Source organism: Drosophila albomicans, chromosome 3 (genome assembly GCF_009650485.2).
Source record: "Drosophila albomicans strain 15112-1751.03 chromosome 3, ASM965048v2, whole genome shotgun sequence".
Classification (NCBI taxonomy): domain Eukaryota; kingdom Metazoa; phylum Arthropoda; class Insecta; order Diptera; family Drosophilidae; genus Drosophila; species Drosophila albomicans.
The window spans coordinates 38,145,770-38,247,533 of NC_047629.2; the positions used below are offsets into that span (position 1 = coordinate 38,145,770).

General features: G+C 37.4%; 10 protein-coding genes and 1 long non-coding RNA gene across 20 annotated transcripts; 7 read left to right on the forward strand and 4 right to left on the reverse strand.

The window, feature by feature from the left end:
* Positions 1 to 18,126: 18,126 nt before the first annotated feature.
* LOC117572176 (eukaryotic translation initiation factor 5B) lies at positions 18,127 to 57,205 on the reverse strand. 2 transcript variants are annotated; one of them, XM_034254827.2, is made up of 9 exons: positions 56,789 to 57,203; positions 55,465 to 56,690; positions 53,970 to 55,401; positions 53,765 to 53,897; positions 40,904 to 40,980; positions 37,849 to 38,044; positions 36,612 to 36,719; positions 23,404 to 23,565; positions 18,127 to 18,588 (listed from the first exon to the last, which is right to left on the reverse strand). In XM_034254827.2, exons 1-9 carry the CDS (start codon positions 56,857 to 56,859, stop codon positions 18,481 to 18,483), a joined length of 3,513 nt encoding a protein of 1,170 aa, XP_034110718.1. In that variant the 5' UTR covers positions 56,860 to 57,203; the 3' UTR covers positions 18,127 to 18,480. The 2 variants fall into 2 exon arrangements, with proteins under 2 accessions (XP_034110718.1, XP_051861679.1); XM_052005719.1 differs by lacking the exons at positions 18,127 to 18,588; positions 23,404 to 23,565 and adding an exon at positions 32,622 to 32,642 and having other exon boundaries at positions 56,789 to 57,205.
* A 356-nt stretch (positions 57,206 to 57,561) lies between these two features.
* Positions 57,562 to 58,099, forward strand: LOC117572179 (uncharacterized). Its single transcript, XM_034254831.2, has 3 exons — positions 57,562 to 57,685; positions 57,749 to 57,847; positions 57,920 to 58,099. The coding sequence occupies exons 2-3, from the start codon at positions 57,755 to 57,757 to the stop codon at positions 58,097 to 58,099; spliced, it is 273 nt and encodes a 90-aa protein (XP_034110722.1). The 5' UTR covers positions 57,562 to 57,685; positions 57,749 to 57,754.
* An 18-nt stretch (positions 58,100 to 58,117) lies between these two features.
* LOC117572177 (probable RNA helicase armi) lies at positions 58,118 to 62,129 on the forward strand. Its single transcript, XM_034254828.2, has 5 exons — positions 58,118 to 58,528; positions 58,614 to 59,042; positions 59,143 to 60,699; positions 60,757 to 61,554; positions 61,616 to 62,129. The coding sequence occupies exons 1-5, from the start codon at positions 58,118 to 58,120 to the stop codon at positions 61,922 to 61,924; spliced, it is 3,504 nt and encodes a 1,167-aa protein (XP_034110719.1). The 3' UTR covers positions 61,925 to 62,129.
* A 242-nt stretch (positions 62,130 to 62,371) lies between these two features.
* On the forward strand, positions 62,372 to 64,257 carry LOC117572178 (cyclin-J). Its single transcript, XM_034254830.2, has 4 exons — positions 62,372 to 62,626; positions 62,695 to 62,881; positions 63,115 to 63,531; positions 63,588 to 64,257. Exons 1-4 carry the CDS (start codon positions 62,552 to 62,554, stop codon positions 64,004 to 64,006), a joined length of 1,098 nt encoding a protein of 365 aa, XP_034110721.1. The 5' UTR covers positions 62,372 to 62,551; the 3' UTR covers positions 64,007 to 64,257.
* Positions 64,258 to 64,324: 67 nt separating this feature from the next.
* LOC117572104 (enhancer of mRNA-decapping protein 3) lies at positions 64,325 to 69,345 on the reverse strand. The gene is made up of 5 exons (XM_034254720.2): positions 68,308 to 69,345; positions 67,165 to 68,106; positions 66,596 to 66,753; positions 66,445 to 66,529; positions 64,325 to 66,384 (listed from the first exon to the last, which is right to left on the reverse strand). The coding sequence occupies exons 1-5, from the start codon at positions 68,856 to 68,858 to the stop codon at positions 66,120 to 66,122; spliced, it is 2,001 nt and encodes a 666-aa protein (XP_034110611.1). The 5' UTR covers positions 68,859 to 69,345; the 3' UTR covers positions 64,325 to 66,119.
* A 260-nt stretch (positions 69,346 to 69,605) lies between these two features.
* Positions 69,606 to 84,954, forward strand: LOC117572102 (E3 ubiquitin-protein ligase Nedd-4). 9 transcript variants are annotated; one of them, XM_034254712.2, is made up of 19 exons: positions 69,606 to 69,818; positions 71,171 to 71,403; positions 77,811 to 77,893; positions 77,961 to 78,042; positions 78,244 to 78,282; positions 78,342 to 78,502; positions 79,065 to 79,212; positions 79,272 to 79,396; positions 79,458 to 79,557; positions 80,332 to 80,501; positions 80,738 to 80,945; positions 81,702 to 81,806; positions 82,001 to 82,238; positions 82,297 to 82,421; positions 82,487 to 82,628; positions 82,748 to 82,904; positions 82,972 to 83,265; positions 83,326 to 83,724; positions 83,787 to 84,954. In XM_034254712.2, the coding sequence occupies exons 2-19, from the start codon at positions 71,227 to 71,229 to the stop codon at positions 83,887 to 83,889; spliced, it is 2,856 nt and encodes a 951-aa protein (XP_034110603.1). In that variant the 5' UTR covers positions 69,606 to 69,818; positions 71,171 to 71,226; the 3' UTR covers positions 83,890 to 84,954. The 9 variants fall into 9 exon arrangements, with proteins under 9 accessions (XP_034110603.1, XP_034110606.1, XP_034110602.1 ...); XM_034254711.2 differs by having other exon boundaries at positions 69,607 to 69,822; positions 78,342 to 78,511; XM_034254710.2 differs by having other exon boundaries at positions 69,607 to 69,818; positions 78,342 to 78,511.
* A 187-nt stretch (positions 84,955 to 85,141) lies between these two features.
* On the reverse strand, positions 85,142 to 86,092 carry LOC117572105 (serine protease 1-like). The gene is made up of 2 exons (XM_034254722.2): positions 85,806 to 86,092; positions 85,142 to 85,743 (listed from the first exon to the last, which is right to left on the reverse strand). Exons 1-2 carry the CDS (start codon positions 86,063 to 86,065, stop codon positions 85,185 to 85,187), a joined length of 819 nt encoding a protein of 272 aa, XP_034110613.1. The 5' UTR covers positions 86,066 to 86,092; the 3' UTR covers positions 85,142 to 85,184.
* A 2,017-nt stretch (positions 86,093 to 88,109) lies between these two features.
* On the forward strand, positions 88,110 to 88,994 carry LOC117570587 (serine protease 1-like). Its single transcript, XM_034252331.2, has one exon. The coding sequence runs from the start codon at positions 88,144 to 88,146 to the stop codon at positions 88,933 to 88,935; it is 792 nt and encodes a 263-aa protein (XP_034108222.1). The 5' UTR covers positions 88,110 to 88,143; the 3' UTR covers positions 88,936 to 88,994.
* An 847-nt stretch (positions 88,995 to 89,841) lies between these two features.
* On the forward strand, positions 89,842 to 90,822 carry LOC117570586 (serine protease 3-like). The gene has a single exon (XM_034252330.2). The coding sequence runs from the start codon at positions 89,842 to 89,844 to the stop codon at positions 90,643 to 90,645; it is 804 nt and encodes a 267-aa protein (XP_034108221.1). The 3' UTR covers positions 90,646 to 90,822.
* A 1,284-nt stretch (positions 90,823 to 92,106) lies between these two features.
* On the reverse strand, positions 92,107 to 99,176 carry LOC117567560 (cyclin-T). The gene is made up of 4 exons (XM_034247620.2): positions 97,561 to 99,176; positions 97,440 to 97,485; positions 95,779 to 96,359; positions 92,107 to 95,711 (listed from the first exon to the last, which is right to left on the reverse strand). Exons 1-4 carry the CDS (start codon positions 98,186 to 98,188, stop codon positions 93,391 to 93,393), a joined length of 3,576 nt encoding a protein of 1,191 aa, XP_034103511.1. The 5' UTR covers positions 98,189 to 99,176; the 3' UTR covers positions 92,107 to 93,390.
* Positions 99,177 to 99,270: 94 nt separating this feature from the next.
* On the forward strand, positions 99,271 to 99,863 carry LOC127565716 (uncharacterized). Its single transcript, XR_007955069.1, has 3 exons — positions 99,271 to 99,358; positions 99,427 to 99,501; positions 99,558 to 99,863. It is a non-coding gene; the product is annotated as an uncharacterized LOC127565716 (long non-coding RNA).
* The last annotated feature ends 1,901 nt before the right edge of the window (positions 99,864 to 101,764 follow it).

The window sequence follows — 101,764 nt, forward strand, 5'->3', positions numbered from 1 at the left end:
AGAGAGAGTGGGAGAGCGAGAGCGCCAAGTGCTCTTTGACTCACTGAATTCGCTCGCTGCTTACGCTCTTTGAGTGAGAGTGTAGAAATGATTTTGGTGAACAACTGTATACCAGCAAGCAAGCATTGTGAGGCGGCGGCGGCGACAACACATGGTCGGCCTTTCTTGGCCTCCTCCCTCCCGCCGCAATTCGCAGCGCCCTTGTTCCACATGCAGCGCGACTACAAAACACACACACACACACTCGCAGGCCTCAAAAGCGCACGAAGCCTATGCTAAGAGCGACAACAGCGACGACGACGACGAATTTTCGTACTAAAAACCAACCGGACGTTGCCGCCACCGCCACCGTCACCACCCGTTGCCCGTTAGACCCCTCGCCTGCTCAGGCCCCGGTCCCCGGCAAGCGACGCCAACATAAGCTTTGGGGCTGCGAAGCTTTGTCGGTGTGCGCTTCGCTCTCTGTATGTGTGTGTGTGTGTGCTTGCTGCTTGCTTGCGAGTTCGTCTGAGTGTGTGTGTGCTGTGTCTGTTTAGTGTTTGGGGCTTCGCTGCGACGTCGTCGTTGTTGTTGTTGCTGGTGTGTAAAAAACGGAAATTGAAAATATGCCAACTTGTAGGCGCGCTCGCTCGCCGCGGCCATGTTGTTGATGTTGTCGTTGCCGTCGTCGTTGTTTTTGTTGTTGTTGTTGTTGATGACGGCACGACGAACAGCCACTGAGGGGGGAGATGGGACGTCACGGGACTGTGTTGGGGGGCACTTGCGACAAAATTCATGTCAGTTTTTTTCATTCATTTAAATTTAAAAGCAAACAGCAACAACCGCCCCCCTGCCGTGTCCCCCAAAACAGCCTACGCTATACAGCGAGTAAGTAAGAGGGAGACAGAGCATACCAATAGCAATTCCAATTCAAAATCTAAATCCCAAACACACACACACACCAACACACACTGAAGCAACGACGTGTTTTTCCTGCTCGATTTTTGTGTCGATCTTTTTCAATGAATCTCTTCGGTTGCATATTTTCACCAACGAATTTTTAGCGTTCGGCCATAAAAATGTATCAGCCTCAATGAGCGTTTGTTGCTCTGCCGCTGCGCTGCTTTGCTGCTTCTCTGCCGCTGCTGGCTTTGCTTTGCTTTGCTCTGTCTGTTTCGCGTTGGCTGCCAATATGAATGAAAAATACGCACACAGCGAGGCGAAAGTAGCTACAAAACCACGGCGATGTTGTTGCTGTCGTTTTGTTGTTGTTGTGCTGTTGCCTATGCATGGATAGCTGCAGCTGCCAAGTGTGCATGTGTGTGTTCGTATATGTCGGTATCTCTGCTAGTGTGTGTGTGTGTGTGATTGTCAGTATCTGACTGAGTGTGTGTGTAAGTATCTGTATCTGAATGTTGCATGAGGTAAGCATAAGTCGTTGTTGTTGTTGCCGTTGTTGTTGCTGCTCTGCCAGTGTGGTGTGAGTAGAAAAGTTAACAACAGGCGAGAGCGCAGGTACAAATCATTCACCTGAGCAAACAATCACATGATGTCGATTGAGAGCTGTAGGACTTTGATCAATATTTGTTGGCACATTTTTAGAACAATGTAGTTTTAATAAAAGCATAAAATATACATGCAAACAACTCACATTATTCATTTTATAATGTTTATTTTAATATGAAAATAAATTCTTCTTAATATGATTGCAAAGTAAATAATAAATAAATATATGATAACAAAACATATTTATAATATTTGTTTTAGAACGAAAATTAATTCTTTTTGAGGATTGCATAGCAACTAAAAAATATGTACATGTGTACTTGATATAAGAGCATGAAATATAGATGAAAGTAAACAGGTTTTATATTTTTGAAAGAATTCTTATTATTAAGTGTCTAATAATTTATAAAGGTTCAATACTACTACAATTCATGTGGAAAATTAAGCTAATAAATAAATAAATATAGAAAAAGAAAGTTTCGCAAATAGTTTAATATTGATATTTCGTTTTTATTATTTAATAAGGTTTCCTTTTAGATTCTGAAACTAAAAAAGTGTAATTATTTTAAGATATGTTTCTCCATAACATTCGAAATCTTTTAAAACATATATTCTGATATTATCGTAACTACATTTTCGCAATTTGAAAATGTTTATTTAGAAAGCTAAGTAAACATTAAACTTTATAAATCATTAATTAAGATTAAGATTTTAAGATTTAAGATTTTTTTGTTGGATATATTTTCTTTGAAAAATAAACAAAATAAAAAAAAAATAAAATTAAAAATAAAGTTGAAACCTTCTTCTTTTTAGTCATATTTCGATTCTATGTTTAATGAGTTCTTTTGCACCTTCTTGACCGAAGCGACTTTAGAATGTGAAACAAGTGAAGTGTCTGCAGTGTGAAAGATATTGAAAGGCAAACACATCAACGACTGGTTCAACGTTGTCTGTCTGGTCTCTGGTTGGGCTGCTGTTAATGTTGTTGCTGTTGCTGTTGTTGATGTTGATGTTCGGCAGAGTTGCCGAGTGCTCTGCGCAGTCCGTATGAAAAAGAAAAATACACGACTCTGCGGCGCGTTGGCAACTGTGCGCAACGACTTCAAACTAAAAATCTCAAAACCAGTAGCACTTTTCTTGGCTTCGACATAAAAAAAGGCAGCGAAGTCGACGTCGACAGCGACGTGCGTTGAAAACAGCAACAACAACAACAACAAAAAGGAGACAACGACGAAAGAAAAAAAAGTTAAAGCGAGCGTGAAGTGTTGTTTGTTGTCTAATAAGCCAAGCCTCAAAAAAAAAAGGAAAAAAATACCGGGGGGAGATAGCAGAGGCAAATCGGATCGGTTGCAGATAACGACTAAACAACTGAGAAAAATAAAATCAAATCAAATATGAAAATGAAAAATAAAGTAAAATAATACATATAGACTTGTGACATAGACTCTTGGGTGCCATGCCACAGATTAGAATGAACTTTCCGAAGGAAGTCTAGTTGTAGTTATGGCATACTATCAAAATGGCTTATTAAACATACCCACTACATACAAACACATAACTATATTTGTAACTATCACACACACACACATACATACATACGATTGCATGTGTGTGTGTATATACAGTCGACACTCGAAACTTCCTCTCCACAATGCCACAAGACTCAACTCGTTTCGTTTGAGCGAACGAAACGAAAATCACAGCGCAGCGAAGGCGAATTCGCATCCACTCGGGCGAGTTGGCTTTGAGTCAAAGAGCGCGAGAGCGAGCGTGAGTGCGAGAGAGGCGCACGCGGCGAATTCGTCAGCGACATTCGCTCACTCACTTGCCAAGAGTCGTTTTTATGAATGAAACCGATTATAATGAATGGAGGCCTGCGCTGCCAGCGACGCTGCCCCGCTCTGTCGACGTCGCTGCCGCTGTCGTGTGGGCTGCTGGCAAAGACAAAATTTATTTTCTGCTTTTGTATTATTTAAAATTGTTGTTGTTGTTATTGCTGTGTGTTTTCCTTTGCTTTTTTATTTAATGTATTAATATTTATTGTGTTTTATTTGCACGTTCATTTGTGTTGTTGTTGTATAAAAACGTTTGCGTTTAAATTGCATTTTTCATTTTAATTTTTTTTTGCTTTTAGCATTGATATGTGAATAATGGTCGATTTTCGACAGACTTGCAGTCGCCCCCGATTCAGACAACGCGTCAACGATTAAAACTTAATTTTATGGAAATTCTTTTTACACTCACACACATTCACGCATTCGCTCAACAATCTTTTGGGCATAATGAAACTGCGACAGATTTTTTGTTGTGCTTTTTTTTCTTCTTTTAGTTTTTGGTAAATAAGTTGCCCACATCTTCTGATGAATGTGGGCGGAGCGGATGGCAGGCTGACAGCAGGCCGACAATCTGGTATCTGGTATCTGTTAGTTACGACACTTCCACATGCGAATCGACAGATGTACAAACATACCTACATACATAGATATACACTTACATTCATACATACATATTTTGTATGTAAATCGACATTCGATTTAGCCGACGCGTCGGCTCATTTAAGTTCCATTCTTACCCACTCAAAACTGTAGACAACAAGTTCTCTTATTTATTTTTTTTTTTTTTTTTTGCTTATTTTGGGTTTTTCCAATTCGACAATTCTTTTGCCAGCCTCCCCAAAAATGGTTACAAATTTCAAATTTGATGAATTGGGTCAGTCGACAACGAAATGCAAATTGTTTAACACGCAAACTTTTACTGTCAAACATTTTTCGTTTGTCGATTTCACTTGATAGTATTAAATACTGAATTTAATATGATAATTGATTTTAAACAGTTTAAGTTTTCTCGTAACAAAACCAACGAAACAAAATATAATACAAAAAAATATTATTTTAAGCATGAAGCCTAACGAAATTCCCTTTAAAACAAAGATTATGAAGTAAAAGTTATTTTTGTAATTCAAATTTAATAAAAAAGAAAATTTTCCATTTTTATATAAAAAAAACAAAAATAAACATTTTTTATTCTTGAAAATTGAAAGAAAAAATCAGAGAGTTTTTGGTAATTGCCGTAAAAAGATAAAACATGTATTTTTCCTATTTCTTGGACACAATTTTGGAACTCTATTTTGTTTAATTTGAAGTTCTGCAAAATGTTTTATATATGTAATAATAAGTTATATAAATTTTTTAAGTCGTATTTTCAATGAAAAACATACAATTTCAATGCATATAAATTAAACCTTAAAAAACGAATGAATACAAAATAAATAAATAAATCTTTTTGAAATTTTATAGATATATCTTATTGGGTATTATATTTTTATTTTGTTCGTAGAGTTATGTAAATTGGTGCCGCATATTTTTACTACCTATTCCACATATCTAATTTACAATCTTCATAGTTTTTATATTAATAAACAAAAGTAATTTGAAATCCTATTAGATTCTCGATCTTATCTATGTAAAAATTCATAATTTCGATACACCAAATAAATATTGTGCATAACTTGTATTGGATTTATGTTATGCTGAAGCATAAAACTTCCAATTTAATGCGGTTCGGCCAACACAACAACAACAACAGCAAGTGAGACAGAGAGAGAGACCTATGGATAATAAATGCATATTTAAATTACAGACAAATTTGGACTCGTCGTAGGTTTTGTTTAAATCTTTGCCAAGTCAGCCAAAAATTGTTAAATGTGAAACATTGGCTTTGGACTCGCCTTCGATGTGGGCTTTGTCTGATTTGCATACACACACACGTACGCACACACACTTATAAGTATGTAATCAACTTGGAAAGTGGCCGAAACGAACCGACGGCAACGTCGACTGCGACGGCGACAGCGACAGAGACGGCGACGGCGTTGGTGGCCCGCTCCACACGTCGAGCGACGCATGAAAAACTGTTTGAGTTTTCAATAATTTGGCTAAAACCATTTGCAACAATGACAGAAATGAAGTCGTTGTCAACCCACAATTAAATAACCAAATTATTACCTTTTCTGAATTATGATTTTTTATGTATTTATATGCATTTTTTGCTTGGCATATAACTTATAAATAAAAATACTTGACAGACTTTACAGCCCAAGCTATTTTTATACACAATTTATTAACCATACTTTTTAATCAAAAAACGCTGTCTTTTAGTGTTTTTCATACTAATTTTAAGTCCTAACACACCTTTAAATGTATTGCAAATTTCCTAATTTTTGAAGTGAAAAATTTAATTAGAAATGGGAAAATACATGGTGCAAATATAATCCTTTCTTATGAATCGATATCTTTATAATCTATTATTGTTACACAACATTAAAAGCAGCACGAAAACTTAATATTTGTGGCAAATTTATAGTGAATAAACTATAATTTGTCAAGAATCTACCAGTCCCTCCAATTATAAATTCTTGTACGAAAGCTTATAATAAATAAATAGCCTGAACATATTTATTCTATTTTCATTTTATGGCTGAATAAATTATCCTTCTCTATATTTAGTTGTTATTTATATGTCTTTGATACTTAAAAATGTTAATGTAGTTTAAATAAAACTCCGCATGGTAACTACAACATTAATTCCAACCGTTATGATACAATTGATTTTATTTCTCATAATTAAGAGTAGGAAGTCTACAGAAAGAAGATTGAAGATACATTTGATTATTGAATTTTTGGAAATGTCGAATACATTTTCTCTGAACATTTTGTGATATTTTTAAATGAACAAATCAAGAATACTTTTAATACGAGAAAGGAGAGAAGAGAGATTGTAATTGCTCTATAATTTATTCATATTACTTTTAAAATATAATCCAAGTTTACGATGTTGGTAAACGCCGCGACCACAGTTCAACTGGAACACTGTAATTTATTGTCTCAATATTTAAAAGGGCTACCTCTAAAAGTCTTTATAATATAGATGGTTTTATAGACTCAATATTCCATATTGTTAACTAACAGTTAAGCTTGGAAGTCCCTGCTTATCAAGAGTCTTTATACATTTTGCAAGTGAATGGAACTTTTCTTCTGTTTATTATTGTAACTAACCAATTATTCGCTGACACCTTTTAAAAACTATGTAAAAACTTGTACCTCTCAAACTCTCAAAATTTGAAGACTTTATATTGTTGAAAAATATGTTGGAATATAATGTTAATGGACTGCTTATCCGATCATTGGTCATTTACTTCCCGTATGAAGTCTTTATTGTGATCTACTCATTTGCAGTTACTAATTCAATTTAAAGAATAAGATATCCGTGATCTAAAATAACGCTTCCCCAATTTGATAAAGTTTCCTCCGTTGGTCTTGTAATGATATAAATCTATTTGCACTTGCTCAAGATATAATTTTTAATTATAGATGCTTTTCGAGCTTAGCTTTATAAGGCTATAAGTTGATCAAGGAAAGATTGAGGTACCTTTGGAATCTTAAGTTGCGCGGGTGTCGCCAGAAGTTGGTCGAGAATGAGGCATCAGGCTTCAATCCTGTGGCATTCATTGAGGCTTATTCACAAGTATTTTGGCTGGCCATAAATGGCGCTCAGCGGGCAGCAGAAGCTGGCCAAAATAAAGACAGTTGACACACCCGCGGAATGCCGCAGATTGTTGCATGCCTCATGCCACAATGCTGAAGAAGGAGAAGCAACGATGCGAATGATCGCAAGAGGCCAAAAACTAAAGTCAGAGTAAAGACTGAAGTCGCAGATTCAGAATTGGAGTTGGAGTTGGAGAGTCTGGAATGCCATGCAACAGTAGCCACATCCGCTGTCAACTTGGGAAATTAACGCAGTTATTCACGCAGTTCTCCATCTCTGTCTCTATCACTCTTTCTCTCTTTCTATATCGCTCCCTTTCGCTGTCCAGCCTTGTGGATGCTCGCAAAGAATTGTATTTGATGTGAGCTTATGGCAACGCCCAACGGCCAAAGGTCCACGAACAAAAAGCAAAACAGTGTCTGCCTGATCTTGATTTCGAGTCATTATGATACCAATTTCAGAAAAATAACTCCCTTGCTTTTACTTCCCTTTCCTCTTCGTCTCCCCAGACTCAGACTTCAAGCAGTGATCTTCAGAGACCCTAAAAAAAACAAAATCATCAGGCAAATGGAACCAATTCAATTTGCTTCTCTTTATTTTTGTTGTTGTTATTCGGTATTCAGAGATTCGTTCAGCTGTTGGAATTTGTCGACTACTGTTTTGAATTTTTTCGCAATTGCCAAAAAAAAGATAATAATATCTGGCATAAGGCGAGTTCTCAATTAAGAGTCTTAATGCCAAGACCTTAGCTAATTCGCTGTCTTAAATGTCTGGACAGTCGGGACTGTAGAAGCTTAGCTATAACTTGAAGTCGACAACAACAGCTCTGTTAATGAAGATTGAAACAAAATAATTATATTCATAATAATAATTTTCAAATTATTTATAGTAAAAACTTAAAAAAAAAACGGGAAAAATAAGGAATTTATAAAAAAAATTGTAGATGTTAGTCTAATTTCTACCACTGAAAATAGAAACCGTTTAGCCTCGAAGCGAAACAAATTTGGGAATCCTTGGATGTATTTTCGGAAGATCATTTGAGAATGGACTACATCAGGATGTAATCTATAGGCAAGGAATATTCAGTTTAAATGGTTTTAAAAATATATAGCTTTAATAATTTTGCTTATATTTCAATTAATTGACAAGATTACTAAACTGTTTTAATAGATCAGCTAATTGTTGAGCTATTTAATCAGAAAGTATAAAATTTCAATTTATAGAAATAAAGTAAGAAAAAACTTCTAAAGCATTGAAGCACACATATTAGACAATATTATTTAGGTCGATAATATTTAGTTAAAAATTTGAAAACGTGGAATTAATCTTATATTATGTACTTCCTATTCGTTCTAAACAATTCTAATTTCAATCTATTGTTTGGCTATTTGACAAGACAGTCCAGAAGATCATAAAAGATCAAATTTTTAAAACAATTGCAAATTCAAAAAAATTTTGTTTAATACTTTTTGTTGTTTGTTAAAAAAAACTTAAGAAGTTGGAAAAATCTTGGATTATAAAATCTTGGTGTGTTATTTAAAATTGATAGTTTTTCTCAAAACTGATTGTTGGATTGGGAAACTCAAGATTACTAATTTGATAATAAAAAATATTCAATAAAGAATCAAAAAACTTTTAAAGAAAAGTCATGTTGGTTCCTATCAGTTGATTTGAATTCTCAACGAGTGTCTCTTATTAAGCATGGAATCTGGATACTTATACTTAAAAGATTCAATTAAAATTTGTTAAAAATAAAATCACACTATTGCGCATTTAATTGCATTTTCAAGAAGAGCTACAAGCTGGAGCTGTTAAATTTCTATTAATTTAAAATACCATTGTGGAAGAGGAGTTCTTAGAAAGTTAGAGATTGACTTGCTAGTAATGATTTAGAAGAAATACAGTTCAATTCGAAATTGCAATGATTTCTGAAATCATGGATGATTCCAATAACAATTTTTAACAATGCCATTAAGAATATTGAAATGTGCTGTTAGAATTTGATTTACATATTCAAATGGAGCATTTAGCTGGAATTGGATAAGTTGCGATCCACTTAATAACATTCCCTTTAAGTAAACAAGTGTTTTTAGAACATAAGGATATTCCAGTAGAATTCCTAGGAATTGAATTTTATTAGAGGGTGTTGTCTTTTTTTTACTTATTTATTGCTTAAGAAGAAATAACTTTTTGTTTCGACTTTATGATCAGTATTAAGTAATTTATGAAGATTTAAAAGATTTTTTAAATTTGTATATTTAATTTAGTATTTATTTAATAGTTAGTAATTTACGTAGAAGTTAAAGAGTTTTAGAGTATTTATATTTCATTTAGTATTTTTTTACTATTTAGTAATTAAATAGAACTAAAGGAGTTTAAAATTTGTTTATATCTTTATATATTGTTGAATAAGAAGTTAATATAATTAATTTGGTATTTATTTAGTATTTAGGAACTCAAGTAGTAGCAAGAGCGATTAAAATTTGTTGATATTTCTTTATATTGTTGAATAATTAGAATTAGAATATAATTATTCGATTGATTTCAGTAATTTAGGTAGAAGTAAGAGAGCTTCAAATTTGTTTATATTTTTATTTATTATTGGATTAGAAATTACTATATTGCTCAGTTAATCAACGAATTAGAATATATATTGATAAAATGGTTTAAAACTATTTCAATATACAATTGCAATCAATGTAAGAACAAAGCTCAATTTCCCTTAGTATGTTTAAGTATTTATTTAGAATTTCGTAATTTACGTATGTATAAGAGAGCTTAAAATAAATTTATATTTTTATTTATTATTGTTAATATCCGAATTCTTAGTTAATATAAGAATTATAATATAATTATTGATCAAATGGTTTAATACTCTACTTCAAATGAAATCGAAGCAATAACTTCAAGTAGAAGTCAGATAGAGCTGTTTTATTTAATTTAGTAATTTACATTGAAGCTTAAAATTTGTTTATATTTTATTTTATTATTGGATTAGCAATTGATATTATTATATTGCGCAGTTAATCAAAGAATTAAAATATATATTGATCATATGGTTTAATACTCTATTTCGATTGCAATCGAAGAAATAATAAAGTTTAATTACAATTTTCTTTATTTCAAATAAAAGATGAGCATATTTATTTCATTTAGTATTTAGTAATTTGCATAGAAGTAAGAGAGCATACAATTTGTTTATATTTTTATTTATTGTGAATAAAAAGTTACTATATTGCTTAGTTAGTATAAGAATTTGAATATATATTGATAAAATGGTTTAATACTCTACTACGTATGTAGAAGAGAGCTTAAAATAAATTTATATTTTTATTTATTATTGTTAATATAAGAATTCTTAGTTAATATAAGAATTAGAAAATAATTTTTGATAAAACGGTTAAATAATCTACTTCAAATGTAATCGAAGCAATAACAAAGTTCAAATGTTTTTTACTTCACTTTGACTAGAAGTCAGAAAGAGGTTACTTATTTCATTAAGTATTAATTAAATATTTAGTAATCTACGTTGAAGTAAGAGGTCTTAAATTTTGTTAATATTTTTGAACAAGAAGTAACTATATTGCGCAGTTAATCATAGAATTAGAATATGAGAATATATTTATCAAATGGTTTAATACTCTACTTTAATTGCAATCGAAGAAATAATAAAGTTCAATTGCCATTTTCTTTATTTCAAATAAAAGTCAGCATATGTATTTCATTTAGTATTTAGTAATTTGCGTAGAGGTAAGAGAGCATACAATTTGTTTACATTTTTATTTTTTGTGAATATAAAGTTACTATATTTCTTAGTTAATCTAAGAATTAACAATCAATACAATAACAAAGCTCAATTGGCATTTAGGAATTTCAAGTAGAAGTAAGAGAGAGCTTCAGGATCTGGGATTGTCGTCGGGGATAATAGTGACAATTATGTAGAAGAGCCCCGAAGGATATACCGGGAATAAAGAGCAAACACTAGACGACTAATACTCACCAATTAGAGGATGCTTGAAGTTGACTCGTTAGTTGAGTTGATTCCAATAAAATGCAAAGAGTATTTCAATTGTGTGCGTCTCGAAGTGTTTTGTCACAGATTCCCATGTTTGTTAAGCTTACGCGTTAAGTGTGTGTTTGATTAATTTGCAAATTGTCAAAATAGTTAAGATTTATTTTTTACTTTTGGCTAGTTAATTACTTGTGCGTAATAAGTACTATAATTAGATACACCGATTAATTGTTAATAAGTTAATAAGTACACTAATAGTTATTGCACTTTAACAACTATTTCACTTAAGCACTATTAGTTTATGTATTATAAATAACTATTTTAAATGTTACGCATACGCAGCGTGCGACAAAGTTTAAGTGTGAAACTTCTATTTGTTGTTTGAATTGTTTTTCGTTTTTTTTTTGAGTTCGCGTTCAAAATTCGTGTTGCTTTTAATTGCGTCTCACAAGTTTGGCCAAAAATTTGTGCTGAAATGGATATTCAGATTGAGGCTGAGAGTGTGTGGAGAAATGTTTTTTGTATCCTGATCGAAGAGATTGCACGTTGAATGCAGTTCGACACTCGTCCAGAGACTGACACGACGCTGCATCGCCATTTGCATCCAAGCAGTCCAAGTTGCTTCCTTTGGCTGCATTCGGCCAACGGCCATCGGCTGGCAGCCGAAACGCAGCTCGGTTCAGAACCGAAAGGATAAAAGGACACGATGTGGAGACGATGCAAAGACGATGACAACGCGACTCGCGGCACGAAGTCAGCCCGGATTGGGTTGGACGCACTGCGTGGGATTGAGGTCCAAGTCGATGTTATTGTTGATGTTGATATTGATATTGCTGTGGTTCGTTGCGGTGGTCAAGCTGCCGATGCAGCTGCTTTGAATTCGAAGGAAACTAAATTGCAATTGCAGCTTCTTCTTGGATTGCACTTCAATCCGGATTTGACCCTGAATGTGAAACTGCATCAAGTTGCAGCTTGGTTCACCCTAACCACAAAGCATTAACCCTTTCCCTTTCCCCTCTGCCTCTGCCCCTTTCCGCCTCTTCCTCCTCTTCCTTCCCCCGTTGCCCCGCTACCTGCTGCCAGCCAATGAACGCGCTGCATTCAAGGTCAGCGTTTTGACGGCCATTTTGAAATTATTTTGCCGTTCAATGGCCGCCGCCGAATGCAGACGAACGCTGCACGCTGCTTCCCAGCTGCACTTCCTGTCCAATGAGCTGGCCCTGAGACCGCTCCGAAGCACGCCCGCCCCCTCTCCAGCTGCTCCTCAACTGCTCTTCTCTGCGTTGCCTTGGCAACGTCCTTCGATAGGCGTAACCTCGACATTGGCTCTGAAACTGAATTCACGGCTCCATTGGCATTGGGGGTTGCTTCCGCAGCTGCAGCAGTGCTCAAGGTCATCCCATATGTGCACACACACACATATATATATGCATTTCCCAGCTGATTTTCAGAGTTGCAACTCGAGATGTTGTTTATCGAATTTAATAACAATTGGCGCGTCTCTTAAACTATTATTGGCTAATTAATGAATGAGCTCATAAATTAATTGGCTATAAATAAGTAGATAAATGTAGTGGCGAAATTTGATATAACATAAATTTCATTTCTACCTCATACCTATTCATTTCATTTCTACCTTCATATAACTAATGGTTTTTAAATGTAATATTCCAAAATCTAATTTTGTTTTTATGTATAATTCAGCTAATTCTTAATGAAATAAAAGTTAAATTGGGAAGTTAATCCATTTTTTTGCGAAATAGTTTTACCAAAAGAATTTTTGAATTTTTAATTCCGCAGCTGTATTCAGCCAAGTCAAGTAAATGTTTCTTATGACACTTCAAATCAAAACAACATTGTGTGTCGTTCATTGTTATTTTTTCCCCTAACAGAATCTGTTTAAGTATAACTGACGTGTATATTCAATATTATTATTGTTGGCTGATTAATGGAAAAATTCTTATATAAGTAGGCAAATACAGTTGCGAAATAAAATAAAGCCGCAATTTCTTTCTTCTAGTAAATATCTTAAAAACTATTTTTATATCTACTTATTTCTTAATGTAAATTGGATTTTAAACCAATTTTGCATTTTTAATTTTAAAGCCGTCTCATCAAGTTAATGATTTTTATGGCACATTTATATGGAGTAAGATTATGTTCCTTACTTTGTTTCTTGTCATCGCTAAATGAATCCGTTTAACTACAATCGGCGCGTATCTTAAATAGTATTGTTTAATTATTCCATAAGCACATAACATTGCAAAAAAATATATATAGTGCTTTAAGCATTTATTACTAATATACGGTCATATTAAGTCAACAATTCTTACAGCAACCAATATGAAGTACTGCGAAATAAAATCTTGAGATTGTCTCTATCGCTAACTTTCTTATATACGAATATTATTTATATATTGATAAGGCATTATTAAATAATTTAATTGTATTATCAAGTTGGCAGTTTTTATTTACTTACTGCTTCATAATATTAATATATAGCTGATGTTAAATATTATTAGTCAATTTCTTGCTGTTCTAAGTCTAAGGAAATTATGCAATGCAGTATAATTAAATTAATTCCAATTCTTTTTACTTAGAGCTTCATGCAATAAATTATTGCATTTTTATAAATATTAAAATAGAATTTTTGTTGTATTATGAATTTAATGAAAATATGTTAACCCGTAAAAATTAAAATTACTTTGTATTCAATTTTTTGCTGCTTTAATAAATATTAATATATACATATATATTGTATTATATATTAATTTACCGAGATTAACAGAATTTTTTAGAGCAATATAATTAAATTTAATTTAATTCATAAACTAAATAATTGAGCAAATATGTGTTTTAATTTATATTATAATAAGCTTAAATCTTTCCAACTCATACTAAAAGCTCAATTGAATAATCCTGTATAAAACTTTTAGACAAATCAGAGTTTTAGTGAAGAATTAAAGCATCTCTTGTTAATTGATATGCATGACACAATCTAAGCATTTATTTTAGGGAAGCCAAAAGCTAATGGCAAAGGACAACTTAATTAAAGGCACGTCTCTAAGCAACTTTTCGAAGAGTTCAATGAACTCGCAAAATAAATGATTTCTCTAAAGAACTTTTCAATTGTTTGGCTAATTTCTTTAATCACAAGAGATTATTAATATATTTTTAGTTGAAAATAAGTTTGAAAGGAAAATCTATTTATAAAAAGTTAATAATATGAATAAAGGAATAATTAATCATAATATTAATTTTAACTGATATTTCTGATAATTTAATATTAATTGTACAATTTACTTATTGTTTACACAGACAGATTGTAAATAAGAGAACAGAGAAAATTAATAATAATTTAATATTAATTAAACAATTAAAATCTAATATTTATAACTCAAATTCATAAACAATTCGTTTACTAAATAAACACGAATGAAGCATAAAATACATAAAATTTCCTTTAGCAGAAAAAGCGAAGCAGTTGAATCAATAGGAAAAGGTCAATAAGAGTGGAAAATACTTATAGTAAAATCCTTGAGTGCACATTTAAATATATCGATGTGGATGGTGGCTATAAATAAGTTTTGCGAGGGAGACGAAAATAAACGACAATTAATTGCGATGCGTACAGTTTTAAAATTCATTAAACAAAAAAAGTGTTCACTAGCTGCCTGTTAAACATTACGTATACGTAATGCGTATGTAAGCATTTATTGTACAAGTTGTATATACATATATGTAGTATACAGTATACAGTTGTAATAAAATTGGCTGAGTGGCTTTGACTTTGCTTTTTGGCGTACAAAATACGTACCATAATAAATTGTGTGTGTGCGCCGCAGTCGCCGCCTGACGTCACAAGTGTCCTAGATAATCAACAAGAACAACAACAACAAGAAGAACATCGTCGAGGTGAAATGTATAAACATGAAATCATGGCAAACAAAATACAAATCCACAAAAGCACGTGCAATTCGACGTTTTCTTTTTCTCAATTTTGGAAAAGCGGAAACTGAAGCTGAAATAGCAATGGAAACGGAAACACAAAACTGAAAAGCGATTGACGTTGATGCGATTTGATTCGTTTCGTTTGGTTTGGTTTCGTTTTATTTGCCATTTTGTTGTTTTTCCTATTTTTTTTTTACAATCTTTCAATTTGACTTTTATTTCTCCTTTCATTCATTACACAAATACACACAAACACATACACAGATTCACTCACGCACACAACGAGGCGAAGCGAAGCAGCCTAAGCATTTAAGCTGGCTCGCTTAAGTGGCCACGAATCCTTTGTAGCGGCCAAAGCTCGTTTTTCTCAATGAAAATGCCTGCCACCCTCGCCTCGAGCCACTTGAAGCGAAAGAGAGAGAAGGTTGCGGCATCAACGAGGCACATTGCCGCCTGTTGCCCTAGTTCCACATTCCACACATGACGCAGCCAAACACCCAACAGCAACAGCAACAACGACAACAACAAGAAAGCTGCAACAAAGAGCGGCCTTTGTGGATGCCATTCAGCGTGCGCCTTGTGAATGAATTTCATTCTCTCTCTCTCACTGCGCTGCTTTCACCCGCTCTCTATCTCTTTCTTTCACTCTCTTTCTCTCTCTCTCTCTGTGCTTTGACTTTTTCAATGGACAGCTCTGCGCTGTGGCGTCATTCAATACGCCTTGAGTTTATCCTGTCTGGCTGGCTGACTTGCCACCCTTCCCTGCCCTGTCCTACCCTACTTTGCTTTACCTTGCTCTGCTCTGCTTTGCTCTGCTCTGCTCTGCCTTGCCCTGCCCCAACTGTCGCCACCCAACTCGAATGGAGTGGAGTAAATTGTATGTATTGTATGCGCATATCTTTATATGTTATGTGTCTGCATACGTGTACACCGTGAAGAGCTTGTCTCTACATGGCGTATGTGGAATATGTAAAATATTAAGTATACGCAAATATGTAATAGTTTTGATTGCAAATATTTTCTTTTAGTTATGGAATATTTAAATAGAACAATTTATTTTGATCACATAGATAATAAAGTTTAAATTAGAATCTTTTATTTATAATTGTTGGTTAGTTAGAGCTAAAAGCAATATATTAATAATAATATATTAAGTTACAAAAAAAAAAACAAATTTAGAAATGCTTTTGAATTTGAAGTGTTGATCAAATATAATATGTGTATGGCTTAGATAATCAAATGTATTTCACAGCTGCGAATAATTGAACTGTAGTAAAATTTAAATTTATTTAAGGGTTAAAAAAAGGTAGAAATATGTGCAATAAATGTATTTTCAAGCCAGTAAGAAAGCTACAATCGAGTGTGATCGACTGTAAGATACCCGCTAACCATTTGGAATAAAAGTAAAACAGTGCGCTATTATTATTAAAAGAATTTTATACCACAAAAATCCTAAAATATACCGAATGCCATATTTAGTGTATCGTTGAAGTCCTACATTTGAAATATACCATAGAGGTCGAAATATACTGAATTTTCAGCCAAAGCAGATAAAACCCCATTGCAAAGACGTAATTTTCCATTCAAAAGTATTTCTCAAAAAACGTCTACAATTTGATATTCGATCGAAATCAAATATTAAGGAATCATAAAAGACACAAAATTATAATACCCATCAACCTTTTGGGTAGCGGGTATAAAAATACAATTTTACCCACCTATGTATGTATGTATATTCTAATAGTTGTTCATAAGTAGCTTAGTAAACTCAATTAATTTAATAGTTAAGAATAATTTAAATATGTTTAAAATTGCAATTTCTTTGGCAAGTAAGAAAACCTAGTAAATAAATAAAAGTAAACAGTGACTAGCTAAATACAAATTGCACTTCATACGTTTGAACCATTTATTTGAGTTCGAATAAAAGTTTTAATTTATATATTTTTATTCTTTTAAATCTAATAAATCAATGAAGCCAGAATTAAATGATGCTTGGTATTTCATAGCCTTAGCTAAGGAATGACATCTGTGACCAAAAAATATCGGACCAAAAAAGTATTTAACATAATTTAAATAAATTTCTCTTAACATAGTTTAGGTATTTGCTACAAAAGGTATTAAGTTCGTAGTCCATATCTAATAAACCAACGTTTAGATAAAGAATGAATGTATGATATTTTAAAAATGTCAAAAAAATCTCAGGTGTAAAAAGTATTTCATTTTCATAAATATATTTTAAGGTTATTTAAGAACTGTTACAAAATTTAAAATATTTATTTATATAGCATATTCAATTTCATTATCATTGATTACTATCGTAGTTCATACTTTAATGGTTAAACTTTCTACTACAATAGATTTTCATTAACACATAATGCGGACTGAATAATTGAAGAGCTGTAAATCGCTTAAGACGATTAAATCGACAACTACTCATGCATATTGCTGACATATGTGAATGAGTTGAATTGCGCTCAGATTAATCCGCACAATTATAAAAGCTGTTGCGTAATCCGATGATGGCAGGACTCAGCGCTGAGCAAGTCCTGGGCCTGGGCCCGGGCAAGTCCTTCAACTATAATCGAATGTGCTGCATGTGCTGCATGTTCTGCGCTTCAAGAGCAACGTTGGCATTCATTAAATTGACGCACTTGCTGCACCGACACAAAAACCCTTCAGCAGATGCAGAAGTGTGAGTGTGTGAATGTGTGCGTGTGTGGTAGCCACTTATAACCCTGCTAAACCGTTGTGTAGTTGTGTGTTGTTGCTGCTGTTTTGTTGTGCGAAACAATCGTCCTTCCACATCGTCACCGTCAGGTTGAACGAACCCGCCTGTGTCTGTGGCTGACCCAGTTTCTGCAGCCGAAGCCGCAGCGCCATCTCTCTTCGCATAGTTGTTGCCAAGCTGTCGCCGCTCCCCATTCACAAGCATCCAGTAGCAGCAGCATCCACATTCACATCCACACATTCACATCCTTGGCGCATTCAATGACGAGCCATGAATGAAAAGGAGCTGCACTGCGCATGCTACTGGGTCAATATCCTCAATGAAGGTTACACGCCCATCTCTGCTTCGTGTGACGTCATTCCTGACATAGTTATTCCCAACAACAAAAAAACAAGTTGCTGCATTTTCTTCTCATTTCATTTTTTTTTTTATTTATTTTTATTATTTCAGGCGTAACAAAAAAGCGCAGGCAAAAATTGTTGTTGTTATTGTTGTTGTTATGGTTTCTGTTGTTGTTGTTGTTTGTGCAAAAAGCATTTACAAATTTGATTTAAAACCTTTTTAACACACACATTGTTGTAAGCGAGACAACGGCAACACAATTTAAAAAAAAACACACACATTCACATCGCAAGCAGCACAATCTCCATATAGTAATGCATATATTATGTAGTTAAGAGTTGAGTTGCAAGCACACAGAATTGCATTTCTTCTAGCTGTTGCAGTTGCAGTTGTTGTACGTGATGTTTTGGCAATTTGTTTAGAGAATCTCAAAGAGCTTCTTCAGCTCAACCATCAACGCCCAATCGTTCTTGATCAAGTCATCGCGGAAATAGTCCTTGCAAGCGTCAATGCTCTGGCGTGAAATCTGCAAAGGAAAATCAAAAATGAATTGTATAAATTAGTCACAAATTAAATATAATTGAATCTAATAATTTGTACTAATAGTAATAAATGAATATACATAAATTATAAAAATCAATAAAATGCCAGAACAATATAATTTTAAATTTATATTCCAGAATCACGAATTTAGTCTAAGCATTACAGTAAATAAATTTATTGACTTAAGTTAACCTACTTTAACTTGTTCTTTTTTACTTACTTACATAACCATTAAATGTCATAACAATTATGCTAAATTTTCGAATATACTAATATAAACATCTAATCATTTATTGTTAGCAAATAACTCAAGAAGTCTCTTAGCTGTAATCTTATATTTTAAAACCCCATTTCAACTATATTTTTTTCGCCATTTAGCTAAGAATAAAATGTGAATTACTCTAAATTTCCAAATTTAGAATTTACAATAAATAATAGGTAAGGAATTCAACACATATTTTACTACAAATATAGATTTTGAAACCCACTCCAACTACTACTTTTTTACACAATTGCAGTGTCTGCCTCCAAGTGACATCCGCTTGCTTTCCAATTCCATTTAATTATTATATTTGCCAGTTGCATATTAATTTTCATAGCAAACACTCGGACAGCAATTCTTCCAGCGAATTGAGAACTGCATACATTGTGGTACGTGGTACTTCTACCTGACCATAGATGGGGCTTTAAATGGCATCGCCAACAATAACAATAACAATAACACTAACAATCACAATCACAATGTATGTTGTGCACATTAAAATGCTGAGCATAAAGCCGCCTTGCGATATTGTTGGCCAACCAAGAGACGCGACTTTTTTGTTATGCAGCTGCAACAATGCGTATTTCTAGAAGGGGGAAAGCTCCACTTGGAGGGGAAATTGGTGGAAAACTTTTGTATGCAATTTTTTGTTTTGTTTTGGCAGTGGATCTAGTTGAAACTGATTTTTAAATGATTTATGGACAAAATGTCAAATGAAATTTTGCGCACCATAAAAATTAAAAGTGTTATACAATAGTTTAATGATTGCTATCTAGCATAAGATCACAGTTTTTTGTTCTTTAATCAGTACCATAATCGAATTATAATGCAGCTTGCAAGATCAGATATTCAGTGATTATATGTATTCTTATCACTAAAGCTATCACTAAAGCATTTTATAAAAAGTGAGAAAAAGCTACGTACAGATATGGTGTGAAGAAGTAAAATCTACATGCACATAGATAGTTCTAAGTCAACTAAATTTCAATTGACACTATTTTACAAATTTCAGAGCTAGATCTTATAATTTCCAATTGGAAAGAACACTCTTGAGATTAATCCATCAATCTTATCCATCGCTCTCTAGTCTGCACAGATCTTTTAACTAACATACTATCACAAAATTGCATAAATTTTGTTACATTTTCACAATAATAAGCTTATTAATAATAAGATTGCTTATTAGAATCATACTACACTTATAATTATAGTAATTGATACAAGATGAAGTGCTGCTTGTCTTACATATTTAAATACTATGCTCTATTAATTTCTCTTTCAATTTCTAATCGTGTTTTTATGCTCATTATTAATAATGTTAACATAGGATTGAATTTTTAATTCCGGCACTTATTAATTCCCCCATTCAATTATTTTTTAATCGGGTTTTACCTACTTTGACTGACAATATGGTATATTTTGAGCTGTATGGTATATTTCGATTGTAGTACTTCAATACCAATTGTGACTTACAGTACATTTTAATATGTTTGCAATATATCTTAAGAATAATACTGTACTTTTATGCTTTTATTCAGAATCTGTAGCTCGCTTACTTGCTTTAATTTGGAATTTCCTGCAGCTCAACTTTACTTTTCATTTAATACCATTCAATACACGGTCAAAGCCGGCTTCCTTTGCACAGTTGCGATATTGATTGTTGTCGAAGTCGCAGGACCTTCGATTTGAACTTAATACTTAATGCTCGATGCTGCTATTTATAGAGAGCTGTGCAAAAAGGCTTATCTAATTCCGTAATGGCCAGCAAAAGTTAAAAGGGACGAGTGCGGTATTTGGGTTGCTGTTGCTGCTTGCCACTGAACCGGGTCGCCAAATGCGTCAGAATCTGTGAATAAAAGCAGTTGCTGGCTCGGTTTGCTCGGCTGGATGGCTGAATGGCACACACACACACACACACAACACAATGTGAGGAAAGCTGAACCCGTTGCAGGCACGCAACTGGGTCAAGTGAGTACCCAAAACAACGCGACCAAAAACTGGGTTATTGCTGTGCAATGACGACGACGACGATGACGACTAGAAACGGCAAAAGTCAATGAACGAGGCTGCAAAGTGCATTGCCGTGGAAGGTGAAACGTGACGTCAGCGACGAGAGCAGGCCATGGAAAGGGGGCGTGGGGCGTAAGGAGGTTGGGGGAGTGGCTTTGGTTTCTTTTTGCCCGTTTTAGAGGGTGGTTTTGCTGCTTTTGCCGCGCCTCGATCTCAGGTCAGCCATGACATAATACCCTTTGATAGCATATGAAAAGACATTGAGCGCTATTTTTAGCTCGTCGGCTGTAAATAGATATGAGTTGTAGCACTTACACACACTCATACACTCTAGAACACACTCACACACTCATACACTCTTGGCTTCGTCCTTCGTTTGATGTTCGTCGTCTCGCTTTACAACATCATGTTGTGTGTGGACTACAAAATTTTATTAATCAACTCAGACCATTTTTATGGCAAATTAATTGAATCAAACTCGCGGCAAAGTGAAGCTCAATGAGCAATTACCCAACGAATCTCCCTCCCCTCCTCTTCTCCCTTGCTTTGTCTTTTGTGCTGACGTCACCGTTTGATAAGCGACACACAAAAACTAAAATAGCACGAAAATTAAGTTATTATCGATTCGCTTTTTGAGTAGAGAAAACTTTAACCTTCGCTTGACGTCAGCGTTTTTGAAGTAATTATGATTGTTAATCAAATGATGGCGCATTGTTGTCAAGCTCCCATCCACCTACCCCTCCCCCTCCCTCCCCTCTCAACCACCTGCCTGGAGCGGAAGTTGCCAAAGACCTTTTAACGCGTCACTTATATAAAATTTGTTCGACTGGCCCCCACACACTCACTTAACTTGGCCATGTAATTTGATAAGCCAAAACAGCAAATGCGGGGAATTCTACTACTACTACGACGTGGAATGGGAATGGGAATTGAAATTGGAAATGGCGCATTGCCAAAGTTTAAGTGCTCTCGAGACGACAAAATCGACGTCGACGTCGTCGTCGTCTTCGAGTTGTTGTTATTAATGTGAATGTTTACCTGCTGCAGGTGCCACTTGGCGCACAGAACGGAAATCAATAGCAATAACAACAGATTTGATTGCCTTACTTCAAGTTAAAACACCCAGTGAACAGCCATCAGCCAACAGCCAGCCCCAACACCTTATCTACAGCTTGTCAATTTAAATTGGCCAATTAATGTGCGGGCCATAACCACAACACCAAACAACCCAACAACCAACCAACAACAACAACATTAGGTAGGTGTCTCGACTTGCAAAACAATGGTGAAAAAAAGAGCGGAAACTAGAAAGCATGTGTTGCCAAATGCGGCAATTAAACCCTCTTTTAGATTATTCGATTCTATTGTTCGTCTTTAAATCGAAATTGGGTGAGCAGTTGAATGGGTTTTATATGTAGTCTGAAGTGTTTTCATTTAAATAAAATACGACTTGAAAGGAAATATGAGTTATAGTGCCAAAATTAAATTTCAATCAAAAAAATGGTTGCTAATAAAACTTATTTTTGTAAACAAATTTATTGAAAGAATGAGATGATTTACGAATTTTTATGGTGATTAAATAAGTTCTCTACTTATTGTCTGCCATATTACGTTTTATATAATTTGAAGTCATTTAATTCAAATAAAATGCACAGAAAAACTGAGATGGACTACAATCTATTGTAAGATTTGCCAAACTTCTTTTAAAGAAGTAGTTGATCATAAAACATATTTTCTTTATGATTTGCTATTTTTTGAAACATTGGTAAAGTTATTTGAGCTGCCTAATACAAATCTTCATTATTTAATATTTTGTAATATAATAGCACAGATTAATGTTGTTGCTTAAGAAATTGTAGTTATATATAATTTAAGTTAGAGATATCTGCAAATCTAATACGATTTTAGCTAATATTTAGATGTTTTATGTTGTTCTTTTGTGTACACATAACTAAAATAAATACGGAACTCACATAAAGTTCAACACTCTATTTAGGTAACTTTTATTTTATAAGCTTTCCCCTAATGTTGACTAAATTAACCTAAGCAATTTCTATAGTGACAATATAATATTAAAGTTAGTGTAATAAAACATAATGAATTTGGAAATTAAGTGCCCAATTTGCTCATTGACAGTTTATTATCCTAATACAGATAACACACTGGATAATAAATATTTCTGCACTATTTAATACGTTCTTAATATTAGTTCCCATTTATGGTGACTTTAAGAAATCATTCATATAATTAGCAATTGTACCAAACACTATTTTTGAATGAGTTTTATTTTTTAATCTTTTTCTGAATTATGACATTATTATAATATTCAGTATAAATATACCGAATAAATCACTGTTATTAAATATTCAGTATAGTATATCATTGGCATTCAGTATATTTAATAGTGCAACTATTAAATTTATATACTAAAGAACACAGTTCGTTAACATGATATTCTTGAAATGTAATTCGTAGGCAATACAGTATTCCATTGATTATAAAATAATAAAATGCATTCAAACTTACCTTGCTGACGAGCATGTCGTCGGCCTCGAAGTGACGGCCAAACATTTTGGGTGATTCTCCGGGAATCGGTTCTATTTTGATGCAAATCTCTTGGCCTTTACGGGCGAATTCAATTTGCTTGTGATTCGATTCAATGGAGGTGACTATGCCAATGTCCACAAACTGCAAAACAAGAAAAGAAATAACAAAAATATAGATATCGAAATAGAAATAGAGTGTGAATAAATAGGCACTAAAGACGGCTGGCTTTGAATGGGATCATTAAATTGTGGCATGTGCAACAGATAAGACAACAAATACAAAAGTAATTGCAACAAACATGAAATAATGCCGAAATAGTTGAAACAGAAATAGAAAAAAAAATAAACTCGGGTTGGGTTGACTTTGTTGGGCTTTAGTCAGACTTTTTGTTGTTGTTATCAATACACACACACATATACACACACACACAGAGAGACATCTGGAACACTTCCTTAACATTTGCCACTGATAAACGAGAGAGCTTGTGGGTGTTTTGGCTAAATGGGTGTTCACAGCGGGGTTAGATAACGCCCCCAAAGCGAAAACTATGCGACAACAACTGCTTGCCACACACACACACACACACACTCAAAAAAAACACAATACAGCTATCGCTGGGCAAAGTCATTGAACCAAATTGTAATATGTTTGTTGTCGTAACTCGTTTGCACTCAACAACAACAGCAGCAGAAACAACAACAACGACAACAACAAATTAAACACAGGAAACTGTCGCCAAGCCAACGCTGCCAGCGACTGCGCTGCCAGCGTCGACTGCAACGGCAACGTTTCCTGTGGGCGCCCCAATGGCGGCCACCTCGCCTCCCCTTGTCCCCCTACTCGCCCCCTCCATTCCCCCCTTTGGTTCGCCATTGCGTTCGCTTCGTTCGTATTTCATTCAAACCAAATAAATTATTGAAATTTTTTTTTCTTCTCTTTTTTCTGTTTTTGGCTTGTTGCTATCGGTGCAAATAGCTACAACACATTTACATACACAGGGAGACACACACACACATAAACTCATAGACACACACACACACACACACATAGACAACTTGTGGAGGCTTGCGAGGGGCGCATTTGTCACCATTTCCTGTCGTTGATTACTCATACGCTCCGTTTTCAGTTTTTCAGTTTTTTTTTTTTTTTTTTTTGGTCTGTTCGTCGCATTTTTCATTAAATGTGTTAATTTATTTCCATTTCCACACACATGCTAAGCTCTATAGCCCATCGAAGGGTTAATGATTATATCATAATCAGCTTTTTGCTGCACGAGCTACGAAAGCAATATAACTAAAACTAGCAGTTTTTTGTTCTTTTTTGATTATTAGTTTTGCGCTGCTCAACCAACAGTTTGCAATGTGTGTGTGTGTGCGTGTGTGTTTATGTGTGTGCTTGTATCAACGTTTATCTAAAAATATGATTTATATATTTTCTACAGACCGGATGTCGTCTATTTTCATACAAGAACAACAACAACAGCGACACAAAAATACGAGCAAACGACGCTCGCTGCCACAGCTTGTTTTATGTTTGCACAAAATCACAATTTATTAAACAATTTATGAGACGCACTCCGAATTGTTTGATAGATCATATTGAAGATTGTTTCCATACCACAAAGAGCAGCAGGATTATTAAACTCTTTGATTTATTTGCTAGGTTTAAAATGCTGCCAGATTGATTACAAGAATGTGTCACCAATGTTCTTTAACTGATTTTACATTTAATATATTATATTTATGTTATTTTTAGTATCTATATACATATGTTGTTATAGTTATATTATTATTTTAATAGTTTATCGAATTGAAAAAGGTAATTTAATAATTGTCAAACATCAGCTGTATTTAATTTGAATATTTTAATTTTTTTAACTATTGATTACAATTATGTGTCTCTAGTTATCTTTATCTGTCTCTACATTTATTACTCCTTATTTCTGTTGTTTTAGGAAATGTATTTTGAAGGTTTAATGAATTGAGAAATATAATTTAATAATTGTACTCACATTAATATTTTAGCTCATTATCGATATCTTTCAACCTTTCTTTCTCTATACTTTCTTTGGCTGACTTTTACATACTAAATATAATATAATAAATATACCATACATTCTATATTAGAGTATTAGAGTATATACTATATGTTATGTATAAAACATATTATTCATAATATAATAATATTATACAACTATAATAGTTATATTCCACTACACAGAATTAGTGTTATTCTTTCTCTACACTCTCTACACACAATTAATATCTCATATTACATCAAATATAAATCTTAGAAATTACTAACTATTCTATTCTACACTTTCTCATTTCATTTTCTCAAGTTTTCTCCGTAATTTGATTCTATCAAGCGTAAGTAGAAAATAATTGCTAGATCACCAAGTTTTCTCATATTAATGAGGTAAAAACCATAATTTCATTTCTCTCTCTCTCTCTGTCTGTCTGCGTCGTTGTCTTTGTTTCATTCTTTATCATGGTTGTGCTTTGTCTTTGAAGCTTAAACTGCAGTTGTCAGCAGGAAACACTAAATTAGCTGCCGGCTGAGAGAATTACGGCATTTCAACAAAAAAAAAAAACACACACACACATACACTCAATCAAATGTATGTTTGTGGAAAGGCAAATCAGAGTGCCAAAATTTGCGACATCCGTTGAGAAACAACCAAAAAAAAAAAAAAAATACATTCGTGAAACACGCTTAGTTTTAGCTTTAATCGCATCGCTCAAGAACTTTGTCAACGTCATCAAGAATGAAGACAGCCAGAAGATAGAAACTGTTGTGATGACTGCGCAGCTGCAAAGCGCCAAACAGTAGCCAGTAAAAATATAAAAGAACAACAAACTATTCAATGGAAGCACTGCTGTTTGCCTTGGCCAATGCATTTCAAATGAATTCGAGACATCAGCAAACACCAGAGAGGGAGAAGAAAGCTAAAGCTGCCTACGTCATACAAAGGTGAGTGTTGACTCTGCTTTGCTTTTGGGCGTTGATTCGAGTGTTTGCCTGAAGCCCACACTGCGAACAAACACAACACAAATTTATGCTGGTCAGCGAAGGTTTTCCAATCTAATTAAGCTATCTCCCCCACCAAAAAAAGAGAGAAGATACATTTGTATCTGCACACACAACAATTGTCATTTCATTAGATGTCCAGCGAGTTCGTGGGATTCTCTCAACAATTGAGAATAGTTGGATCTGAAGCTGGAGCAGCTGCAGCGCATCTGCAACGCCTCGGCACTTGGCTGCCAACCTCTCCGAGGGCTGTCAACAGCATTAACAATGGCAACACAACACCTATTGAAGCCAGGCCAAGCTATCAGCCATATGTCTAGTCATGCTCATTAGCATCCGCTGTGAATGCAGCCGACGCCCACATGGCAGAGTCTACTCTACCTATATAGATACATAAACAGAGCTCGCATCGTAGGTGGGGACAAAAGGCACAAAGGTCTCTTTGCTTGTCTCTCGTTTGTATACCAGCTGCCCAAAGGGTAGAAGGGTATGACACGTTTGTGGCTGCAGGCAGAAGTTATTTAAGAAACGTCTACTGCAATGGGGTCTTAATTACTTTGGCTGACTAACTGGTATATTTTGTAGACTATGGTAGATTTTGTACTCTGTGATATACTTTGTATTCTTTAGTATATTTTAGTACACTAGGGTCTTAGTTACTTTGACTGACAATTTGGTATATTTTGTACTCTGTGGTATATTTTGTATTCTATGGTATTTATTGTATTCAATGGTATATTTTAATGCACTAGGATCTTAGTTACTTTGACTGACAATTTGGTATATATTGTACTCTATGGTATATTTTTACCGCAACATGGACTTAGTTGCTTTGGATGACAATGTGGTATATTTTGTACTCTGTGGTATATTTTGCGCACTGAGGTATATTTTTGAATGTACTACTTTGCCGATATACCTAATATAGCTTTCAGTATATTTTTATTTTTATATAGTTAGTAGTTTTTGGAATATTTTATACTCTGTGGTATATTTTGTACTCTACGGTATATTTTGAATATATATATTCAGTATATTATAATTTGTATATATTTAGTATTTTTCGGTATATTAATATGGTATATTTTCAGTAAAAGGTTTTATTGAAATTGGGTATCAGGTATCTCACAGTCGAGCACACTCGGCTTTAGCTTTCTTACTTGATTTTTCTTCACTCTTTCACTCACAGGAAGTCAGTGGGATTCAAATTGAAGTATCAACTCAGGTGGGTGCTGCAAAGTGCCAACGGTGGCGAACAACAACAACAACACCAATGACAATGACAGCAGCAACTTTTCATTGATAACAACTTGGTCTTGGTTCTCCTTTTGGCCTGTTACATGTCTCTCACCCATTTTTTTATCAAATCGGAAACACTTATAGATACATTTATCAAGGCATCGAAATACGCAAGTGCAAAACAATAATGAATGAACGCAACGCAACGCAGCAAAGCACACACAAAGCAATCATAAAGTGAACCCCATTTAGGCCCAGTCGATCAATTGTGATAAGAATCTTCTAGCAACTGCAAATGCCTCTGATAAGCGTAATAACTAACAATCAACCAACCAACAATTGCAATTTCCCCCGCCTTGATTGTGATTGACCATCTGTTGTCTCGACTGATTGACTGACTGACTGACTGAATGTCTGTCGCACTGACTGATTGAGCACAATCTAGGAAGTGATTAGGCCAAAATTGAAATATTTCAAGGTGATCGAGCTCATTTATCGTTCGTTAGTTCAATGGCATTCCCCCGTCAATTGTAGTTCAAGGTCTAACCAAGTCTGTCAGAACATATTCCGAAATAAAGTATATGGCTTGCTACCAAAAACAAAAAACAAAAAAATGCGCAAACAATGAATGAATATGATATGGAGCGTAGATAATTTCATTTATTACTTTTATTCATTTTATATTTAATTCAGTATTTACGTATTTTTGCATTCATTTTGTCATTTCATTCATTATTATTGGGATTACAGGTGGCAAAAAAAAATTGATGAATATTTTTGTTGATTCAAATTTATTTTCGTGTAAATCCCCCGCGATTGACATTGAAGCCTCTATTGTTTTTTCCATTTCATTTTAAGTGAATGTGTAATAAGAAATACTTTTAGTATCAAGGTGAGGCATTTAAAGTGTGGAAAAATTAAATCAGTGTTTTTTGTTTGTCATCGATAAGATGAAAGTAGGAAAAAAAGTAAAGTAAAAGTAAGCCTTAACAGAGTGCTGATAAATTTTGGTGAAATGTTGATTTTCCAAAAAATCGTTAGAATATGTAATTTTTGCAAACGAGGTACACACAAAGGTTCATTGGAATATTTCATTTATGTAATCAAAGTGCAAAAAGTATTATTAGTATATATTATATTTCTGTAAGTAACGCACATAAAAATAATATCATATAATCACAAGAAAGAATCGTTGATATTTATCGACAAATAAATGCATTGAAGTTATAGTCTAAATATTACATTTTTGCTATACACAAATTTATTCGAATTAAAAATATTTCATTCTCTTTGGAATATTTACTTTTTTTTAATAAAAACTGTATTGTTTACTACGAAATATATACAGTTTTTAATCAATATCCAAAAACAATACCTTTTAACACTTAAAATATCAAATTTAGATCAGTTCATTATTAGTATAGAGTGTACGAAAGACTTTAAGCACAAATCTTTTCAATAATTGGAACACTTATTCAAATATGACTACATGCTTATTACTTTTTCAGACTATAAGCTTCGTTATTCTAATGTCTGTCTCCACAAGCTGAGCTCTCGCAAATGTTAAACGTAATCGTAATCATTTTCAATCAAACTCCAACACTTGTGTATTTCGGTTTCTGCATGACGCGTGGAAGTCGACTAATTGGCCACATGACAACCAAAAAACCAAAACCAAGAGACAAACAATAAAAAGAGGAAAAAAAGCCGGCCGACCATGCGAGCAGCCACAGCAGACAAACTGTCAGCCCTTTTTGGTTTATTGTTCTACTTTGAGAAAGACTCGTGGGCGTCGGCGTCGTCGGTTTGTGTTTGTTGCTGTGGTTGTTTTATATTTCAGTTTTATTTTGTATATATATATCTTTTTTTTGCAAGTTCTACGGGTTGCAGAATGCCAGACACGTACGATGGCGATGGCGATGGCGACCCGCCTCATCATCTCTCGTTGCGATTAACAAACGTCAATTAAGTATATTTATTTTGGGAGCGCGTGTAACCAAAAACACAGCGCAACAAAAAATAATGAAACGAGAAAGAGACAGAAGAGAAATGCTTTGCTCCAACGAAAAATGCGATTTTCCGCCTTTTGTGCAAATTCAGCATATCCGGCCAAGAAAACTGAAATGCGACGACTGAAATGTCGAAGAAGGCGACCAACTGACCAAGCGACCCACCAAACAAAACGACAGACGACGACGACGACGTCAATTCCAAGCCACAAAATGAAACAGAAACAGAGAAAAAAAAATTATATGGCGAGTAATTTGCTAATTACGCTAATTTCTTTTGTTGTTGCTATTCATTTTCATAGTAAAATATACACACACACATGTGTATATAAATGTGTACTGTGTGTGTGTGTGGATATAGCTGCAAATACAGAGCAAAAGCAGACGCAGCTACAGATACAGATACAAGAGGAGGAAGACAGAGCGCAAAAAAAAAGCGCGTATCTAAGCGGATTTTATTATCTTATCGCGAGCCTGAATGACTTTCAGTCTCTTCACATATGCCAGTGTGAGTGTGTGTGTGTTGAGTGTGTGCGTTTTTTTTATGACTGTGCAAACTACACTCGAAACATGAAGCGCTCTAGGCGGTCGCCTAGCCAAACAACAGGAAATAAGCATTTTTATGAATGAAACGAGCGAGATACAGATACAGATACAGATACAATTGCAGCTACAGATACAGATACGAGATACAGATACACAGCACAGCTGTAGCAATAGACGAACACACAGCTCCACTTACAGTTTTACGTGCAAAATGTTTAGCTTAAGTGCAAATCCCAAAAAATCATTTCGTTCGAATATTTGTTTATTGTTTTTTTCGCTTTTTTTTTTGGCGGCGCACTTTATGATACACATACACACACATGTTTACATATGTATCGCGCTATCTATGTGATATGTGTGAATCTATTTCAAAACTTGTTTTTATAGTTTTCTATTAGCGTAGATTTCATTCATGGGCTCTTTGCTGTTTGTTGCCTCGCTTGCTGTTGGTTTTATGGTCTGTTTGCTCCATTTTACATTATACGCTTTTATTATTATGTATGTATATGTATATACGTATCTCCATATATATATTTTTTTAGATATGCGCCGCCGTTTTGCTGTTGTTGTTGTTTTAGCTGTGCTGCGCCCACACAACAACAAAAATTTCACCATTAAAATTAAATGTATTCAGTGATAAGCAGTCGTGAATTGCTTCAGCACCATTCATAACTTGGCACACACATGAAATTTCCCTTTACTTCCGGCCGCTAAGGGCAGAAAAAGAAGCAGCCAACACCTGCCCAGCCTTAAGAACTTCCTCCAGCCCCTAAGGTTATTTGCTGTCTGCACTTTGTTCACTTCCGACTTGGACGAAGTGTTGAGTGTGATCAACTTTGAAATACCAGCTACAGATTTACAATAAAAGGTAAACAGTGCGGTAATGTTTTTAAAATATACTAAATTAATATACCAGAAATCTCTAAATTATATGAAAAGTTATATATTACAGTATATTTAATATATCAATATACCACTATACACAAAATATATCATGGAGAACAAAATATACCAAAATATAATTTAGACTAGTAGAAGTAGTAGGTTGGTATACTTCATATATCGATATACCACAATGTACAAAATATACCAAAATGTAATGTAGCCTTAAACTATATCTTGAACAACTTTCAAGATATTTTTCTGATTTTATTAGATTCTTCATTTTGCCTGTTCCATTTATTTACGCTTTGCCAATAAGTTATAATACCCTTCTAACCTTACAAATAGCGAGTATAACGAACGATAGAGAGAGACCTTCAAGTGTTTTACTTAAATTTGGAGCGGTTACCTCATTTTCCTATCTTTCATTCACAGACACACTCATTCATTCATTCATTTATTCATACTACACACATTCTTTCTTCATCTACGTGCGGAAGCATTCACATCCGTTCTGCCGCCTGGCCTGCTTCCGTTCTAAGGCAGTTGTTGTTGTTGCTGTTGTTGCTGCCCCGCTGTTGCTGCCTCAAATTGCAGCCCGCATCTGCTGCTTGTGCTGCTAAAATCCGCTTCCGCAACGCCTCAGCTGCAACTTCTTTTCCATTTAATTACTTCTTCCGATTCTTAGCGATGTTTCTACCGCCTTTCAATTGTTGTTGTCACTCCCATTGTTCCCGCTTAACGCTCTACTCAAATTGCGCCTTTGTCGCACACGTCTCGTATTCATAACAATCCCCTTAGCAAATGCAACCAAGCAAATTTAAGAACGTAGAAAATAAGAATGTTTTTCGGATTGAACTGATACGATTAGAGGAGGAAACAAAAAATATTACACAGAAAATATCTGTAATAAGCAGGAAAATCTTCATTTAAATACAATCTGTTGACAATGAAACATCTATTTGACGTTTTTTATAAATATTTAAAAAGTAATAATAATTATTTAAAATTTGTTATCAATATCTTTTTATTTCCCATACTTTCTTTTTACCTCCATTTATTTATTTTTATATATAATCATTTTGAACTATTTTGTTTTAACAAGAATAATTACGATTCATCAATCAATAACAAATATTTTTTATAGTTTTAGTTCTACTATCTTTTTACAGTATTATATAATATTTTATTTATTAATTTTCAATAATTTTTAAGTAATTCACAAAGAAATATTTTGGTTCCTCTTTGAATGGCATAATATATTTATAATTACATTTCTGAATTTGTAATTGCTTTACAATAAATTATAATCCTTCCATAAGTCAATGTTATTATTTTTATTTAATACTTCGTTATTATTTTATGCTTTTATAATTTATTTTTATATATCATTGACAAGTTGACAATATAAATTTGACAAATTTAAACCAAGCATTCTCTACAAATGAAATTTTTCCCTCTTCACTTAAGATCGTCACTCTTTCCCTTTGTTCATTCTTCCATGCATTATGCCTTGAAAATAATCTCGACTTTAGTTCTACTTAAATGGCGTATGAATGTAGTTTATAAATAGTCGTTGGTTGGTTGCATTCGTTTACCACATTCCCAGGCCAAAAAGTTACTAAGGCGGCGAACGGAAGTCAAACGCCCATGTGGTCTTCTTAGCAATGCAGAGAAGCGTATCAAAATCTTTGCTTGAAATGCGATGGCACAAAACGCGCATATAACTTAAGTACAAGGGATCCCCTACATATATATACTACAGAGAGGGGAGACGCCCTTTCACAATGGGCAAAGCGCGAAAAGGGAAAAGTGCGAGGCAGTCAATGTAGTCAACGTACTCGCACTCGTAGGTAATCAAACCATGCCAGGCCCGGCGGCATTTAATTAACGAAACGAAAAGAAACAAAAACCGGCAGCACATTGAAAACAACAAAAAAACAAAAAGCTTTCATTTCCGGTCGAACAGCACTTGTGCAGACAACAACAACGACAGCAACGAGTAGCTGGGTATCAGCAGAGAGCGCCAACAGCAATAACACAACTCGAGGCATGAATGAAATTATTAAAAGATATCGATCGCCTCGGTGCGATCTTGCCACAAGTGGCAAGCAAGAAACAAGTGGCCAGCAGCACAGGAGCTTGCTCAACGGGTAGCACATCAACCAACATAAAAAAAACAACCTACAAGATACAGATACTACATCTCAAGCAACGAGAAACTGCTTCACGTCTGAATTAACAAAACTTTGTTCGATTCGCTTTCTTTGAGGTTTGTTTTTTTTCAGCCTTGCTTTTGGTTTTTGATTTCGTTGCTGTTACTTTTTCAGAGCTTGCTTCAGAAGTCACAGCAGACTATTTAGCATTGACTACATAGCTAGGCATCCACTCAATGTGGATATATAAATTACTTATAGTAGACACTCACTCGCACTCGCACTCATTCATTCGCATTCATTCATTCGCACGCAGCCAGCATATGCCAAGTGATTGTCGGATTTGGCGCTGAGCAACGCCTCCAACTTCCGTTCGCTGTTTAGCTCGACTTTTAAATGCAGCCAGCGTAGAAAATGAAAGATACTCCCCACCGAAGCTGAAGCCCAAGCCTAAGAGACGGTGTCGCCCCGTTTTAGATACCCTTGCCGATATATGGGCATATCAATTTCATTGCTGCCCTTGTTGGGCAACTGTGCTGTTTCCAAAAGGAAGTGTTCGGCCAAGTGTTGTAAACATTTTTACGACCGAGATATGCCATCTAAGCGAAGCATAGAATATCAATCGACAGAGCATTATATGATCGTTAAAGAGTATACACATTTTTATAGTATTTAAAATGCAGTCTTGTAGATCGAAGCCAAGATCTTAAAAGCAGATGACTTCCTGTGATTCAAGTGCATAAAAGGAATTGAGCTGAAATTTATTTTATAGTTCTATCATTTTAATAAAGTTGCTGAGCGTACTTAAATGGAAGATTCATACTCTATATTAAAATAATAATCAGAGAGTATTTAAAGTCAAAAACAGAACCCTAAAAATCTCTCGTAATCAATGCTAAATAGCTCTCGCCACATCCGTCTAATATATGCAAAAACAAATCTTAAGAAATTTGGAATAATTTCCCTAGTCAATGGCAATTTGTCATTGATAAAACAGAGCTACCAAAAAAATAATAGTTTTGTTTACTGAAACATCAATTAGTAGCACATAATTTAAGCATGCGCTCAAAAACTTTATTGACATCTTAATAGATTGCTAATTTATCAAGTTATCAAAAAAACTTCTTCAGCTCAAAACGTGATTGAGAAATCAATGAAATTATGATTGATAACTAAATCGAAAACTATTATAAAGTAGTGCCTAAAGCAATCACTTCTTTTATGCATGTAATAAAAACCAAAACGAATCAATATCTTTACATACCCTTAACATATCGAAATCAAGCCCAAACATATTGACCCTCATTAGCCCCAAAGGCAACTGCTGTTGTCTCAAATTACATTACACACTTTTGACACTTTGCAGTCGGGGGGCAACAGCAAAGAGCAATTGACCCAGGGTTAAGATTAAGGGTTAAGGGTTGAAGCACGCGCAACGAGTGAGCCAAATTGTGACCAACGTCGGTCATCGATCGTGTAAGATCCACAAAAAATAAAACGAAGGAAAAGGAAGTGGTTTTTAAAGCACTGGAGAACAGTTGGTCAAATTGCGTATGAGAACGGAAGTTTTGGCATACAACGAAACAATTACAGCGGCGCTGAAACAAAGGGCGAGGCTACAAATTTCAAGCTTCAAGTTGAGGGCAAGCAAGTCAAGTCTCGCTCTCTCTCTCTGTCATTACAGATTTAATTATATAATTAATAAAGGCAATCAATGGCAATGGTAACAGCAGTGTAGTGTAGTGTAGCCTCGATCTGGCCCTATGCCTGACCATCTGGCCATCTGGCAAACAATCCAGAGAGACAGAGACACGCACACGCTTTGTATCTGTTGCTGTCTCTGGCTCCAAAGGAAGTTGGACCCCAAGTCAAAATCGACGGAAATCGCGAGGCAAAAAGGAACAGCAAAAACAACAACGATCAACATTGGCGACAAAGCAACAACAACAACACCGACAACAACGACAGGCTTCGCAGAAATAAAGTAGAGTTGATTGGGGATAGACTGGGATGATGTCGACGTTTGCCAGCACAAAAGGGATGGCAGCTGTAAGTATCTAAGAGATGCGCGAAGGGAGGGCACAAAAATCTGTATTAATATACTTTAGAAGCAGCACAACAACAACAACAAAAAAAAAAAGAGGAAAATGTTTTAAAAGAATGACGATGAATGACGGGAAGCGCACAGCTTAGCTGCGCTCTGCTGGATAATTGAGGAAGTTATAATTGCCAATGAAGCCAGGCCGACCAACGAAGAGTCGAGGAGACCAGTTCGCAGTCGACAGTCCACAGTCGACAGTCCAGTTGAGTCCGGGGAATATCAACTCTTCGACTCTTTTCGCTTCTTCCCAAAAGTCAAGCGCAGAGGCGCAAAGACGAAGGCGAACCCTTTTTGCTAAAAGATTCTTGTTTGCTGTTGCAGTAGCAGTAACCATTCAAGTTGTCGTCGTTGTTTCTTTTCTTTCTTTCATTTTTTGCTGCCGCCAGAGGAAACAGTTATTGTTGTGCTGGGCGGGGGAAGAAGCAGAAGACGGGAAACAGGACATGTCTGCGCATAAATTGCAATCCGAAACGGAAGGACAATAATTGTGCCTCCCCACAATCACATTCATTTCATTTGCAAGCAGGATGCGCAAAAGGAAATGCAACAACACGACACCGCCGACTGAGAACTGAGACTGAGACTGAGAATGAGACTGAAATCAAAGACGAAGTATCTCAGGAATTTGTTGTGCAAAACGAGCGTCGATATTTGAAGTTTCTACATAAATATCTAAATTGATATACAGAATTCTTAAGCGCAATTGCAGCACGAGAGCGCATTGGCAAATAAACAATAAGAGGCGAGTGTAGCGCTGCAGACACAACAACACAGCACAACAACACAACACAACACCAAACACAACACGCACCTGTGTCAACAATGAAAGCCTCGAGAAAGAAGTCGACTACACAAAACCAAACACTGAGAAACCAGCGCCAGAACGACGCAGTTTAAAAAGATGGGCCCTTATACACAAACACACACTAGTACACACACACACACTTCGTATCTAGATACTTGACACGCTTTTGAAGAGCTGCAGAGCAGTAGAGACAAGGATTTTCATTGTGCAGCGGCGTCGCAATAGTTAGAATGAAATACCAAATGAGAAGCCTGTGGACAGTTGGACAAATGGATGGATGGATCGGTGGATGGATGGATTGTATCTACAATGCTTGGCCATTCAATGAATAACCTTTTGTGGCAAACTCGCGCAGAAAATAGTTAAATATTTGCCGCGACCGCGACTGCGACTGTGACAAACAAAAACTCAACACTTACCTCTTTGCTGGGCACACAGATTGGCGTTCCCACTTTGACTATGCCATTCTCGACCATAATGCCCATGACGATCGGATCGCGGCTGTTGAATATGAATTGTGGCAGTATCTGTGAATTGGATATAAACAGTAGATGTTTGATCAGTCTGTTATCGATAGCGCAAGGATTCTATAAAAATTCGTAATTTCAACTCTAGATAACGAGCTGAAAGTCTGGGAAAATTTATTAAACTCAATTGTATTGCGAATAACATAGAATTTGCACATGAAAATAGTTGGATTCTTCAGATGACACTATATAAAGATTAATGACATTTCGATAATTAGTAAAAAATTTATCGCAATATTAGTTAAGCTATAGTATAACTGAGAATATATTCAAATTGTCTCCAAATTGACTTGCCCCAAGTTTCTAGTAAACGGAAAACTTTAATAAAAATGAGAATACTAAAAATATATAACTGCTGAAATTGTAAATATATGATTTATTCATGCTAAGAACATCATCATCATAATTCAAAATAATATCTCAGGGATCATAACATTAATTACAATTTAGATTTATAGTCATTATATACATATTTTATTTCCAGACTTAATTCCATCTAACTAGACCAAATTAACTCTATTTCTGCAGCGTAGACAGCTTAGGTTGAAATGTTGCTGCAGGCAGCAGATGAAGAAACGAGCTCAGCTAACTATATGAAAAAAAGTGGCACGAATGCAACGGATGGGGCAGGTTAATAACTTAACTAAACAACGTCATTGTTAAGGCAACAGCATTTGCTAGCCAACTAGCCAGTGGACGACTGACTGAAGCATAGAACTCGTGTGGCAAGAACAGCTGTGTGCTGTGTGTCCAATTAACAGCACAGTGGGAGACGAAGACGACGGAGACGTCGACGATGGAGATAATGATGTTCCTAAGCTAGAGGTCTAGAGGGTCGACGATGCGACTATAACCTAATGATTAGCTATAAATCAAATACGGCTGCTTTAGCATTATTTGAGCAGGAAGTGTGGACGTGAGATGCAAGCGTCGCGAACAAGCTTTAATCGCTGAGTTTCTTGCGCAGACGCAACAGACGCATTATTAGACTTGCAACTCAGCTGGAGTTCAACCACAAATCGGGTTGATTGCATTTTACACCTGCAGCTTTTGGGGCTAATTACGTTTTGAATACTCTCGAAAGGGAATTGAAATTGTCTTTGCTTTGTTCTAGTTTCATTTCACTCACCTTTAGCTTGCAGGGGAATACGGCAATGGAACGGAACTCTTCTCGTTTCTTTGCCTTCAGCTCTTCACGGTAGGAGGTGAACTTGTCGAACAGATGATAGATAATGTCCGCTTGGAAGATTTTAACACCCAACGAATCGGCCATTTCCTGTGCCTCGCGCTCCACTTTCACATCGAATGCCAAGATTGTTGCATATCTGTCGGCGTCAAGAAAAGAAAGAGAGGCAGAAAGAAAGAAGAGAGATGTGTTGGTTAGTGAACACGCCACGGCAATTGTGTGCAATTAAAAGGAAAAACAAATTAAAGCATCTACTACCAATTATCATGATACATAATAATAATCATTATCAACATCAACATCCACATCATAGCAAAGTTTTTCTTGTTGTTATTGCTGTTGGCCACTCGCCTAATGATCTTGCCACATGGTGGCGGCTGTTGCAACCAGGAAGTCAAGTAATAATTGTGATAAAGCCAACGTTCGTTCTTGCAGTTGCTTTAGCTAAGCTTCAGCTTTAGCTTCGAGCTATCTATCCACTTGCTTTCAGAGTGTGTGTGTGGCAGGAAACCGTTGGCATTAACCCAGTACGTGCGACTGCGGCGACGCGACGCACTGGCGACAGGAAGGGACAACATATTATAGCCATGGCTACTCGAGACTTTTGGCAACGCATTACAAGTATTTTTATACCCGGCAGCAAAAGAATAAAGAGGGTTATAAGCTAACAAGTGCAACGAAGAAAGGAATTGGAAAAATCAAGCATTCAGTATTAAGTTGTTAATTTAATAGTATTCGACTTAATAACTATAAATCATAAATAATATAATAATACTCATAATAATAATAATAATAATAATAAACGGCATAATTCGTATTTTGAGTATAATAAAAGTTTTGATTTAATACGATATTTAATACTATAAACTTCAATCGGGAATCTAAAAGTTTCAAAATTACCAAAATCAGATATTCCTGGATAATTTAGATATTAACACCGCTCCGCTTTTAATTCAGCGTATTTAACCGATATTTTTTTCTGTGTCTATTCTTAATGAACATCAACCCTCGCTCATATACTTTTATTTACTAAAATGCCAATATAAATTTTGAATATTCTTGTAGAATAATATTTACAGCGCATCTCTAGTCGTAAAATGAAAACTTCTACAACTCTTGCAATTAGAAATGCCAATAAATGTTGCACATGGCCAACTTCTGATCAGACGATCATAATATATATAATTTATTTGGCGATAGCGAAGCCACAACGCATTGGGTGGGTGCATTTTATATTAGTTGAGAGTGTTAAAAATGCACATAAAAGGCAGTTAAAGATTTTATTATGCTGCTTGCCAGAGAGATAAATGTGGACAGCCAAGAGGCTTGAACTTCCTCTTTAAAGGAGGCTCTTAAACAAATTTCATGATCACCTGCGGCGTAAAAAGCAAAATTTTATGGTTTAAAAATTCCGCGCGCATAAGAATCTTCAATAAATAAACGGCAACACATAGTAAAAATGTAATATTGAGTTTATAGCCTGACAGTGCGACTTCGAGACGCATATCTGCAAGATACGCACACTTCACTTCACGAAGGGGGAAAGAAGGGGAAGGGGAGGCTTGGAGAGTGCTTTAAAAGCATGCATATATAACTCAAATGGCTGCGCATGCGCAAGGGCCGGAAATGTTCGGCAGCGGAAACGCCACGTCTATTACATGGGCGTAGTAGATACACGAGTATCTCTCGCACTCGCAACTCGTATGCAGATACAAATGTATCTCGAAAGCCGCACATTTCTATTTTTCATTTTTCATGCATGTTTGTTGTAATTTGAGCGCAGCGCACTCGCAGAATTATGTGTGTGTGGGTCGAACGAATTGTAAATGTATCTCATATCTGCATCTGCATCTACGTCGGCATCTGCATTTGTATCTGTATCTGTGTGTGTGTATCTGTGCAGTCTCTGTCGCTTTTGTTGCTGCCAAGCAGAGCACAAAAATAGTTGCCGCTTGCCGTTTTGCAATTGGAAACTTGTCATTAGGAGACGCGGAGACTGCGAGGTGGCCATTTGGCATTTCATTTCCATCACTTAACGGCAAAAATATAATACAGAAAAACAGAAAAAAAAAACAAAGCACAGAGAGACTCTAATGAGATAAAGTCGCCGTCGCGGACAAGGCAAATATTTAAAGGGCCGGCACATATAACAATAAATCATGAGGATCGCTGAGCCTGGCTGGAAAGTGCATTTTCTGATTGCCGCTAAATGAATCACTTAACCCAACCACAGCAGCAGCAACAGCATCGGCAACAGCAGCGGCAACAGCAGCGGCAGCGGCAGCTCGTGTCGGCTTTATCACACGCTCTTCAAAGAGCCGCTTCATACTCTTACAAGTCTTTTGTTCTCCACTGAGAGATCTCGAAATCTGGAAGAGGAGTGTGTGTGTGTGTGTGTGTGTGTGTGTGTGTGTGTGTGTGTGAGGCGCAGTCGTCGTGTTAATAAAGTTAAGCTGCAATAAAATTGAATCGTTCGCTTCAGCAGCTCGGTCTTAAATGCTGCAAGAGACGAACAGAGCTACAATGTTGTTGATATAACACAATAATATGTGATCTGCCTGTAAATGGGAGTATATCAACGACGGCCAGCAGCAGCAGCAGATTGCTTATGAAAGTGCTGCTGTTGATAGCCTCGACTGGATAATGCATCATAAAAGGGTGACTCCATAAACTTTAAGCACATTTTCAGGCAGCTCTCGCATGGCATTCGAGATATCATAAGAGTTGCCACAGAAGGCAGCTCGCAGTTAAGCAGAGCTTTGCTTTTAAGATCAACAATAAGATGCAAGCACTGTTAAGTATAAGTATATTATAAGATCATAGAGCGTATCGTAGTATGACGACTTTTGGAAAATAGTTCAAGCTATAGAATGATCTTCAAAATATGAATTAGATATTCCTTATCTTAAGTACAGAAATCCAACCATCCAACAACCCAATTAAGAATTACTTTGTAGCTATAAAATTGTAACTATTTTAATTTATTTCTTGTACTTACTGTGCTTCATGCTCCAACATAGTCGATGCCTTCATCACATCACGCTTGACCACGGGACCAATACGAATGGCAGAGTACTGCAAAAAAAGATAAAGTTGAAAATATAAAATTAGCATTTCATTGGAATTTATTAATTTAATGTTTGATAACAACAGATTAAAAAATATTCAATAAATACTCAATATTTTGGATTTATCTTCTAAAGAAATTTCTATAATAGCTCTGCTAACTTTTTATAGGAAATTACTATTTTAAAGCTACAGTTTAGTTTAAATTTAGAATGTATTGATAGATTGCAACCTCGATGAACATTTATTTAAAATTTGAGATAAATCCCAAACATATTTCTATAAATTCTATGATAACCTCTGCAGAAAATTGTAGTGCTAAAGCTGCAGCTTTAATATTACATTTATCTTACAACACCTTCATTAGCTTAGTTGTTTTATTGGCTTATACTTCTGCAATTTTAAAATTGCAGTTGTAATAATAATTTTTTATGTATAAATTTGTATTAGTCTAAAAATATAGGAATAATTTGTTAAAGGTGTTTTATATATTGCAGATGTTTGTAACATTAGCTTAGCTTTGATTTGATGTTTTATATTGCAGATATTTGTCACATTAGCTTAGCTTTGATTTATTTTTGGACTAATTTTAATAAGAAATTAACTTCTCTCTAAAATACACTTAATATATAAAGAAGAAAATAACATAATGGAAAAAAAATAATAAAATAGTAGTCAAATCTTGCCTCAAACATTCATTTCATTAACTCTATTTCAAAATTAACGGAAATTTGATAGCTTGAATTTAAAATGTCAGATTAAAACATATCTTAAAATGAACAAAAAGTTGACAGAAAAGAACAAATTACATAGCACATAGTACTGTACATAAAGTACACCCCCCGCAATCAACTGAATTCAAAACTAGATAATAGATATTAGGGCAAAAAAAACAGTAGAAATAAAAAAGAGTTTTACACTAAACTGGCATAACAATAAATGAAATCGGAAGTTTATTGTTGGTGTGCAATTGTTCGGCAGTACAATAGAATAGAATACGATGCGATGCGATGTGCTATGCGTAAAATGGAACGATAATGAATGTAATTGTAGAGAGCGAGCGGACAAACAATCACGAGAACAAACAGAACGAGAACCAGAATCAGAATCAGAATGAGAACGCGAATGCTAACGAGAGTCAGGCACGATTGCATGCTAAAATGGCAAACGGAAGTGATAGCGAAATGCGACAAATTATCCACATGGCAACCGAGAGCAATAAAATACAAAATCCACTTCTATATAATAATCGAATGGCTGGAAAGATGTGCTCCCAAAATTGGTGGTAGGCGTTGCAAAGCAAAATGTAAAGCTAATTAAACAAAGCAAATGAAATGGCAACGAGGTCAAAAGGTAAAAGGTCGCACTTCGCCTGCTGCTGCTGTTGCTGACGTCAACGCATCATCAAGGTTCGCAAAAGCGTTTGGCCGAATAAGGAGGTCATTTCTGCAACAAGGGCGTTGCCAGCAAACTCGTCTCGAATTTCCCTCCATCTCCCAGATATAGCTGCATATCTACACACTCGGTTCAGGTCAATCCGTTCAGTTGAGTTCAGTTCGTGTCAGTTATTCTCGTAGCTACTTAATTTGTTCAGCTTTCAACTCAGCACGTTCCGCTCAACTTCCGTTCTACGATATATGTATGTACGATGTTTGTACCTAAGTATCTATTATCTTCTTTTTGGGCTAACTTCCTTTTGGCTGCCTTCGCTGTTTGATTTCATTAAAAATGCGGTCGCAACGTGTTTATGAATGAAAATTAAGCAATAAGCTCTTCAAACTGCCATTTGTTTGTCTCTCTCTCTCTCTGTATGTGTGTGTGCAATGCAGGAAGAATTACTTCCGCTGTTTTCGTTTCTCGTTTTTCGTTTTTTTTTTTTTTTTTGTTTTTTTCTTCTGTTTTCATTTGTACGTATGAACATTTACTCATTCATTCATTTACTCATTCACTCGCTGGCTGCCTGGTCCGTTCACTCATTCACTCTTTTTTTCGTTTCTATACTCTTGCAGTTGGATATAAGCAACTGGACATGAAATTTGACTGGGCAACCAAAAACATTATTTGAAGTTGACTAAGGAAAAGTATTGAATTTATTTAATGCATGAAATTATATTAGTCCACAAAGTAGTATACAATTTTAAAATGTGTATTTGATGAATTTGACGCTAATGGAAATTGAATAAGTGGAAAACGTTATATAAAATATTAGTACCCCTATGAAATAATAATGATTATGTGGATAATCAATCTAAAAGCATATACCTCAAATAATTATAATATTTGTTATTAAAAAAAAATTATAACACAACATATTAATCTTATTGTTTTGTGTAGGAAAACTAAAAACTTAAATGTTTTTTTTTTTTGATTTTTAACGTTTTACTTTATGCTTCTTCTATTTAAGAAGAAAAGATTTATCGTTTGTTCTTTATAATACGAAAAATTTGCAAACTTTCGTTTATAGTATTATTAAATTGAAATACTTTAGAAAGATAATTATTATTATCATATTTTTCGAATATTTTAGATAGATTTACAATTTTTGTTTTGTTGTATATTTGATTTACAAACCGAGGAGAATGGAATGCTTGATTTCGTATATAAAATTTCTTTTATATTTATATATTCCACTCAATTTTAATACATAGAAAAATGTATTTCTAAGAAGGGTATTTATGTCGTCTTCAATGCTTGGCAAATAGTGCTCGATTCATATGTCAGTTGTTGTTATTTTTTGTTCTTGGCAGCAAAACTGCGTCGCATTAATGAAAACGTTGGCATTGTCTGCTTCTTTGCGCACTTCCTTCCTTTCTTTCTTTTAATGCCGTTGTGGTTGTGAATGTGTAGTAGATATAGACATATATATATGTATGCTGATCAATGTTGTAGTGGTTGTAGAATGAATGTAGTGTTTTTGTACCGCAGAACGCAGAACATGAGAAAAAGCCGCGCACAAAATTAAATTCATTCATTAAATTCAGCAAAATACAAACAAGAGACCTTCCAAAGGCGTAAGAAAATCGTAGACCGAGACCACAATAGGAAGTGAAAGAGAAGGCGCGAAAGAGAGAGAGATAGGGATAGAGAGTGAGAGGGTTGTTCCGTTTCCAGCTGCTTTTTGGGCGATTCATGAATGAAACCTTAACTTGAAAGCTACACACGCTGCTTTTGCGTGTTGTCGTCATCCGTTTTTGGCGCCTTTTCCTGCCAGATGGAAGCAGGAGAAGGAACAGGGTCATTGCTGGTGGGGTAATGGGAGGAACTGTTCTTGGCCTTGTCAACGCCACCTGTTTTATGTCTCTTTTTAGCCAAGAGGTTTTTGCTGCTTGTGACGTTGCCAATTGCGCACAACAAATTTGCAAAGGCCAATTATTATTTTGTTGCTTCATCTAGGCTGCGTCTTTCCGCCTTCCATCTCCCTCTCTATCTCTCTTTCTCTCTCTCTCTCTCTCTTGGATTTTGCATTTGGGTCTCGTGGGCGTTGCGTGTTGGCATCGGATTGCATTGCATTCGCATATTTGCATGCAACTGCGTCTCGATTACAAATTGTTGCCAACGCTTTTGCACTAAGCATGAATGGGTGTTGAATTTATCTGTTTGTGTTTGGCTTGCAAAACCTCTCAGTGTTGTTGACTTTTAATTAAAATGCACAGGGGAATTAAATTACCTACACATCCATATCAATGCGAGTAGAGTGTGCCAACTACAACAAGTATGGGTACTCGTACTCATACTCATACTCGTGTATTCACACTTGTACTCGTACTTTGCCTAGTTGCTAGCAACACAGCTGACACTCAATGACGTCGTCGCTTGGGGCTCAGACCCAACACAATTATGGCAAAAGCAACTGCAACAACAATGCTTAGAAATGGGCGATTGCTGCATAATTACGCTTTCAGACCAAATACCTGCATTAAACAAAACAAACTCAAAAGGCAGCAGCCACTCCAAGTCGCATGCATTTTTTCCTATTCAATGCACTTTTTCGTAAAGCATACATCGACTATTTTAAGAGGTTCGATACAATTCAAAAGTAACTAAAACCACAGACAAAAAGTGATATTAACAGAAATGGAAGTTTAAAAGCAAATACTATTTATAAAAAAAAATACTAAAACAAAAAACTAAATATTGCATCATTTAAAAAAAAAGCTTCAAGACTTTCAAAATAATTTAGAAAAACCATATAACCAAACACGCAAAATTAACAGAATGTTAAATATTTATTTGTAAAAATACTGTGTATTTCACTTGTATATATTTTATACAACAAAAAAGAATTGAGATTTATTCATTCATTCATTCAAGAATGAATTAAGTAAAGACAGTACAGGTAAGTAAAGTAGAATATTCGATTCGAACTACAGAGTTCAAAAGATTAAGAAATACATCTCAATTTCAAAAGGTTGTTAAACTAAATATTAATTTAAATTATATGAAAAAAAAAAAGAAAACTACTCTTAAAAATATGAAAATTCCAGAAAATCTTTTACTCTAACATTTTTCCCTCTATGATCTTAGATTAAAATATTCTATATTTTCATTTTAGGTTCGTTTAAAGTACGCGTCTTTATATAGTTGCTAAATCTTTTACTACATAGACAACCCAATTTCCTCTTAATTAAAAGAGCATCAACAGTTCGACACATCCTAGACTAATTTATTTATTTTTCTCGAATTGCTGCTGGCATTTGCTGCACAATTTTTCATTCATGAAAGAAAAAACGTCACGGACGGACTGGCAGGCTCAGCTCCAAGCTCAGTTGGGTTGTTACGTATATTTTTTGTGCAATTTTTCATTCATAAAAGAAACACAGTTAAGAGACAGAAAATGTTGGCATGAATGAAGACAACAATAACAACAACAGCAGCAATTGTTGCGGGTGTTGCTTATGTGGGTACAAATACCTAGGCCAAAATAAGCTGGTCACAGGGTATAGAAAAAGAAAAAAACGGCAGAAATAACAACGATTGTATAAGAAGCAACTGCGACGAGGTGGAAAAGCTTTTTTATGAATGGCCGTACTGTCAGTCAGGTTGGCTACAACAACAACGACTACGCTATATTTGGCCGTTAACGACAACGGGCCGCAAATGTTAATGAAGCCGCTTGGAAGTCAGTTGGCAGTTGGCAACAGGCAAAACTGGCAAACGGAATTCAAGCAAAGATTTCAGCCCAAGCCAATTGCATAACAACAACGAAGATGTGAGTGTGTCTGTGTACGTGTGTGTGCAACTGTGTATATTCGAGTTGTCTTCTGTTTTCAGTCCTCAGTTTTCCGTCTCATAAAAATATGCAGGCAACACAGCACAAAACAAAACAAAACAGCGAACCACAACTCGATGCCAACTCGAGTGGCGTAATGGGAAATGCAACTGCCCAAATTTGATTGCTGCAACTTAAGGTTAATTGCAATACGGATGCCTAAACCTACAAACTTCAAAGCTATTATAGTAACTAAGATATTGAATCTGCATATTCGTAAGAATATAACATTATAATCTTCAGGCAGAAGTTTAACCTAAAAACTAATTCAGTATTTAACAATCAACAATCTGTACAACAAAATATTGCATTTACAAAAATAAAGTCTATATATTTGACATTTATAATTTTATGATCAATCACAGAGATTCTACGCTGACTTATTAGTTCAAGCTGTTAGAAAATTATTACTTTTTAATGATTAGATTTCTATAATTTTCAACAAACTTTTAAAAGTACAAAGGTTCTAAAAGGCACACCAAAAGCTTTACTATTTCTACTTTATATTGTTTATATTTAATTTCAGGAATTCTTTATTAGCAACTATGTTTGCAGATCAAAGTAAACAAATGCTGTTTGAACTTGAAGCATTTTTTATATAAAAATTCTAGTGCAATTTTATGAGGCTGGTGGAATTTTAAACAAAGTCAAATTCTTCTTAAGAACTATCAAACAATGAAGTGAAGGTCTTCTTATTTAATTCTAAATACCATTTGAAATTAGATGAGCTCGATTTGAATAATACGCAAGAACTTATTTGAGCATGTGACTTTTAAAGACACATCAACATAACTAAAGGCTTCACTATTTATTTCAAAATAATTAAATTCTAAATCAACTTCAATCAGATGCAGGTGGATTTATGAAAAGATATAAGTTATTAATATCTAAAGGTTATATTATTAAATTTTAATTGCAATTAGAATAAGATTCAAAAACTTGTTAGGAAAAACAAATATTAGTCTTTTAAACGTACATCAAAATATCTAAAAGTTTTATTATTTAATTCGAATTGGTATTAGAATAAGATTCGAACGCTTATTTGCGGAGGTAAATATAAATTTAAAGACACATCAAAATATCCAAAAGTGGTATTATTCAATACTACAAAAATGTAAATTTGAAATGCAAAATAAATGCTTGTTTTTGGAAGCCAGTTAATGTTTAATATCAGCACTTGCAGCGCTATTAATTTCTTGCCATTTCCGGTCTGAGATTCCGGCAGAGAGTTGTGGGTGTGAAATTGTGTTGTGTTGTGTTGTGTGTTGGGGTCGTTGCATTTTATTTTTTTGGGGCTGCTGCCAAGCCAATTTATACTGAGCGGCTGCTAATGAATTATGGTTATTTATACAAATATTATGGCTATTGCTTTTCTAAGTGAAAACTGTTAATCTCTAGAGTGTGTGACGCACGCGTCCCGCTAAACACATGGCGGACAAGAAAAGAGATAGCATAGGAAAGGGAAGAGAAGGGGGAGAGGGGAGGGGCAGCAGGCAGACAGCAACAAGTGCAATTAATTTTTATGAATAGAAAGAGCAGCATTGATCCGCTTCTGCTTCAGCTTCAGCTTCAGCTGCTGTGGCTGTGGCTGTCGATACGCCCTGCCGCGCCGTGTTTAATTTATCGAAATGTGTAGCAAATGTTTATTTGATCAATAAAATGAATTACTGTGCGAGAGCACAGTCTCTGTGTGTGCGTATGTGTGTGTGTGTGTCTGTACAAACAAGCAACTTGTCTACCAAAATGAATGAAACAACAGAAATAATAACAAAGGCAACAACAAAAACAATAACTTTTAAACGCCGCTGAGTCGTCGTGGGTCGCAATTAAAAGCAGCGCAAGTGCCAAACACGCAGAAAGAGACAGCAAAGTGGGAGAGAGCGGGAAAGAGAGACAGCGACAGCGACAGTGAATGACAAGAGGGAGATCGGTAGTAATGTATGTATTTGTAATTGATTTGTTTTCTATACAATTTATTGTCTGGCTGCTGCTGCTCTTTTCTTTTATTTTTTTCCTTTTTCATTTTTGGAGACACTTAACTGAGCTTGTTATTGTTGTTGCAGCTTTGCTGTCGACTGTTTGCTGTTGTCGTATTGTGAATTCATTAAACGCGACGCGCGCTCAATGAAATGATGCATGAGGTGCAAGATTCCGAAAACAAGATACACAATAAAAAAAAAAAACATTTTATTCATTGAATATAAGCAGCGAAAATGTTGTTGCACAGCAAATACTCAGACTCAAAAATGATAATCCCCCCTTAAGCTCGAAAAAAAAGATACTGCTTAAAAAAGTGAAGTGGTGAGAGTTAAAACTTTTAGACTATAAGCAGAAAGTTCTCTTAGCTGATATTACACACTCTCAGATACTTTACGATTTACGTAAAGAAAGAAAGAAAGATGCCTTGAGGCTAATACAATAATCATAAAACTTTTCGAGAAAGATGGTGCAATGAAAATTAGTTTTATAGAATACTATAATAATCCTAAGAAAGACAAAAGAATAAGTAATAAGAAATTGTAAAGTTTTTCTCTAAAAGTTTACCAACTACTCTCATAGGGAAAACATTATTCACAGAAAATATTTTGAAGAATTCTTAAAAATTTCCAACACGTTCCAATGAAAGTACATGAAACATTTAAAATAGAAAAAAATGCTCTGTAGATTAGAAGCAAAGCTACTATAAGAAGAATTAAAACATGTTTCTAGCTAGTTAAGATATTCTTCGCTATCAAATTATAGATTTATGTTGTGTATTGTATATGGAAGCAGCTACTTATAGAGTACTTCCTATCGAATGAATCAGATACAATGAATACAGTGATAGAGGGGGAAGAAGCGAAGAAGAACGCCCGATAGCAGCCTCAAGTGTCAATTTATTTGTAGTACACATAATTCACAGTTTTTATTCCCTTCACTTCCCCCTCCTCTCTCTCTGTGGTTCCATTAGCAGTCTAACATATATCGCACAGACACCTATCGCCTCGCATCCGCACAATATTTTATGGGTTAACGCGATTTGGCGACGTGTCTGAAATCAATTTTTTGGCAGCCAACAACAGCGGCCGAACACAGCAAATAGCAACAGCAGGCGAACAACAGCAACAACAAGTGAGTTAAATGACAATTTCCGGTCAGTCTGATCAGAGCCAATATAAAAATTTGGAATCCCAGTTCGTATTTCATTCATGGCGTGGGGGCTTCAAATAATTACGCGAACGCAACCAAAAACAGATACAAAATGTCTATACTATAAATGAAATAGTTACAGAGTTTTTCACTTTTTGTGTGTGATATATCGGACTTATTAATTTGAAAAGTTGAACCAATATTAGACCATTAAATACACTGAAAACTTCATAATAAATAAATCATATAACATTTATTTGTATGATTAGAAAACTCTCATCAAGTAGAGTATTTGATGGTTGGTTTAGTAGGCAATCGCTTTGGCTTTAGTTTTTTGTGTTGGCGCTAGTTATTTACTAAATTTGGCCTAAACGAGGGCGGAACTTGTTATGTAGCCGGCCGGTGGCTGCCCACATTTTCCACTCAACTCATGAATGAATGGCAATCAACTATAGAGGCTGTCAGCCTCACTCTATGGTCAGTCTGTCAGTTTGTCAGTCAGTCAGTCAGTCAGTCAGTCAGTTGGCCATAATCGATTTTTGAAACAAACGTAAAAACATGACGGCGACAAATTTAGTATCTAAAATGTGACTACTAAACGAGATATAAAAGACTGCACGACTTTGAGATACTCTCAAGATAATGAAATACTTTTAATTAATGCTTTGAACTCTTTGAGTAAATTGATTAGCTCTTTTTATAGAATTCAGTTGATGCTGTTTGGCTATATTCCATTCAAAGCTGTCAACTTTTTTCAATTCTCTTTTCTTTTAATCATTTGCATGTATCAAATTACATTTAGCTGTGATTCTATCAGTTTCATTTTAAAAACCTAAGCCGATTTGCACTGAATAACATCGACTCCCATCGGCCGCCTTCATTCACACATTCATTCATTCATTCATTCAGTCAATCAGTTACTTAGCTATTCATTCGCCCCAAAGTTGACAACTACACACGTCTCTAGAGTAGAATTATGTAAGTATATTAGCTAATTTGCATAGTTGTTGCGTTGGCGTTGGTTGATTTGGAACCTTTGGCATGGGAAAGTGTTGAGGCTACCCGCCTTATACTACAAACATACAAGATGATGATGACACTGTGGGAAACCCTAGCAAAATGTAGGCGCTGCTCTGCTTTGCTCTGCTCTGCTCTGCGGCTAATGAGCTTGCAGTGTTACGAGCTCATCTCGGCTGCCAAATGAGAGCAAATGACTTTTGGAATTAAGCTAAGTTAATAGTGGCAGAATAATCAACTTGATGGCGGAGATATTTCCAAATAGATGTACTTGCTTAACAGCTATTCATGTTGTATATAGAAAAAGGCGTATTAACAAGTTTTTAACATTAATGCAAAGTGACAAAAGTTTCGCTCTCATTCATGTACAAATTGTAAAGTATTCAAAAGTATTTGCTCTCATATTAAATGAAATAATTACAATCTGAAAAAACGATTTCAATATTTGAAAAATATTTCTACTTTACCTTTTTTAAAAAAATTGATAGAAGACATTATTAAAAGGTGTGATTGTCTAAAAAGATTGTGATTATGCAAAATTTAGTTTCACATACAAAATTTTAAAATTAGTTCCATTTAGTTAAGTGGCACAATTTTTAATGGAGAGGCTTAAATTTGTATTCCCTAGAAATAACTTATTCAATTACAATATGATATGATCCTCAACAACTCCTGATTTTCATTCTTAAAAAAAACGTATTAACAATTAAGTTTTCTCTAAATTGTACAAACAATTCATAGATTAAAATCTTTTTTCTCAATTTAATTTCCAAATGAAGTCTCAAACTAAATTTCAGAGTTTCATTGCATTAATTTGTTTTCGAAAATTAGCAAATTCGTTCGATTTCTATCAAATTGGAAAAGTTTAATATTCATTTAAGCCTAAGGAGTTTGCGGCCAGTGCTTTAGAAATACGTTAGTTTACATTTTAATTGTATTTGACGTTTTAAATAAAATAATTTTCATTTTAGTTTCAGCTATTTATACTTAAAAAATTATATTTTAACAACATTTAAAAGCTCGCTCTAAATCGAAGAATGGTTTCAAGTATTAAAGTATATTTTCTAAAAGAAATTCCATTATTTAAATAGACATCAAAAAAAAAAAAACGTTAATTATCAGAATATACAAAATTTAATTTCGTTCATAATGAAAACAAATTAAAATTAAAATTTCATTTTAAAATATAGATCCTCGCCAATTATAATCTGATTTATTGAACTACACAAAAAATGCAATAATTTCAAATATAATTAGATTTTTAATGATACAAACTGTAAACGGAAAACGTAATATGTAAGTATTGCATAAAGTGCAAAAATTGCAGTGCACGTCTTATTGAATAATTCAGTTGAGATTGTTGTTACTTCCGCTGAACATTTCCCTAGCTTGCATTTAATTGAAAATTGAACTGTCGTTCCAATAACACGACGAACACGACGAACACGACGTCTGCATATGACAGGAATGTTTATGTAAATATTGTTTGTATAGACACATACATAACTACATACGAACATAAATAAAAAGGCAAATATATTATTAAGTGAAATTCCTGGCTTCAGGTTGCACTACAGCAAAATTCATTCATGAATACGTCGGCAAACATTCGAGTATGTCTAGTATGAGAGAGTGTTGTATATAATGAAGTGATTTGAAATTTGCAATGTGAGTCTCCATATCCGTTCAGGTACATGAATACATACATACATCATACGTATATGTATGTATTTACATATACATGTATGTAAACATATATTTGGCTGGCATATATATAGAGCGCATGATATTTTTAGTTGCATGTTCAAAGTTGTCTTGATTGGGGGGCAGACGAAATGGATGGATGCGATGCTCAACGATGGGATGGAATGGGGTAGGATGGGATGGGGTAGATGCTACAAGAGGGATGCCAGGAGATGGGATGGATGGGCAGTGCGTGTTGTTGGCGATGCGCCCGCCGCATGGCTGCTTGTGGCATGAATCATTCGATGTGGCCGGGATTGTACTCGTCGACGTCGTTGCTGTTGTTGTCGCTGATGTTGTTGCAACTATTTGCACCGCATTTTTAAAAATACATTTTATGTTTACGCCGTTCGCGACGTAGTCGGAGATGTTGTTGTCTGCCGCACTGGCTGCTGCCGAGGACGCCAGAAGGAGACGGAAACGCAGGTGGCGACTGGGAACTGGCAAAGAGGGGAACCGCGGACTGTGGCAGCGGTTTAGGCAGACACGCCGAACGCAACGATGACGACGACATCAACATCATCCACAACAGCAACAGCAACAACTACAACAACTACAACAACGACGACGCCGACGCCGACGCCGCCTCATGCACTCATAATTTTCCAAAAATACTTTTCGTCTGACAATTTACAACTTTTCGCCATATTTCACTATATTCAATTTGTGCAAAATCGAAATATCGAAGTTGTTACACGAAGTTGATCGTACAATTGGTAAGCTCAATAGATCTAAGGTAAATAGCTAATAACTGAACAAAATGACAGTGTATTAATTATAAAGTAATTTACTAAAGCAATTCTTAACTCCACTTTTCAAAATTCTGCAATTTTTCGGTTCAAAAATTTATGTTTTCTAAAATTATACAATTAAAATTGTGTTCATAATTGATATAAATTTATTGAGATAAATCAGAATATATGACTATAATTAAGTGATAGCCCTGTTCTTAAAAACAGACTAATGAACGGAAGCGTTGTACAAAATCAAGACAATTAAGAACAGATTCACATTCTTGTGCATGGTATAGAAAAACTAAAACTTTGCAGAAGGAGTCACCTTCGAAATGCAGTGCTTTATCAATATTCCAAATATATATGTGGTATATTGGTATATTTTAATATTTTTGCTAAATATCGATTTGGTATATTTTAACAATAATACCGCACCATTTTGCTTTTATTTAAAGTAGCGTAATATATATAGCAAACTTTAGCTTGTTCTGTATAAATCTCAAAGAGCCGAAAGCACCTCAGTAAATTAATAATTTATCTTCATGTTCTCTTTTAAAAAGAAGCGCTTTATTTCTAAGTGCATCTGCCTCCTCGTTTGCTTTAAATACGAACAAACTAAAATAAGAAATATTCTTCAATATCGATATTTCACTTTCAAAAACCTTTCCAAGCTTACTTTGTGAACATAAATACACATGATTATTAGCACTTTAAGAGGTATCCAGTCAGCAATCGAAAAATGCTTAATTTTTCTTCTTAGCTTATAGTTTACTCTTTCTACAAACTCCGAAAAACTTTAATATACCCATAGCTTGACGAAATTCATTTCACGTCAAGCAGTATAAACCATAATTATGGAAATTTGCAATTTATCCGAATATGATCTTAAATGCTCACTCACCGGAATCTTTGAAGTACGCAGAAACTCGAGCAAGGCTTCCAGTGAGCCCAGAGTTGAGGCCTGCACATAGACGCCAGTCTGAGCCAACTTGATGTGGCTCAAGGCGCTCTTCAGTTCGCGAGCAACTTCCTCTCTGCAAATGACAAACAAAGTTAATGCGTGTTCAAACAAAAAGTAAACTGAAAATACAAATCATTTAACGCACTTGCATATTTCGACTTCATCGGGTTTGTGCGCAATGAGCAGATTGATGCCAGCAATGGCCTTTTCCAGATCCTTGGCAGCAATCTTCACACCCTGAGCTGCCTTCACCTCCTTGTACTCCACATAGGCGTTCTTCACGCGCAACTCCTTCATGGGCTGTGGCATCAAAAGCGAACGAATCTGTGTGGTAATCGGACCATCTGTGCCAGCCACAATCATCGTTTGTCCCTCACGCAACTTGCCGTTGATGAGAATGGCATCGATGGTGGTGCCCAGACCGGGAATGGCTTTCACCTCCAGCACCGTGGCCTGCAGCTCCTCGGAGTACATCAGACGCTTGGTCAGCATATTCTGACAGAAGTCGGTGATCATGAAGAGCAAGTTGCCCATGCCCTCGCCAGTGATGGCGCTAGTTGGCACCAGCGAGATATAAGTCTTGGGATCGGTGTTCTTGTGGAAGAGCGCAGCGTTCAGTCCCTGTTCGGCAAACTGCAGGATGACATCTTTAGTGCGCTGCTCGAACTCCAGCTGTGTGTTGCTCTGCTGCCCCTCGATCACATCGCGGACATCACGACGTTCCAGTTTCTTCCAATCATACAGACGATCGATCTTGTTCAGGGCCACAATGAAGGGGCATTTCTTCTTCTTCAGCAACTGTATGGATTCAATGGTTTGTGGCTCGAGGCCGTGCATAATGTCCACAACCAGAATAGCAATATCACAGAGAGAGGAGCCGCGATTGCGCAGATTGCTGAACGACTCGTGGCCGGGTGTATCGATGATGAGCAGTCCAGGCAGACGATGCTCGAAGCTGGCCACATTTTTCACATATTTCGTTTGCTCCTTAATGGCTTCGATGGGCACATTGGTGGCACCAATCTGCTGTGTTATGCCGCCCGCCTCAGAGTCCTGCACGTGGGTGCGACGCAGCTTATCTAGGATCTTTGTTTTGCCTGTGTCTACATGGCCGAGCACACAAACAACGCCAGCGCGCAACTCATCTGTGGTGCGTTTCTTTTCGGCCTCCGCTTGACGCTTGATGATGCGCGCCTCAGCACGCAAGCGACGCGATTCGGGATCATTTGCAGTGGTGTCTTCTTTTTCAGACTCTTCGCTCTCATCATCCGAATCATCGCTGTCGTCGCTGCCATCACTGTCGTCGTCATCTTCATCGGTTTCAGCCTCATCAGCTGCCTCGTTTTTGCCATTGTTTGTGGTAGTATTCGTCGTGGCCTGTGACGATTCCTCCTCGGGCTCTGGCTCCGGCTCACTGTCGCTGGCATCCCAGCTCTCCTTGACCACCTCCTCCTTGGCGGCCTCAGCTGCTGCCGCAGCAGCCGCTGCAGCTTCTGCTGCTTCCTGTGCTGCCTTGGCTTCCTCCTCGGTGGGCTCTTCCTTGGGACCCTTCTTTTTGTTGTTCCTAATGCGTGTGCCTTAATAAAACAAATATTTGTTAATATTTTGGTATACATCAGCTTCTTCTCGGCTACTTTTACCTGGTCTGGGTGCCCGCCTCTCGTTGGGATCAGGTATTTCGAGACCCTGCGCCTTCAGCGAATCGAGCAGCGCCTGAGCACGGGCACGATCCTCCTTCTGCTTTTTGGTCAGCAACTTGCCTTCGGCCTTGAGGCGCGCCTTGCGTTCTGCCTCCTTTTGTTTCTTCTTCTCTTTACGCTCGGCTTCTAGGCGCACTGCTTCAAGACGCGCTTCCTCACGTTCGTCTTCCAGGCGCAGACGCTCCTCCTCGAGCTTTTGCAGGCGCTCCTCCTCCTCCTTGCGCTTCTTAAGCTGCTCCTGCATAGCTGCCACCATAGCAGCCGACATGCCCTTCTTTTTCGTTTCCTTTTTCTCCTCCTCGGCCTCTGCTTTCTTGTCCTTTTTGCCCTTCTTCTTATTCTTGCCGGCCTTACCGCCATCATCGGCATCATCTGCATCCGCTTCGGGCTTAGCAGTCTCCTCGGGAGCCGGCTCTGGCTCTGGTTCAGGCTCAGGTTCGGGTTTAGGCTTCTGCTTGGGCTCTAGAGCCGCCTTCTGCTTGGCCAGCGCTGCTTCACGTTTCTGCCGCTCCTTCTTTTCCTTCTTCTTCTGGGCTGCCGTCTTCATGCCACCACCTTCTTCATTGTCATTATCATTGTCATCGGCGTCTTCAGCAGCGGCATCTTCAACCGCCGCCGCAGGTTGCTGTTGCTTCTTGTTCTTCTTGGACTTCTTGGAGAACTCATCGGCCAGCTCCTCGGGCGACACAACGCTAGCTGCTGGAGGTGCCTCGCCTGCATATTCCGCCTGCAGTTCAGCCAGCATCTTGTCTAAATCCTCGTCGTCATCGTCTTTGCCTTTGCGCTTGTTCTTTTTGCCCTTCTTCTCGTTCTTTTTCTGAGGCTTCACCACCTCCGCCTCCTCTTCCGACGAGCTTTGACGCGCTGGCACTTCTACATCATCATCATCGTCGTCATCAACCAAGAGATTGAATGCCGACTTCTTGGCAGGCTTCGCTTGAGCCGGCTCCTCATCGGATCCATCATCGGCAGCCTTTGCTTTACCTTTAGCCTTGCCTTTGACATTCAGCTTCTTAACTCCCTTTGTTATGGTCTCAATTGGCGCCTCATCATCGCTACCCGCATCGGAATCAGCTTCCTTCTTGTTCTTCTTCTTGCCCTTTGGCTGATTCTTCTTGTTGTTGGCGCTCAGTTTTTCGTCCACCTCATTGACAGCATTGGTTTCACTAGCAATAAAATGCAATGTTTAATAGAAAGTTGCCAACACGCCGTCGTGGCAACAAAGCAACAACAATAACAACAACAAAGCTGTTGGTTAACTTACATTTCGTCAGCCGATGAACCACCCTCAGCAGCGGTCAGTATCTCTTTCTTGCCCTTTTTAGCTTTAACCATCTTTCCTGGCGCAGTCTCAACACGCTTCTTCTTGGAACACCCACCAAACTCTGAAAGTAATTCACTGCTGAATTTGTACACGCGACGGACACGAAACGAGAAGAGGCTTTTTGTTGCCTTGCTCCAACTGCTGCTGCTGAGTACGCTAAAAACGATGCTGCTGCTACTCGCTGATTTTTGCTTGGCGCCTGGACTATCCTGTTGCGTTTTAACAACTTGGATGCTTTATTATCAACAAATGGTCTGGCCAAATTAGATATAAATTTTCGCACGTTTCGCCGACTCGGTTAGCGAATACGATGCACCTGTGATAGCGGTGTGATAAACGCGATAGCACTATCGATAGTAGACAACGTGCTGCTCTTGCTTGCGATGGTTTTTAGATCCTTATTTATAAATAGTTCGTTAATGATAATACGACATATACATTCAATTTTAATATAACTCTAATGGTTTTGACTATTTTCTAATTAGAGTGGCTCACTGTTTTCAACATTTTTATTCATTTCGCTAAAAATTCTTATTGAGCTACACGTAAACATTAAGCAGCTGATTTGTTGTCGATAAGTTCAATCGTGTTTCACAACACTAGTCGAAACAACTGCTGCAGAGTGACCAATTTTTGAAAAGTAACGGAAAAATACTGTATTTGTATGTCGCCTATTTTTGGTGTATTTGTCAACAAAAAAACAGTCATATTGTGTTAATCAATTTGCGGTCACACTGTTGATCTGTCCCTTGGTTTCTGAATTGGAATTTTGCGGTATTTACGTTTCGTTGTCTTCTCCGCAACACAAAAACGTGACTTAATTTTCTTTTCTTTGAAGTGAGTATTAAGCTTAAGAATTTATAGGGTTTTAGAATTATAGCTAATTGCTATACCTCTTAGAAAACAATGTCTATGACTGGCGAAGCGAGCGGCATCAGCGAAACAAGCACAAGCAACAGCATTCCAGAAACCAGCAGCATCAGCACAAATAACGTCGAGGTCTGTATGAAACTTGATTCCAATAAAATGTTTACGTTATATGTATGTATGTTTGAACCACTTTGCATAAAGAAACTTGATTATCGGATATGCAAGAAAGAAGTCGTTACACAAATAAACAGCGAAGGCAATTCTAAGAACGACACCAGCGACAGCCACTTAAATCGTCTACACAGTCTGCGCAACGAATTGAACTATATCAACGATACAGATTGGATGTACGAGAGTTTGGAGAAGAAACCGCAGCTATAAAAACGACACCACTTCAAAATGTACTCGTATTTGCGCAGTGTTGTTGAATCGGTGATGCAGAAGAGCAACACCGAAGAACTTTTAGCTATGGAGCATAACATACTTGACGAAGAGGAGCAAAAGGAGAGTGATGAAGCAAAGAATGGATTGATAGACAAGGGCAACACTAGTGATGAGGACGATGACAATGAGGCTTCCTCGTCACGATGCTCTAAGCGGAAAGGCGTCATTACGCAAGTAATTGCCAAAGGTGGCTTTATTAACAACACTATTCCATTTGAAAAGAAGGCAGCACTTGAATTATTTAGCGATCTGCACGCTGGTTGTGTGGTCGAGTATTTATCCTACATGACCCTGCACGGTGATGAGAGAGTCGTTAAGATCGAAAACATTCTCGAGTACAATTGGGAAGACCAACAATTGAACAAGGTATGCTTAAATATATTTCAATTATCAAAATATATATTCATCTGCTACTCTACTCGTCTGTTCTTACCCAAAAATGCGTTTATAGATGCAACAGGCACTGGATGCACTGAAACTTGACAAACCGAAGTTCTTCAACACACAGACAAGCAAAATTTTGGGCGTCATCAAGCGGCGTTCGCCGTCTAGCATCGAAGTAGAGACTGACTATGGAGATCACAGCGTTGAGTTGGACAACATTGAGTTGTCATTCATACCGAGGCAAGGCGATGCCGTCAATCTCGAGTGCAACGTGCAGCTGGATGAGGGTTACGTCGATAAACAGGGCGAAATATTGGAAGTATTAAATGTGTCTCCAGCCCGCATAGAAACCAATGAAAAGTGCATTGTGGAACGAGTATTCGAGGAGTTTTGTGTGCTCGATTCGAATGGTTATGTGCTCAAGGAAGACTTACCAAACGATTGCGAATTGCATCTGGGCGATATTCTGAAGGCCGATTTAATCGAGTGCAGCTATGTAAGCTTAACAAATATTTTCTACATTTAACTAAAGTACATTTTGGTTTGCAAACCGAGGAAAGAGTTTTAATTGTTTTCGCCACAAACGATTTTTACAGGGCAAATACTCACGCCGTGCCATCAAAATCTCATTGCTGGAAAAGAACTTTGGTCAAGTGAAGAAGACACTTGAGAATCATAGCGCTAGCAAGCATGCAATCAACATAGAGGGCAAGGATCGCTACGTTTTCTCGGAACAGTGGAAGAAGGAGAAGGTCACATTGAAAGTGCGTTCGAATTGCAATCGAGACTTAACCTTGAATAGTATCGAGATCAAGAACAGCGATGCTGCACAGATTAGTGTGGTAGAACCACTTAGCCCCAGGAATTTGACCATAGGGGGAGATATCTCCATCGTACTCGAAGTTCACACGAAATTTATTGGCGAATCGAAAGAAAGATTCGTCTTGCACTTTGACAATTTCAAATTTGCGCGTCATCTAACCATTATCGTGTGTAATTCGGACATTGAGGCCAAGGAATCGGAACTACGTCTAATTGCCGCCGAGCACATGCGTGTTTTTGGGCGCACTGAGGCGCAACGATCGCGATATTATGCCAATCAAGTGTGGTCCACAAAGAATGTGCTTGTGCAGGGTCAACCCACAATAACCAAATCCCGCTTCCTCAAGCACCGCATTGGATCATTCGATGTGCCGGTGGCACTGCGTGAAATTGTTCTCGGCACTGAGCGTCGTCGCGATATGGATCATGAGTTGACCACCCACTATCCATACCTTGAGGGTCCACTCACCATTGAGAACTATGTGCAGCGCTTTGGCGTGCTGCTGCACCTCGAGGAGATTAATCTAACGGTTAGTATGCGCAACTATGATCGAGAGCGTGCCCATTTTTGCCGCGACGGCGAATTTCTTTCGCTGCACATTGAGAATCTAGCAGAGCGCCGTCCGTCGCTGGTGCTGGGCGATACAGTGCACGCCATTAATCCTTGGGCAAATGTCAACAGCAAGGATACGAAGATCTATGAGGGCTTTGTGCATAAGGTGCTCCACAATCGCATTCTCTTGAAATTTAACGCTGGCTTCCAGGATCCCTACAATGGCGAAGATTATCGCTTGACCTTCCATTTCTCACGGATGCCGTTCCGTAAACAGCATTTCGCCATCAGGCAAGCTCTTACCCAAATTGGAGAACACACTTTGTTTCCCAAAACTATCATCAAGCACGAGAATCCACAACTGGACATTCAATTCAAGGATAACACAATGCATCTGTATAGCGATCAATTGCGGTGGTTTAACAAATCACTGAATTCCATTCAAAAACGCGCAGTTGCGAATATTCTGCGTGGCGAAGCAAAGAACACGCCGTATGTCATCTTTGGTCCGCCGGGCACGGGCAAAACTGTCACGCTAGTCGAGACTGTGCTGCAGTTGGTCCACAATTTGCCTTCGTCTCGTTTGCTGGTCTGTGCTCCTTCGAACAGCGCTGCGGATCTCATCACCAAGCACATCATTGACAGCAAAGTTTTACCCCATGGCGAATTCATACGTCTCGTTGGACAGAATCAGATTGAGAGGGGTTTAATACCCGATGAGCTGATCAGACACTGTGGCACAGCAGACATTGGCATCGCAGATAATCGCACCGAAAGCGTAAGTAACTCTTATTCTCTTATGACAATAACATTCACAAATTCTCTCTTATTGTAGATGGTTGTGACTGAAGCGGGTCTCAAGCTGCGTTGCCAGTCGAAGTTCATCGCTTTGCGCCGCATTATCATTAGCACCTGCACCACCATGGGCAACTTTCTGCAAATGGACTTTCCAAGCAATCACTTTACACACTTACTCATCGATGAGGCAGCCCAATGCACCGAACCAGAAACTATGGTGCCAATTATGGTGCTCAAGCGCGGCCAATTAATTCTCGCTGGCGACCCTCAGCAGCTGCAGTCAGTTGTGATTGACCCAAAAGCCAAACAGTACGGCATGCAAATCTCGTTGTTGGAACGTCTTTTACAGCTTGAACCTTATCGCAAGGATAAGCAACGTTTTCCTGACTTCTCTGGCTACAATCCTTGCCTGCTAACGAAATTGTTGAACAATTATCGTGCGCTGCCCACTATAATGGATGTCTATAGCAAACTTTTTTACGACGATGAGCTCATCTCTATGGTCTCGGAGAAGGATTCGCGCGAGTTGCATTTGTTGACAGACCTTCATGAGATTTTTAAGCCCATCAGGGATATTCCATATAATCAGGGCACCTTCTTTCATGGCATTATTGGTGAAAATTTACAGGAAATGGACTCCCCATCGTGGTTTAATCCCGCTGAGGCGCGAGAGGTCTTTCTAACGACCATTCATTTGTATCGCCGCAATGTGAAGTCAGATCAGATTGGCATAGTGACTCCGTACTCTAAGCAGGTCAAGTCCATCAGGGACATGTTCATTGTGGCTGACGTGGTCATGCCAAAGATTGGCACTGCCGAGGAATTCCAAGGACAGGTAAATCCGAAAACTGATTAATGATTAAGTGTGTAAAATTAATTTGTATATGTTATTTTAGGAACGTGACATTATTCTCATTTCAACCGTGCGGTCCTCAGAAACCATAATCACAAGTGATCTCAAGTTCAATTTGGGATTTGTCCAGTGCAGGAGACGCATGAATGTTGGCATCTCTCGTGCTCGAGCTTTGCTCATCGTCTTTGGCAACCCCAACCTGCTTTCTCTCGATGACAATTGGCGTAAATTTATTCTTTATTGTGCCCACAATAATGCATATTTCGGCTGTGAATTGCCACGATCCGTACTTAAGAACGGGAATGATGAAGATGATGATGACACTGACTCGGACAGTCAGTCAGACAGTTAATATTTTGTTCCTTAATACCATTACTAATCATTGCTAGATTTATCCAAAGTCTCGAATATAGACAATTCCAATGAATGAATTTCGGCAATCGCCTTTATAAGTTGAACTTTAATTTTGTTTACAATCACATTTGTATCCTAGACATATAAGAAAGTATTATGACAATGAATGAATATGAATTTCCAAACACACACTATTATTCAGTTGTTTATCATATGTCAACAAATCATACATTGCACCTTATTTTAATAAACAATTTTTAAGTAAATCTAGAATATATGCTACCAAAGAAACTTCTATATAAAAAATAAAATTTCGAATGAAATAACAGAGTAACGGCAGACTGTTAAGTAACAACTTTTCGAAGCTCGGAAAATACTAAAGCAATCTGGTATTTATTACGCCATCTACGGCCTCACGTTCTGTTAAGTAACATAATTTTTTCATCTTAAAAAATTATTACTTCTGCTTTGTTTACAGTGCCGTGTGAGTTTCTACCGTTAATGTCAGACATATTTTCCCGCTCCTTGTTTTGACTGTTTATTTCTTCGCAATGCGTTTTCGCGAAATTAATCTTTTCGTGAATTAATTAATGCAATTTGTAATTTTGTGTATATCAAGAACAAAATGACTAAGCCAGCGCTAGTGGGAAATATCCATATGCTCAATGAAACAAATGAGCACCATGTAGATAAAAGCAAGGTTTGAACACGATTGATTGGTTTTGCTCGTGAGTGTGAATTTAAATATTACATTTACATGCTTTATAGTGCCTTGGCAATTTCCATTGGGTAAGCGACTACGCTCACGACATCTTCCAAACACTGAAGGAGTCCGAGATGCAAAGGCGACGTATCCGTTTCCTTTCCAGGCAAATTGATTATAGGCAACAGCTCATTCAACTCTGTCAGTTGATCATACGCACATACAAACTCAGCCGTTGTGCACTGCATCTGTGTAAGTAAACAACAAACTTGCAGTCGGATAGGATTGATTGTTAGATACCCATTATTGTGTAAACAAGACCAGCGGAGGTTAATATTGTATTGAAACTTTGTTTTTCAAAATACCTTACAATACCCAAGATCATTATCCGGTTGAATTTAATGTATTATTCAATACTGCGTTAACTAATATCTTCGATAAATTTCAGAATAATATTTTATCCAATACATTCCACATTCTCTTAGCCATATATTATCTGGATCGCTTTATGGATGTCTACACGGTCAGAGCGGACAAGTTGCAGCTGGTGGCTCTCACCTGTCTGCACATTGCAGCACAGATCGAGAATCGGGATGCTTTTGTGCCACGCTACAGTGATATGAATCGCATTGTGATGAACTCTTACACTCTCTTCGAGTACAAGGCTGTGGAACGCAAGGTGCTCACATTTTTCGACTTTCAACTGATGCGACCCACCACCGCAAGCTTTGTAGAGATGCTGTCGTGCAAGTATGTGACCCGAGACGATTACGTAGACTACAATAAGAGCTTGGATGAATCTCCGGTACTAGCAGAGAGTTTGCCGCGTTTCGAGAGCTTGGAACAAATGATGGCGTCATTGGCATCGGTCCTATTATTAATGGCCGACTATACCCTTAACTGTAAGTCGAAAATACTATTAAACTGTGAACATCAGTTGAAAAACTTTCTATTGCAGTTTATAAATTAAGCAACGATCAGCCTTCATTGCTGGCAGCAGCCTGCATTGCTGCAGTGCGTCAAGTGAGCGGATTGCCCAAGGTCTGGACACCTTTTCTCACCACGCTAACGTCCTACACCGAGAATATGGTTGAGCCATATGTCAAAATCATAACCCTTTATCATTTCTATCATAGTCCGGGCCACGTCGTGAGAAGCCACAAATCAGAGACTTTGTGGCAAAGTCCCGATTCCGGTTTCGAAGAGCAATTGTTGCCACCACGCGTCAAAGTTGTTGCAGCGTCAAAAATCGAGACCTTCAATTTTATAAGCTTGAAGTTGGAAGCGACTGATAAAGAAAACACGTCACGCAAGCGCAGTCGCGATTATCAATACGAAGTGCAGGATTCGAAGCGTTCGAAGTTGGATCAGACCTAACACAATGATTTGATTGGCTTTCGAAAAGCAGCTATATACTACATAATATATTTAGAGAATTCTTGAACAATGAATGTTCAAGTTGAAGTTATGTTTTTGAGTTTATTAAAAAAGTTATTCTTAATAAGTATATTTACAAGATGTACATATTGATTTTTAAAGTATGTACATACTATATACAACACGGACGGCTGTGGCAAATTTTGTGACAAATCCATCTGAAAGAAAAGAGCATAAAAATAAAACACATTTGTTTTTGTTTTCCATGAGAAGGCTTTCGGTGTTTTCTTTTTTAATATTGTTTGTATATATTAGCTGTTTTGTTTTTTTTTTTCTCTTAGTTAACTTGTGTTTTTATGTTTTTGATTTGTCGGCATAATTTTGTTTTTGGTTTGTTTTTCCATTGTTTTTTTTTCTCATTTAAAATTATGTTTTTATACAATTGGACCGAAAATAGATTTTCATTTACAATTTTTAAAGCATTTACCAAAATCTGTGGTTGTTGTTTTGTGTGTGTTGTAATTGTTGTTGGAAATAACCTTCTCAACCTCCTAACTCCTCCTTACTCGACTATTAACATCAGTTCAACGTCCTGTCAACTCATCTAATCCTCCTCCTAACTCAAAACAGTCAGCTCCTTCTCTATTAAACCGTCAGTTTTTTTTATTTTGTTTTTTTTTCTGTTTGTTTCTGGGGTCTTTGCTTTGTTTTCTTCTTCGTTTCTTCAAAACAAACAGTGAAACAATTAATATGCAAATTGATATTTGCAGATTGATCATCAACAATTGGAATTTAGAATCTACATAATATTTTTACAACAATTAGTTAAGGTTTTTTGGTTTGCGATATTGAGTTTTGCAAAGGCTAACATTTTCACTATTAGATCGGATTATGATATAGTAGTACTTAATCAATTGATGTTTATAAAACTCATCTCGCGATACATTTGATTTTGAATATTTTGTGTGCTTTTTGTCACTTTACAGTATTCGATGGGAGTACAAAATAAGGTTTTGTTTCTTCGACTTTACATCTTACATATAGAATGCTTATAGACTACATCTAAATACAAATAAGTTTCTTTTCTATGTGTTTGATGTTTCCGTTGTTTTTGTTGTTGTTGATGATGTTATTTGTATTGGTGATAAACACTTTTGAAGCTTACGAAACTAACTTAAGAATCTGATTTGTAATTTGTAATTGTATTGTTATCAATTTATCATAATAGTCGCTAGTGGTTTTTTCTTTTCATTACGCTTAAAAAATAGACATTTAATTTGGCATGTATTGCGCATACTTGGCTCAATTTAACTAAAATAAATCAATTGAGTTCATTTCATACACAAACAATTATGCAATTATACAATTATATACAATCATTTTGATTTGTTTTTCAAATATGAAAGTTTTTCTTGTTTTTCTTGAGGGGTTTGTGTGGTATGTTTTGTCCAGTTCAAAATAAAAGATTAAAACTATAGACTTTTGATTCTTTTGTTTTGCTTTGATAATGGTTGTGAATGGGAGCATCGAGAATGGAAGAAATTGGTTCTATTAAAAATTAAGAAATGCAGGAAAATTGGCAAATTGGCAAATTAAGCGAGCTCCCAAACGAAATGTTAGTTAATGCTGGACTTGCCTTTGGGCTCATGGGGTTCATGTTGATTATACAAGAATAAAGGGATTTCGAATAAATAGTATACAGTTTTTAAATGTAGTTCGGCACTAAATTAGGGCAGCTCTTGATTGACAATTGAAGGAAAGTGTGTATGAGTAAACTATAGGCTTAAACTTAATAAATATGTATATATGTTATGTAAGTATGTAGTTTGTAATGCATTGAATGTATATGCGCCGTAGATAAAAACTAAATTGAGTTATATGAGAGTCTTCTAACTGCTAGGCTAGATTCACAGGAAACAGGACTTTGATGATCATCACATGTGTGTTTGGGTGTTTTTTAATTTTTCTGTTATACTTTTACTGATAATTATTGTATTGTGTGTTTTATTGGATTATTGGTGCTTAATGTTTATGCTGTTGATTGTTGTTGTTGTTTGTTGTTATGTATCATTATTGTTTGTCTGTGCTTGTGTTGTGTTGTGTTGTCGTTGTTTCAGTCCTTTGAGTGAATCGGTATCACATATTTATGTCCATACGGACTTTTGTACTTAATGCCACAATCACGATAAAATTTATCTGGTATACCTAAATTACATAAATACAGTTTGCCACAATTATTCGTTGATGCTTTCTCCGTTGCCACTGCGGCAGCCGAAGTGCTTGAATCTTGGGTTAATGGTAATATTGGTAATATTGAGTACTTGATAGCAACATCCTCAATGCCACACGGTGGCGGATCAATGGCAAGCACCGAAGCACTGAAAAAGACAATTTCATTTAATATATTCACTTATATTTGAAGTATATCAAATACGCACCGATTAACGCTGAGCCATTTCTTGATTGCATCCGAAAGTTTGGCGGTATTTGACGATAGTATCACAAGATCCGGTGTTGGCATTGCTGTATTTATTAATAAATTTGTTAATTATTTAAGTAACTAGATAGATAAGATTTAGCTAGACATACCATCAACTGAATGTACTACAGTGTTGTCAGTAGCCTTGAACAAGGATATTTCCAGGCTACTGTTTTGTTCAATGAGCTGCGCCTGCTCCACATAGAGAAGAACAGTTAGTCCATGGGACGCCAAGAGACGCCCTGTAGCAGCTCCAATGTTGATGGTTCTACAAATCATAAATTTCATTTGATTAGATAACTAAGTACACTTAACGTTAGTCATAATTCTAGACATCATTTGCAAAAGAGAATTAGAATTTAATGATTTGATTGACCAAATTGGATAAACTTATACGAATTTCTAGATATTTAATTGTTATGTTACTTAACTTGTAATTGAAAATCTCTTGAAATTAGCGAAAAGATAAATAAAATTCATGAAGAATATCTCAGTCGGATTTGCAAGTAGAAATGATTTCTTAGAAATAGTTTATTGGACACAGAGGCAATGAATTGATTAGAATTAGTCCAATTGGAGAAAACAAAACTCTTATTGTGTTATTGATAAACAGAGACATGGAATGCGCATGCAGTAAACAAATAAATAAATTCACATTTCATGCGAAAGCTTCACCAACCTCATCGTGTTGACGCCGTCACAAATGATGGCAATCTTTGGCCACTGATGATTGTTTGCCGGCGTCAAACGGCGAGCGCCTCCAAGCAATGTGATGGCCAAATCGCTGGCGCCACGTGCCAAGATGTCAATTTGACGTTGGAGCGATAGACCCGCCTTCTCGGCGCTCATCTCGATGCGGTTACGCACATAGGCCGGAATGGTGGGAATGATGAGGCCATCATCGGTGACGAAATCCTTGCTGCCATCAAAAATGCTCTCGATCTGGCGCAGCTGCAACGGCTCGCTAGCCAAAATGTTCTCGTCGTGTCGATACTTCTTCTCCTGCTGCTGCTGATGATGGGGTTGCTTCTGCACGTGGACAGCATGACGCACAACATCCGGTTTTTGGAAAGTCGACTCAATATCATCCCAAATGGCCTGCTTATCGAAGAGAGCCAGATTGCCCTCAAAGTCAAAGTCTTCGTGCAAAAGTGGATCATCGGCTTCGCTGCCAAAAGTCTGCTGCTGTTGCTGCCGCATGCTGCTCTCTCGACGCACACGATTACGCTGCTTCTTCCCATTTCCATTTCCATTGCCATTCGCATTACCGTTTCCATTGGCAGTAAAGGAATTCGAGTTGAAACTGCCGTTGCCATTGCCATTTCCATTCCGTTTACCATTGCTCTGGCTGGCGCCTTGATTATAATAGCTGCCATTGGTGTTGCCATTGTTATTGCTTATTATATCAATGGGACGACTGCTGCCAGCTGCTGCTTCTCCACTGTCAACACTGCTGCTGCAGTAGCTCTCCAAGTTACCACTGCTGGGTTGATAAGCCGAGCTGCCCAGCTTCACCTCCACCTTGGCCGGTATCATGTTGCCAAAAAAGGCAGCCACGCTATTCGGGGTCGTCGCCAACTGCTGCTGCTGCGCGCTCGGTGCACGCGAGCTCTGCGGTGTCCTGCGAATCAATAAGAATTTAGTGAATGGTATTAATACTTTGAGACCGACAACGCATTGGTCACTTAATAAATAAATAAAATATAATTGTTCACATTAAAATAACACTAACAGCTCGTCTCTCAGACCAATGTCCAATAGTTTTAGTATGGAATTGGTCAAATCAAAGAATAAACATATAAAGTATATCCATATTCCTTACCTTCGCATGCCATTAGCTCCATTGGCATTCGTAGTCAGCATAAGCTGTTGCATTTTATCACTCAGCGCGGAGTTTGCTGCTCCGCCGCCATTTCTGTTGGCGTAGCCGTGCCCATTGCTCTTGGTTCTGGGCGTCGCTTGTTGCTCCTGCTCCCGCTCCTGTTGCTTCTGCTGTTGTTGTTGTTGAAGTTGCTGCTGCTGCTGTTGTAGTTGTTGTTGCTGCTGTTGTTGTTGCTGTTGCAACAGCTGCTGCTGTTTGCCAAGAATGTTGGAGAAATGCGGCAATTTAACTGGCGTCGGCTTGTTAATCACCGTTGGTGTCGTCGTCTCAATATCCTTGACCGGCTCAATAAGATTAATGCTCTTGATGTCGGTGCAACGCAACACAACTTCGGCGTTCTGTTTGCGCAAAGGAACACCGTTGCGAAAGGCGCGCACAATCGTTATCTCTTCGGCGGAGATCTTCTTAATCAATCCCTGAAACACGCCCAGCTCTTCGTCGCAGGTCAAGCTGACCGCACTGCCAATCCAATCTTGATCTGTTAAACCCATGTAATAAAAGTTATTTCCTTCTTTTTGTGGCTGTTGCTGCTGTCTCTGGCTGCAAGTGCTCTTTTTTCTTGTGCCTTTTTCACTTTCAGTTTCAGTTTCTCAATTTTTGCCAGCGTTTGCAGTTTGTTTGCGCGCTGTTTTTGTTGCTGTTGTTGTTGTTGCTATTGTTGTTTTTAATACGCAATTACCACGCACTAAAGCACTTTTCATAAATTGGCGACGCAATTTCAATATACTTTAACTCTCTTTAAATGCGTTGTGGGATTTATAATTGTTTTTCTTAACTTGTAATGAATTTCTGATTTGAATTTCCCATCTAATTTGCAATTTTTTCGTGTTTCGTTTTAAATTTTTTTCTTCCACTGCCTTTCGCATTTACGTTTTCGCTGGAGACGAGCAAAATTTGCGTGCAAATAATATCGTGGTACTTGTTCGCATCGTTGTCACTGTGACTGAGCACAGTCACTGCTACTCGCGCGGTATCGGCGCTATAACCATTAGTGATATTTAAATACTGCCAAACGAAATATTCAGCTTGCTATTTATATTTTCACTTTGTTTTAAAATAGGTAAATTTTTCAAAAAAATTTTAATTTTAGTAAAATTTTTGAAGAAAATGAGTTTAATAAATCGCCTTGCAAGTTTTTCCATACAAAGCCGTCGTGGAAGAGGTATATTTGGTATATTTATTTTTGCGACTTCGTGAGGAATATTTGGAAATCGCAGCTGCGGTCACGCTGGTTATCGGTTTTAGTTAGTTGTCGGATTTCGTCGGGCGTGTTTTGTGCGGTGCTTTTGAGCAGTTTTGTGCAAGTGTTTTTTTACGTTTCATTCTACGAAAGTGATTAATATACCCGTGTGTAATAAGTAATAAGTGGAAAGATGTAAGCGGAATTCAAAGTTGACACGTGAATAAATCGAAACGCGAATCATCATAGTAGTTGGCAGTGTGTGAAAAACGTACGTGAGTGACGGCGACTTTTCCGCAAGTCTCATTACATACATACATACATATGTATGTACTTATAAGTGTAGTATATGTCCCCACACACACACACACAAGCATGCATACATGAATTAGCACATACACATACACATATTTTATAGTAGAACAATTTAGTTAAAAATACAACATAAATCAAAATAAATTATAGTGTCAGTGTGATTGTGTGTGCGTGTATGAGTCTGCCTGTGTATGAAGAGTTAAGACACTAACATTAAATTGTTTAAGTTGGAAAAGTGACGAAACGAAACGAAAGCCGGCCAAGTCGACACGCCGTTGAACCTTTCGCGCTTGGTTAATTACTTCGTTTAGTTTGCTTAGTTGCTCAACAAAGTATTCTATGCTCTCTTGCCTCCTACACAAAGGCACACAGACATGCACATGCACTTGCACACATACTGATGCATAATTACCTATGTAGAGTCGTTGTTGTTGTCGTATGCGAACTTTACACTTACAAGAAAGAGAGCAAAGCAAGTATCGTTCGCTTGTTCGTTCGTTCTCTACTCTACGCCTTTGTTGTCTGTCCGTCATCATGTCATGTGGCCTTGCTTTGCTTTTGCTGCCTTTCTTCACTTGCAGCTTCCAGTTATATTGTCACCTATTGTTTGTTATACCCGTCACACAAAAGCTTCATAGCAAGATAGCATATATTAGTGATAAATAAAAATTCCAAAAATGTATATATGGTAAAAATTGTACAGGGTAAAAACCGGCATGTAAATTGATTTTGAATTATTTATTTAATGGTTCCCTATTGTTTTACGAATCATATTTAGAATTACACTCTTAGATATAATAACATTTATTATTTATATCTTTATGCGTTTTAAAATAACAATTTATATTATAAAATCATTCTTCTATAGTCGAGACTATCAAATCAAACATAATAATATTATTAATATGGTGTTTCGCAATAATTTCAGTGAATTGCATAATTGCATTCATTTGATAAAGCCATGTTTATATAGTAATTGTTTTTATCATCTTTTTGCTGAGTAATATTGTAAATGGTTTCTAAGAATTGCGTTACAGGCGGTTGATAAACTGAGGAATATAAGTTGAAAATGTTTAGAGTAATTATGTATATTGTTAGGAGTTCTGACGATAACATTATGTTGCAAAAAAATCACTTAATAATTTCCACAAATTGAAAGCCGGGTGTCTCGTAGTCGAGCATACTCGGCTGTAGCTTACTAGTTTGTCACAACTGAAGCACTTTCGTTCTTGCGTGTCTTTTATAGTTAAATTTGCGTTTCCGTTGCTTTCATGATGCGTTCCCATTTCTATTTCGCATATTTTACAGCTTGCAACGGTTCAGAGAGGAGGCGCCACAAAAGAGGCAGAGGGACAGCGAGCACAATGTCAACACGAACAAGCAGCAGCAGCGCTGTTGTGGCCGCATCCTCGTCGGGAGGCGATGTGCCACGCCCACCGCCGAGACGACGCGCCGCATCAGTTGCCGGACAACAGCAGCAGCCGCAGCAGCGTCTGGATTACAGCAACGGACACGCGCCACGTAGATCGTTGGCCGCCGTGGTGAGTCGACAACGGATGATCTAAGGGGTAGATAAGAGGGTGACAAGGGGGATTTCACCTTGCTTATCTAGATGTTTTCTTTTTGCGTACTTTTTATGGTATTTTTACAGTCAAATCTAATCGTAGGAATAAGCCCAAAAAAAAACAGCTGTGGGGCTGCCTTAAAAGTTCTTTAGAGGGGGAAATGAAGAGAGAAAAGTACATAAAGAAGAGAACATAGAGAGCAGAGTTGGTTTATCTGTTTTTCTTTTTTTTTTTTTTTGTTCTCAAGCCATTGTCAAACATGCTAGCGACATTCAAAGTTGAATTTAATTGTGTGCATTTTTCACCTGCAGTATTTTTTTAAATGTCAACAATTGTGTTTTTTTTTTATATGCATAGCATATAGTATAAAAAGTTTATACGAATTGGAAGGCAGCTGCATTACTTTTTTTTGTGACTACTTCCAGGGCTGCAGATAACGAATTTCGCCTGATAAGCATTTAAAAATGCGATGCTTATCTTATTCCAGATCTTTGCGAGGAAAGCACGTTTCTTCTATGTACTCAACTTCGTACATATACATACATTAATGCCAGCCCGTCTGGAAATGCTTTGATCATTCGCTTAGCTTAATAAACAAACCAAGAATAATAATATAAACATAGACAGAATACTTGAAACAGTTCGTTAGCCAATTAACATATAGTACAACATTTATTTAATTCTTAATTTGTTTGTGGAAAGTGAATTATTTAGCTGGCAATTGAATTTATCAACAAACACTTGAATGTGCGTAATTTGAGCCCTCAATGAATTGAGTGATTTCAAGTTATTTGCCTAACTTATTTAACAGACAGTTGTCGGCAAGACAGAGATGGGGGAGTAGCAGCTGCCTTTTATCTTCATTAGTGCGCTTGTGTTAACCAATGTCGCTGTCACCGTCGCAGTTGGCGTCGTCTACTCTCTGCTGAGGGAGGGACAGGGATAGGGCTAGATTGAGAGTGATAGGGTACGAGCTTTTCAACCGCACTATATACTGTTTTTTTTTTTTGCTTAACCAAATAGGCAGCTTGAGTGTGTGTGTGTTCATTTGCGGCTAGTTTACTTTACGACAAATTGGTTTATTAAAGCCGCCAGCAGTCGAGTGTTAATTATTTTTAGTTGACACATTTCATGCATTGATTGTGTTTTACTTTACTTCCAAAATTCGTTTCACTCACATCGCAATAACAAATCACAAATATACACACATACATACGAACAAGTAAATACTTGAAAACATATGTTTTTGTTTTGGTTGCTTTGGCCACTTGTTCGTTTAGCAGCAGCTACCAGCGTTGCCAGATATTGAGGTGTCTGTTTGTAAAGCTCTCTCTCAACAAAATACTGCAAAATAGATTTTTGTTAGTTACGGCCACACTGGAAACATCTGCCTACAATTTATGTATATTTTTGTTGACATATATACGCTTAATTAGGCTTAACGCACTCGTAAAATGCTATTGTTGTTGATTTAGTAGCGTAGGCAATAGCATTTCGAGTTGACCAATGTAAATAAATGCATCTGATGAGCAACACCCACAAGAAAAAGCTTTGGGGCTCCATTCTCCGAATTTATGCCCTTTGAATGCCATGGCAATTTGGTCACACTACCTTGGAGCAGATATTTTAGTTTAGCTTAGAACGCGAGAGCTCCCGCTACATGCAACGGCACGCCGTCGTGTTGTTGTGCTCTTTGTTGTTTTTGTTGTAGTACAAATACAAGCAGAAAAAGTGGCAAAGACGTGACGTAGTAGAACATGTTTCTGCAATAGTGTTGGTCTGTGCGTGTGTGTGTGTTGATGGTCGTTGCTGGCGATGTTGTTGTTGTTATTGTTTCTATCGCTGCTTTTGCGCTTTTGCCTGTTAATGAGAGATAAATAAATGAATAATTGAATTATGTACACATATAATAAAATATAAATGCCGCGTGCGTTTCAAACTGTAGAGCAACACAATAGTATATGTGTATGTGTGAAGATGTGTTAATTATATAAAAAATACTCGCTTGTATTGTGCATACATATTAATACACCAACAACAGCAACAAAAACTAAAAAGCAACAGTCAAACTGGCAACTTGGCAGCAGGCAGGGCACACAGCCTTTTTTGTTGTTGCTGCTGCGTTCAGTTGTCGTTGTGGTTTTGCCGCAGTAGTTGTTGTTGTTTTTGTTGCTGTTGTCGTTGTCGTGAGCTAAGAATCAACGTCGCAATGTGAAAACAAGATTTGCCATCGCGCATTATTTACTGTGGCTCTCAGCGTTCTGCCCGCATTTCGATTTGGATTCAGTTTTGCTCTTTTTTTTTGGATTTCATTAGTCATGCATGGCAGAAGAAACTTTTAGATTTGAATTTAAGCAGAAATTCCTTCGTATCTCATCACAACAATGTTTAAAAGCAACACATGAATAAACAATTTTCGAAATTAAATGAGAGTCTGTTTTCTCTTAATAGCGGAAAAACACTGAGTATAGGCAAATAAAGCAGTGAAGAGTGTTTTTGCGCCAAAAATAAAATACGTAATACGTTTTGCTCTCGATCAATGCAGTTAAAACCGATCGACAAAACGCTCAATATTTATTGCTTATTTTTTAGTTGAAAAGGCGTGCATTAAATTAACACACAATACCGGGCAATAATACGTAAACAACATAAACAAAATACTACGCGTCCAACTAACTATATCTATTGATCAAAAGAAAAAATGGCTGAATCGACAACAACAACAACCACTCCCGAAGATGGCCAAATTCATGGCTACAACAATAGTGATGTAAGTTATCGCCAACAGCTGCTCTCTCCCTCGCTGTCCCTCTCTCTCACTATGTTTCTCTTGTTGTCTTTCCTTCGCTCATTTGCACTATTCACACCTACTTACGCCTTAACCGCTAATTGTGGTTCCGCAAACCTCTCTTGCTCTCTCTCTCTCTCTCTCACTATCTTTGGGTCGCTTTCCAGTGCTTGGATTTCGTCATGAACTATAGAACATTATGATGGGAGCAATTGCCTCAATGAGTGCTTCTGTTGTTTCAACAGTTCAGAGATCATTTGTAGTTTATTTTTAATATAATACTTTAGTTGACAGATAGTTGTGGATTATATGCTTTCAGTTTGACAGATATTTTTTTTATTAATTTCTTATTAGTGAGGATAATTTGTTTTTAAATAATGCTACTTGATCTTAGAGTAGAAATTTGATTTGTCATCAGTTCACGGAACTCCCCTTATTGAGAGTGTAATCGCATTGGAATCTAGTAAACCTGTTTAAAACTTGTCTTATCTGATAATTATTTATATTGATTCTGGTTTCGAAATTGTTTTGGCCTGCATACCAAAATTTATCAGACAACGAACTGCTCCAAAGGTGAAATATCACAAAATATAATAATAATAATATTTATTTTAAGCTAATAAATGGCCTAGAAAATTTACTAAACGCTTAATCAAATCGTATGTCAATACTTTTTATGGCTTAGTCTATTTATTTTTTGCCTCAACTCGCACATTGCCGGCAAGTTTTATTTATAGACTTTTACTCAACTGGAAATTGTTATTTATTTTCAATTTCACAACGTTTTAAATCCCCATTGAGGGCGTATGAAACAGGCTATAGATAATGCAAAGGTGTTTCTCATGTTAATACACGTGCAGTTTAACTTTCCATTTTTATGCACTTCACTTTTGTGTGGTTGTTATCAATTGAAAGCCACTGGGAGAAGAGTTGAGGATTTTAATGAACTGTTCTTGTGATGTTCTGTGCTCTGGGCAATCCATCAAGGAGAGCGACAACTCAATTTGTGTAATGCATTTGCAGTGACATTTGGATGAGCGTGGAAAATCAATTAAATCAATTTGGTTAATGGTGTTTAACTTGGGGTCATTGGGTTTATTAGTAGTGTACATATATGCTTATCATAGAGCAAATGTCACGTTTCCTTTGTTGGTCTGGGCGTATTCATAATTTCAATGTGGAGTGCCATCAGTTACAAAATGCTTGTAGTATTTGCTCTCTGATCTACAATATAGATAAAAGCACACACACACTTCCGTCCGACACGTCGGATTCTCAATTTGAATCGTCACTTATCAGCAGTACAAGAAATGATTATTCATACATATATTTCGAATGTTTATTGTTCATTCAATAAGACTGCAGCCAGTATGTCACATGTTAAAAGTCAAAATGGAAAACTAAAGTATTTCGCTTTTGATAACAATGCGATAATCACATTTAGCAAAAAGGTGGTTAACCGCTAAGTAAATCAACTGTTCGAAAATAATTTATTATATTATTATCAACATATATAGTATAGAAACCAATGACTTTGTTCACATTTTTTAAAACAAATCATTAGATCTAGATTTTTTCTTATGTTATGGTCTTAAGACCACAGTAAATTGACCGCTAGTTAAAAATAAATGGTATATAATATTTCTAACGAAACATTGCATTTTATTTAATTAATATTAAAAGCCATACTTTCTTTTAAAATGTGTTATGTTATACATTTATAAAATGAAATTCTTTATGTTACAGTCATAAAGCAGTCTTAAGACAAAAAGTACATTAAATAAACTTAAAAGTATCATTAAAAGCAATGTTTTTCTTCAAATGCTTTAAAGTAATCCACTGCATTTAAGGGCAACATGAAATATATTAATTTATATTGAAAGCCATTTTTTATGCTACGATCTTCAGGCCCTAAGTAAATTAGGAGCTAATCCAAACAACTAGTTACAAATCAACTTAATATATTTAATGTTTAAAGCAATGCCGGCCTTCAAATACTTATGGGTTAATTCAGAAGATTGAAAGCCAACATTAAATGTATTAATTAATATAGAAAACCATTCTTTATGCTACAGTCTTGAGACCCTAAGTAAATCCAGCAGATTTAAGGGCTAAAAATCAATTTAATGTCGGGCTTAGTGTCGCAGGTCTTGGGCATGTTCTTGGCCCGAAACAAGACCGCAACAACTACAGCTGTTGTTGATTGATTGACCGTTTGACTTGTTTAAGCGGGTTTTATGTTTTTTTGTTTTTTAGGGTAATAAACAGCTGATGCAAAATGTGAGTGTTTTTCGCCACAACTGCGACGTCATTTTGTGTGACACGTTAATTGACGAGGCCGTAATTAAATGAAATGTAATGTGTATTTTGATTCAGCTGTTGTACATATTTAAATAGACTCGTGAGACGCGTTTATTGCACAAGCTGTTAGCTGTTAGCTGTTGGCTGACAGCAGTAGAAAAGATGGAAAACCGCTGAAAATCAATACGAGAAACAAGTTCATGGAAAATCCACCATAGAATTGGTTAAAAATGCACAAATTTACAAAACGTGTACATGCCACTCGACTGACTATCCGTCTGTCTGTCTGTCCGTCCGTCCGTCCGTCCGTCTGTCTTTCTGTTGGCTAGCAACACTTTGTAAGGTTTGGGGTCAGAATTGTGCCGGTTAATCGCTTCCCTTGAAACGAACTGTCGTTGTATATATGCGGGAAATAATCAAATGAGCTCAATCAAAACTGAAAGCTAATTAAACGGTGGATTTATTACAACATTACAACATCGCAGATTTCTGTATGTTGTTAGTAAATTAAATAAAGGTTTATTATGCACATAGATCAATTGCAAAGAGATGAAGTCCTAAGGTCTATTATTATTATGCGATTAGCTGCTGGCGTGGACAACTAATAAATGTACTTGGGGCCTCATAATTAGCATTGAGGGAGTGACAAGACTCCTTAAGTTTTTCTTTTGCACTCGGGTCAAGGTCAACACACAATTGTGAGTCGTTGTGACCCACAAAAACATCTTATATACGTGTAGTATTTCAGCATTAAAATGCATAAATTAGCCACAGTCAGCAGCAGCAGCAGCTTCAGTTACAGCCTGCGCTGCGTATGCGTAATCGTTGACATTAAGCATACGCAGCTTATGCCCAAATTGTGTGACGCTGTGGCTTATGTACAGCAATGCGTGTGTGTTTGTGTGTTTATATATAGAAATGCCTGTATACGCTGTTTTGTTTTTGTGATTTCTGTGAAAGTTATTGTACACTCTATCCACGAAAATCGTTAAATGGGATGTCGCTAAGATGAGAGCGGGGAAAGGGGAACGGGTGTGGAATATACATTTGTATACATTTATGCTTTTACGCACTGTTGATGCCTATATGATCTCATCTGCTGTTTACAAGAGGCAGCAGCAGCAGGAGAAGTAGAAATTTCTCTTAGGGTATTCAAGAGCAAAAAGCTGAAGTGACTCATTTGTGGGTCGCTGTCGCAGCTGCTTTTTGAGGCGCCTCTTAGGTTGGATTATAACAACTTGGACTTGCTAGCTACTTTGTGTGTATATTTATTCACGTATTTGTTTCTTTGCAGAACGACACTGGCGATTCGTGTCATTTGCGCATTGTTGTGCTTAGCGGCAAATCCTTGGCCAAGAAGGACATCTTTGGTGCCAGGTGAGTGTGAACTTGAAATGTTCTGTGACTTTGCCTTGCAATTAATTGAGTTGGAACTTCTTTACAGTGATCCATATGTGCGCATCGATTTGAATACAATTAACGGTGATATAAATATTGACTCGGTTTTAACTAAAACTAAAAAGAAGGTAACTATAAAGTAAATAAATTGCGAGTGCAGTTAGTGGCAGGTTTTATCTTATCTGCCGATGTTTGTGAGGGAGTAACAATGACTAACGAAATGTGTCTTGAGGCGCTGCTTAAGTCATGCCACAGCAATGTTATCTCAAGGCGCTAATTAAATGCCGCAAACATAGCATAACTAATACACTCTTGACCTTTCTTTGCAGACATTGAATCCATCCTGGAATGAGGAGTTCATATTCAGAGTAAGTTCAACACATGTCCATTTTATTAATTAGAGACTAAATTGTATTTGTTTTCGCAGGTTAAACCGTCTGAACATAAGCTTGTGTTTCAAGTATTTGACGAGAATCGCTTGACACGCGATGACTTTTTGGGCATGGTGGAACTGACCCTGGTGAATCTGCCCACCGAGCAGGAGGGACGCACGATCGGCTCCCAGAGCTACACGCTGCGTCCGCGCAGGTCAGTAGGGTATGTTTATTTCAGTTGCCGTTTGATTTCCTTTATTTAATTTCAGTTGAGTTTTCAATAAAACAATAAAATTTGTAACAAACTACAAAAGAAAACCCATAAGAAATGTATAGTACAAAAAAAAAAGAAGAAAAATACAATTGTAAACTAGTTGATTAGTTAGCAAAGCAATCACAAACAGTTTATGCTTTACACACATTTGTATTTATATGTACATAACTATTCATATAGAGTATACTACGAGTATTATTTGTTGTGTACCAGTAAATGCTTCTTTTTCTATCAAAACGCATCTCGAATTCGACACTAGATTTGTTGCTTTTTAGTTGAGGCTTTGTTGTGTAATTGTTTATAGTTTATTGTTTTTGTTTTTGGTATTTATACTATTTTCATTTCGATTCGTATTGTTGTGTGTGTGTTGGTGTGTTGGTGTGTCGGTGTGTGGTGCTTGGTGCTGTGTGTAAAATTGTCGTGCATTTTCGTTGACAACTTGGCCTTCAGCAGTTAACATTGAACAACTCCCCCGTTTATTTGTATTTACACACAAATATAGCGCTAAATCACGCATCAAGGGTACACTGGAGATATACCATGCGTTCATACGCGAAACACGCGAACAGAGCGAACCGTCGGGCAACAACAGCGACGGCGATTGGGAGCACGTTGAGGCTACAAATTCGGGCGAGGTTTCATCACAACCGGTAAGTGTCATTTCATCACCTCGCTTATGATGCATACTAAAGTGGGTTTTTTCTTTTAGCATCCCTTTCCTAGTGGCGGTAATGACAGCTTGCCTGCTGGCTGGGAGGAACGACAGGACGCAAATGGACGCACATATTATGTGAATCATACGGCGCGCACCACGCAATGGGAGAGGCCGACCATGTAAGCTAATCAGATAACATACATACTATATTTACGTATATTATAATCACATTAATTGCAGCTTGACAAGCAACAACAGCCAAAACGTTGATCAGCTGGCCTCAGATTTCCAACGACGTTTTCACATCAGTGTGGATGAAACGGAACCGGGACGCGGCGCGGTAAGTGCGATGCCACAATTCCAATTGCTTCATCCGTCATCGTTGACTTGCCATAGTTGTTATTAACAAGTTCACAAGACAAACACAACAAAAACAACAATAACCAAGAAAATGATCTTCTAAAAACGTTTTACTACTATTTTGATTTTACTATTTTGATTATGGTGCATGTCTCTGGTTCTTTTAACAATTGCAATTGACTCAATTGTTGTGCATGAACTTTACTCGTTAACTGTCAAACACACACTGCACCTCAAAACCAAACATACACACACACACACACACACACACACACATACATCACAATCACACACACGCAGCGAACAAAGACTGAGCCAAGAGAGCTAGAGCTCTTGGCAAGCGATGAAAGTAGCGAGGAAGATGATGATGATGAAGACGATGAGGATGATGAGAAGTGTCTGCATTGTGGCACAGTGCACGAAGAGCAGGAACAGCAACAGGAAGTGGAGCAGGAGCAGCAGCAAGTGGCTGACAATGAGGATGAGCAACAAACTGTTGCAGACAATGCCCAAAGCTGTGATATGCTCGACAGCAATCTGAATCTGTACCTGCGTCGCATGTTTGTAATGCCCAAAAAACGATACGATTTCACTCTTGATAACGCTAGACTTACAATCTCGATAACTCGCTCGTTCATTGCTCACCTTAGCTTAAGGAACTCTCTGCATTTAGCTCGCGCCCACATTTCTCTGTAGTAGTTGTAAGGCTAGTTTAGCAACTGTTGAGTTCATCACTTTTATTTGACCACTGTAGGACAATGACAATGCCACAACAGCAGAATCCACACCAACAATCTCACGCACTCAGTCACAGACCTCAGTGAACAGCAACAACAACAACAACGAAATCAACAACTTCCACCACGATGATAATGATGAGAACAACGATGCAGCTGCGAACCCAACTCAAATGGACCATGCCAGGTTAATATCTAAACGCCAAACACATACACACACACTTCATGTTGTTAGCAGCCACCACAAACCGAAATGAATTCCTTCCTCAATCAAATGCTCTTCTCTTGTTTGTGTGTGCGTTGTTTAACATTTGTCGAGTTCAATCCCCCAAAATGACTGTGGACTCGTTACTGTGTGTGGGATTGTCTCCTCCTAATTCCTCTCTAGCATTATTCAAATTCTTTTTTATCGTGAAACTGCAGTTTTGTTTACAATTCTCTGCGACATCCCGGTCGTGATGGAGTCCAAGTCTCCGCCACCAGTTTGCAAAACGATTTGCGACCGGTGCGTGTGGAATCCGCTGTTTCAAATCGTAATGTTCGACGCGGCAACGATCCCAGTTTGGCCCGCCCACAGTTGGAGAACAACAACAACAGGCAGCAGAGGCGACGACAGCTGCGTAGACAATTGGTTAGCATACACACACACAGTCTACACACTCTTCTCTCTCTACTAAAGACACACATTAGCTACATCTTTTCACTTCACATTGACACTGTAACACTTCATGCTCATTTTTCTTGTGATTGTCCTAGTTTTCATTGTCAAATTTGCACTTGTTGTCAACTTAAATTCTTTGTGATATTTGCTGCCAACTACAATACACATATTTAGCCCATGCCAAAAAAGGGAAAACATCCTCTGCAATATGATCAAATGTCATTTATTTAGTTTCAAATTTTGATGTAAAGACTCTGCACAAAGTTTTCTAGTTTTGGATGGGCTCAATATGGTCTCGTCAAGCGGAAAGGGTAAGCTCGACACTTGGAGCGCAAATAGAGAAAATTATGTAGATTTGTATAGTAAACACTTCCATCTCATACACTTAACACATTCTGCAACAATTGTAGACTTATATCGTACTAACTTTTCACTTATATCACACACTTTAGTTATTAATGTACTTTAATTTTTATTCTGTGCTTAAGGCTGCAATGTAAACTAAACTGCTTTGGGTTCTGCTTTTCATTTAAGTTTTGTATAGCTTTTCGTATTTTGCAAAATTGATTATAATTTTTGTGATCCATTTCTGTTCTGTTTCTTCCGACTGCAATAAAAACAAATTGATAAACTACAACCAAAACAACAACAACAAACATAAAACATAAACGCAAAATTCGTAAAATGCATCCATAAAATAAAAAAATATATATGCAAATAAATTAGAGCGAAGACACCGATCACACAGACAGCCACAATCCCTCAGAGATCTCAGCTCCGTCCACACGACGCAATTCCGAGGAAGACAACGCGGCTGTGCCCACCGATCAAGTAATGTTTCATATTCCATATACCAAAAAAAAAAATAAATTCAATATTTGAAATGCACTCAAATAATTGCATATTTACTATGTATTTGTGCATGTGCTTTTATAGACGACAACTATCTACACTTTCAATTTCAGCTGAACAGAATGTTTTTGTATTAAGATGTCTAATTATTTCGATTGATTTCGCTTTTGCAGGCCGCAGTCAATGAGGAGGAAGCATTACCACCACGCTGGTCCATGCAGGTGGCGCCCAATGGACGTACATTCTTTATCGATCACGAGGCACGTCGCACCACTTGGATTGATCCACGCAATGGTCGCGCCAGTCCAATGCCAAATCAAACACGTCGCGTCGAGGACGATTTGGGTCCCTTGCCCGACTCGTGGGAGGAACGCGTGCACATCGATGGACGCGTTTTCTACATTGATCACGGTAAGCAACGTTTTTATATGCTACGGAAATGTTATTAATACCTGATTCTCATCCTTAGATACGCGCACCACACAGTGGGAGGATCCACGCCTGTCAAATCCAAACATTGCCGGACAGGCGGTGCCGTATTCGCGAGATTACAAACAGAAATACGAGTATTTCAAGAGTCATATAAGAAAACCTGTAAGCAGTCAAGTAAACCTCCTCAACTCATTCACTACTAAGCTACTCTTTTATGCCTATTGTAGACAAATGTACCAAATAAATTTGAGATACGTATTCGCCGTACATCCATATTGGAGGACTCGTATCGAATCATTAGTTCGGTGACGAAAACCGATTTACTGAAAACTAAATTATGGGTAGAATTTGAAGGCGAAACGGGCTTAGGTAAGTTTATGTTTTATATATTTAAATTCAACTTTAAAACGATTATCGTCAAAGTTTAAAGTTAGGTTATAAATTTATGTATATGCTTTAATAACAATAACAAACTATTCAATTTGCAGATTATGGCGGCCTTGCTAGGGAATGGTTCTACTTGCTATCCAAAGAAATGTTTAATCCATACTACGGACTCTTCGAGTACTCGGCTATGGATAACTACACCTTGCAAATCAACAATGGCAGCGGCTTGTGCAATGAGGAACATTTAAGTTACTTTAAGTATGTACAAAGACTTTCATTTTTGGAAAGTAAACTTTTAAAATGTTATCTGTTTATTCGTCTACAGATTCATAGGACGCATTGCGGGCATGGCTGTGTATCATGGCAAACTGTTGGATGCGTTCTTTATTCGTCCCTTCTACAAGATGATGCTGCAAAAGTCCATTGACTTGAAGGACATGGAATCTGTGGATACCGAGTACTACAATTCATTGATGTGGATCAAGGAGAACGATCCACGCATACTGGAGTTGACATTCGCTCTCGACGAAGATGTGTTTGGTCAAAAGAGTCAGCATGAACTCAAACCGGGCGGCGCCAACATTGAAGTGACCAACGAAAACAAAGATGAATACATCAAGTGAGTCAATCTAAAGTACAACATCTTGGCATAATTTAATATATTTCACTTACTTTACAGACTTGTCATCGAGTGGCGCTTTGTGGCACGCGTTAAGGATCAAATGTCTGCCTTTTTGGATGGCTTTGGTTCGATCATTCCCTTGAATTTGATCAAGATCTTTGACGAACATGAACTGGAGCTGCTAATGTGCGGCATACAGAACATCGACGTCAAGGATTGGCGTGAGAATACGTTGTACAAGGGCGATTACCACATGAATCACATCATTATTCAATGGTTCTGGCGTGCCGTGCTCTCCTTCTCCAATGAGATGCGTTCGCGTCTGTTGCAATTCGTTACGGGCACATCGCGTGTGCCAATGAATGGTTTCAAAGAGCTCTACGGCTCGAATGGCCCGCAAATGTTTACGATTGAGAAATGGGGATCACCCAACAATTTTCCACGTGCACATACCTGGTAGAGTTGAAAGAAATTATTCCAAAAAGTATAGTTTTTAATAAGAGTTCTTTTAATTGCAGCTTTAATCGCTTGGACCTGCCACCCTATGAGGGTTATCTGCAGCTGAAGGACAAGCTGATCAAGGCCATTGAGGGCAGTCAAGGATTTGCTGGCGTGGATTAATAACACTGGTCTTGTGTGCGACGGCGTTGGCAATGTGGGTGACGACAACAGCACTTGGCTGTGGCAAACAGTTCAGCAGTTATATGAGGAGCAACAGCAACAACAACGACAGCAACGACGACACACAATCACATCACAGCGACAACGAGAGAGAGACCAACAACTACTAATACAACTGCTGCAGCAGCGCAATCGCATTGCAACCACTTGGAACACCACCGCCACCCACTCGTGTACTTATTTGTTTGTTTGCTTTTGTATTATAATCATTTTTGCTAGTTTCGTACTGTTTCGTATGTATTTTTAAAACTTTGGCGGCGGCAGCACAAAAACAACAACAACAACAGCAATAACGCGCAGCAGCAGCAGAGTGCAGATATATATATATAGAGTACATTTTGAATGCTCCCTGTGTATTAATTAGTGTTTTGTGTTTATGCATGTTACCATTTGCCAACAATTGTAAAAAGTAAAGAGAGACTCCCCCCTTTAACATATATAACAAACTACAACTAAAACTACAACTTAAAATGAATTTGCATTGCCTGCGTTCATATAATAAGTAAACAAACAAAAGAAGAAAAAGCAACAAATATGCGAAATGGATAAACAACAAAATATATATGAAGTTTTTTATAATTGTTATTTTGCGATATTTGTCTATATGCCTAAAAACAAACAAACAAAAACACACACCACACTGACACACACACATAAAACTGACATTTGATGCAGACGATTGTGAAACGTAACTTTTTTATTCTGTATAACTACGCGTGTATTTAAAATTGAAAGAAACAAATGATTAATGTTAAATGTGCATAAGTATCTCCAATTTTAAATGATAAAGTTAATAAATAACTAAACAATAAAACAAAATCAGAATACTATACTGAATCGCAAAATCAAATTTATGTATATTGTTAAACTTAAATTATATAATGCATTCCAAATGTTTATGAAAGAAACAAAAAAAAAGAGAGAACACAAAACAAGAATAAATATGATAACTGTAACTGATGATATATCTAAAGAAAGCCGATTAAAGCCTATATAAAAACTGAACTTTAAAGTCAAATTATGATAATGAAAAAAGAATAAGCTATAACTGTTTCAAACTGAGGCAAATGCAAAGAACAAAACACAAAAAAAAACGACAAACAATAAAAAATACAAAACAAAAAAAGATGATGAAATTTGATGTGTATTTTGATATGGTAAAGTGATTCCCCCAATTGAAAAAAGAAGTAAGTGCTATTTATAAATTGATTTATTGGGTAAGAAACAACAACCGCTTAGTGGATGCCGGTGTGGTCCTTGATCCAGTCGAGGTAGCTGGTGACACGGGTGAAAGCAGCTGGGTAGTTCTTCTCGCAACCGGCAGAGGAACCGAAGGAAGTCAGACCGATCTGGACCTTGCTGGACTCGAGCACCAATGGGCCGCCAGAGTCGCCGTTGCAGGTGGACACAGCCGCTGGGGTGGACACACAGATGTTGGAGGAACGGATGGTGGTGCCATAGGTACGCTGGCAAGCGCTGTTGGTGATGATGGTGAGGTGAGCGTACTGCAGGTGGGCGGCAACAGAGCTGGAGGAGTCGGAGGTGCGGCCCCAGCCGGAAGCGATGGCCTCATCACCGGAGTAGGTCGAGTAGTGGGAATCGATCTTGGGCAGCTCAACGGCACGGATGGCGCTGCTGTACTCGACGGATGGGATGCGGATGAGCGAGATGTCGTTCAACAGAGTCCTGCTGTTCCAGTCGGAGTGGATGATGATCTTGTCCTTGCTGACTGTGTGCTTAACCTTGGGGCTGGAGCGCACAGTGCTGCCCAAGTGAACGGTGACGGCATCGACACTGCAGAAGAGAGAGAAAGAATTAGTTGAAGGACAGGATTTCCAAAGAGTCCTTCCACTTACCCATCAGTGCAGTGAGCGGCAGTCAGAACCCATTCGTGGCCAATCAAGGAGCCACCGCACCAGGCAGAGCTGGAGCCAATCTGCAGAGAAAGTCCAACCTGGTAGGGGAACTGATCGGCGGAGGCATCCTTGCCGTTGGTGATGCGACCCTCGGGACCATCGAGCACGGGCATGTAGACGTTACGTGGCTCAATCTCGCCACGCAGAGCCGATGCCGAGGCGTAGGCCAAGGCCAAAGCGAATACAACGAGCACCTTCATTTTCGAATCTTCTGAAGACTATGAACATTACCTGACCAACGATTGCCTTTTATAGCTGCTCGATCTAGGGAGAATGACGTCTGCAGATTTTCTGTATTGTCACTTGCTCGAGTGGCAAGGGTTTTTGTTTGTGGTCTTGTAACTCTCACGTCCTTATCATTTTAATTAAAAATTAATCAATTTTTTTTCTTTTTATTTTGTTTTAAGATATGGCACATGTTATGAATGAGAGCTGATGGGAGATATTCTATCATAATTCACATTGATTATCTATAGCTATATATACACTAAACATAAGGTGAATATGCGAATATTTATTCGGTAAGTTTCCAAAAAGTTATGCAGACACCCCGTCGTGGTGTTTATATGGAAAAATACGTATACGTCTACATGTGCGTATACTTAATCCTTATCTCTGTCGATGCTTCAGCAAAAAAGTGTGCAATAGTTGTAGCCTTTGCCTTGAATGAATTCTTATCAAAGAAAAGGGTCCATCTTCAGTTCGATGTGGTAAATCACACACGCCTGTTGAGTTATGTCAGCTGCAATTTTAGTTTCCGAGAACACTTGAACCTATTATGTCTTGAGTGCAGTCTCGTGGACTGGCAATTAGAAACTATTATACTCAATTTAGTAGTCATAATGAATAATTTATATGTGAAGATATAAAATAATTTGCTTTCTTTTGTGGTTTCACATTTGATTTCTAAATCATTCGTATTTTAATAACTTCGTAATAGTGTCAATCATTGAATAACTACAATCATTGAGTAAATAAAATATCTCCAATAAATACTTGAGCTTTGAAAACTAAAGTGATATTATGCAAAGTTCCTACCTTCAGTCTGTACTCGCATTCAATCGGCAATATCTCGAAAGCAATTGAGACAAGAAATATCAAACTCGCTATCTGAGTTTCTTTAGTGCATGCGTAATTTCTTGTATACTTTAGACAGGCCCCTTTCACCCTCATTAAGATTTAAATACAGTGTAATTATGAAACTAGGATTTTTTTAATGAATATTTCTATGAATCATTCGAACTCATGTGATGCGAATATCAAAGATTCACACGATAAATTTGCATATTTGAATTAGTTCTTTTATTTGCTATATTTTGTTGTGATAAAATTACTTTAAAATATAACAAATCTGTTATTTTTTTTTTGCTGCTCTCACAAAGTTCTACAAAATTGCCAATTTATAAATGTTAAATAATTAGTAAATTTCATAAAATTTCTTTTCGTTATGCAAAATTCTTTTACCCTGTGTCTCACATTCGAATACACCCAGTCTTTTACTTTAATGATAAAATCACGATTTTTAATCAATTGCTTATTATACTTTGAACGTCTGTTTATTTATTTTATTATCTTTCGTTCTCACAAGATTACTTGAAAATCGAAAAAAAATTTCCAAATTTTAAATGTTATTTATTTTAGCAAATTTCTTTTCGCTTTACAATCTATTATTTGTTATACTTTGAACGACTGTTTTTTATTTTGAACTACCAACATTACTTGCTGGTAGAAAATAATTGCCAAATTAGGTATTTTAGAAGTTTTCATAAAATCTTTTCGCTATGCAAAATTTCTTGTAGCGTGTATCTTACATTCGAATACGCTCAGTCCTTAACTCTGATGAAATCGTGATTGTTACTTTTTCTACATTGAACGTATGTTTATTAAGTATGTATTGTATATTATATTTTGTACTGACGAAACGACTTAAAAGAATAAAATATTTCTTGTGAATTTACTTTACGAAAATTTCTAGTACCGTGTATCTTATATTCGAATACGCTCAGTCTTTAACTTTCATTGTTTTCTGATGAAATCGTGATTTTTAATCTATTGCTTATTATACTTTGTACGACGAATATGCAGCTACTTTGTACAGTTTTTTGTGGGCGCACACGCCAATTATCAGTTCATTGAGAGTGTCCGTCTCAAGAGATACTCTGATAAGATACACTTCACTGTTTTCTATCGAACTTGTGACGTTCGTCAATCATTGGGCCGGGTATAAAAGTGATTGGTCCGTGTTGTTTCAATTCACAAGTTCGCTTTGATACGCATCATGAAGTTGTTTATTGCATTGGCTGCCATTTTGGCCACAGCTGTCGCTGCTCCCATGGAGGGACGCATCACCCACGGCGAGAAGGCCCATGAGGGTCAGTTCCCCTACCAGGTGGGACTCAGTCTGGCCATCGGCTCATCGGGTGCCTGGTGCGGTGGCACCTTGATCTCCGATCGTTGGGTGCTTACTGCTGCCCATTGCACAGATGGTGCTGACTCCGCTACCGTCTATGTTGGTGCCATTAACATCAAGGAGGAGGAGCATGGCCAGAAGCGCATCAAGGTCGATAAGGCTGACATCAAGGTGCACGAGGATTGGGATGCCAGCCGTGTGGTCAACGACATCTCGCTGATCAAGCTGCCCGAAGCCATTGAATTCAACGATCGTGTCAGAGCCGCCACTCTGCCCAAGAAGGATGGACGCTACTCCACTTATGCTGGCGAGCAGGCTTTCGCCTCCGGCTGGGGTCGTGACAGCGATGATGCCACCGCTGTTTCCTCTGTGCTGCGTTACGTTGAGATGCCCATCATGAAGTCGAGCACCTGCAACATCTACTGGGCTGGTATGATCACCGACAAGGTCATCTGCATGAGCACCAAGGATGGCAAGTCCACCTGCAACGGTGACTCTGGTGGCCCATTGGTTCACAAGCAGGGCGATATTAACTATCTGATTGGTGCCACCTCTTTCGGTCTGGCTCTGGGTTGCGAGAAGGGTTACCCAGCTGTCTTCACCCGTGTGACTGCCTATCTGGATTGGATCGAGGAGAACAGCGGTGTTGTCAACAAATAAGTTGATGCCCAGCACTGACAGTGATAAATGATTACAATAAATATTGAAAGTATTCTAAATCGAGTTTTTATAAATTTAATTGAAGGATATGAAGGATTCTACATAATTAACAAGTGATTGAAAATTTGACACAAACTAAATTTACTTATTATAATACAGTATACACCTCGCAGAAGTTAAAAGTAAAGTGATCGTAAGGCCACAACTGATCTTAAACAAAAACTTCAAATTAAGGCTTAGAACATGCTTTGATTTCATATAAAAAAATATAAAGTTGTGCTGTTACCATTAATTTAAATTCAATGGTGATGCTAATCACAATACACATTTCATTAAAATAATTTAATCCATTTCAGGATCGTTAAATTTAAACATCTTTAATAAGTGCAATACCGATATTCTATCCTAAAAATATTCTACATATTTGTGAACTAAAATGTGTGTGTGCTAGCTAGAGTATGTGACAAGGTTTTCATAAAGAAATATGTTGACTTTTCTAATAATAGGTTCCTCAAAAATAAGAACCGAGTCTAAACATTTTTAAATTTGCCCCAAATTCTTTTTGTGGGCAGCATAATAATTTCGTAAGTTTGTACAATCCTATTATCAAAACTGTGCTTTATTTAGTTCAATATTCATATATTTAAAAAAAAGTAAGCCTAAGATTTTTAATATATTAACATTTTAAAAGTGTTTGACGTACTTTAAGTTCTTATAAAACTGTGTCAAATTATCGAAATGCAATGCAATTCAGTTCAATGGTGGGTCTTAACTCTAAAGGGTTTTAGTCTGTGCAGTAATGATAAGAAACAAAATCATAACATAACGTATTGCGACGTATATTTTAAGTTTACCTATAACCAAAATCAGATCATTCATTATTAATTTATAAATTGAGCTGCCAACATGAGGTTGTTATTAGCTGTGCTTGGAATTGTTCCCTACTTTCTTGTCGAAGTTCAGCTTGTTGTTTCCGATAATCGCATAACGAATGGAGAGCTAGCGAAAAGAGGACAATTTCCCTACCAAGTCGGACTGAATATATCACTGACCAACAGCAGCACCTGGTGTGGTGGCACTTTGATATCCCATCGTTGGATTGCAACGGCTGCACACTGTGTGGATAACGCAGAGCAAGCAACAATCTATCTGGGTGCCTTGAATATTACTGATAGGTTTGAATTCGGTCAGATGCGTTACACAGTGGACAAATCGCTCTTTGTAGTGCATCCAAATTGGACAGTCAGCACAGTGACTAACGATATAGCGCTGATCAAGCTACCCGTCTATATACCCTACAATTCCAGAATGAGAGCAGCTCAGTTGCCTAAGGATCTAAATGGAACTTATGCCACCTATGATCAGCAGACGGCCTACGCTTCGGGTTGGGGACGTGAAAGCGACAGTTCCTTGGAGGTGTCTCCCACTTTGAGGTACGTGGCCATGCCTGTGATGCAACACGCTCGCTGCAAGATGTACTGGGGTGGCTCACTCACTGAGAAGATGCTCTGCATGAGCACGCAGAGCGGCAAATCCACTTGCCACGGCGACTCTGGTGGTCCGCTGGTCTACAAGGAGAACGACACCAATTACTTGATTGGTATTACTTCGTTTGGCCTCTCGATGGGTTGTGAGATTGGCTTTCCTTCGATATTTACGCGATTAACGAGCTATTTGGATTGGATCAGGCAGCATGCTCCGGAGATTTAAAAGCCTTCAAAAAGATATGACGAGAATATTCTCAAAAAAATGAATTTGGATATACGAATTACAAAAATTTTAAAAATATGTGTGAAGAATATTTAAAAAAAAAGTGAATTTCGTTAAATGAATTACGAGAACTAATGGCTAAAACATTGCATCGTAAGATTCATAAAAAAATTCGAAAATTAACCGATTAAAATATTTTTATTTAAGAAAGATTTTAGAATCCTCTGTTACCAAAAAAGTCGCCAAATATTTGAATTAATTATATTAATTACTGACTTAATCATAAATTAAGAAACATTTTGAAAATGAACCAATTATATTTTTTTATTTAAAAAAATATTTATATTTGTTACCAAAATATCAATTTTGGGATAAAATATTTGTTGTATACAAATTATATAGCCAAAAAAGTGAATAAATGAATTCCATTATTTACTATGAAAACGGTTTTAAAATAAACTGGATATTATATTTTTGTTGAACAAAACAATTTAAAATTGTGCTATTACCAAAATATCCATTTTAGGATAATGACTTATTATTATATCATAAGTTACCTAAAATAATCGCGATAAAACTGATTATAAAATTATGGATTATTATCTCATAAATAGTTTTTTCCTTTCCCTTCCATTTTCCCCACAAATTAAAAATCACTTTTGTATTTTATGTTTTTTCCAATTTTTTTTTATTGTTCTTTTTGTTTTGGGCTTTGAAATTTTTATTCGGTTTATCGAATAACGCACAAACAATTGCCGATGGAGTATTCACTTTCGGCATTAAGTTTTTTAAGCCCGGTGAAACTGCTCGACAAAAAGAGATTTGCGCACTCCTCGACTGCCATTTTTGCTTTTTGTTCTATGTACAAAACTTAAAAATTAAGAGGGGGACAAATAAGATAAGTTTAATATAATAATATATTACTGTTGCTGTTGTGATCGTTGTCGTTGTTGTGTGTGTGGCTGTTGGTGTTGTTGGATGTGACACAGCAGCAATAGCATAATGGAGGGTTGCAGGATTGGGGGATTAGGGTAAGGGATAAAGGGAAAGTGTTTTGCTTTTTTGTTTTGGAAATTTGTTGCAACTTAAATAAGATGTTGTTTTCCAAATATGAATATGTATGTATGTAATTGTTGTATGTGTGTAGATAGTATATAGCTTTTACTTTTTTGCTAGCTTAATGCAATTATCTGAAATCGAATAGTGTTTTTTTTATCCTTTTTTGTTTTTGTTTAAAACGCGCAACGTTTGATTAAATTTGTGTTCTTTTTGTTTTGTTTTTTTTTGATCTAGTCGAAAAATTACATAAGTCCATTTGATATAAGTATTAATTTTTCGCTTAATTTCATATATTTTTCATAGTTTTTGTTATTCCTTTTGTTTCGGTATTGTTTTTATTTGTTTTCTTGTTTAGTAAATACGTTTTTTTTTTGTGGGCGTTCAATTTAGGAAACGTCTCTGTTCGTACTTCTCTTGTTGCACAACAATTTATTAATATTATTCATTATTCACGTTAATGCCTATTTAAATATACATAAATTAAAATTAAAAACAACTGAAAGCTACGTCAAGTGATTGACTGATCTGCACTTTCTCTCTTTCTCTTCTCTTCGATTCGTTTCTTTTCTTGTAACACAATAATTAGTTGTTTTCGCTTGTTTGCTTTACTTATTTGCTCTTGTTTTTCATTCATAAAAACTAAAATGTATACGTGTATACTACGAATTCATTAATAATAATCATAATTGTAATATAAAAAATACAACTAATGCGAACTGTGTGTGATAATTAAATGAAAAAACTTTGCTAACTAAAAATATAATTAATATTTTTCGTTCCATTTTCCACTATTATTTTTAGTTCAAATAATTTATGTGTAGTTTTGTTTTAGGGGAGGATAAGTGTATGTGTGTGTGTGTATTTGTATTGGTTTTACTAAATTTGTCAGCATGCGACTTTAATTTAGAATTAAAGTACGCCAACTATTCTCGATCTCTTCGTTTTGCATCGCGGATTTTCTTTCTATATACGCTATATTGAATATTTTGTTTCAAAATTTCGATTTGCATTTAGTTAGGGCCGTATTTGTAGCTAAGCGGAAGTTGTTTCTCTTGTGGCTATATACAACAGTTCAGTGTATGTGTGTGTTTATGTGAATGTGTGTGCATAGGTGTGTAGTTGGGTAATTGATTTACTAACTTATATTCTAGACGGCCGTGCTGCGCATTTATTTGACCCTTTCGATCATTGCAAACTCTCTCTTGAGAGTTTTGCTTTCTCTCTGTTTCGATTACAATTATTCCGTGTATTTGTATGGATTATGTGTATGTGTGTGTATGTTATAATTACAAATTAATTAATGCTGTACAGAAGTTTATGTATTGTGTTTGTTTTCTTTTTCTTATAAGTTTTCATGATTTCATATCGAACTGGAAACACTCGGATCTCAAGTGTTGTCCGCATTGCAATTTGACGGGTATTTTTACGATTTTTGTTTGTTTGTGTTTTGTTTTGTGCTTAACTAAGGTAAATCGATAATAACTTAGAGAACTAATGCATCTCACCAACAATCAATTACAACTAGCATAGGTTTTTCTCATTTTTTGTTTTTTGTTTATACATACGAGCTATATCATCAAGTATAAAGGTTGTTTTTGTGTTTTGAAAGAATATCTTTTAGTTGTTTTTGTTATAGAACAAGGGTTCTGTTTTTTATGGACTACGGGGACTACGTGGCTACTACGACTATTTCTTGTTGTAGATGGGCAGCGCCGAGGGCGGAATGCCGGCAGCTAAATCTGCGGGCGTCATCACCATCGAGTTGGGCATGGTCATGGGCAGGCCGAGCAGACTGGAGACCTGTGAGGCGGATTGGGCTAACGACGCGGCGCCTGCACCGCCGCCAAGAGGAGCATAGACAGCACCGACGCCGCCACCACCGATGCCGATGCCAACGCCAGAGACTCCGCCATTGTATTTGGCATAGTCTTGAGATTTGCTCTTCTTACTGCTGCTGCTACTGCTGCCGCCTCCGCTGCTCTCCTTGTCGCGATCCCGATCGCTGTGCTTCTTTTTGCTGCTACTGCTGCTGCCGCTACTCGTTGAATTGCTCGTCGAATTGTAACCGCCATACGTTGGTATCACCAACGCTTGCTGCTGTTGCTGCTGACCGGGCATTCCCATTGGCGCTGCTGCTGAGAGTGTGGGTGGCATGCCAAAGCCAGCTGTTGGCGCTGTGGGCATGGCTGCATGTGGCATGCCACCAAGTCCGGTTGCACCGCCAGCTGCTGAATAGTTATTCGGCTCGACCTTGTTCTTGCTGATCTTCAGTTTGAGTGGCGCTGCAGCCTGCAGACTGCCATTGGGATTCGCTGTCGCTGTGTTCGTTGTGATGACCAGCTTCAGGGAGTCCATGGATGTGTCCTTGCTGCTGCGCTCCTTTTGCTTGTCCTTCTTGTGTTTCTTACGCTCCTCCTTATCGGGTTTATCCTTCGACTTGTCCTTCTCCTTGTGTTTATGCTTATCCTTCTTCTTTTTCTTCTCCGACTTACCACTACCGTCCAGATCCTTGCTCTCGCCAAGCTTGGTCAACGCATCCAGCTGCTCCATGCCAAGCAGACTTGTTGGTGCAGCACCGCCAGCACCTCCAATCGGTTCCTTTTTGATGTGCACTGGCGCTGCCGTTGGCATCGGTTCCAGCAACTCTGCAGGCGGCTTCAGGCCGGGCATAGTCAGTGCATCGGGTTTAAGCAGCGAGGCATTCGGGGTGCACAGACTCTCCTTGAGCAGGCTGCGCACAAGATCCGGTGTGGTTTCGATGCCTCCGTTCGATATCGAGAGCGGTGCATGCTTATCCTCACTACCATAGCTACCATAGCCGGGCAATCCGACGCTGTTCTCCAGCTTGCGCACCTTGTCGCGGGGCAAGCTGCCATCGTGCTCGTCCAGCTTGTTGAGGCCATACTGGCTGCCCGAGATTTCGTTGGCACGCTTCAGACTGCTGCTGCCATCGCGACTTGGGCCAGCCAATTCGTTGGCCACCAGATCGCCATGTGGTTTCTTGTGAGGCGGCAGCATCGCCTTAGCTGTTGAGCTCGATCCGCTGCTACTGCTGCTGCTGCCATGTGGCAACGTGCTGCGATGCTTGTCCTTTTTGGTGGGCGTCAGGCGCTCCTTCTTGGGACTGTCACGATCACGCGTATGATTGTTGAGCTTGTAGCCCAGACTCTCGTGTGCCGGACCTGGCGGTGGTGGCGGCAGCAAACCGTTGAAATGCGGCTCAGGGCTGAAGAGTGAATTGGAGGAGTTCTTACTCAGTTGCTGTGGCTGCTGTTGTTGTTGTTGGGGTTGTGTTGTCATTGTCGGTGGCGGGGCCTCAAGCGTCGGCAGCTGCTGCTGCTGCATGTGATTGTAGCTGGGCACGCCCTGACTTTGGCCATAGGGCAGTTGTTGCTCATAAGGCGGCATGCTGTGGACGGATGACGATGAGCTGGATGATGCGACGGATTTATTGCGATGCGAGGAGCTGTGACTGCCATAGCCAGCATTCGGTAGCGGTGCACCATTGTTGACACCAACACCACTGCTGTTGCTGCTGCCTTGGTAGCCACCACGCGACATCAGTGGATTGGGTGGTCCGCTGTTGTTGTAGGGCGGCGGTGCATTAGGATACATTTTGTTGCTGCTACTGCTGCCCGAGCTTGATTTGCTGAGGTCTTTGGATGACACACCCGACGACGATGTCGATGCGGATGACGATGATGAATTCGTTGCGGATGAATTGCTGCTGCGTCCGTCGAGCAATGGCATCGGCGGCGGCTTGGAACTTGTGGACATCTTGTGCGCCCCATGCGGTGGCATTCCCACGCCGGGTGGCATACCACGCGACGATTTGTGATAGTCCATGCCCATGGGTGGCCTTCCGGACGCTTGACTCGACGATGAACTGCGTTGACTGCTGCTAGCGGAGGAGGAGTTGCCACTGCTGCTGCGTTGCGAGGATGACGAGCTCGATGGATGGCTGGATGGTGCACGACTGCCATAGCCGGGCTGCTTCGATTTGTGATCTACAATATAACGAAGTTGTAAATGAGAATGATCGGGAATAGAATCAGCAGCCAGCAATGTACTTACCTCCATGTGCCTCGGGCGGCAAGGATCCCGGATAGTTTGGCAACTTGTGATTGGACGAGGAGGAGGTAGTGGACGATGAATTTCCGGGCGCACCCGCCGACGACGAACGCTGATGGCTGCCATCGCTGCGCTGTCGTTGCTGTGGCGGCACCATCGCTGGCGGTGGCAACAGCGGCACCTGTGACGGCGGATCTCGACTGTCGCCGCTGCCATTCATGAGCTCTGGTGGCGCCGTAATGTTTGAATGATAACCCTTCATCATTTCACTCATTTTCCAGTCTTCTTTCGGCTTGTTGTCCTTGCTGTTGGTCGCAGTACGATTGCTGGCTCCTTGGGCGATCGCCTTGATGGAGTTCAGCTTGGATTTGAGGCGTGCGGGACTCTTCTCGTAGATGGCAATGAATTCGTCCGTCAGTTGCTTGAGCAGCTCCAGTGAGACGCTTTTGTCCACATAGTAGAACCAGTGTTTGCCCTCCGTGGACTGAGGGATCTCCCAGCGTGACCATTTGCAGGCCAAATAAATGCAGAAGCAGGCAACCACCGTGGGTCGATATTGCAGGCACATCGAGGTAAGATGCAAGCTACAAATGCCAGGCGAAGCAATGACAAGGATTTAATAAAACTATTATATTTGAATCGCGAATCGCACAGATAAGAGCATTCATGTGATGTGTGTGGTAACTAAAGGGAAAAGTTATGATTTGATCTCTGACTAGTTCATGTTTCTTTCAAGAAATATTCACAGCTAAGCTACAACCTCCTAGCCACTACCGTTTGAGCGTAGATCAGGTAAGATTTTAATGCTACTAAAATAGCATTAAAGGTCATTAGCGCTGTGTTGTTTATAAATTACAGCCTCCCAGCTACTACCGTTCAACCATGCTGTGCAATAATCAGCCTCCTAGCTGCTACCTTTTAGGCTTGCCGCTGATAGTTGCAGTTACAATTTTAAGCTATTTATCCTATCATACCATAAGTGATCCCTAAAGCTATGTTCTATACAAATTTCAGCCTTCTAACTCTACCATTTGAGCTCTACATTAATAAATCTGGTGACTTAAAGTGCAGCTAACTTTAAACTGCACATAAGCCAATTATAAACAAAAATTTTGTTTCATTTACATATCTCTTAGCTATGCATTAATAATTAATAAACAAATCGTGTTGAAACCCCCATCAAACAGACATTTGGTCATTTATTTTCTATTAGCGTTTTACATTTATTTGAGGACAGTCTTTGTAAAGAGCTGACAACTTCTTCAACATAATTACAATTCCAGGAGATTTTACAACGGATTACTTTTCGCGGAATTCGGTAGAAACGCGACGTAAATTACGCTTGGTGTCATAAAAGGCTCAACGTCGTTTTCGCAGAAAGCGAAAACAGGGATCAAGAGTAAACCGATGAGCAGGTAAGCAGTCGCGAAGGGAAACTGTCAGCTGACCTGCTGCGAAGGTCATTTGCAAGGTATGAAATGTATGTAGGTGCTGTACCATTGTCTTGATTATATTAACTGACATCTGGTCAACGTAATTCCCTCTTCAACCCACACACACACACACAAACGCGCACTCGCAGACTCATGAAAACCACAAGCATTACTTTTGGGGGAATTTGCAAATACAACTACAGCATTGATAATGTGTGTGTTTAGCCATACCTGTTTGAGGCCAAAAAGTACGATGTTTGCGCCAGATCCTTGCATGCTAAAATACACATCACAATAATCAGTTTCGGCATATTCGCTTTTGGGGAGCAATTTGGGTAGGGATCAATAATACCTTTGACCAGCTGACAAGTGCGCACCACATGCGTGTGCGGATGATCGATGGCCACATCAAAGCCCAGCGTCTGCAACAGCACATTCTCATTGAACACCAGCTCCTGGGCGAGATCCGCATAGCTCTGTTCCGTCGTCTGTGGCAGACACTTGTTCGCCGCCCTTATCACATGCTCCAGCTTGCGTGGCTGCTCCTCCACCTTGGCTGCAAGGAACAAACTCGCCGATGCCATGGAATTGCGATGGAAATGTGTGAACGAGTGGAACGCATAGAAGCGATGCATATACACGATGGCTGTGTTGATGCACAACTGTGACACTTGCAGTCGTTGGCCCATCTCTTGAATTAAGTAGGCGGTCATCTGGCGATAGTGGAGCTCATCGTCGCATTTGATGCCACAGCGGCGACTGGGCGAGTTGCCCAGTTGCTCATTGCTAAAGTACCAGATTTTATCCTTTTCAAACGGCAGGTTGTTGTTGCTATTGCTTCCACTTGGAGTGGCATTGGAGTTGTTGTTGCTACTGCTGCCAGCATTGACGGCGAGGCTCGTGGAGCTGGAGGACGAGGATGAGGCGACCGACGACGACGAGACTGGAACGCCGCCCGCAGGCGTGCCCAAGAGACTCATTGTTGCTGCACACAGTCACCAAATGCGCCAAAACAACACCAATATAAGACACACTCACTCAGAACGCGCGCACACGTATTCAAGAATTATAATTTCCTTTATATTTTTTGTTGTTGTTAATTTTCACATGCAAGCCTCTTTTATTTAATTTAAATTTGTTGTGAATAGGCAGAGAGCGCGCGGAGAGAACGCTCGACACACACTCGCACACTCAGGTCGAATAATTAACAATATTCTGGTTGATTTCTCTTTATGTGTTGTTTTGACTTGGCAGCTGAGTCAAAGGCTGTTGCTGCCTGCTGCGCTGCTGACGTCGACGCAGACGTTGACGTCGACGTCGTAGGGACTGTACGAAGAAGAAGAGTGTCTTTTTCTTTGTCGGCTGCTGCGCTGCACTGCAGCGTTGCGTTTGTATTGGTATATTGGTATTTTGGATTTTGGTTTTTGAATCTGGGACTGTGGCGTGTGGAGACGACGACGGGCAGGGTGGAAACAGGGGGGGAAAGGTGGCTGACGCGCTGACTGTGCTGCTTAAATGCTGCGCGTCTGTCGCGGCTGCCACAACACATTTGCTACGCACAATGTAACACGCACATTTGATTTCGTTTTTGCGATTTGCTTGCTTGCTTTTTCTCTTGTTTCGTATGTGGTATTAAACTTCAACACTGTTTTTTATTAGCGCCACTCAAAAAATCTGCGTTTTTTTCTTTTGCTGCTGTTTTGATGGCGTAGAGTAGTGTGAGCTAGTGTGCGTGCTGTGTGTACTTGTATGTGTGTGTGTGTGGTTTTCTGGAAATTGCGACTGCTGCTGCTGAACAACGACGTACATACACAGAGACGAGCCCGACGACGTTTGTTATGCAACTTTTACATCAATTCATTGTTATCATTGCTCTTTTTCTCGTTTCTCCGCACACAAACATAACATTTTTCATCTATAATTTGCAATGCAAATGCATCGCAAAAAATGTGATTTTGGTTTTGGAACGCACAATGACACAAAAAGAAAAAATGTATGTATGTATGTATGTGTATGTATATTTACAGTATGGCCGTCGTAGTAAGGAGTGTGAACGCGCACAGCAGTACAAAATCTACTATTTATTGTCGAAAAATATACCCCAAATTTAAACAACTTTCACATATTATGACTTGATTATAGTATCAAAGGTATGGGGCATCTTTAAAAAAATAAGTTTGAATAAGCACAATTATATCTAGAGCTTTTTGAGTCATAGTTTTTGCAAAAAACAATATATGATGTGCTTAAAAATACCAAAATGACATAATTACCATTTATGGTCTCACTGAAGGTATGTATGTGCGTATATACATTTATAGTATGACCATCGCAGACGTGTTCGACTAGCGATATAACAGCTTGGCGTGTCAATTCATCGGCATTACCACATTTCTCGGTCGAACTTTAGTATATTCGCTAACAATAGTACCCGAAGAAGAAGCACATTCCAGTACAAGCAATCGATCATTAAATACTCAATTATGTTAACTTTGAAAAGCATGTGTCAATAAATTTTTGGTTAACTACTTCAAAATTAAGTTTTTTTAATTTCTTTTTTAATAATGAGGCTTTTCTAAGGCTGTAGTAACTCATCGTTATTACGATATCAAAATACACAAGGACGTTTATATTATAGTTGACAATCGATTGCAAAATAATATTAATAGTCTCCGAAAACCAAGTAATGCTATTTAGAATGTCTGTAAAGCCAAATGCTTGAGAAATGTAAATATTTTTGACAAAAATTAAAGCAAAAAAATAATTTTGTTATCAAAGACCAAAGACAACCAGCAAACATAATGAACTGCTTGATGACACAAGCAGTGTGAATGCAAGCAGTGCTTGTATTGCGTGGTAAGTGTTTTCGTTGTCCGACAGATGGCGTATATAACACAATTTGAATTGCAATGCTGTCGCCATCTACTGTAATTCGCTTCCACCATAAGTTCAGTTTACTATAACCCGGGTTGTTATACATACATACGTCAAACAAAATGAGGGAAAACCCATGAATAAGCAAACTAAGTACGACACGAAACAATCTTGTTTTAGTCTCATTTATTTATGTGTTATTTATAAAACAGATAATATATAAGTATGTATATATACATAAATATTTATGCATGTATATATATACTTTTTGTTGTTGGTTTTTCTTTTAGCAATCTGTAGATTAAAATATACAAAATTTAGCTAAAAATCTTAAAACTCTAACGTTGTCATAACAATAAATAATTATGCTAGATCTTTGTTTATAGATTATCATCTCATCTCGTTTCGTTTCATTTCATTTTAAAATTAAACCGTTAGTTCTCGTCCATGCTCTCAATCCAAATAATCACCTACACATTTCATTGCCATCAGATCCATCTTGTTTTCAGATATTCTAAATACTAATTTGTGGCTCGCATTTGCTGATTTCAATGCAGACGTCTCGTGGTCCGTCTGTCTGAATAAGAAGTATACATAAATTAAACATAAACTTAAACTAAATATGCTCATAGATACCGTTACACATACATATATAAGGTATATTATATATAATATATATCGTATATAAACTACACATAATCTGTTCAACATATTCGCTAAAACCTTTCGCCAACCCAAAACCCATTTCAACTAGCTATTTGGAGTCCCGTTCCTACAAAACCAAAATATGAATTGCATTCAATATCAAACTTCAATCTCAATCTCAATCTCAATCTTAAAAATTAAGCACATAATAATAATATAAATATTTCATTTTCGTTTTTAGTACCAATAAAGTAAAGTGGTTGCCTTAATTATTCTAGATATCTTGCTGCTACGCATAGATCATATCCATAATATAATTAATTTAGTTGGTCTTATCCAGCATGTGTGTGTGTATGTTTGTGTTTCTTGTTTCGAATCCAATTAACAAATTTTGCACACAATTAAATGGTGTATACATAGAGTTATACGAAATCACTTAGATGCTACATAAAACTACGACTAATAAGTGAAACATGAGGTCCAGAAGTTGATTATCTATATATATATATATGTATATATACATGTACAGTGCATTATAGCTTGGCGGTTCCAAAAATTTGTTCATCTTCTGATTGCGTACGTTTTTTGTAAATATATTTTTTATTTTTGTTATGTTTTTGGAAAGTAATGTGTTTTTTATTTGTTGTAATTCGATGTCGTTCTATTTGTTGCATATTGAAATCAAGTGTAAAGCTGTGGGTTTTAAGAGGGGGTACTATGTGTTCAGATTATTTTCCGATTTTCGTTGTACTTCTATAGATTTCTCATTTGCATATTGTTCGTTTGCTCTTTGTTCAGATTTATGCTTATAGCATATTTGCATATATTAAAATATGAATAAGATTTATGTTATGTTATATACTCGTTTAATATGCTTAAATGCTACAATAAGTATATTTAGATAGACATATAAACGCACTTGCTGCTCCCGTTCCATTCCCCGTTTCCGTTTCCGTTTCCGATCTTCTCTATGCACGCTCCCGATTTCGAAACCTCAAAAACTGAGTCCTCATCTAGTTCATGAGAGTATTCTGCTG

Coding starts and splice junctions, on each gene's coding strand:
- LOC117572176 (XM_034254827.2), bottom strand. CDS start 56,859: ATGGTTAAAGCTAAAAAGGGCAAGAAAGAGATACTGACCGCTGCTGAG. Junction 55,402..55,464: donor GAGGCGGGCACCCAGACCAG/GTAAAAGTAGCC, acceptor TGTTTTATTAAG/GCACACGCATTAGGAACAAC. Junction 53,898..53,969: donor GATGAAGTCGAAATATGCAA/GTGCGTTAAATG, acceptor TGTCATTTGCAG/AGAGGAAGTTGCTCGCGAAC.
- LOC117572179 (XM_034254831.2), top strand. CDS start 57,755: ATGTCTATGACTGGCGAAGCGAGCGGCATCAGCGAAACAAGCACAAGC. Junction 57,848..57,919: donor TCAGCACAAATAACGTCGAG/GTCTGTATGAAA, acceptor CTTTGCATAAAG/AAACTTGATTATCGGATATG.
- LOC117572177 (XM_034254828.2), top strand. CDS start 58,118: ATGTACTCGTATTTGCGCAGTGTTGTTGAATCGGTGATGCAGAAGAGC. Junction 58,529..58,613: donor AAGACCAACAATTGAACAAG/GTATGCTTAAAT, acceptor ATGCGTTTATAG/ATGCAACAGGCACTGGATGC. Junction 60,700..60,756: donor CAGATAATCGCACCGAAAGC/GTAAGTAACTCT, acceptor CTCTTATTGTAG/ATGGTTGTGACTGAAGCGGG.
- LOC117572178 (XM_034254830.2), top strand. CDS start 62,552: ATGACTAAGCCAGCGCTAGTGGGAAATATCCATATGCTCAATGAAACA. Junction 62,627..62,694: donor ACCATGTAGATAAAAGCAAG/GTTTGAACACGA, acceptor CATGCTTTATAG/TGCCTTGGCAATTTCCATTG. Junction 62,882..63,114: donor CCGTTGTGCACTGCATCTGT/GTAAGTAAACAA, acceptor ACATTCTCTTAG/CCATATATTATCTGGATCGC.
- LOC117572104 (XM_034254720.2), bottom strand. CDS start 68,858: ATGGGTTTAACAGATCAAGATTGGATTGGCAGTGCGGTCAGCTTGACC. Junction 68,107..68,307: donor GGAGCTAATGGCATGCGAAG/GTAAGGAATATG, acceptor ATTGATTCGCAG/GACACCGCAGAGCTCGCGTG. Junction 66,385..66,444: donor AAATGGCTCAGCGTTAATCG/GTGCGTATTTGA, acceptor TGTCTTTTTCAG/TGCTTCGGTGCTTGCCATTG.
- LOC117572102 (XM_034254711.2), top strand. CDS start 71,227: ATGTCAACACGAACAAGCAGCAGCAGCGCTGTTGTGGCCGCATCCTCG. Junction 71,404..77,810: donor GTAGATCGTTGGCCGCCGTG/GTGAGTCGACAA, acceptor GTTTCTTTGCAG/AACGACACTGGCGATTCGTG. Junction 80,502..80,737: donor ACTCAAATGGACCATGCCAG/GTTAATATCTAA, acceptor GTGAAACTGCAG/TTTTGTTTACAATTCTCTGC.
- LOC117572105 (XM_034254722.2), bottom strand. CDS start 86,065: ATGAAGGTGCTCGTTGTATTCGCTTTGGCCTTGGCCTACGCCTCGGCA. Junction 85,744..85,805: donor GCCGCTCACTGCACTGATGG/GTAAGTGGAAGG, acceptor TCTCTTCTGCAG/TGTCGATGCCGTCACCGTTC.
- LOC117570587 (XM_034252331.2), top strand. CDS start 88,144: ATGAAGTTGTTTATTGCATTGGCTGCCATTTTGGCCACAGCTGTCGCT.
- LOC117570586 (XM_034252330.2), top strand. CDS start 89,842: ATGAGGTTGTTATTAGCTGTGCTTGGAATTGTTCCCTACTTTCTTGTC.
- LOC117567560 (XM_034247620.2), bottom strand. CDS start 98,188: ATGAGTCTCTTGGGCACGCCTGCGGGCGGCGTTCCAGTCTCGTCGTCG. Junction 96,360..97,439: donor TACTTTTTGGCCTCAAACAG/GTATGGCTAAAC, acceptor TGGCATTTGTAG/CTTGCATCTTACCTCGATGT. Junction 95,712..95,778: donor GCCGCCCGAGGCACATGGAG/GTAAGTACATTG, acceptor GTTATATTGTAG/ATCACAAATCGAAGCAGCCC.